This window comes from Lissotriton vulgaris, chromosome 10, assembly GCF_964263255.1.
Source record: "Lissotriton vulgaris chromosome 10, aLisVul1.2, whole genome shotgun sequence".
NCBI lineage: Eukaryota > Metazoa > Chordata > Amphibia > Caudata > Salamandridae > Lissotriton > Lissotriton vulgaris.
Genome location: NC_141698.1, coordinates 79,427,969 through 79,572,147, shown reverse-complemented (window position 1 = coordinate 79,572,147; position 144,179 = coordinate 79,427,969).

Here is a 144,179-nt window from a genome sequence, read left to right as displayed (position 1 = left end):
CAACATAATAGCGATTGGAGACATCCAGCTCCTAATATATGGTACCTCTTGTTGATGTTGTAGAGCGATTAGGAATCCAGGACTATTGTCCCAATATCAAATGTATCCTCTTTAGGTGCCTGTGTTTGGCCCATGGTTACAGGTTCCATTGTCCATACAATAAGTTCTGTTTAATTGGATAACATTAATCATCCATTATCTATCAGAAGTGTGAAGAGAACCCTTGGAGAGAGTGTGCTTTACAAAAAGTAATGTTATTATACTGTAGTGTGTATGTCTGTCCCCAAATGAGTGGTGTGATAATTAAGGCCATTATCCAGAAGGCCTGGGTTAGGGTTCATTCCCCCATATGGATCCAAAATATGTTACCCTATATGACCTCAGCTTGCTCCCACAGTCAATCACCCCCAAATGATAGCTCATTTAGCTAATCTGGTCTGGTGGGGTCAAATGCCACGATCTACTCCAAGACTTGTACCACACCTGTTGGAGGAACTTTGGTTTGTATTTGTTGGAAAAGGAATATCACTCATGACGTGAACTGTACACACTTCAAAAGTGAGAGTCCATTCCTGGCATGCCAGCCCCGGAAGCACGAATCCGAGTCCTACAATGATAGGGACAGACAGCCAGGCACTGGCCCGGGGCTCTCGTTCCGCTAGGTGGACCGGAATGTTCCAAGGGCTATAGACGCGTGCTTCATGGCGCTGTGGTCACAAACTTCAGCCATTATTGCTTCCATCAGTTTCCCAACAATGCTCTGGCTTTTAGACAAAACTCACATTCCAACCAACCTACAACTTCATGATACATTCAAAGTTTTCAAAAAAGTTTACCAACGAGTGCAAAGTCACCTGTGATCAATTCCCATCACCTGCAAGGTCTTCAACTGGTGAACTTTTCAGGAAATCCAGACTAAAATAAATCAATAGCATTAAAAAATAAGGGGAAAATTCTGGATTCCAACTGAGAGTTTCATCGCCGTGTATTACTGGGGGCCAAACAGGCCAACATGTAATTGGCTTACATGTAAGACATCGAACATGCTCCATACTCAAACCAAAGCAGTGCTATGGGAACCCCTGGAACTGATGTTAACACACATGGGTAACATAAAAGGCAATTGAAGTTTGGCCCTTTTGGCGCCTCGTACTGGATGCAAAGAGGTTCTGAGCTCACCTGCTAATGCCTTACAGACCTGACTTCGGTCAACCAGCCAACTCTACCAAGTTAAACCCCTGCTGCCAGTCTAACTGTGATGTAGTGTTTCCCTTGTTTTCTTCCCTCACAGGCATTTCACGCTCGAATTGTCAGAGGAAGAACAGGCTCCGTAATCAATTGTGACTTGCCCTTTGTATTTCAAAAAGTTAGTGTTGTCTGAAACAGGCCTTCGGCGTCAACACCTTGGAAAGCCCTTGAGAACCTGGAGCTGCCTAGCCTTTTTTTGCTGGAATACAAGCTTGTCCTCGCGGGCTGCGCGTGCCCTCGCGGTTTGCGCGTGCCCTCGCGGTCTACGTGGCTTCAAACAGGCACGATGAATGCGAGCAGCTGCGCCTGTTCTGGAAGATTCTGCAGATGTTTCGATGAGGGGGCGCGACGACCCGGAGGTAAAGACATATGTAAAAGCAGCAGGATTTTAAAAATACATTTCTCATGGAACGGACGGAGTTCGACAACAGCAGCAAAGTTGCAGACTCGGTTTCGCAGATATCTGCTGTACTCCCGTGGGAATAATAGGCATTTGTAAATCTGTTTTAAAAGTTTCAAATGTAACCATTCCCACCATTCCGCTGTCCGAATCGCTGCAGGGGGTGGGAGGGGTGGGCCGTTTCCGGGTTTGAGCACTGCATGCTTGCCAAATTATGGACAGAGCCGAAACACGTAAGGAAAGCAGCAAGCTCAGCAGGAGATTATGAAAAGGAAATATGGATAAAATAAAGTCAATGCCCCTTGAAATGGAATACAGCCCCCCCCCCACTGACTGGGGGCGGGGGAGGCGGGTGGTTGCTAGTAAGTTCACTACCCCACCACCCCCCACCCCTCCAAGCCAGCCCAGCACTGTTGTTTTTGTTACTGGGGGTTGATATTGCAAAACCGTCCCTCAGTAACAAAACCGACCCCCACTGTTCCAAAACCGGCCCCCACCCTTCCAGCCCACGCTAGGACTGTCCGGCCCTGATGGAATACCGAACAAAATAATGTGACCATACGCTTTACAACCCAAGCAGACAGCGTCAAACAAAGGGCTATTCCGGAACCCCTATGGTTGGCGATTGTTGATGGCGAAGTTTGGGTAGGGGAGAAACCTTTCTCTTTTACCTGACTAGGCCCTTTAGAAATAAAAGGTCAGAGATTGTGAACAGGAAAATAATACCTTATACCTGCCCTACACCTTAAACACATGAAGGATGACCACCTTTTTGTGGCTCATTTTCAGTGTGCTTCTTAAAGGCATGTTTGCCTCTGCGCACATGTCCGTAATATGGCACTGGCGCAAAGGCAAAGCGATTCCCTTGTTTGCATGGGGCCATGTCCCTAGGCAAATGAGGGCATGCCCTCTCATAGGGCTGGCGCAGCATGTGCACCATTGCTATCTGTATTACAGAAGGAGATACACAAGTGTTTGCAGCCCATTCTGTAATACCATTGTACCCCAGGGGAACTCAAAGCGGTTGCACGTGTCCGTTGAGCCACATGGACATCATTTGAGGCTAGTTAGGGGCCAGCTGCGACCTCTAACTTGCTCCCTGCTACTCTTGTCACTTCCTTTGCGACCCCTGGTCTCAGAGAAGGCAAAAGTTGCAGCTGCAACCCCTAACTAGTCTCCAATGACGTCCATGTTGAGCTCCTGGGGTACAAAATATATTACGAGCACTAATGAATAAATTAAAGAGGTCAAAATAATAATGCCACAATCAAACCTGGACCCATCTCGATATTATAGAGGCTGTGCTGTGCACCTACAATTTGTACTTATATTCTCTACTCTGTCCTGAGCTGATTGTGTTGCATCTGTGCACAGTAGCACTTACCAACACTGTGCTTCAGTGTGTGTTCACTGTAGGCACTTAGTACTGCAAACACTCTTTTTTGGAATGTGTCTATACCTTACCTGGAATTAACATGTGAGCATTGTCTAGCTTTGTTTCAGCATGCATTGCATTGGTGATGGTTTTTCTAGAAATTTTGAAAACCCCTACTAAAACTAGCCTTTAGTGAACTATTGTTTTCCATATGTTAACTTAACTATGGTCACTACCTTGCCTTTAAATAACCTCAGTTGTAAAGGTATAATATTCTAACTCTAGTGCTTGTCAATTTCTTTGAACTCGAACCGAGTTGTGCAAATAGTAAGTTGTGGTAAGGGTCCAAGTTTTAATATGATCACAAGGTTTGCAGAGGGGCCTGATGTATCTACTAGATCCTGGATGAGTAATTTACTGGGTTCTTAAAATACCTTGGGGCATATTACCAAGGGCCCTTATCGCCGCTTTAGCGGGTCTTTTTCCTGCTAAAGCGGCGATAATTTTCTCGCCCAATTACCAAGCTGTCGCTAACACCAGTTAGCGACAGCTGGTAGGCGATAGCGAGCATTTTGGGGCCCGCTTTGCATGTCTGCGATATTTATCACTAATGACATGCAAAGTGGGAGTGCCAAAATGTTAGCGACTGAAAACAGTCCCTGAGCAAAACAATTTGCACACAGATTGGAATTCTATGGCCCACTTGTGATTGTGACCTAAACATGGATGTCATTTAGAAGTTACCAGGGGTTGCAGATGTGATCCCTGGCTTACCTCTTGTGACTGGCAAAGGTAAAATCAGTGCCAAGAACACAGGGGCAGTTTCCCTTATGGGCACCAGGTTCCGCCCTTCTTATTTCTTTGCTATTTTTTTTATTATACTAATAGTAAATAATATTATATAATTCAATTTTAGTTAAAATGAATATGGAGGTCCAAAATTGGAACAGGACCTTCACTATCAGCTGTGGAAAGTAATATAAAGTGCTTTTAAATATCAATCAATCAATCAATCATGTCATTTGTATAGTGCACTACACACCCGGAAGGGTCTCAAGGCGCTGGGGGAGGGGAAAGTTACTGCTCGAAAAGCCAGGTCTTGAGCTGCTTCCTGAAGGCAAGATGGTCTTGGGTTTGCCGAAGGTGGGTGGGGAGGGAGTTCCATGTCTTGGCTGCCAGGTAGGAGAAGGATCTTCCTCCGGCGGTGGCTCTGCGAATGCGTGGTACGGTGGCGAGAGCGTGGCCGGTCGATCGTAGCTGGCGGGTGGGCGTGTAGAAAGTCATGCGGTCGTTGAGGTACTTGGGGCCAAGGTCGTGGAGAGCCTTGTGTGCGTGGGTGAGGAGTCTGAACGTGATTCTCTTGCTGACGGGGAGCCAGTGCAGGTCTCTCAGGTGTCCGGTGATGTGGCTGTGTCGGGGGATGTCGAGGATGAGTCGGGCGGAGGCGTTCTGGATGCGTTGAAGTCTTTTTTGGAGTTTCGCTGTGGTTGCGGCGTAGAGGGTGTTCCCGTAGTCCAGTCGGCTATGACGAGTGCCTGGGTGACGATCTTCCTGGTTTCCGTGGGGATCCATCTGAAGATCTTGCGGAGCATGCGCAGGGTGTTGTAGCACGAGGATGAGACGGTGTTGACTTGTCTGGTCATAGACAGGGAGGAGTCCAAGATGAAGCCCAGGTTGCGTGCGTGGTCCGTCGGTTTGGGAGTGGTGCCCAGGGCCGGGGGCCACCAGGAGTCGTCCCAGGCGGAGGGTGATGATCCCAGGATGAGGACTTCCGTTTTGTCCGAGTTCAGTTTGAGGCGGCTGTTCCTCATCCAGTCGGCGACGTTTTTCATCCCTTCGTGTAGGTTGGCTCTGGCGGTGGTGGGGTCGCTGGTGAGGGAGAGGATGAGCTGGGTGTCGTTGGCATAGGAGATGATGTTGAGTTTGTGCTGGCGTGCGATGGCTGCGAGGGGGCTCATGTAGACGTTGAAGAGGGTTGGGCTGAGTGAAGATCCTTGTGGTACGTCGCAGATGACTTCAGTGGCCTCGGATCTGAACGGAGGGAGGTGGACTCTCTGGGTTCTTCCGGTGAGGAACGAGATGATCCATTCCAGCGCTTTTTCTCGAAATATCTGTTGTGTCTTCATGTTTGGGATTAAGTGTGTTTCAGTGAGTGTGAGTGAGAATGAGTAAGTGAAAGAGGGACTGCATGTGAAGCAGTGAGGGAGAAAAAATAAGTAGAAGTTAGTGAGAGGGAGTGTTAGAGAGTGAGAGGGAGTGTGACTGAGTGAGTGTAACTATTAGTGAAAATGAACAATTTGGAGTGAGTGAGTGTGAGTAAGTATTAGTGAGTACACCTAAGGGTGAATTTTATTAGAACAATTAGGACAGAAAATGAGTTTTCAACAGTGAGTACAAGCATTGTAAGTAAGAAAGTATGAGTGTGTCAGATTAAGAGTGAGTAAGTGAAAATGAGTGAGTGAGAGTAAGAGTATGTGCTAGAATGATTGAGCATGAATGACTCAGTGCAAGTGAGAATATGGCTTAGGGAGGCATCCACATCAAAATGCTAGCATTGGCATAATGCAGGCAATTCTTACATTACAGGCACACGTGACAAAATACTGACACTGCCATACTAGAGGAAATATCCGGAATATGGGACACCCATATCAAAATGCTGGAACGGGCACACTGGAGGTAATTCTTGGCATGGGGCAACCATGGAAAAGTACTGGCATGGGGGAACTTGTGGAAACATCCTGGCACTTTCATATTTGAGGGAGTCTTGACATAGGTGAATCTGTGGCAACCTTCTGGTGTGGCACCTTGGAGGTAATTTGGGGTACAGGGGAGGACAACTAAGCAAAAGGGAGGGCGCAACTTGACAAAATGCTGGCACTGATATACTAGAGATAATATTTTACATAAAGGTTGTCCATGGTATATGGATGACATAAATTCTTGCACTGCCGTATTGTATGTAGTTTTTGCTCTAAAGTAGCATCAGTAGCATTTGGAGGAAACTATGACAAACGTCCCTTGCATCACGGATGTAATTTTTGATATATAGGGGCACCCATAGCACATCTTTTTAAAAATAGCCTGACTCCTGGGAAAAGTAATGTATCATTGGATTCCAACATCACTAAAATACTTAAAAATTTAATTAGTGCCTTTTCAGAACCTACAGATCTTTAGCAACGTTATTTGAATATTTCGCCTTAAAATGCACTGCATGACCCCATCTTTTCACAAATGTTTGTGCTTATTACAGTTTAGGGCAAGTATTACACTTCACCACTTTCATAGCCCACTATTGCGAGAACAAAATATAAGCAGTATATTGATGATCACTGTTTAATTTCTGCTGCTACCATTGATACGGAACATTATGCTTTAGGTTCGGTAAATAAAAACAAATTAGTAGTGCGATGCACACTTTTCTCATCAAGTGAAAAACAAACCAAAATAAACCACAAATGAAACACATCTTTAACAAGTTGTTTCTTTGTTTCATTTTTGTGACTACATAAAAAAAGCGTCACCTCAGCACTTCACATGAGTACATGTGTGATAGTGCCTTGCAAATGATTATACATCAAAATATATTGACAAATAGGAATGATGGAAGCCAATAATATGGTTCATATTCAATATAAGGTCTATGCTATTGAATAAATGTGAACTATTAAACTATTATTGTTTTAAAAAAAATCTTCTACTCCTTATGATGTATCCACATAAATGTGGATTATTAAACTATTATTGTTTTTTTTAATGGTTTCGTCCACTCCTCATGATGTATCAATACATTTCTCATTGTAGTATGCAGTAGGGGACTTATTAAATTCAGGCAGATTGTGGTATAAACAATTTAAGTTTCCAGTGCGGTTTTGTGTTATGTCCTTTTCAGACAAACACATACTTTTTAATGTGACTCAAAGGGAAATGAGTAGTTTACCTGGCATATCATGTCAGCACCCTAATAAAGGTGGTATTGATTAAACAGACATTTGTTTATATTGTGGTGTTATGTATTTCATGGACTTATTTTTGAACTTCATTAATGTCAATTGTTGTGATGACATCAGGGTTAAAGTCTTGAGACGTCGCTTCCTGGGAAGATTCGTGGTCAAAAGCCATATGATGCCCCTTGCTGTGATGTATTTAAGGTCAAATGGTGTATGATGTGACTTCTGCTATCCATGGCCTTTTCACCAATCACATCCATTGGCCTATTTTTTCTCACCAAATCATTATCATAATAAATGTTTCAAAATGGATGCTTATCCAACCAAATATTTTGAACCATCATCTTCATTCCTTAGTGAATTTGAATAGTGCACTCCTAAAAGCTTGATTTCCTTAGCAAACAACTCTTGTGTAAATAAAGAGAGGTAACACAATTGATTGTTTCAAAATCTGCCTCAGAAATAGCTTTTCTATGTGTTCTTACAACAGCATGCCCTCTTGTCATGATACAACACGTAAATCACAGCCCAAGGCAATTCTACAAAAGACAATCTCTGTGAATAATATGCTCTCTGCCCAGGGTTCCAAACAATAAACACCATCAGCATAACAAGTACAGAATTCACAAATGACAACCAAAGAAAAAGAATGAATCTGAAGCAAAGTATCCTCGCCAGATGATGCAGCAGATACCCTATAAAAAAAGTGTTCCCGTCACACACGTTATCTGAACCAGTTGTTCATCTGGGAAATGGCCACATGCCGAGATGGTACTTGGTCTGCCTTCCCTGTGCTTATCCCTTTGGTAGAATACTGTGAAATTTGATAACCAGGCAAGACAGAGCTCTACTAATCCTCAGCGTGTTCCTGCTTCTTCTCTTACTAATGATTGTCGACATTTGTTTTCATTCGAGGGGTTCTGTAAAGTTCACATGAGCTGGCCTTCCCTTGCACATCTTAAGCCTAAATGAAGCAGGTAACGTGTAATAGCCTGAGTCACACTTGTCACATACTTCGTTGTGCTTCTCTTGCTCCGTGCCTTTCTGCTGCCTGATTGGCTGATAGTATGCCCTGTGTATTTTCGGCCTTTTTTGGCCATTGTTTCTTTAGTCTGGCACACATATTGTATTATGTAATTACTTGAAAATGATTTGAGTCAACCTCATTCATTTGCTACCGATCCATCAGCCATTGGCCTGAGACATTGTCAGTCACTTCTAGGCTCAGCCCACAGGAGTATTGCATTCTTGCATTTTTTTTATTGACTGTTTTGGTGTGGCCTTCCACCTTCATTGTAATGCATAAGGGGCTACTTTATAATAAGAGAGCAGCCCAGTATCCCTGAGGCGCAAGCACTGACAGAAGCATCTGAAAATGGATGCTACAGAAAAGAAAACATCTATTTTTTCTGTCTCATACAATTTTCATATGCTTCTGTCTGCACTATCACCCCAGTATACAAACAAGAATTGGCAACGCCAATAGCACACAGTACAAACATCAAACCTTTTGGAAAACCCAGTGCATGTGTTTTTGCAGTATTTGGAGCTTAAGAGATGCCCATTAGCTGTAAGCACAGGGTCTCATTGACAAGTCCAGTGTGCCGCTGGGCCATCACTTGTTGTGATGTTTGTGGCGCACAAAGCTTAGCCATATCTACAAGGCCACGTAAAGCCACTCTGTGTGGCTTTTCATGGCCTTGTAGATATAGAGTCAGGCAATGCAGTGCAAGCGGCTGCGTTGTCTCACACTTCGATGGGGAGGCATGCCGTGGGCGTGACGGTGGGTGTTGCCACTTAACACCCATTGCATTTGACACATGCAGATTTACAACGTTCTGTAAACCTTAGAATGTGTCAAAAACCTACGCATACCTAGGGGTGGCGTAGGGGAGGCACAACGAGGAGAAAGAACATTATTTCTCCTTGTTTTTCCTCTTTCCATGTGTGCTGCATTCAGTAGCACACATAGAAAGAGGAAATTGCCTCCATTGATTGTTTTAGTGCATAAAGGTGTCCCTTTCTGCACAAAAACGATCATTCCTACAATGCCTACACCCTTGGACCATGGTGCAAGGGTGCCTGCATTGGCGCATGGCAGCCATTTGTGCGTCAGCACAGGCAAAGAGGACAGGAATACGCCATATCTGATAGATACGGTGCATTCCTGCCCTTTCCTTTTGCCGGAGAGCAGGGCAGCAGGATGGCGTGCAGCTTTGCCCTATGGCAAAATATTGTAAATGAGGCTCACAGTTTTTGAGATGATGAGGCAGCCTCCTCGTTTGGCATCTTACCAAATACCTGCCAAGGATTCCAAAGTGGGAAAGCCGAGCATACCCTTTCCTGGAAAATAAAGTATAATTGGCAAACATTTTCCTGAATATGAAGAGCCAAAGCGCATTGTGGTGTACCTCCAAGGAGGGGCCCCATTTCTGAATTGCTGTGCATACAGCTAGCCATTCTTATCTTTTGTCAACATTTAGTTCACAGAAAGTTTGCAATATTCCTGAAAATGGCTGCAGTGGGAGCTATAGGACAAATTGTTGGGGGTTTGTGCTCTATGGGCTACTGCAGAGTTTTGGAGGGTGGTGAATGATCTCCTCTTCTCCCGAGACCCATTGAGCATTCCGGTCATGACCATCACCCCACAGGCTTGATTAGATCACTTTGGGGCCATTTATGACCTTGAGTCCGATGAAGTCCCGTTGCCTGAAGATCGGGAGGCAACTGGTCTTAGTTTCCAATGAGTGGAAGTTAGGAAAGCTATCCTATCTCTTCCAAACGGCAAGGCCCCGGGCCTAGATATTCCGGGGAACCTGTTTAAATCTGAGGTTGATCTCTGGGCCCCTATATTGACCCAGCACTTTAAATCTGCCATCAGTGGGCTGCTCTCCCTTAGCTGGAAACAATTGATCATTGTCCTGATCTTCAAGAAGGGAAATAGGGCTGACTCCGCCTGTTACTCTCCCATTTCCCTGTGGCCAGTGAGATCAAGGTGTTAGGGAGGTTCTTGCTGGATCGCCTTACTACCTGGGCTAAAGACAAGAATGTATTGTCTGAAGCATAATATGGGTTCAGGGCAGGACGGGGCACTGTTTATCAGATCCTAAACCTGTTCATGTTTATTAGGAAGTACTCCAGGGTGAAGGAGGGGATGGTTCATTTGGCCTTCATGCACCTAAGCTCGGCCTTTGACAGCATTAAAAGATCTAAGCTCTCGGCCGTGCTTGGGTCCCTGGGGGTTGAGTTGGCCCTGATCTCCTTCTTGTGTAGTCGTCACGAGGACCTAACTGCTTCTGTAAGATATGGTGTGAATGGGGAATGCTCCCACTGCTTCAATTTGAAGAGATGGGTGTGCCAGGGGCGTATCCTGGCCCCTTTTCACTCTCTATGTTAATTGTCTGTAACTGGCTTTATTGAACCAAGTGGTAGATGTACCAAGCGCGGGCATTCTTCGTCTGTCTGTTCTTTTATATGCAGATGACGCCACTCTAATGTCACGAACGGCCAAGGGTCTGCAGTGCCTTCTATACCTTTTTGTAATCTTAATGCATGGGCCTGACCTTACCACCAACTACAGGAAGTCCCATGTAATGGTGGTGGGTCCTAGAAACACTAGTTCCAAAAGCTTTTTGATAAAGGGTCAGCACATCTCTAGGGTTGATCATTTTTCGTACCTAGAGATCCTACTCAATATCATGCTTAATTGGCAACCCTTGAACAAGAAAGAAACCGTTAGGTTTAAATTAGCAATTGGTGGGGCATTGACGAACTTTCTAGACCCCTAGGTCACACACTCATGGACACAATGTGCAAAGTATTAAGGGCTAACAGGTACATGCATCAATCTCGGCATTTGCGATTCCTTAATTGCGATTTTTAGGAATCGCAATTAAGGAATCGCAAATGCCTATGCATCAAGAAATCGCTAAATAAATTGCGATTCCTTAGAATTCCTTATTTGCGATTAGCATTTTGCGAATCGCAATTAAGGAATCCCTTCCCATTCATTCCTATGGGCCGAGAGGCCCATAGGAATGAATGGGAAGACAATCTCAATTTGCGATTCGCAATTAGCTAATCGCAAATTGAGATTGCGATTTCAAGGGTGACGGGGTGTCCAAAGGACACCCTGTTGCACCCCTGAAATCAAACAATGCACATATGTTGTGTACACACATGCCCTAAGGGCATGTGTGTGCACAACATGAAAGTTAAAAATATGAACAAAATTGCATATTTCTAACTTTTCGCAAAATTACCATGAGGTCCAACCTCATGGTAATTTTTTCTCTCTAATTGCGAAATCGCAATTTTTTAAAGTTTCATGCATTGCTTTTAAGGAATCGCAAAATTGCGATTCCTTAAAAGCAATCGCACTTTAATATAATCGCTAAAATAGCGATTTCTTCACTTTTAGGTTGATGCATCCCAAATAGTGATTTGGGAATCGCAAACGGACGAATTTTGCGATTCGCACCATTTGCGATTCCTAAATCGCTTGATGCATGTGCCTGTAAGTGTATTACCGTGGCTTGCTGCAGGTGCAATATTAGGGTCTTTGTGCCATCTTCCATATTACAGGTCACTGAAAACCCTTTTCTGAAAGGTCTTCTCAGAGTTCCCCAGAGTACACCTTCTGAGAAGGTTCATGAGGCAGCTGGGTTGGAGTATATTTTTGACCATATTGGGTTACACCCCTCGCCTCTTTGGCTGTCGATTTGGTTAAAGGAAACTTGAACCTTAACAGGCTTATCATTTGTGACTGTTGTTTTTAGATTGTAGGTCACGCATTCCATGGCTTTTCATACATCAAATGAACCGTAACCTCTTTAGGTTGTCATGAGGATTTTGTTGACCCAGAGCGCATTGTGAGGGGGACATTACTTGGATTCCACGGCACTTTACAAGCACTCTATGCATCATTTCATTATGGTTAAAACTGTCCCTGGGATGGAACCCAATTTGATTTTGGAGATGCCCATTTTCCATCACAGGTTGTTAACCTAGTTTCGATTTAGGGCCCTATTATGATGCCGGGTGAACTTGTGTCCGCCCGACAACGTATTAGTATGGGAACCGCCCGACCATTGGTCGGTGGTTCCGCATACCTAATTACAATGCAACTGCACATGGTGAGGTCCAAACTCCCATTTCCCTAGGGGAACTTGTTCTGCAGCCGTAAACAGGCCATAGCACAAGCTTCTATAGAGAAATAGACATCGACATCGTAATCCCTACAGTGGAAACACCGTACTCAGGGATTACTTTGTGGTCTCCGACTGGCCGCCGGGCTCATTGAGCCAGACGAAATCCAGCCGTAATGACTGGCCAGTTTCACTTTCGACTGCCGTAAAGGGAAGCTGACGATGAGACTCGGTAAGCCTCCGACCTGAGGTCGGAGGCTTTCTGAGTCTCATCGTAATTGGGCACTTAGTCTGTTTTATCAACTGTTGTTGCCTAAAGGGACCTGGTCTAAAGTCTCGGACGTTCAAGCATGTTGATGCAATGATGTTTCCATTCCCGATGCCTTTCACATTGTCACGACATGCCCAAGATTTAATATTCTCCATCATAAGTATATCTGTTCACTTCGTTTGCATTTGAATATCAGCCAAGTGAGACCAGCTTTTTGTTTCTGCAATTGTTAAGTCTCCTGCCATCTGTTTTTTCATGACTCGCTTTTTAGCAGGGATAAAAATTGAATTTTTATATTGCGCTTAAAGCTGGTACCAATGTGATTTTTAATGATCCCTTTTAGATTTTTTATTGTAAAACACTTGCTCTTTTAACTTGCCTATTGTAAATTGCAGTGGCTGTATTTTAGACCTTATACATTTCTGTTTGTACAGTTTGATTGTGTATACTTTTGTGATTTTCTTGAAAAGCCGAATAAAGCTTTTGTCTTCTTGTTCTTTTGCAGTGGTCTTTGGAATATTTGAATTTACCCTCCCTGTTATTTTTCTTTTGGGGGGGTTTTATCGCATTCAAGGTCATTTCTGTAATGTTCCCTATTGGATACCGAAAGTTTTGTTCATATATCAGGCAACCTTTAACCAAACAAAAAAAAATGTATTGATTTGTTTCACCTATTCTTTAACCAATAATGTGTACATGTACATGCAGTTAAATGTATCTGCAGATATCTTATGATACTCCAAACTATTGATGTCTTGGTACCTGGGCTGTAAACAAAGCAGAAGTTCCATATGGCCTTTTGCTTACACCAAAACCCCTGTTGAGAATCAATGTAGTCATTAAAAGGGCAATGTTTAAAGGGAGAATGAAGCTCACATCAAATTTAGAATGCAGCTATTTGTGGGCGTGTTTTTTTACTTGAATGGACTCCTTCCCCATTTACTATATTTGTTACCTTTGGTGTTTTAGACATGTTCCGGACTATGAAAGTATCACATTTTATTGAGGTGTATGGTAGTTATGTTTTTTAGGTCGAGCAGACGTACTCTCAATGCGTGAGCATTGAGAGTGTCTGCTACAGACCTAATGTGGCCCGTATTTAGGAGAGTGGACACGACTCAGACGCGCGCTTTTGCAGTCTCAGTTTTGACCGCGGGAGCGCGCGTCTGAGCCGCGCTTGCGCAGAGTAACTCACAGCCCCTGCTCACACACAGCCAGCCCCCACCCCTCTGCATGCACGCACGCACACACACACAGGCGCGCGCGCACACACACACGCTGCCGCCCCCCACCCACCCCCCTGCATACACACAGACAAGCAAGCACGGAGCCCCACTCACCGGGACACAGCCAGCCCCCACCCCTCTGCATGCACGCACACACAGGCGCGCGCACACACACATACACACGCTGCAGCCCCACTCACTGGGACTTCTACTCCGCAGGACTTTTCCGACGTCAACGGGCACAGGGACACCGGCACTCCGCTCCTTGGCTTCCCGGGCGGACGCCGGCTGCACGCAGGGCTCTCCTCTCTCTGCACCGGAGCCATGCGCCAGCCACTGCAGCCTGCCTCCTGGGAAGCTCCGGTCGCGTGTCCGGCCCCGCCCCCGTCCCAACAAAGGTTGCCTGGCTTCCTGTTGAAGCCGGGCTGTGGCGGTGAGTTTGCTTTTTTTACTAGAATTTGGATATAACTTAAGGTGACTCTCAGAACATCAATCACTTGAAATAAAAGTTAAGGTCGCAACGTGTGTTGTGTAGTGCAGCACACACCAGTATTAGGAGAACCCTGCGTTGTCTGCGGCTGCCGCGGGGTGTATCCCACCTCAGTTGTTGTGCAGGCTGTGGGCACGGTGCGTTGCAGGACGGCCTCGGCGGTGCGCCCCGGGACGGCGGAGTGGCACTGGCTCCTGTTCCTGCCTGTCTGTCTGTGCGCAGGGCAGAGGAGGGTTGTGGGTAAAGGGGGCTGAGTCAGGCTGATGTCAGACGGTCTCCGAGCATGGAGGAGGCTGGCAGCAGGCACCAGCAGCAGTGCGCCCCCGCCGCCCGCAGCGGCATGGATGAGTGAGGGAGCGGGCAGGACCCCGGCGGGACCACACCCTGCAGGAGCAGCACCCCCAACTTTTTCAAGGGAAGCAGAGAGCCCGGAGGGACACCGCGCTACAGGAAGCGAGAAGCGGGCTCTGCCATGCAGCCGGGGCCCTCCCCCGGAGCCTAGGCGGAGCGGCGCGGGGCCTACGGGGGTCGATGTGCCCCTAGGAGGCAGCAGAGCGGCTCTCCCCTCCGTGCCCCCCTGGGAGAGGGAGGGGCTGCCGCCGCCGCTAGGCCTGGGCAGGAAGGGCCCGCCCGCCCCCTCCCGGACCGGGAAGATGTCCGCCTCCACCGGGGAGTGTATGGTGAACCGGCAGAGGAAGCTGGAGGCCTTCATCCGGGACCCCAAGTCCCCCATCAATGTGGAGAGCCTGCTGGTGAATGCTGTGGATCCGGGGGGTCGTGAACCTCGGTGCCCCCCTTACACCCAGTTCTGTGCAAGCCTTGGTGTGTGCACACCCCAGCCCCCTCCCTGCTGACACTCCCCAGCAGCCCAGGGGTGGAGGGCTGTATCCGATGACCAAAGTTCTCCCACAAGTACCATGTCTAGGTGTGCGTGTGCGCGCGCACGACTCTGTCCGCCCAAACTTTCTAGGCTTCACGAGCAGTGCCCCCTACTTGTGCAGACGCTGCCATACATGTACAATCACCACCCTGCTTTCAGTTTACTCTCTGACAAGGCTTCCTCCTACTCCCACAGAAGTGCAAAGCTGGGGGTGCCCCTCCCCACGTGACATCCTCTCTGCTGCCACTATTCTCACGTATGTGAGCTCTGCAACCCTTTCCTGTCTGTAGACACGTCACCCTGGGCACCGCGTCAGCACATAGGACTTCAATATGTGTATAAGTTGTGTTTTATTTTATTCGCCCACTTTTCTGTGCTGACACTTCCTTGTTTCCCTGCGCTGCAGAGACCCGGGGGAGCCCCTCGTCCGGGTTACTTGCATTTTGACATTGCTAATTCAGTCTGTGTGGTGGGCTGTTTCCTGTCACTACTGGCATTTCCATCTGGCCCGAGTGACAGCCCTCCGCTTTCTGACCAGGGTCAGGGTGGGACACAAATTAGACTCGGACATCCAAATAAAAATGCCCCTCATTAGCGAAGAAAATAGCTACAAAGTCAGGTCAGCTGGGAACTCGTGAAGACATGAAACCCCCCATGACTTGCCTTCTAATATTAATGTAATTATTGTGGGAGGTGCTCCGTCTCTCTCGTTGCTGGCACCCTGCAGCAGCACAGAAACGGAGCCCCCTTCTGTACCTTGCTTTCTAATGTTCATTTCACTGGCATGTGATGTGTGTAGTTCTTCTCGGTAATGGCACCTTCTCTTGGATTCTACCGGGACCACGAGTGCCCCTCTCTAGCATGCATGGCCTTGTGTCATTCATGTCGTTTGGGAATTGTTGTAAACATTTTAGTGCTGTCATTTGATCCAAAAAAGTTGGAGGGCTTTGCTTGGCTCGGTGCTGCCTCTTTTAGGACCTGCACGATCCCAGCGCGCCCTTCAACGCCACTACTTGTCTCGTGATATTAATTCCTCGTCTCGGTTGTTTAGTTTCCTCCTCCACTTTCACCCGGATGTGCAGTCTGGCAGGCGGCTCCTCTTCAGGAATGGTAACATTTTTCTAATGAAAGCATGACCGGGAGAGGACACTTCTCGAGTTTGAAATGTACCTCCGAGTCTGATGGGTGGAGAAGCTGGGAGTGGTGCCCTTGGGCAGAAGAGGCCCCCACAGCGGACTCCCACTCTGCCACGATGACTGCCAACCCCGCAGGCCACGGCTGCCGCAGACATGGCTCCCCTCCCCCTTTAATTAACCGTGCACCTTAGTGACTTACTAACCGTGACTTACCAAATGTGTAACCTGTAACTATGGTCTGATACTCATGTAAAGCGCTCTGATACCTCCGGGTCTAGGCAACGCTATATAAAACCTTTCAAATAAAATAAAAATCATGCACCTTAGTGACTTACTCACCTATTCCTAAAAGTGCCTGAATGCAAGGCTTTATAATGGGGAGTGTCATGGCGCTTTGCGTGTCATTCATTATCTCTGTCCCCGCCTCAGACCAGTTTCTGGTGGCGTTGATATTCATGCAGTCTCACAGCTGGGGATTCTCACGTTTCAAGTCATGGAGAATTTGCGTAATTTATTGGCAGAAACATTCTTGTTTGTTTTGTGGCTTCATGTGTCTGGAATTCCTGCGTTGGTGTGGGACACTAGCGTCCCTCTGAGTCTTGTTAACTGTTCCGGTTTGCAGTTCATGACATTTGACCCCAGGCCGCTCTTACATGCTTCCTTTCCACTCCAGGTGCAAGAGGCATCCTTTTACCCTGCTGCTGCCAGAAACAAGGTGGGCGCACATAGATCCATCCCTGGTTCTTCAGATTCCCTGCTGTCTGGTTCTATTCAAGGGAGTGTATTTGAACTCAGTGACTGAGCACAGCTATGTACAAGCAGACTTGCACAACCAGTCAGCACCTTCTGTGTGTGGGTGTGGTTGGAAGCTCTTTTGCTCTCTTTTCTTCACCAGTAGAGATGTGGCTGTTGAGCCGAAGGATGATGTAACACTTACACAATGAAAAGAGTCTAGCTAAACCTCTATTCCGGCGCTTAATTTGTAAAATAATATATGCATAAAAGTGCCGGAGCTCAGTTTTCTCGGGAGTTGACCACAGATTCTACTGAATGCTGGGATTATTGAATACTGAGGCTGCCTTGTTTTGATTCCACCTCATCAACCTTTCTTACACCACTTTACTCTTCCTGTCTTATACCTCACTTTCCAGGTTCTTTTTCTTACCCCTGCTGTTTTAGTACCAGTTTTCTTATCCTTTCTTCCTTTTTAGCCTTTCTCTGTTGTGCTCTACATCAAAGTCAGATGACGAAAAATAATTCTTGATAATTTTAAGGTACAGTGGTTCAGGTTAGGCCTAAATAGGTCCTTGGGAAAAAGGTCAGGAAGCGAGTATTTAATAAACGCTTGGGAGCAAGAATTGTAGGTACATGTAAGAACTTTTATTTTACTCTTTCTTTTTTATAAATATACATAAATATTTATACTGTATTTCAGGTGCTCAGGTGAATAGTACGGTGCAGGACGTGACATAAGTGATCAAAGTGAACGGACTGTCACACAACAACAACAAGGTTAAAAACACAACAATTATATACAATAGAATGAGTGGAAATCCTTGGGTGGGTCGACGGCGTTTCGATCTATATAGCTTTAGATCATCATCAGGACTGATGAGCCTCCTGAAACTATAAGATTATGGATTTTAGTTACACGTTGTTTTCTTACATGTATACTTAAACTTGTTTTGATAGTGTGCTCCCGGGGATTGGTGAATTAACATGCACAAGTTTGTATAATTTCCACATGCGCATATTTTATAGACTTGTAAGGGTGTAAAGGAGGCGCATAAGTTCCTCACCTTGGTGTGCAATTTTTATTTTACCAAAATTGGGCTAAGGTCATGCATGCAGCCATGCACTCAGTTTAAGGCAATTGAATTGCTGATAATTTTTCTTTACCTTGCCAATGCATTGTCAGGCAAGGGTTGTATTGTGATACTGCAATTGAGTTGGTGATCGTTTCCTGTAGAGAGTCTGGTGGTGGTAAGACATATTGTAATTACTACAAGACTTGTCAATATGTTCATTCGTTAGAAAATAGTTTAGGACACTTGGGTTGCGCGAAAATAAAGTTGTATGTTTATTTTAAGCGAGATTGAATTAAAGAAACTATTTAATTTTTAGCGAGGTTAAAATCATGCTACTTAACACACTTGTTGTGGTACTTATTAAAGAGAGCCACACTAAATAGCAATTATTCACAAGGAAAACGAACTTACATTAGGTTTAATCAAATTAGGTTTCTCAATGGGAAGATCCAAGTAGCGCTCAGTCACTTTTACTATGGACGAGGGTCCTACTTGAACTTTTTAAAGGAAAGATAGTGATTAGAACATTCAATTTGCTATATTTTCTATTTGCTATCCATGTGAAGACAAAACAACTTACTTAAAGTTTAAAAGAATGGTTGATTCCGAGTAGCGCGTTCGTCGCTATTACAATATGTAAATATTGGCGCCTGGAACTAAAAAGGGGAAATAATTCAGTTCGCGGTTGAAACTGCAATTATACAACGTAATTCCGAGTCGTGCACGTAGCTACCCGGTCAGAGATACACTTACTTTAATAACGGCGTGCCGGTGTAGCAGGGAAGGGAGTCCGAGTGTCTCTCCGTAAAACGCTCACAGCTTACTAAACGCTGAAGCCGCCATAAGTAGCATGTTTACTAGTTGCGCGCGCAGACAGACACGGAGGTGTGTCGTTACGGCGCATGCGCGGCTTAGTGCAGATTTACTCGTTCAAGGAAGGACTAGTGTTGTTTATGGGCACACGCGCGAAAGGAATACAGCTAGTGAGAAACTTGCTCAATTGGAACACCTAAAGAAAAAACATATACGAACAGAACTACATGCACGCATGCTAACAGATTATCTAAGAGCCGAGGTAATCCCAATAGGCCTCCAGGTGAGGAATGTTCCAGCTATCTTTATCCAAGACCCTAAATTCAAACTAGGCTTCTCCCATATGGGTACAACGTGCTCACGCCACTGGATGGTGTTGGGCATCGACACAGCACTTGAACATAGCAAAAAAGAACTAGAGGAAATTGCAACACTAGAACAGGCAATCCGTGATTTGGATAGCCTGGCTGACGCGAAATCCGCGTTAGAAAAAATAGACCGCACCATAAAAGACTTTGAGAGCTTTGAACATCATAAGAAAACCACAAAAGTCTCCAAAGATATTAACCAATATAACAAAGAAAAAACCTACCCATACCTTCGGGAGGACTATTTCACTGCAGGCCCTCCAGAAAAACAAAGAGTTCCTACTGGATCGTGGGGTAGGTTCAGAAACCGAGCACCAGTAACCTTTTCAGAATCTTCAGTAGAATCTGAAGGGTCAGAGGGATCAGAAGGCCCCAGTACTTCCACTGGTAACAATCCCCATTTTTTAGGGAGAGGCCAGCCGAGGAACACAGACCCCCCTCGGGGGAGAGGGAGAGGGAAAACACGATCCAGACCCAGATACAACTTCCCCCCGGGAGAACGCCAAACCAGGAACAGATATTACCAATGGGGTTACCAATACTAGACCGTGAGCCACTGGCTGACAATAACCCAGATACAATACCAATATTTAATCTGTCCCAACATCAACTAAATTCAACAGATATAGCTCTTCTTAGCAGAGGTCTATCATTTGTGATTGCTGAGAAACCCAACTGGTTCAATATCCAAGCTGAAATCATGCAATTTTTTAGAAAAGTAAGACTGCAGACTTTCTTCAAAAACCATGATGGGCCCAATAGGTATGACACCACAGGATTACGCCCGCCCTCCACATTCAATCCTTCTAGTGGAACTATGCCGCCAGAAGTGCTCACCTTTGAACACCTGGTGCTACGTGATCTAGGCAAAATAAAAGATGAATATAGATTCACACCCTATAACATCAGCAAAGAGGAGAAAAACAGCCTGATGACATTAAAACAAAACAATGACATTGTCATGAAGCCATGCGACAAGGGTGGCGGGATAGCCATCCAAGACCGCATCTCTTATGAGAATGAAATCATGCGCCAGATCAATAACAAAGATCACTATGAACAACTAAGAGGCAATCCCATAAAGAATATAAGTGAAACAATCCTCAGTGTCACCCAAGAAGCACTTGATTTAGGATTTCTAAGTAAGAATGAATTCTTATTCCTAAACAATAAAAACCCTCGCACCCCAGTGCTTTATACACTGCCAAAAATTCATAAGGACACAGAACGACCACCTGGAAGACCAATACTCTCAGGCTGCGGGTCGGTTGTAGAACCCCTGGGCAAATATATTGATTTTTTTATCCGTGACTTGGTCCAAGACACTGCCACCTATGTGAAAGACACCACACACCTTATTAATTTGATTGAGTCACACCCATTCTATCCTAACAGTGAAATCTTGGTGACTCTAGACATAGAGTCACTTTATACTAACATTCCCCAGGACAAAGGAATCAATGTAATCAGGAAACATCTAAATAATCGCCCGACACCACACCGGGTCCCTACAGAATTTATAATGAGCCTCCTGGAAATAGCTCTAACCAAGAACTGCTTCTTATTCAAAAACACTTACTATAGGCAGTGTAAGGGAACTTCCATGGGGGCGATTTTTGCCCCCAATTTTGCGATTCTTTTCGTGGATGACCTGGAAACAAACGTCATCCTCAACGCAACAAACCCTTTCCGCAATCAAATAAAATCATGGCAGAGGTACATCGATGATGTCCTCATGATCTGGAGCGGTGACGAAGAAGCACTAAACAACTTCTGTACATGGTTGAACACCAACCAAACAGACCTTAAATTTACCTACTCACATAGCAGACACCAAATTGACTATTTAGATGTGACCATTAAATGTGAGGAAAATAAACTGTACACTACACTATTCCGCAAGCCTACGGAACGTAATACTCTCCTGCAGTACCACAGTGCACACCCCAGGGCTCTAAGGGATGGTTTACCCTATGGACAATTTCTGAGAATCAGGAGAAATTGTAAATATAAGAATGATTTTTTTACTGAAGCAGAAGTTCTCTGCAAAAAATTGACTGCGAGAGGCTACCCAAGAAAACTTGTAAGAAGGGCCATGAAAAGGGCCTGGTACACACACAGAGAATATTTGCTTGAGCCCCACCCCAAAAAAACTGTATCCAAAATTACCTGTGTTACCACTTTCAATACAGCTAGCAATAAACTCACCAAAATGATCAAAAAACATTGGAAGGTATTAGATCCCCTAGAACTAAACACCGGACTTCCCTTATTCTCATTCAAGAGAGGTCGTAACCTGAAAGACCATCTGGTGAGAGCAGCCAGCAACCCTATGAATCATGACACAATTGAAACGAGACTGAATATGCCACGTGTATTAGGGCATTTTAAATGTAATAAGTGCATGGCATGCGAATTCACTATGAACACTAAAGTATTCGAGTATGGAAGTTGCAAGCACACCCTTAATTTTTTCACAAATTGCAATTCAAAAAATGTGATCTATTGTATTGAGTGTCCTTGCAAATTGCTCTACATCGGACAGACGACGCAACAGATAAAGTCAAGAATATCTCAACACAGGAGCAGGATCCGATGCAAAGTGACAACGGCTCCTCTGGTTGAACACTATCTCGGACTGGGACACTCTGAAAATGACCTGAAGTGGCAGGTCATAGACAAACATGTGCCAAATGCTAGAGGTGGCAATCAACAGACAATTCTGAATCGATTGGAATGCATATGGATTTTTTATTTCAAAACCATTGAGAAAGGACTCAATTCACTTGACGAATGGAACATGTGCATTTGAACTACACCAAATATTGGTTGTCTGAAAATCCATTGAGACATATACTCAATTTTCTCATCAGGGCGGCAATTGTGCATTTGAACTATATGAAAAGCAGCACATCAACGTTCTTTTGAATATATTGTAATTATGTTCACAAAAAGGTTATATATATTGTTCTGTTAAACACTATTCAGAAGCTATGCCCCAACTGTAAATGTGCATCACCATTGTTATGTAGCGCCAAATTGATACTGCCTCCATTGTTATGTAGCGCCAAATTGATACTGCCTCCAATGCCCCCTCGCTAACCTCGCACCTCCAAAACAAACCGTCTTGCTCTAATTACAAATCCACCGGTTTTAAAATGTAATAGCACAAGGCTGTCTGCGCGCTAGCTTCCTTTCGCGCGTGTGCCCATAAACAACACTAGTCCTTCCTTGAACGAGTAAATCTGCACTAAGCCGCGCATGCGCCGTAACGACACACCTCTGTGTCTGTCTGCGCGCGCAACTAGTAAACACGCTACTTATGGCGGCTCCAGCGTTTAGTAAGCTGTGAGCGTTTTACGGAGAGACACTCGGACTCCCTTCCCTGCTACACCGGCACGCCGTTATTAAAGTAAGTGTATCTCTGACCGGGTAGCTACGTGCACGACTCGGAATTACGTTGTATAATTGCAGTTTCAACCGCGAACTGAATTATTTCCCCTTTTTAGTTCCAGGCGCCAATATTTACATATTGTAATAGCGACGAACGCGCTACTCAGAATCAACCATTCTTTTAACCTTTAAGTAAGTTGTTTTGTCTTCACATGGATAGCAAATAGAAAATATAGCAAATTGAATGTTCTAATCACTATCTTTCCTTTAAAAAGTTCAAGAAGAGCCCTCGTCCATAGTAAAAGTGGCTGAGCACTACTTGGATCTTCCCATTGAGAAACCTAATTTGATTAAACCTAATGTAAGTTCGTTTTCCTTGTGAATAATTGCTATTTAGTGTGGCTCTCTTTAATAAGTACCACAACAAGTGTGTTAAGTAGCATGATTTTAACCTCGCTAAAAATTAAATAGTTTCTTTAATTCAATCTCGCTTAAAATAAACATACAACTTTATTTTCGCGCAACCCAAGTGTCCTAAACTATTTTCTAACAAATGAACATATTGACAAGTCTTGTAGTAATTACAATATGTCTTACCACCACCAGACTCTCTACAGGAAACGATCACCAACTCAATTGCAGTATCACAATACAACCCTTGCCTGACAATGCATTGGCAAGGTAAAGAAAAATTATCAGCGATTCAATTGCCTTAAACTGAGTGCATGGCTGCATGCATGACCTTAGCCCAATTTTGGTAAAATAAAAATTGCACACCAAGGTGAGGAACTTATGCGCCTCCTTTACACCCTTACAAGTCTATAAAATATGCGCATGTGGAAATTATACAAACTTGTGCATGTTAATTCACCAATCCCCGGGAGCACACTATCAAAACAAGTTTAAGTATACATGTAAGAAAACAACGTGTAACTAAAATCCATAATCTTATAGTTTCAGGAGGCTCATCAGTCCTGATGATGATCTAAAGCTATATAGATCGAAACGCCGTCGACCCACCCAAGGATTTCCACTCATTCTATTGTATATAATTGTTGTGTTTTTTAACCTTGTTGTTGTTGTGTGACAGTCCGTTCACTTTGATCACTTATGTCACGTCCTGCACCGTACTATTCACCTGAGCACCTGAAATACAGTATAAATATTTATGTATATTTATAAAAAAGAAAGAGTAAAATAAAAGTTCTTACATGTACCTACAATTCTTGCTCCCAAGCGTTTATTAAATACTCGCTTCCTGACCTTTTTCCCAAGGACCTATTTAGGCCTAACCTGAACCACTGTACCTTAAAATTATCGCTCTACCCCAGGTTCTACTTTGTGGGGTTCCCTTGTTTATAAAAACACACGAAAAATAATTCTTGGACCTCAAAAATAAGTACTGGTGCCCACTACCTGCACTACATGCCCATCCCTGTCTGTTTTTAAATCTGAAACACTCAGCTGTGTTGTGTTGGAGGCAGTAGGCTTTTGCAGTAACATCAAGATCTCATATGTGTGTTTGAGGCTAGTTTTCTTCTGTTGACACAGAGTATTGTTAAGTTGCATACCTAAACCTCCATGCCTACTTGGCTTTAAAACATGCCCACAAACTCCTAGTCCACGCTAAGTAGACTCCTAAGCAGCTGAGGAACCTAACTCACAGTGGCTAAAAAGTAATTTGCTTTAAGACTTGTGATATACTTGCAAGGAGGGAAAAAAGTAGGAATTGGAATCACTCAATCCGATTCAAGTTCTTTTTACCTCTAACTACAGCATTTGACTACCAGACAGAGAGCTCAGGCGATTGGAAAATCACTCTGAAATTGCATCCCCTAGGCAATATGTTTTATTGTTTAACAGTGGAGTGGGGATTCCATTTTTGTCTTAACTATTATGACGGGTGTGTCTACTGAGTTGGGTGCAAGGGGTAACAGGCACTCGTATAGAAATTGCAACAGGAAATATCAATCAGTCCTAAACAGGTAGTGTCCTAGCGGTGCGTTCAGAAAGGGGAGATGCACCCTGCTTCCCCCTCACCCACCCTCACTCACCCTCACTCACCCTCACTCTCACCCTCCCTCTCACCCTCAAACACCCTCTCACATCCTCACCCCGCATCACTCATTCGCCACCACAACATCAATCTGTGCAACCATTCAACAACTAGTTCAAATATGTTCTTTCAATGTTTCAAGCTTTATTACAAATGTAACAAAAACATGTTAATATTTCACTTCTGTTCTAGGAGTTTTGTAACAATAAAAGACACAGAACATAATCTTCACAAGTTATTTACAAAAGTTTAAGCTATTGCCATTATAAATTATAATACCTTTTATTTAAGTATTAATTATGTAAAAAAAAAATGAAAAGCCATTGTTATTTGTAATATCAATACATGTAAGTCACGTAAATACAACACATATTGCATTACAAGTGCTATATGTGTCACATTTGCAAAAATTATAACTATTGGCATTGTAAATGACAAAGCTATTAATTTCGCTATTTTCAAAAACAAAACCTAACTAAAAAATTTGTCATTTACAATTCCAATAGCTCAAACTTTCCTAATGCGAGACCTATTGCATTGCAAATGCTTGTTTTTAATTGTGACAATTGTATAGGTTAAGCATGGCTCTCATAGAAAACTATTAGCATGAACAACTACATTCTAAATCCAATAATTCACTGCAAAAATATAGCACCAGTGGGAAACAGTACTTGTTAACCACCATTGTTATGTTGTAAGGAATTCCAGGCTTATCTCCCTGCATTCTTTGAGAGCCTTCTCAGAGCATCTCTGAAGAGCAGGGAGCACAGCTTCTGGAAGGGAGGAAAGGAAAGAAAAGGAAAAGAGAATGGTGGGCATGTGCGGCAGGAGGACATTGTTTTACTTTTGCAATAGAGAGGAGAGGGTATGTTATGAATTGTTGCCCCATTACTCCTCTGTCCCTGCATATCAGTTGAAAGCAATGTCATATGATGGGGGCGGGGCAAGCATACTATAACATTTTAGATGTGTAGAAAGTAATAACGGGGTGTTTTATGCCTCTGTGTTCAGAGTGACCTCATAAGCAACTTGAGCTTCACTCAGATCTCCTCTATAAAAAAACATTCCTCTCTATAATTCTATATATATATATATATATGTCACCAAGCAACTCACTAGAAGACTACAAACCATCCAGAACTAGGCAGCCAGACTCATGCTCAGCCTCCTAAACAGAACTCACATTGCACCATACCCCAGGGAACTACACTGGTTGCTAATACACAAACATCCAAATTTCATACTCCTCACATTCACATTCAAGGCACGACAGTACTTGGCCCACCTCCCTAAACAGTGTTCCCTCCTTCCTCCAAACACCCAAACAACTCTGCTCCGCAAGACTCCCCCAGCACACCTTCCAACGCATACACAGAACTAGATCAGGAGGCCGGGCATTCTCTTACATCGCTGCTAAAGCATGGAACAACTTCCCATTACACATCAGAGCCTCTTCCTCACTTCCTAAATTCTGCAAGAAGCTGTAGACCCGGCTTTTCAATTAACCAACCTACCATAGGTAGGGCTAGACACATACACCTGCTCCGCACCAGGATACCCTTGCGGATGATAGTGAGCTTTACAAATAACATGACATATATAATAAATCTTGTACATTAGTCAGTAACAGAGCACTAAACAATAATTTGAAAGAACCTTCTCTCTGACCAGAAGTTTCCTCTTCTTCCTTGCTGTAGATGTTTTAATGACTTTCAAATGAACTTTATCATTTTAACTGAGGAACTAGGAGCATCCTTTGGAATGGCAAAGATACTCACAGCTTCTTAGAGGTGTGCTGGTCGAATCCTTGTTCTAATAATAGTAAATATTGTTCTCTTATCATTACATTTTATGCACCACCACCATTTCATCTTCAATATCCAACTTGAAAAGGTTTGTATTTGCCATGAGGTTTCCAAATTGCAGCTTGCCACCTACTATTAAGGTGTGTCTTGTCTTCGGTTTTGATTGTAGAAATGTCATCCTCAGACACACCAGGCTTTCAAAAGCAGCATGTAAGAACCTGGCATAAAATCCTGTACAAAACTGAACAGTTATTACGTTTTTTAAGTACACTTTTCTAATTTGGTGTGAGAAACAAGTTACAAATGACTTGAAAATTAATATGATATATCTTGGTATCTTTTTTTCTCCAAACTATTACATTCTTTCTGTGTTATACTTTGCAAACGTATCCTCTGAATGGAGCAGTAAATTAGCCAGTGTAGGTACATAGAATGGATTCAAGATAGTGGCACAGATGTTTTCAGAGAAGATCATTTTTGGCATGACATAGTGTTTGATATTGTTTATTGTTAGCTGAAACGTGGAGTGCCTGTTGCGACGCTGGACCCTGATCCCGTGTCATTGTGCAATAGAGCCAATCTGGATCATATGGATTGGGTTGGTAAATCACCAGAATAAAATTGGGACCGGGTTTTGATAAGAAGATGGAACTAATAGAATTGTGACTATGATTTATGACCATATCAGATTTGTATTTTTCCTGTATTGAATGTGTGAATAAAACACACTAGTTGGTGATAAACCCCCCTGAAGTAGTTCGATGTTCGAATGAAACACATTGGCTGAGGCTGTAACTGTTCTAATTTATGTAAAGTTAAAGATTTTAGAAGGAAAATAAAGAAGACTCAAGAATCTTCGAACTATCTTCTTCTGACTAATTTTGTTTTGGGTGCAGCTCTATGTTTGTAACTTTTGGATGTTTTTATTGTTCAAATAGGCATTGTAGCACATCCAGACTTCACTTCTATTGGTCTGAAACTTCGTGTATGGGACAAAGTATAGCACTTTCCATCTTCCTTAACTGATTCCAGGCTTAAAAGAATGACTGAAATGTCAACACATTCTGCCTAAAATCGCCCTTATGCTGGAAACTCTACTAAGACAATTTAGTACACTCAGATTTGTATAATGTGTAAAACAGGACACGCAGAAGTACCTATATCTGTCAGCACCAGTGTCATTTAAAAAATGTTGGTGGCCCAGACAAGAAATCTTTTGAGGCCCCTGTTTGGAACAACTTTACATTTTATTACCCATTTTCTATATATTAATTCAAGTCCATGATTTAGACAATGTTGAATTTTATGTTAAAGATTGAGATAGGGAAATGAACAGATAAATGATAGATAAAACGTTGACTTTCTCAGGGGTCCCTTGGAAAGAAAAGGCCCTAGGAAACTGCCCACTTTGCCCATGTCTTAAAAGTTTCAGTTCAAAACACATATTGCATTAATGCAATTGTTGTACCCAACCAAAACAACAGTTAAAGATTTGTTGTATGCCAATGAAATGTTGTAATTTTAATTCCCATCAAGATTCTGACAGCTGTGTGGAACATCTGCATGCCATGTATAGCAACATTTGCAGGTTCGCAGATGTATCTACATGTCAATGACCAGTAATGACAATAGTCTGAAGCTTGGCCTGACCCCTCCACTTCAACCCAAGTGCATTTGTTATCAATAAAATTCTTCTATGATGCTGAATAATTGTGGTAAACATCGTTTACCACGAAGTTTTCACAACGCAGTACCTTTAGCACGCATCCCTTACAACGCAAGTCGTTACCACGACTTGCGCTGGAGGGCGCTAAAGGATTACAAATAGTACATTTACTATCCCAACACCTTCCCTAGGGTCCACGGGGACTGGTGTTAGAATAGTAAATTATACTATTCGAAATCCGCACCCCCAACGCAAGTCGTGGTAACGACTTGCGTTGTAAGGGATGCGTGGTAAAGAAATGCGTTGTGACGGTACGCGTTGTACCGTCATACATCCAATAATTGTGAATACAATGTGCAGCCAGGTACCTACCATTTTATTTATTTATGTAGTTGCTTGTTTATTGCTTTTTGTGAATACACTCATGCTGTTACATCCGTCTCCTTATCACAGTGAATCTGGAAGTAGTTCAAGCAGCAACAATTTGGCCAGCTTTTCTTAGTAAAAACAAACTAATAAATAGTTTTGTCCCTGGTAAAAAGAGCACTGTCTCACATACTTTAATTCACTCTTAGAATGGGTTTTGTGTTATCCCCTTGTTTATGAATTGATTGCGTTCTTCTGTTTGGTTCCTTCCCTGCACCTTATTTGTTGTCCTTCCTTTCTACTATTCCTGCTGACACCATCTTTTCATTGTGCCTTCAGTTGAACAGCGGCTTGATTTATTTTTCTTTGCAAAGAAACTGTATTTGTGGTACTGCTACAGATGTTGGCTGATTTGGGACATTTTGTGCTACATCAGAAGACCCACTCTCCGGGGCAGGGCTTCCAAGGGAATCATAAAAAAACTGGCAATTGCCTTTCTTTTAAATTTTTGTTATCCTCTTTCCTATAGATCTTACAGAAGGACAATGGGCCACCACCATCACCCCTGGGTGCGAGGGGGGGGGGGGGGCTGTGTAGATGTTGACTTTTTCCTTTCTCCAATCCCATCTTGAACATATATACGGTGGGTACATTTCTCCTTTGTTGTAGCTATTAGGATTTCTAAAATGGCAGATTGAAAAGATAGCATTAAGTATTGTGTCTACAAGACCACATATGAAGGTGCAATGCTTACAATGACCCATTTTCTGGGTTATTCAACTCCTTATTGTCTACTCACTGCTGACCTTTCTCAGTTAATATGCTCAAAACTGTCTGTCTATCCAAATAAAATATAGTTCTTATTGAGGGAAATGTTATATTACTGGTTATCAATTAGGAAACACAACATATGTATTTGTTAAGCACACGTTCACCTGTAGGGGTTTTGGTGCTTAATAACAGACGTTTATTGTTACCCAACTCAATGGTACTCATTTTATCGACCACAGATGGGTGAAAGGCTGAATGGACCCACCGGAATTGGAACCTGTGACCATGAGATCAAACACAGGTGGTTGTATGATAGAGGCACGCAAGGCTCAACCACACGTGGCTCTTCCACGCAGCTCAAACCACAAATGTGACTTAACCATGCATTCCCTTACCACACATTCCTTTACCATGCATTTTCGTGGTAAAGCCATGAATAACAAGGGTGTATGCGCTGCTAAATTCACCACTTCTCTGACCCCCGCCCTAAGCCCTAAATTACAAACCACGTAGCTGCCCCCCACCCTAACCCCTAAATTACAAACCACCTATCTGCCCCCGTCTTAAGCACTAAATTACAAACTCCCTACCAGCCCCCCACCGAGCCCTAAAAACGCCCCATTCCCTAAATACTCCCCCCAAATCCATCCCTTAAATCTACCCCAACCCCCTCCTCCTGTCCTGAGCCCAACAAACGTGTCCCCTCCTTAAAAGTACCCTTACCCCCTCCTCCTCCCTGAACCCTAAAAGCTTGCCACTGACCCTGCGATAGCGACCCCACGACCCGTAAAACGTGCCCCCTCCTTGAAAGTGCCCTGATCCCCTCCCCTCCAAGCGCCCTAAGAAATTTGCCACCTCCCCTCAAAGGGCAACCCTGACCCGAGCCCTAAAAACTTGCCATCAACCCCCCTCAACCCCCAGACCTGGCCCCAGCCCTGTACGTGACTGTGTCCGCTTCCCGGCGCTCCTGTTCCTAGTCCCCGCCCATCCCTAAAACTAGAGCGCATTTGCCTTAACCATGCATATGAGTGGTTTACGCAAATACATGTTCGGCAAAGCGTCGTTACGCTTGCTGGCTTCCGGAACGCGTAGCTCTGACCGCAAAATTCCAGCTTTTTCCCAACACAGGCCCCTGCAGTGGATGCATTAGTCCACTGAGCCACCAGACCCGGTATGTAAATATTGCCAGTAATGCCATCCTCTTCCTCTGAGAACAGAAAAGCGGCCAGAGTTTAGGCATTAGCTTCAACATATGTATTTTCCTTCTATAGATATGCCGTATGAAGTCTTTGATAAATTGCTTCCAAGACTTAACCACATCACTGATTGATTCTTTGAGCACTGAAGAGCCCCGCTCCAAACCCACTATCAACATTATCTTGTTTTGCATCCCTTCTCCTTTTAGGTATTTCTCTTGGCTTTCCAGTTAACCCAGTTCTACCAGAACTTAACATTATTCAAGCTCATGGGAAGGCATGAACTGTGGACCAAAATCCTTCCACACCAAAACTGTGCGTGATCAGGGTCTTACAGTTCCTGAGCTTGAATAAATGAGCACCACTGGCAGAGGTCACATCTAGGTTAAAGGACACCAGATTGTAATTCCTTAGTCTCCGCAGCAATCAACAAGTCACTAGAGCTCCTACCTCCCCATGGTTGTTTACAAGCAAACCGTGTTAGGCTGCAGAAGGGCTTGAGGTAATGCATCAGCAAGATGTCTGGTGTGGGACCAATGACCCTATGCTTGCACTTGAGGCCGCTACAACATCTGTACTCCTAGGTGTGGTTGTGAGCATGGACTGGGTAAAGAGTAAGCATGAGCACAAAATCCGTTCCGCCCGCGGATTTTGCAGATTTTTGATAAATTCGCGATCCGCGAACGCCCGCGAATTTACCGAAAATCCGCAAATCCGCGAGCGGCGGATCTGGGGGGCAAAAGTTCAAGCCTTCAAGCTGTCCATCATCCTGTAACTACTTTAGGATGGCGCCGGCAAGCTGCCAGCGCCATCCTAAAATAGTTACTAAGTTAGCTTCAACAGGAAGCACTAATAGATAAAATAAAGCAGGTGCTCGAGCACCTGCTTTATTTTATCTATTAGTGCTTCCTGATGAAGCTAATTTAGTAACTATTTTAGGATGGCGCTGGCAGCTTGCCGGCGCCATCCTAAAATAGTTACAGGATGATGGACAGCTCACTCAAGGGACCCCTGCGCACATCGGTGCGATTGCATAGTAACACACACATGGTCGCTGGAACTAGTTGAAGCTCAAATTCAGTGACTCATTCATCGGCCCAAAAACAATTGTGAGCGTCGTCGAGGCTGGGCAGGTGTGCCTTCTTCCCAAATCTACCGTCGAAAATCAGCTGTGATGCTGGATAGAGGCCTTTGTATCCTTGACTTTCACAAGAGCAATCCTCGTGCTGTTCCTGTGACCAGGAGCTTCTTTCTCTTCATCTGCTGCTCTGATCGGTCCCTGACCATTTATACACACAAGAGGCACTTGAACTCGCACAGAAGACCCCCCCCCATTTAAAAAATCCGCAAAATCCACGAATCCGCAAATTCACGAATTTTGCGGATCCGCAAATACGCAAATTCGCAAATTCGCGAATCGCAAATTCGCAATATTCACCCATGCTTAGTAAAGAGGAACAGGAAGGGCGTTTCTCCAAGGGCTAACCATGTCCCCAAGGGCCATTACTTGAGAATGCATTGCTCTTATTGGGCAGCTGTACTGAAATTAGTTATTAGTTCTCTTGTAGATGTACTTGCTGGTTCGTTAAGTAGCTGGACCCAACCTTTAGCTACCCCCTGGCCCAACACCACAGAGGTTTGTAGAGCTGGAGAGAAGCTGTAATATTTGAGGGCAGCTTGCAGGCAGTCTGTAAAGAGGTGGTGGTGGTCTGTTTCTAAATGACAGATGTGGTGTTAGCAAAGAAGGTAGTGGGGGATTTATTCAGAAAATGGGAGCTGAGGTTTTTTTGGAACATTGGGAAAGATGCCGGTCAGGAGGTCGGTTATCCGGTTGTATGCAGGTGGGAGTTGTCATTTGTTTGTGGTGGATATTTAGCCAGTGCATTTGTGGTGGTGATGCTGTAGGAAGATACGTTTTCTGGTGCATGTTTACAAGTATGCTGACATTTACTGTTCCCTGTCTCTCTGTATGGTGTTGCCTTGTGCCTGAGTGTGTCATAATGATTGTATTTAAGTATATGAGTCATACGAATACCTGTGCCTCAGTGGCAAGAGGTTTTTGTTTCAAGTATCGCTGTTCCCTATATGTAGAGGTAGGTGTTTGCTACGTGCCTTTGAAGGATATATTTGTCTTTTATATCTGCCATTGGTTCAGTGGATCTTGGGCAACACAATGGTTCTGGAGTAGTGGTGAGTGTGTCTTTCCATAGTGAGTGCCATTCGGCTTATGAAATCTGGGCCATATTGTGGGTAAACAGTATGTGTGACTGTGCACTTCTCAGATGAATAACATACTATCACTGTACCCTCAGTCTTAGCCTGTTTATTATGTGTTTCTGTGTGTATGTTTGCCAATGGTAATGGTGAGTGTGGTAGTGTGTGTCTATTGTATTAGTTTGTGTGCCCTGATTTGGAAAGTGTTTTGGGGTCTTTGGATAATGAGCCAAAGTGTGTGTGAAATAAGGGTGAGTATGGATGCATTCTTTGTGTATGTATTGTCAGTGGTATTGAGTCAGTGAACAATGTGCGTGTGTGTGTTTGTGTGTGTTTGTGCCTTGGTATATATGTGTGTAGAGTGGTTGTGAGTGTACCCTTCCCATAATTGTGACTGAGTGTGATGTGATGTTTGTTTGTGGGTCTGCGAATAGGCCGGGACCATAGGTTTTTATTAAAATTATATATATAAAATCATTATTTACAGTGGCTTTCATCCATCCCTCTTCATCCATTGGTCTGTTGTGTCATTCACATTTTTCTGTCGCTCCCTACTGCATACAGCTTGGGGCAGTAGGTCACAAAGCCGAAAAATACTGAAAATTGTGGGGCATATTACCAAGCAATAGCGATAATTATCGCTATTGCTTGGTTAGAGACAAAAATGTATTGCCGACCTGCGGTGATTTTTATCGCAGATAAACCTTGGTATTACCAAGGTTTATCGCAAACGCGATAAAAATCGGCCGCAATGCATGAATATCGCTGAAAAGTCTGCGATATTCAGGCATTACCGAGCTAATGCTCTTAGCCATGTTATCCACCTCCCATTGGATAACATGGCTAAGAACTGCTCAGTGCAGGTGTTAGCTTTTGGAGATATTCGCGCTTAGCGCGAATATCTCCAAAAGTTGGTAATAGGAGATAGCGATGTTTGCGACTGTTTCCAGTCGCTAACATCTTGGCACGCCCACTTTGCATGTCATTAGTGATAAATATCACTGACATGCAAAGTGGGTTCCAAGATGGTCGCTATCTCCTACTAGCTGTCGCTAACTGGTGTTAGCGACAGCTAGGTAATAGGGAGATAATTTTATCTCCGCTTTCTTGGCTTTTAAAGCCAAAAAAGCGGAGATAAACCCCCTTGATAATATGCCCCTCTGTTTCTTTTGAATGACTCTCCATGCCGTCCTTCATGAATTTCAGGTCAACAGAAGAGCAGAAGGAAAGCATGTGAGTTAAAAACATCCTGGGTTTTCCTTAACTACAGCCATATGTTAACATATATTTGTATATAATGCTATGTCCCTGCCTGTGGGTGTAGTATGTTGTTATATTTGGCCGCCTAATTTGCTAAAACACGACAGGCATCGAAGTATGAGTGCATGTTTATCATTTAAATAAATGTGGAAATATACCATTGTATGACGCCTTATATTGTCAAACACAGAATGAATGTGGATACATAGCAATAAGATGGGCAAAAAAAATTGTATGGATAAATACAGATGGAAACGCTAAAAAATAAATACCATTAAACCAGGAGGCCTACTTATACAGTGCTTGCCATACATCTATAATCAGGAAAAACAAATTGCACACCCTTAGTATTTGTGCAAGTTATAACTAGGGGGCAGATGGAGAAATTACAGGGAACGATTGCCCAGTCCTCTTGTTGTAATAATAACAAAAATGCTTTTTGCATTTTTTTCCAGGTAATTATAGTGCAGAGTCCAAAATGCTGAACTAAGTCAATGCACAGCAGGTTTAGCAATCCGGTGGAAAAATAAAAGCTTCCATCTGGAGAGTATCATAGGCATAACTGTGTTGACTCTAGATGATGTGCGTTTTACTGCAAATATCTATCTGCCCTGCAAGACAAATGAACGCCTAAGAATACCAAAATGTGGATCCCAGCCAGATGCCTTGCATTTATGATCTGGAAAAATACACAAGCTTTCCCTAGCATTTTCCTCTCAGGACATAGACAAAATAACTACTTTTGGTCTGTTATAATCGGTATGTTTTATATTTATTAATTCTTTACTTTGGTTGCTTCTCCAATGTCCCCACTATCTTTTTAAATCTGCGATTGCTGCAGTGGCGGCCACTATGTACCGGGGGTGGCGGGGCAGGGGGATGGGGAGAGTTGTAAATGGGGGAAAAAAGCACTTACCTTCAGGCCGGCCACCCGGACGACCACAGCCTCTCAGTCCACTCGCCGCCGCCTGCGGCTCCTGTAAGCAGGAACAGGAAAGGAAGCACCCAGGCTCCTGACTCCCCTAGCCAATCACAGCGCTGCAATGCAGCACTGTGATTGGTCTGTGTGCCATGCAGCACTGTGATTGGTCTGTGTGCCATGTATCAGCGCTCAGCAAGGAATGGGAGCATGGGGCATGTTCTGCACACAGCTGTAATGCAGCCTGGGTGCGGAACATGCAAAGAGTGCATGGCGGTTTGGCCGGCTCGAGAAGACCGTTGAATGCGCCACTGCGCACTTTGGAGTGGGCAAACCACTCCTCCCATACCCTGCTCTGGCAATCTAGCCCCACCCCTGCCCTGCACCAGGAAAGGAAAACTAACATGATAATAACGCTAATTATTATCATTTTATTTTTACTTAACTACTGCTCACCGAGTAGTGGGGCGACGCTCCTCCGCCTTAGCGGAGGAGCCGCCACTGGATTGCTGTTGTGGGGGGACCCCAGAAAAAAACAAATAACTATCAGAAATATACTGTACTATATATGCACTTTCTATGTCTTTTATTACAATGTATTTAGCCATTCATTTAGAGCCATTTAAATCATTGCACTCAGTGGCAGTGCAACATTACATTACATACACTATAGTTTGATAACTTTTAAGGAAGATTTCTGAATAGGCTCAGGTTTTTGTCTAAGGTGTGTGTGATGTGGTACCCAGGCCTATATTTCACAAAGTGTTAGTCAAAGCTTTAGTACCATGGGGATATTGTTTTTGAAGCCAGTTACACCCCAAGTCATCTCTTACCTCCCAGAAACATAATACAGGAGAGGAGTTTATTGATTTGCAATGCTTTGAGAGCAGCGGGTTGCTTTTGCACCAAAGGCAGCCAGTGGGTACAGACTGTCTCTCCTCCCTTTAAGCACTGAAGCTGTGTGAAGAATAAAATATGGGTCCCTTTATTGCAAATCCATAACTTTTACATTTAAAAAGCAGGATGAAGAATGTGGAAAGATGAAAAAGAAAAAATGATTGAGGCGAGTCAAGAAAATTACAAATATTTTATAGAAGGCTGTTGGGGTGCGCAGATAATTAAAGGCAAGTAAAATATACAGCAGAGTTTCATGGCATTGTAAAGATTTTTATTTGATCTCATTGTGCAGATACATATTGTCTGTAAATGCTGGCATGGAACCCCAGGAATTCAACTGGGACTAGAAGTTATTGTACGGTACTACCCACAGGGGGTAGGATGTGGTGCCAGATTGCAGTGGAGAACTTTAATGATGACCCCTTTAAGGTGGGGATATCTGAAAATTGGAAAAGATCATATGGTCTTGCAGCTCTCTAAACTCAATTATCTTCAGATTAAAAATGTTCAAAACTAGAATTCCTAATGTGTCAATCTTTTGTTCAGGCTCCACCGTGTTCTGGTGAAGGGAAAGACCCACATTAAAGTTTCTGGACTGATATATTGAGCATTTCATACCAGTGAGCCTCATTACAGCATTAGCTTGAACTTTATTCCTACCACATGCTATGAAACAAGTGCATTATATCCTAAGTCATTGATAATAAGATGGTGGGATATCCACCATGTTTGTGATGGAGTGACCCGTCTGCCAAACTCTACATCAGACCCTTTGTCTTTAGCTGCTTCAAGCAACTCAGACCATTATTACTGGACCCAGTTGTATTCTTTAACTTTAAGAATATTCTAATACATCCTTCTTCCCTGCTCATCTCTTTTTTTAACACTTTAGTGAAATTTGCAAATTTATGTTACATCAACTATAAGCATAATTTTATATCACCTTACACTTCTCTGTCTCACAAGATACTTCTAACAACATGCCCACAAAGCTTTTTTCAGATTAATCCTTTTCACAGACCAATATGTCATGTCATTGTTGCAAACTAGAGCTGTTATCCTAGAAGCCATGGTTAATGCATTAACTTTGAAACTATTCCCACTTTAAGACATGCGTCAGAGCACTGATTGCACTAGTGATGCACCTGTGTTGGTAGTCAACTCTTTCATGCATGGGAACGGTAAATGACACTTCTGGATAATCGTATTTGCCGCATCAGAGGCTGTGAGCTTTCCTATGTGGCTAACGCAGTGAGGGGCGTCACTATGCATTAACACTGTTCCGTCCTAGTTCTTTGGTTACAACCAGCGTACCTTTTAGAGAGTTTGGCAGGAGGGACTACTAAGAGGTATGCTCTTACTGATATATTGAAACCACATCAGTGTACCCCCTCGCAGGTGTGGGTACAGCTATTCCAAGCAACCTTTCACCGACTGGTTCTCCAGTTCCCCTAGAAGTATGTCTCAGGCTTTGACCAGCAACTCTTCTAAAATGTCTGCTTTCTCCCCAAATGTAGTGCCTCGCTCTGAAGGCCTGACTACTTTGCGACCCCCCTTCCATCGTGTAAAGGCTGGTGTACTGGGCGGTAACTACACAAAATATCAAATTCAAAATATCGAATGGACAAAATATCGAAGTCAAAATATAGAATGGACAAAATATCGAATGGACAGAATATAGTGGGGAAAAATATCGAATTGAAGGTAAGTAACTTCATATCGATTTTTAAAATATAGAAAGTCAAAATATCGAATTTTTAATTATATCGAATTTTTAAAATTGTTTTGTATGTTAGTATATGTGTGAAAAGTGTATATTATTTTTGTAATTTCTTTTAAGTAATGAATTTTATGTTATTTAATTTTTGCGTAATTTAATTCTGTAGAGGGTTGTGGGTTTATAGGGGAATATGGTGGGAAGTAATTTAATTATATTAAATATACATTTTTAGAAATTACTAATTATTTTTAATTTAATTTTGCGTTTTAGTTCTGTAGCGGGTTGTGGGTTTATAGGGGAATAGGGTGGGAAGTAATTTAATTGTAATTAATTAAATATTTTAATGTATTTATTGGTATTCATCTTGAATGAATTGGTAATTAATTTTTAATTGGTAATTAATTTTTATTAATTCATTAATTGATAGTTATGTTAATTTTATTAATTTATTTTCTGTAGCGTGTTGTTGGTTTATAGGGGAATAGGGTGGGAAGTAATTTAATTGTAATTAATTACATATTAAAAATACTTTTTGTGTATTGATAATTAATTTACTGTTAATTAATTATTAATTGGTATTAATTTTTATTATTAATTAGTTTTTGGTATTGAAAATTAATTAGTTGTTAATTAATTATGAATAGGTAATTAATTTTAATGACTAATATTTATTTGTATTTTTAATTGATTAATTATTACATAATATTAAATTGGTAATTCATTTTAATTAATTTTTTATTGGTATTTTTATTAATATATTAAATCATTACTTTCCCTACTGTTGCAGTGGGAATAGTAATTTTTACCCCTACACTATCCAACTCTTTCCCTACTGTTGCACTCTCTGGAGCGGGAATAGTAATTTTTACCCCTACGCTATCCAACGCTTTCCCTACTGTTGCCCTCTCTGAAGTGGGAATAGCATTTTTTACCCCTACGCTATCCAACACTTTCCGTACTGTTGCACTCTCTGGAGTGGGAATAGTAATTTTTACCCCTACGCTATCCAATGCTTTCCCTACTGTTGCAATCTCTGGATTGGGAATAGCAATTTTTACCCCATACGCTATCCAACCCTTTCCCTACTGATGCACTCTCTGGAGTATGAATAGTAATTTTTACCCCTACGCTATCCAACGCTTTCCCTACTGTTGCACTCTCTGGAGTGGGAATAGTAATTTTTAACCCTACTCTATCCAACGCTTTCCCTACTGTTGCACTCACTGGAGAGGGAATAGTAAATTTTACCCTCCTGCTATCTTACGGTAAAAATATTGTGTATGTTTTATTAAAATTACGTTAATATATATATATATGTATTAAAAAATAAAAAATTATGTTTTTTTTATAACTTAAATTAATATTTTAATAATTGTAAGGTTATTTAAGTATTTTTAAGTATGTTTTAGTTAAATATATTTATTATTTCATTAATTTCAATTAATTTTAAATTACTTTTAAGACATTTATAAAAATTCGATATTTTGACTATATTTTTTACAACAATATTTTTGTTTCGATATTTTTGTACTTAACTGTTTGTAGATAGGAATTCGATATTTTTTCATTCTATATTTTGGCTTCGATATTTTCGTAAGTCTATATTTTTGTATTCGATATTTTGTCATTGATCCGTACTGGGCGACTTCTAGTTCATGGCTATTCCACTCTTAGCCAGTAGAATTGTGAGGTCAATGAAGCAACAGGTGGCCCTTTAGGTTTGAGGGCAAGGCATCACACCAACAAGGCTTGTTCCAGCAGAATTAAGATCTGTTTTCTCAGTCATATCTCTAAGGATATCTTTGAAGATTCCCAAGTATTCCGCAATGACTGGGCATATCCATATCGTAGCATAACATATTGTGTATTTGTAAAGCACACATTCATCCATCCATCCCTTGGGACATCTTGGCACTGAATAACAGGTGTTTTTTGCTTGAAAGTCAATGCCGCTTATTTTATCAATCTCAGAAGGATGAAAGATTGAGTGGACCTGTAGCCTGGAGGTTAAACACAGGTCTCTGGAGTGGATGCATTAGTCAACTGAGCCACCAGACCCTGCCTCATGTGCTGGAAATCATCTTTTATGGCTCCACATTAGAGGCAAGCTGCTGTTAGCAGGGACTATATTACGCTTACCAGTTTCAGAGTGAGGTATGTTCTGTGTAGTATGTTAAATGGAAGTAATTTAAATATAGCGCTCCTTATATGTTCAGCTGTGACGAGTATCAGCACTGATTCTGGGTCTTTGAGGCTACTATTTTCTACTCTTTTGTTTTACTGCACCAGGCATTTATTTTCTTAACCTGAAATCTGAGTCCTTCCAGAGGTGGGTGCCCTCAGTTTTCATCTCAGAGCAACAGGGTATAGTGACAAAATGGAGAATCTCTTCTCCCAACACTTTACGAAAAACTATATAGAATTCAGGGTTTAAGCAGGCATCAAAGAGCTTTTCCAAGATCAGAAGTTCCTTTTACATATTTGAGTTAAAGTCTCCCTGCGGGAGAGGTTATTCCGCTTCAGTCTTTTCAATGAAGATACTTTCATTTGGCACATTTAAATATGGCATGCAGCGCTTATACCATCTATCAGGCTCTGTGAGTTCGGGACTCAGGTTTGTGGTCAATAAATCTTGACTTCATGTGTCCCAGTAGCTCATCTGTAAATTGGTGGAACTTGAAAAAGGGATCTCTCCATTGCACACCATGCTTAAGTATTGAAAAAAAAACTTAGACATGGTTTGATGAAAGGGGCTGTGAGTGTCTTGTAACCCCAAAATGTACCAACCCCACTAGTTTTAGGTTCAGAGCAGTGTTCTTTTATGCCTGGTCAATGCACAAATCGAAACATCAATAATTAAGATGTTTGAAACCTAGTTTCGGCTGTTGCTGATCACTATATGTGTTTGAATTGTATGGATGTGTCATTTTGGACTTTAGAACTTGAGTGTCACATGAGAACATATGAACCAGGTGACTAGTAATCACTATTAAAGTTTTTAGATTACTCCCCACAGGTGGTATATGTTTTTAGCGTGGCCCTCTTACTGTGAGATCAAGAAACAAAAGCAGTCGAGAAATAATTAATTGCACCAACAATAAATGTGAGTACCATATAAAAGGAGCATACTAAATGTAAGGCAATCATAGTGTCTTGTATATTATAGAGCGTGTGGCCACTATGGTCCTTAATGAACTCCGTAGTCTAGTGACGTACGTGATTGGTAAGTAAGAGAGGCTGTGGCTTAATGGCTAGGATGGCCGACTTTGAAGCTGGGGAACCAGGTTGGAGTCTGGCGGGAGGCCCAAATTTCCTGTGACTCTGGACAAATCACTTAATCTCCCTGTGCCTAAAAATGGATGTGTCAGTTTGTAATGCAACTGGTGCTCATGTAAAGTGCTCTGATAATTTGGGTCAAGTTTGCGCTATATAAAACTGCAAAAAAAATAATCATAATGCAGAACATGCCAGTTAACAGTTACACTCTGAAAAATGAAGACGTGTATTACCGAGCTCCGGGTGTGGCATAAGTATTTTACTGGGGAGGATGCTTTAACTAGTGACCAGTTAGGAGATACGTAAACCCTGCAACCCAAAAAGTTTATCTTTCCAAGGTCCAGCAAACTGCTCGTGCATGCCATGTGCTCCTCAGTCAAAGTGAAGAATTGACGGTCGGAGTCAAAGCACAACTTTAGCCAGCCAGTTTGAGACCTTCGAAGAAAGTGAAGGTGCACAGAAAGCTTCAATTATTGTTGGTCAGAAAATTGCTAATACGACCGACATAAGAAGTTAAATGCCACAATACAGAGCTGTCCTTCATACAGTGTGGAAATGTCAAAGGCAGAATTCCAAACCAAATTAGTAAATGTTAATAAATAAAATGACACCAAAACAACAGAAAATCAATAAGGGAAAACAGAGATATGATTTCTTTAATTTTTAAATAAAAAAAGCACTAAAAAGTGTTAAGCGACAGCCTCAGTCTACTGGTCACAGTGGACTGCAGTTTGAGGCCGAACATGATGGAGCTCTTATACAGAAACAGAAACCAAGTTGAACATGGTTGAAGGTTACACTTTGGGACTTAGTCTCAAAGAAGGAAGTCAAAATCCTCAGCCGGACAAGACAAACGACTGTAGCCAAAGAGGGTTCCATGAGGTCAGATAGCCATTAGATGCAGATGATTTTTGGCAGGAAAGCCCAGAGTGTTAGAAATTCGAATTTCACACCTAGGGAAGTCCTCTCACTGGCCTCATGGTTTTGGCACCTTCGCCTGGTCAAAATTTCTATGTTCTCACTTAGTCACGTTTTTGGAGTTCGGAATCCTTTAGCAGGGCAAGGCATCAAGTGTAGCCAATGCAGTCTCCAACCAGCTGAATATTGTCTCTGCAATGTCCTTTGCTGCTGCAGAGATGCTCCGAGCAGGAGAAACCATGATCGTCAGTCCAGCAACAACACACCTTGAGTGGATCAGCTTTTCAGGTTTGTCTCAGTCCTCTGGAGGTCTTGAAGTTGAAAATGTTTGTACATCTAAGGATTTCAGGGGTGGAAGAAGACGTGTAGCAAGACACAACCAAGGGTTCCAGGCCCTTAGGAACAGCACACAGGGGGCAGGACTTACTCCAGAAGAGATTTTCCAGGAAGCCCTCACTCACCACCCTGGGTGGGGACATGCTTCATCATCGGGCAAATATGTGTGGGACATCTACCAAATAATGTTTTGGTTGTTTACAGGGCTTTCATCAGGACGGTCCTGACGAAAGCCCTGTAAACAACACATAGATGGGCAGAAACATGTTGACCCCACTTTAAGTGGAAACAACCAAAACATTATTTGGAAGATTTCCCACACATATTTTATCCATGTCAAACTGACCATTGAATAAACTTTTTGTATGGTACAGTTCTGACATTTTTAAATCACATTTCTTTTTGACACCCCTGCCACGAAGAACCAGCTCCGCAGTAATCTGGCGTTGTAGCACACCAGGGAGGCATTCGGCTTCTCCTGGTGGGCCCGATGATGAAGCATGTCACCACCCAGGGTGGTGAGTGAGGGCTTCCTGAAAAATCCCTATTGATTTCCAATGTGACTTATCTAGGTTGATTTTTCCTTCTTGCATCCAGTGCTTATACACACCTTTTTCTTGTATGACACTCTTTTGTTGTTTAGTAAGATTGATCAGGGGGACTAAGAGTGCTCTTTACCCTCTCTCTCAATATGTTGTTACTTACTCCAGAAGAGGCCAACAGCATGCTCCAGGACAGATCCAGTTGCAACACCGCACGCAGGTAAGCCGAAGACACGCCGAAGAGTAGCCAAAGAGTAGCCCGTCTGCGCCCGTCCACGACAGGACTGGACCAGGGACCATGGACCCTACTCTAACGGGCAAGGGCTTCAGTGAGGAACATGGTATCAGGTATACAGCCCAAGCACTAAAAGACCTGCAGCCAGTGCCTTTGGCAGGCTGTGCTCGGGGTTCTTGGCCATGCCCTGAAGGCCCTTTTGCGTGTATCTACTGTCGCTTTCAGGCCTCCCATACTAGCACTTCTATTGGCAGTAAAACAGGGGAAACTTTAGTACCTAATGGCATAAAAAGCTTTCTCCTGAACATCCGCTCCCTGCCCAAACATCACCTTGAATTCTGGGATCTTGTCAATACGGTAAAACCAGATATCTGTTTTTTAACGGAAACCTGGCTGAAACCGCATACAGTTCCTGCCATCACGTTGGGGGTTCCTGTGGGGTATAAGACCTTAAAACTTGATCGTCCGATTAAAACTGGGGGCGGCATTGCCATAGTGTATAAAGAGGGTTTGAAGATTTCCATACTTGAACAAAGAAGTTGTTCTTTGATGGAAATTATGACCTTTAAGATCAGTTCGGCGTCGAAAGCTCACTGGAAGGGAGCATTGGTTTATCGCCCTCCTGGGCCCAGTATGGGCTTTACACTCTCTCTAACGGAACTATTGGCTCCACATTTTAAGGCTAAAGAAGATTTTATTCTCTTGGGAGATTTCAACATCCATGTAAATACCCCCACTCACCCTGACACATTGGCTCTGCTTTCCGATCTTTCTTTACTAGGGCTTGAAATACAGAATAATGGCCCTACGCACATAGGGGGACACACCTTGGATTTAGTCTTCTCCAACTGCCCCAAAATTCGGTGCCGACCCACGACCCAAGTGAGCTGGTCAGACCACTTTATGGTTGAATTCTATCTTCTAGGCCTGGATAAGCCGAACTAAAAGCCCTCTCTCCCTGCCGTCTGGCGCAGACAATGGCACAAGGTGACAGCGGAGGAACTACAAAGGATATGGAAGAAACCCATTATCTCAGGGGCAGACAATGTGGAGTCTGCTTCATCTGAGTCTAACAAAGCTCTTTCAGAGGCGGTCGAACTATTGGCTCCTCTGAAACTACAGAAACAGTACCCCACATCCAAACAAGAGGAGTGGTACACTGAACAACTTAGATTGGAGAAACGGGGGTGCAGGAAACTTGAGAAAATATGGAGGAAAACCCATACTGAGGAAAGCAAGAAAGTATACTCCGATGCTTTGTCTACCTATCATAAAAGTATCAGGTTGGCTAGGAGGAACTGTCTCACCTCACAGTTGGCAGAAGCGGGCAACTCCTCCAAAGAACCCTATAAGATTCTACAGACCTTTGTGAAACCGGTAGCCTGTGAGAGCCCTGATAATTTTTCCCAATCTCTCTGTGATGATATCTCTCTTTTTTTCGAGAATAAAATAGAGTTGATTTATGAGAAAATCATGAAGGCCACTAGACTCAGGTGTAACATCATTACAGCTCCCCCATTGTCATTAACACATAATAGCGGCTCGCTAATTGTGTTTCCGGAGGTCAGTCATTCTGATGTCACCTCCCTCATTAGTCAAATCAAAACAGGGTCCCCTGTGGATTTTCTACCTGCTAAAATGGTTGCCTCTCTAGGTAATCTGCTCTGGCCCGAGATTCAGTCAGTAATAAATCTCTCTCTCAAGGAGGGACAAGTACCCCGAGAATGGAAAAAAGCTGTGGTGAATCCCATCCGGAAGAGCGCAGCTTTGCCATGGACAGACCTTTCCAACCTCCGCCCCATCTCTCTTTTGCCTTATCTAAGCAAGATGACTGAGAAACATGTGAATACCCATTTGTCTAATTTCATCGAGGCAGCGGGAGTCTTGACAATAGCCTATCAGGGTTTAGACCTAACTACAGCACCGAATCAGCCCTCTTCTCCGTGACCGATAACATCAGGATGGCACAGGATAGAGGGGGCTCTATGATTCTGGTGCTGTTAGACTTGTCCGCTGCCTTTGACACAGTATCATATGATATTCTTCTCGGTCGTCTGCGGAAGGTGGGGATAGGAGGTTTGGCTCTGTCCTGGCTTGAGAGTTTTCTCTCTGGCGGCTCACAAGGTGTCAGATTGGGCTCCCATTATTCCATCTCTAGGGAGCTCACTAAGGGGGTCCCACAAAGCTCATGTCTAAGCCCTACACTCTTTAATGTGTATGTGGCCCCCCTGGCTGACATTGTGAGAGCGTATGGCTTCACCCCAGTGTCGTATGCTGACGACACTCAGCTTTTGTTTCCATTCCAGACCCTCACACCTGCAATTAAACAATCCTTTGCCGAAGGTATGAGAGCGGTGTCTGATTGGATGGCCTCTAATTGCCTTCAAAGTAATGTGGGCAAAACTAAGGTCATGCTCTTGGGGAGGCCCCCCTTCTGTGGTCACCAGAATGGTGGCCACTGGACTTAGGACCAGTCCCATGTCCTAAGCAGGCGGTGAAGAATCTAGGGGTGTGGTTAGATCAGGTACTGTTGTTGAAAGACCACGCAAACCAGGTAACCGGGTCCTGCTTTTGGGTCATCGGACTCTTGAGGCGTGTGTTCCCGTTTTTGCCTGACAGTTACAGAATGACCCTTGTCCAGACCCTCGTGGTCAGCAGGCTGGACTATTGTAACGGCCTCTTTATATCTGCCAATGAGGAACAGCTTAGCAGACTACAAGTGGCTCAAAATACTGCAGCAAGACTGGTCCTCAATGCCCCAGCTAGGTCACCCTCACGCCCCCTCCTTGAGAAACTTCACTGGTTGCCCATTCGGCAACGGGTCAAATTTAAAATCTGTTGTATAATACACAAAAGCCTCTTTGGCTCGGGTCCTAAATACCTGGCTGAAAAATTCAACCTCTACAAGCCCGGACGTCTTCTGCGTTCTAGTAACCAACTGTTGCTTCTGATCCCTCATGTTAGAAGGGCAAGACAGGGAGGTCGAGCACTGTCATATAAGGGTCCCACCCTTTGGAACACGCTCCCCCTCACACTGAGGCAAAACACCAACCTTCAGGCCTTTAGGAAATCTCTTAAAACACACTTGTTCCTGACATCCTAATTTTGTGCACCGCCTGGCTATGTTTTGGGAACCCTAGATGAACCCAAGCGCGGAGATACCCCTTCGGGGGTCGAGTCCTGCGCTATACAAGCATACAAATAAATAAATAAAAACTGCCCAACTGACAATCTCCAAATGGATCTACCCTAAATTGAAGATCGAAGAAATTTCCCAATAATCAAATTCTATATCAGGACCTGGCTTTCTCCTAGTAATTCGGTCTCCGCCGAAGTTGAGATTCTGTCTTCAGTTTCTGAATTCTCTCTTCTTTTTAGATGTGGCTTGGGATTTATCAGTGCTTAATTTGAGCCAGTGGTTTCCGTTGCTCGGCACCGGCACCTAATTGCCATCACCGGGGTTAATGACAGTCTGCAACATGGTGGCGCTGTCTGGCCTGGAATAGTATGAATTGTCCCACTTGTAAGAATGTGATGGTTAGTAGCTGTGTTTGTACTGTCGATGGCAGCTTTCAGGGGAAATGTGTGGTGCAAGCTGCAGGGGCCTCCCGACGAGAGCCCTGGCACCTATTCTTTTACAAATTAAGCCCTGGGATTAATCAGAAACCAACACTATTCCAAAAGAGTCGGTAATGCAAATAAAGATATTGTTATAATGAAAACATTTCTATTGATATCCTAATGTTGCACTGGCTCTCCTTTCTGGTGGGAGAGGATGCACCTCAGTGCAGTTTCATTACATGTGAAATGTGATACATCACTTATCTAATCGCCAGTTTCTCAGAACTCTTGATTTGTATGGATTATAATGGATAATCGACCCAGCATGAGCTTGCTGTGGCAATGAGAGTAGGATGCCATTAAGACAGGAAGAAACTCTGCGTTTAAACAATTGGCACAATTGAAACCAGTCCATTTAAACATTAACTAGACTAGACAACAATCAGTAACTCTCTCAGACTACCTGCGAGGCATAGTCTGGGGTTCCCAGAGTCCTCGGGTTTATCATCAAAAGGGGGTCCCAACGTTTTGTAAAGAAGCAAAAAGAATGGTGGTCTATAATTGACCGACCTGGGGTTCTCTATTCTAGCCATAAGGATGGCTTTTGCTTCTTTCTTAAAGAGTGCAGTAGAGGAGATAAGCCTGGTTTTACCAGCAGATATTAGTAGATCACTTTACATCAGCAAACATAGTCATGGAAATCTCACACATAACACAGTGCAGTCTGACATGCTCCTTTCTATTATAAAGATTAATATAATGGTACAAGAATTGCTAATTTATGTTTGTGTTCCAAAACCTGATGCTGATGTTATTGTTCAAATGCTAAAATGTTGGTTATTGTGAAGATGTTTAACAGTGTACAAACTGCATCATGCTCACAGAAAAGGACTCCAAGATTGAATCCATCTGCCCCCTTTTCACCTGCCCACAAGTGTTGCTTGCATCATGACAATACACCTGTGAGGTGTGTTGTGCTGTTTTTGTGGTCAAGAGAGAAGTACAAAGTGTTTCAACGGTTGTAAATCCTCTGATTCAGTAAATCTGAGAGTTTGTGACTGCTAAAGAACTTTTTTAAATGTACTAAACCCAATTAACAATTTAGAAGAGGTACATTTTAAGGAATTGCCATTTGGAAGAGGCGTCTTAACGGTCATTAAGAAATGTGTTAATGTTCTGATACCCAAATCTGAGCTGAAACCACCAATTCCCCTTTGAAAATGTGGATTTTTTTTTTAAATAGGCAGTGGCCCATGGAACCACTGCTGACTCCTAAAAAAGGTATGTTTGACTCTTTTTTTTTTTTTTTAAATTCCCTTTTTCATTTTCAAAAAAATGGGCTGCATTTAAAAGATAAAAAAAATAAGATTTCTTCATTTGAAAGCACTCACAGTCATGGTGGTTTTCTGACCCCAGCAGGTCACCATGCTTGTGATTATAGCCAATTGTAAAGGGTCTCAATTTGATACCTGCCTCATGCATATTACTAAGGTAGGTGGAATTGTGACCCACTCTGATTTGGAGCTCAGTTCATCAATCAATCAATCAGGAGTTTGTTAAAGCGCGACTACTCACCCGTGAGGGTCTCAAGGCGCTAGGGGTTGGGGGGGGGGCAGGGGGGGGTGCTCATAAGAGGGGGGAGTTCATAAAATTCCGTCCATTCACAAAAGCCAGGTGGCAATTTACGACCACTATTGCAAGTGGAAAACTCTTATATCAGGTCCTGTGTCCAGTTCCATGCACTCTATGTTTCTTTCTGATTAGCTGGGATATTGTAGTGAATACTTTGGTGGTTATTTACAAGCCACTTGCGCCGTCGGTGCATCACTTTTATTATGAGGAAAAGTGACGCAACGGTGACACAAGGTGCTTGTAAATAAACCCCTATGCATGTGCCGTGTTAGGACTTTCATGTGCTGTATATTGAACAGTGCTAATGTTTATAAAGTAAACATTGTGGCATAAAAAAAGAATTGCAAAAATATTGACTAGCACAATTTAGTCAAGGTAAGTGATACAGGTAAATATGTATCTCGATGGCAAATACATTTATGTCTATGATAATCTGAATACAACTGGCTGAGCACCGTGTCCTCATTGCTCCTAGTAGAGAATATTTTTCCTGTACCTTAGAGTTAATAATAATCTTAATACAGTCATGCAATAATCAGATGCAGCAGGTTATCTATCTATATGTCACTTTCCCTCCTACACCCTGATTGTGCTGAATGTATCCTTTGTCTGATGAGTCACGAGCAGGCTAGCTGCTAGACTTTCCAGACCACAGATCTAATTTGTTAGCATTACTTACCAATGCTAGCACAGAATTTGCAAAAATATTACCCATTTGCCACTAAGGGGTCTATTTACTAACATTTCACGCCGTGTTTGCATCTCAAAAGTGATGCAAATCGATGCAAAATCTTTTTTACCTATTTACTTTCCAGCGCTAAACTTGTTTAGCACTGGAAAATCACTTGAAAACAACGCAAAGCAGCGCATAGCGCTTAGTGCTAAGGGAGCCTACCATGGGTGTTCTCAGGCACCCACCTAAGCTTTCTGACACTAAGTCCTATTTACTTAAAGAGGTAGACAGGGTTTAACATCAGAAAATGACACCCATTTTAAGTAGGCCCTATGAAGGAGAAATACTTTTGTTTCTCCTTCCTTTTCCGACTTTGTAAGTCTGCTGCAGTGTACAGCACACATACAAAGTGGAAAACGGTTTAAAGTTAGTCTAAGCACAGTATTTTGCATTTTCAGTACAAAGTCTATGCTAGACTCACCCAGACATCCCTGTACGATGGTGGTAAGGTGTGTATGTGGCGCACAGCAGCTCATTTCATCACCAGCGCTAGGGAGAAGGGAGGAGAGTGCCATATTCCTGTAAATATGGCACTATCCTGCTCTTTCCTTCATACACAAATCAGCACAGATTATTTGACTGCTGCACTGCGTGAGATTTTAGTAAGTCAACCCCTTGAGTACAAAAAAATCATTGTCTGAGAGAGACCAACACCCAGTGTTGTCTTAAGGAATTTTAGGGCCTAAGGCAAAACATATTTTGGGGCACAATGTTCATATTTTTACTGCCCATTTTCTGCTAATTGAATCCTGCTTGATGCTAAACGAACTTTCATTAACAGGATTCATACAAAAATAGTTGAAATATGTCATTCCAGGCCCGCAAAATTTTTAAAGCAAGTGAAACTCAGAGGTAGAGGCAGGGCCCGGCTGGGAACCAAAACCGGCCCTGGCAAAGTGCTTGGCCGGACCCCCTGGAGGGTTGGGGGTGCAGCCGAGCTATTTGCCACGGGCAGTTTTGGCCAATTTTGTTACAGCGGCCGATATTGCAGCTATGCTGCAAAAAACGGCTCTGTAACAAAATCGGCCCCCAGGGGCCCAAAACCGGCCCCTAATCATGGCGGCCCATCGGGGAAATGCTCGGTGCCCGCAACGGCCAGTCCGGCTCTGGGTAGAGGTAAGCAGAGAGGAGAGATGCTGAGATAAGGAAATAGACAAAGGTGAGCTAGTGGTGAGCTATTGAAAGTTAAAGTTTACTTTCCCGGGGGGGTGGCTTGGAAGGTGGGGGCTCAGGCAATTGTCCATGCCTTAAAATGTCTCTAACAACACCAGGTGTTTATTTCTATAACTGTTGATGCAAAGTTTGCATGTGTGGCTTGGATATGTGCTTTCCATCTCCAATACTGGTGTTGGATTTCTGTCTGGTCACCTGCCTTGCTCTAGTGCAGTCACTATTCTGAGTGCCTCCCCTTTGTTTTCACTTTTGCAGTGAAACTAAGGGTCTGATTATAAGTTCTGTGGTCCGACTGCCGTAGTGCTGCGGCAGCGGTCCGATGAAGACCACTGCAGCAGCTGTCTCCCGCCTGGCATATTACGATATTTTGGATGGGCCGGCGGCAGTCTTTCTGACGGCAGTGAATGTTTTTTTAATATTTGCCAATGCCTGTGTGTATATTTTGAGTGCACAACTGTCAAATGTACACATATGCATGAGATGTGAAGAAATACCTTCTACCAATTGCTGGAGTCTGGACCATATATTCCCAGTCTAGTCCATGGGTATGTGGTACAAAATGGACTTACCTATTTTATGGCGCCAAAAGGGTTGTTTTCTGTGGGGTCAGCTTGATGCTATGAAGGGGGGCCCTGGAGGAAGGGATCCACGTCAGAGACTGAAGGGAAGAAAAGAAAATGGGTGAGTATGCACCCCAAATCATTCATTTCCGACGCCTCAAAGCAAGAGGTCCCACCACCACAGTCGGTTCGTCGGAAGGCCAACGTGTAATTCGTACAGCGGTAAAACTTCTCTGTTCCGCCCTAGGGCAGCTGCTTTCCCCCGACCGACACAGCGGCAGTCTTCCAATGGCCGTCGTGGTGCTCCAGCAGTCTATCAAACAGCAATCCGACAACATCGTTATACAGCGGGCAGACTGCTTACTCAGCAGCGGTGAATCCGCTGTGACTTGGCCTTGGAAGTGGGACTGACTAACTCGTAATCAGGCCCTAAAAAAGTCATGCATGTGAACGGGCTAGAGTACCAGTGGTTTTTCAATAACAGTCTGGCAAGGTGCATACAACATGTCACATTCAGAGAACTGGTGCCTTTCAGATTCATCTGGGTAACCCTCGATGCATGTTGCAAGGCCAGAATATCCTTCCACATTAGTGCAAAACAACATAACATACAGAAGCGTTCTCAGACACACTGGAACCCACGCTTGCTCTCCATTCATTCCTTGTGCTAGAGGGACACTGAGAGGCACATTCATCAAAGGATTAAGCTGACAGTGAGCCACCCTGCTGCGCTGCATGATGATGAAAGGGCAGGAATAACAAATGCACCACACATAGTAAGAGAAAAAGATGAGGTGAAATAAAGTTATTTCTCCTCGTTACGCCTCACCTGGGGAGGCATAACATTTTGATGCATTCTCAGATCTACCAGTAATAGTAAATCTGTGAATGCACCAAAATCTATTGATCGATTCATGGGAACACCCACGCTCCACCCATGCAATGCTTCCCTGGGAGAGAATAATTCAATGCAGTGATTTGTGTTACTCTAGCTATATCAAGGGGAAACATCCTTTACATCGCAACTTTTACAACGCAAACCATTACAACGAATTGCGCTGGGGGGCGCTCTAGGATAGGGAATAGATTTAATTTACTATCCAACACCTTCCCTACTATCCACGGGGACTGGAGTTGAAATAGTAAATTAAACTATTCACTATCCAGCATCCCTCAACACTATGCGTTGTAAAGGCATGCGTTGTAAAAGTTGCGATGTAAAAAAATGCGTGGTAAAAGCATGCGTTGTGATGTCATACATCCATATCAAGCCATGCAGGGCTGGACTGGGAACAGAAAACGGCCCTGGCAAACTGCTCGTTCGGCCCCCCTCGGAGGGGAGGAGAGTTGCAGCCGAGCTGTGTGATAGGGCCGATTTCGGCTGATTTTGTTACAGGGGGACGATATTGCTGCCCCCGGTACCAAAAACGGCCCCCAGGGGCCTAAAACCAGTCCCCACCCTGGCGGCCAGTCCGGACCTGGGGCCACGCAAGATGATGATGATATCCTGATGTGAGGATTCTGCGGTTAGATATAAACTCTACAAGATAACGTTTTACCAAAGGTAAGTAATTGGTGCTTTAGGAATCAGAGTTGGGTAGAGGTAAAGGTGAATTTAGGTTTCAGGGGTGGGTAGAGGTAAGGGTGACGTTAAAAGTTCCGGCCAACCCGTAATCAAGTTATCTTGCAAGCAAAATAAAATAAAAAAACTACAATCCAAGCTGCATGGAAGAACACTAATCAAGAAATCAATCAGTACTTTCTCAATGCTCCATGGAAGAAACACACGGACACAAAGAGAAAACACTCACACTCACCAATCAAAAGCAAGAAAATAAGAGTGATAATGAAGTCAACCAATGGTAAGTAATGAGTGGGCCCAAAGCTGTTTAAAAAAAAATGTATAAGTATCAAAAGATCCTTGCGAGCTACAGCATCGGAGCTGTCTCGGGCAAGACCTAAACCTTCTATCAAAGGTAATGCGAGTTACTTGATACTCTTCTATGTTTATATTTTATGTTTGTAAATGCACTTTAGTACTGTCTTTTACCCATGTATCCTCTCCCCCCTTGTAAAGCGCTCTGATACCCTCACGGGTCTTGTTCGCGCTATATAAAACTTTATAAATAAGATGGCCTTGTGTGGCTTGATAAATCTTACTAGGTAGTTGCGCCACCCTTGTGCTCCATTGCGTGGCGCTGGGGAGACACAACTACTTGATAAATATGCCCCAAAGTCTCAAAACCTTAGTGTATGTAAATGCCCCCACCACAACAAAATGGACAATTTGTAACCTCTGCGCTTGGCATTCAGAATCCCCTTCTCCCAGCACTGGAATGGGCATCTGACCAGCAAAGCACACGGTGAACGCTTCCTCTGACACAATGAAAGACCTGCCTACAGGGATGTACGTTGTTACAACGCATGCCTTTACAACGCAGGTTTTTCAACGCAAGTTGTTACAACGACTTGCGTTGGGGGGCGCTGGATAGTGAATAGTTTAATTTACTTTTCCAACTCCAGTCCCCGTGGATAGTAGGGAAGGTGTTGGATAGTAAATTAAACTATTACTTATCCTAGAGCGCCCCCCAGCGCAAGTCGTTGTAATGACTTGCGTTGAAAAACCTGCGTTGTAAAGGTACTGCGTGGTAAAAGTTGTGTCGTAAAGGATGTTTCCCGCCTACAGTGCGGACACAGCTCTTTCTAACCCCTGACCACTAACCACTGACTGTTGAACTGCCATCATTCTTCGCGTCATCTGATGGAATTTTCAGGTGTTTGGCTCAATCAGATCAAATGGAGTGCCCCAGTACTACACCTCCCAAAACGGAATACTCTTATTAAGGTGAAGTTAGGGCTGGGCAGCGCCACTGAAATTATATTGGTTACCCTGGCAACATTACATCTGCCATGTTGGAGCCCCTCCTGTACTTAATTTGTAAATAAATAAGTGCCAGGGCTCTTGTCGGGAGGCCACTGCAGCTTGCACCACACATTGCACCTGCCAGTGCAGCCAATGAAGGTAACAACAAAACTACTAACCATCAGACTCCTACAAGTGAGACAATTCGGATTATTCCAGCCCCCCAAAGCTGTGAGAATGATTTGGACGGCAGGGAATAGTATTTTTTAATGGATAGTGAATTAAAAATTAACTGCTGTTGTGGTTAGCTCTAAAGTAGCCAGACAGCGACATCCTGTGACAGACTTTCATAAGCGCCTGTGTTGAAAATTAAGTGCTGGTACTGAGCACTGGAAACCACCGGCTCAAATTAAGCACTACTCTCCCCTCACCAGTACCAAAGAGCCAATATTTGAGTTCTTCAATTACACTCTGGTGCCCGCTTGTGGCATCTAGTATCACCTAAAAGTAGTGCAGCCCAGGTCTCTGGTGCAGTTAGGCATATGTCAGGTTCACCCATGGAGAGTATGTTGGGCCATTACAACAGTAGCGTGTACAGTGCAAGACATATAGCAGGCATGTTTTCTGTCTACATCTGGCGTTGGCACAGTCGTTCATATGTGTCTCAGAAAATGCTTCTCTGTCCAGGCCAAAGGCAGTCGCAGGCTATTCACCTGCTTCTGCCATACCTGTAAAAAGGTAGGTTGAGGTACTTGGGCTGGGGAAGAGTCAGTCATATGCCAGGATGATGCTTCGGAAATGCAAGAAGGGTTAAATCTCCATCAACTAGTAGTGAGTGTTTAGTAAAGATTTTACAGCACTCAGTGCATGAATGCAACCCGAATGGTCCGGAAGGAAGGCGCTGTAGAACGGGTGGGTGAACCCGGGTTCCGTCAGATGACGCACAAACATCACAGACCTGGTATTTCCCGTTATAATGTTCAGTGAACATTATTCCGAGCTCTCCGCCTCTAGAGATGTAAAACAGCGCATCTGCCAAAGTCCTCTTCCTTCTCATATTTGTTCATCCCCCTCCGTATTTCCCATCTTAAAAGCTCTCGTTTCGACATCTGACTCCACTCACGAGGCCTTAATTAAACCACGAAGCCTTGTTTCTCATGGAAGTGTTTCCTGCGGCCGGGGAGCCCTGCACGCGGAGAGGAGCCCCCTTGTTCGTGTCCCTCTGACCTCCAAACAGAGGATTTGTCTGGAATTCCCACGCATCTGCTTCGGTTTGTTGGGGGCGTGGCTTCACGCTTTGACCCTTCACATCTAGTACATATGTCTGACTGTCCCCGGGGCTTTAGGCCTATTTGGAGTGCAGGCCCCTGCTGTCAGTTCTCTCTCCCCCCGTACTCAGTCCTCCGTGCCCCCATCCAGTAACCTTCCCTCTCTACACGTGCGCGGCCCCTCTCTGACATGCTCCTGCTGATGGGCGCCTTCTCCCCATCATGTGTCCGGAAGGACCAGAAGGGAGGGGCTGGGCTACAGAGCCGTTCTCTGACATAGCGGTGCGAAACCATACCCAAAGTACCGGGAGCTATATCTAAGTTGATTCAGGGCGCTAGCCGTGGGCAGCTGCCCAGGGCCTCGCATTCGGAGCCCAGTGCGACGGCGCAGCCAGGCCACGCTGCAACACCAGTCCTCGTGGCCCCCTGCATATTCAACTGAAAGAAAGGTCATCTGCTGAGATGGAAGAGCCCTGAACGTGTCAGTAGTAGGACTATTAGAGCAGCCTCGCTCACTCCCTTTCTGCTCGGGCCCCAAAAATGCTAGAACCGTCCATGAGCAGATTACCTGAAAAAGGACAAAACCGAATCTGATAGTAGTCCGAATTTGATGCAGGTTTATTACCACGCAAGCGATCGATCTGTCATATCATGCCCATGGGCTGGGTTTGTGCAATATAAAACTGCAAATAAAAAAAAAAAGTTCTGTATCTGTTGTCTGGCAGTTTTAGCCCAATCTTTGCCCCAAGAGGTTATATTTTTGCGCGACATCATGGGCTGTCACCATCCTGTCTTCAGCCACCACATTTTACTTTCACTACTCCTTATTGGTTGAGCCTAAAAACAGTATCCTATGCAGTGTGTGCATCATAAAGTCCTTAAGGATCTCATTTTTCTGTAGATAATATAAATAGGACCTATTGATGAAAGGCAAGTCATCAATAATCATATTTGCAGATATTCTCTCAATTTTTCAAAGAACAAATGCACAGGGTATGGGGCAATTTGAGACTGCACTTATCGCTATAGTAAGGTCATGTATTACATTCGCTCCTTTGGTGCATAGGACCTGATGCTCAATACCCTTAAACCTCCAAGGGTTAAAAAACCCTACAAATATCACAACAACAATTCAGTCCAGCACTCTATATTGCAGTTTTTCACGTTATATCACATGGTTATACAAAAACATTGATTCAGCAGGTATTATTCCAATTTATTCGTGAATTCTTCTTCACAACAGGATAAAGCCATAGCCAACACGTTTCATCCTCTCGGGCTTCTTCAGGGCAAGGGAAAGTATGTTGGCCTTCTATTGTGGATACTGTCTAACGTATAGTCCGTTCTTCTCTAAACGATGCTGAAAAAACCTTGAGAATGTAGAATCTCTTCCTAGGTAAGTTACTATCTTTCTAATAACCAGTCTTCTCTTTGGTTGATATTGTTAGCCAAGGTCTGGCATAAGGTGATAGGTGTTATCTCATTCCAACTTTTCAAGGTGGTAGCGTGTAACTCGTGTTGTATTCGGAGACTGTCTCCTCCTGCATAGATTGCAGACAATTACCTTATGGAGCAGATGTAGTCTAATGGCCAGAGATGCTGAGTTTTGAAGTGGGGAATCTCAGCGTCAGCTCCACATCCTGTGATTCTGGGCAAATCACTTAATCTCCCTGTCCCTAACATAAAAATAACAAAAAAGGCCTTATGTAATGTGATGCTCACCTAAAGCGCAGCAATGGCCCTGGGCTGAGTTTGTGCAAAATAAACTGCAGATTAAAAAAAAAGTTCTGTATCTGTTGTCTGGCAGTTTTTGCCCATCGTTGCCTCAAGAGGTTATAATTTTGCGCGACATCATGGGCTGTCACCATCCTGTCTTCAACAGGCACCACATTTTACTTTCACTACTCCTTATTGGTTGAGCCTAGATACAGCATCCTATGCAGTGTGTGCGTCATAACATCCTTAAGCATCTCATTTTTTATAGATAAAATGAATAGGGCCTATTGATGAAAGGCAAGTCAATAATAATCGTATTTGCAGTCATTCTGTCAATTTTTGTGTACAAAAAATATAGTAGGATTAATCACCAGCAGGGGGACCTATAGATGTTAATCAATGCTCTGCTGTCAGCGCCCTCCCACCAGGTTTCACTGCAACGTGTTTGCTCGGTTACCTAGGTTACAAAAGCAAGATTGGACAGGAGAGAGATGGGATTGGCTTTTGTAACCCTGTGAGCGCAAACCAATCTCCTCTTTGACTATATGGCAAGGTAGCAGCACCGGTTGGGTCTGGCTAACGAAAAAGCTTTATTTGTTGAAGTCATGCTAAATTATGAATTTTGCCTCAGCTAAGATGTGCCAAGTTTTCCAACCTCACTTAACTTCGCTGAAGCACTTTAACTCCTGTCAGTCCACTGTAAGGCGGGGTAACCCAGGGGTGGGGCGTTCTCGGTCAGAAAATATTTATGTCCGCGAATGTGGGGAAGGGAGCAAGGAATGGTCGGTAGAGGTGATGGAATGGGGAGGATGTGTGGGAAAGATGTACCGTATGGGGCAGTAGCTGGGGACAGTAGCTGGGGAGAGCTTCGGTGGTGGGACGGAACTCGTGCTTTCTGTAATGGGGTAATGTGAGGTGGTGTGACTCAGACTTTGCCCAAAATGTGGGCTATAACGGGACGGTGAGCTACCTCAGATCTACACAATTCACTTGCTGGTCTGCTTGGTCCTTTACCCAGCTGGAGGTATAACTGCTGGGTTTGCAGGCGGGTCATTTACAAGTCAGGTGAAACAAACATCGCAAAGATTGGTGATTGTTAGAAATGGGGGTCTTTAGTTGGCAGAGGTAGGTACTTTTGTCCAAATAGGGACCCTTGTTTATAGTCAGGGTAAAGGGGATACACTTCTAAAATAACACCTGCTCAACCCCTTGGTAGCTTGGCATGAGCAGAGAGGCTTATCTCAGAGGCAGTATGTAAAGCATGTGTGAACACATACAGTAATACAGTGAAAACACTACAAATGGACACCACACCAGTTTAGAAAAATAGGTCATCTTTATCTAAACCAAAACAAGACCAAACAACAAAAATCGACTATTCAGTTTATCAAGATATCCTTAAAAATATATGATTCACTCAACTAAAGTGTGTAGCAACAAATAACTCCACCTGGAGATATAACAACGTTGTGATAGATAAAAATCCCGAAGTGCAAGTGCGGTGCCGACCATGAGGTGCGCTGCGTTGGGCACGGAGTCAAGCAGAGCCACAAAGAACAGTAGCTTGGAAACAATGAAAGCAAAGACACTGCACGGCGTCAGGGAGGTGATGCTTTGTTGGCACCGGGCGACATCCGTTCCTTATGACCCCAGGGGAGGTGAAGCCTCTGTTCCTTACTGCTGTGCAGGGGAGGTGAGATGTCGGTTCCTTACTGTGTTGGGGAGGTGACGTCTCGATGGTGGCGACGTGTTGGTTCCTTAAGATGGTGTGGTGTCGATGGACTCAGGAGTCACCCACGTCGAGTATTGGCTCCGCGTTGATGAAGCACCAGCATCATGAAGTGGTGATGGTGCGTCGTGGACGTCAAAGCAGTGTCCTCAGCTCCGGTCCAGGTAGCGGCCTTAGTGACGGCTTCAGAGTCGATGCGGCACGGCGGCAGCAGGCATCGGGCCTAAGATGCAAGTCGGGGCGGTGCATCGTGCTCTTCACAAGCTGTGCCCACCGCTTTGGTGCAGGTTACGGCGTCGCTCGCCGGTGTCAGTGTTGCAATTTCCTTCTGTGGCAGCTGTAACAGCAGTTCCAGATGAAGAGAGACAGAAGGGGTGAAGTCTTTGTGTCCCCGAGACTTCAGAACAGGAGGTAAGCTCAGTTTCAAGGCCTTGGAGATCTTCTTCAAGCAGGGGACACAGCAAACAGCAAAGTCCTGTCTCCTTTCCTTGGCAGCAAGTAGCCACTGCAGGCCAACCCCAGACAGCAAACAGCACAGGGGCAGTGTTCCTCTTCAGTTTCTCCAGCTCTTCTCCTTGACAAAGGTTCCTCTTGATTCCCAGAAATGATCAAAAGTTATGGGGTCTGGGCCCCACTATTTATATCACACATTCCTTTGTTCTCTGGTGGCAGAGTAGCCCTGTTCTCAGTCAACACCACTTCTGTCCTCTCCGGTGCAGGTTCCTGGCAGGAGGTTGAGACAGCAGTGTTCTTGGCAGACCAGCCCATTCAGGTGAAAGGAAATCCCCTCCCCGTACTCTAAATGTGCCCAGGTCTATTCAGCCCAGCCCTGACCCATCAGGCTCTCTGGAGCCACTGCTCCTCCCCGGCCCCAGTCATCCAAAAGCCAGACATGCAATACACAAACCTAGCAGAGGTACACTGGATTGCTAAGCAAGAAAATACCGCTTTCTAAAAGTGATATTTTCAAACACAGAATGTAAAAATCACCCTCACTAAAGATGCATTTTAACATTCTGAGTTCTGGCATACTAAACTTTATTTTCCTACCTTATTCCCAGGGGTAGTTATGTTTATAAGGTGTTATAAACAAACTCCCCATTCTACGCTATGGGAACAGATAGCCTTGCAATAGTGAAACACGAAATTGGCAGTAATTCACTATCAGGACATGCCACACACACCAGGGCATGTCCTACCTTTCACATACACTTTACCCTGCCCACAGGGGTACCTTAGGGATGACTGCCATGTAAGAAAAGGGAAGGTAAGGGCCTGGCAAGTGAGTGTGCTTGATAAGTCGACGTGGCAGTACTAGACTGCACACCGATACTGCAGTGGCAGGCCAGAGTTACATTTACAGGCTGCTTATGTAGGTGGCACAATCAGTGCTGCAGCTCACTAGCAGCATTTGATTTACACTGGGAACACACAGTGCACTGTACTAGGGACTGACTATTAAATCACATCAGCCAATCATGGAAACACCAATCCATAACACCAATTTACAGGGAGAACATACATACTTTAGCACCGATCAGCAGTGGTAGAGTGCCTACTAACAAAAACAGGTCAGGAACAGGAGGCCAAAAAAACAAAAAGTCTGGGGAAAAACCCTCTGAAAAAGGCAGGTCTAACACTGGTTCATGTTCATAATATGATACGGATCTGTTGTGTCTCCAACCTGCAGGTCTGTTGATTGTGGAAGGTGCCAATAGCTTACTCCAAGATGTTGAGGAAATAGACGAGACTTGGGCAGAGGGGCTCAGATTCTCTAGAGAGATGTATCTTTAAGACAAACTTTAGGTCATACAAGTAAAAATACTCCATTTTACATAAGAAAGAAGGCACTCATACAAAATGAGAATAACACATGATAAATGCGCACATTAATGTACAATCATTGGAGACAAAGAGGAACTTGTATTCATATGCTAGGAGACCGCCTCAAGGTTTTGGCAGAAGATAAAGGAAGCTTATGGAATGCAACAGACTTCAGAAAGTCAGTACATTTGAGATTTATTATAGGAACTGTTGCTTTCAGCTTCCACATTCTAGTTTGTTCTGTAGTTTATTGGTGCTCATTCCTGTATTAAAATAATAAGATCCTACCCAGCCAGATGGTGAGCTATGCACCGCGAGAAGTCCTAGGAGTTGATAGGGTATGCAGCACACCTGGAATCCATGCTAGGATTTCAAAGTTGGTACCTGCAGAGCTCATCAGCCATGGAGTCCTGGGCCCTGGCACATTAAAGTCTATTAGGGTAGATCAATAATTCAAGAGGTATCAATTATCTCTCCCAAGTAATATTAGTGAACATACACACAGATACTCCCCTCTCTTCCTACGCTTGTAGTAGGAGCTCATGTAGAAATCCTTCAGGGGGTATAGTAATTTGCAGGCTGATTGTGCTTCATTGATGATTAGATATTTGGCTGAAATGACATTGTGTTTACAAGTTAAGATACCCTGCCTAGAAGAGAGTTAACGTCCTCTAGGTTCAGGGGTGCATGTTCCTGACCTCTCCGATCATTAGAGACTACCTCCGATGGTGGCATTTTATTTGAGACTATTGCATAGTGTAATGTTTTGATTGATTCATAATTTGGTATACCTCTAGTACTATGGCGGCACAAGACAGCATGGGACATGTAATTAATCTACACGCCCTGAGGTCCTTGTTTTAACTTAGCCTAACTTAGAAATTTTGGTTATGGGATAGGAACGTTTAGGTCAATTCTATGGATGGTCCATTGAGACCGTCTGTAGTCTGATTTTAGGTTGAAAATCTGTCAGACAGGACAAAATACCCTGGATAAAACTGGCGTCTTGCCGGGGCAATCACTTGCTACATCAAAAGAAAGGCCAGTGATGTTGATGCGCCCTATTTTATATTCCTCAATATAGGTCAGACAGGTAAGGTGTGGACAGACAACATTCTGTTGGATCACAGGCTCATGGGGTAGTGCTCTGTTGAGATGGCAGTGCCGGCCTATATGGCTCGTGGGTGGTGGGGCGGGGTACATGGGGCGGGTTGCGCAATGCGAAAAACAATATAAAAAAATAAACACTTACCTTGCTGCCGGGTCCCACATCTCTGCTCCTGCTCTGCTCGTTGGATTCGGGGAACAGGAAGCATAGCCATACTCCCCTGACCAATCACAACGCTTAGCACCCAGGCTCTCCCGAGCAATCACAATGCTGCAAAGTAGCGTTGGTATTAGTCGGAGCATCCGGGTTCGATGCTTAGCCAGGGAATGGGAGTCTGTGCAAGTTTTCCTTTGCAGGCTGTAATGCAGCCTGCATGGAGAACATGGAAAGTGCGCATGACTGTTTTGAAGGCTGGCCAAACAGTCATGTGCATTTAGTAGTGGGCAAACCACTCCTCCCCTGCCCTGCGAGCAGAGCAGCAACGCCCACCCGGAAAGATAAAATGATAATAACTCAAAGTTATTATCATTTATGTTTCCTTTACTTTGCACTGCTTAAAAGCAGTGGGGTCCCGCTCCTCTGCCATAGCGGAGAAGCCGCCACTTTGAGATGGATGATAGCCTGGTACAGAATGGGCTTTCTTGTGAGATCACTGATTCAGTGATGTGTAGATGCATAAATACATTTCTCACATCTTCAGATTGTGCCTGGGGCTACAGGGGCTCAATGTTACTCACTGAGACCACAGTTCTCTCAAACAGCTGAGGTTGGGCAGAGTGATGAATAATGCACAACAGAACTAGACTTTTGTCCATTACAGTCTGCTAGAAAATATTGCCACTGTTACATTCCACCAGAGGATATCTGGGTGAGCATGAATAACCTGCATCCTTCTCTCTGAATAAGGGATGCAGATTTGGAGTCCCAGGGATCCTTTGTTACAGGTTGCTTTTTCACAGAGGTGTACGAGTGTTTGGCTTTTTCCTGTCAAGGGGAGCCCATACTGCCTAGTGGCTGCTGAGTATGTTTTTATTTTGAGAGTGTATGTTTCTTTGTGGGCTTGGCCATTTGTTTGCTGAAGGTGGTTCATTCTTGTGCAACATCCAAGATGGCATTTTAGCAGTGATGGTAAAGTTAAGTTCCTCTTTTGGACCCATAAATCTGAGGGTTATTTTAATTCACAGGTGTAGGAATTTGCAAGAGATTGGATTTCCTGGGTGGATGAGATATACTCTGATTGGTTCTATCACCGAAGGTCTAATCAGAAGAGGATCGAAGTGGCTTCGTCGTACAGTGTATGAATTCCTCAAAGAAGAGGTTTTTGGTGACTAGTTGACAGTGAATTATATTTTGTCTCCAGGTTTTGTGTTTTATATTAGTGATTTCCAGCAGGAGGAATTGAAAGTTATGAGAGGTTTGAGCGGTAATCCATTTATGCATGAGGGAGTCTGTGGATAAGGGCAACTCCACCACCAAATTTAAAGATTCTGTCAAGAAGTAGGGTATTGCACCCTTGTGGCAGCATAAGATGAAATAAAGGTTTCGTGCAGTTCTAAACCAAGTTTCTGTGAGTGCCAAAAAGTCAAGGTCATGGTCGAGGATACGAGCCATGGATGAGGGCAGCTCCACCAACCCTTACATTACTCTGCTCTGCTAAGAAGTAGGATGTTGTATCCTGGGGGTAGAATAAGATAAAACAGAAGTTTTGATTCAGTCCTAAACCAAGTTTAAGTGAGTGCCAAAGAGTCAAGGTGATGGTCTCTCTATGACATACAAAGGAGGGCGGAGCGGTGATGGATTAGTATCAATACATAATTTTGATGTAAATTGTGTGGATTACAAATGACATTACTGTCCTATATGTATAACATGGCTTCTACATATATCTATGAGTGTTTGTTTCATGAAACACCACTCAACTAAATGTTTGCATGGAAATATAACTATGCCCAATTCCCACACGCACACTTCAGATTAGAGCCATTTCGTGTTAGATGCTCATTTAGCAAAATCGGAATTTTCAAACCCTGTTGTTAGTAAGCCAAGTCCAGCACCCCCACCCTGAAACCAGCTCCAGAAGAAGTCAGAGAGCCAGGGCCGGACAGGCCGCAGCAGACACCGGGCATTTCCAGGGCAAAAGTCTTAAATAAAGAAGTGGGGGGACGCTGACGTCACAACAGGAAGTGACATCACGAAAGGTGGCTTGCACCATCAGACTCATTGCCTCCCCTCGCTCACCCCTTAGATGCGATTGCATCAGAGAAGCCAGCGCATGAGCAGCGTTCTGAATGAGCTCCGATCTAGCCCCAGAGAGGCCAAAGAGTGAATGTGTGCCTCCATTTCCTCCAGTTATCAAGCTCCCGGTAAAATAAGTGGGGGGACGCCGTCCACCCGCGTGGTACCCCAACTCGAGCACTGGGCATTTCTCTGGTGGGCCGGAGGGGTGTGGGCTGGTCAGGCAGCTGCAATATCGCCCCCCTGTAAGAAAAGCAGGAGAGGTGCTTTGTGCCCCACCCCTCCTCCGCTCCTAGGGCCGGACGAGCAGCAACCTACCAGAACAAATGAAGAGGTCAGGTTTTCAAGAAAGGAAAAAGCCCAACAGAGAGATTAAAATATCTCCAAACAGTAATGCACTACCTCTCACATGCCCCCCCTCCCCCCTCCCCCCCAAGAATTTGGGGCAAAGCGTTAACCTTTGATGTCAGTGTCAGGTAATTCTTGGAGGGGGGATTGCAGCATGCGTGACAGACATCAACATTTTATTTTTGGCAGTTTTACAAAACTTCGAATCCGGTTTCTGCATGCAGGAATCTTGAGGCGGGCGACTATCCTTGAAATGGGTAGTCTCCCACCTGAATCAGGAGTGTTCGCATGTAGGGGCAGGAGGAATGAATTAGGATGTTCAGAAATGTACCACACGTCAGACTGACGTCAAGCCCTCGCAGAGGAGCGCAGTTTGGTCCTTCAGCCCGGAGAGTCCTGCACTCCGTGCTGCAGACGTGCCACTTGTTAGAAAGAATGACAACTTAATGGTGCTGTACTTAGCAGCATTAAACCAAAGCGGCATTGATTCCCCATGTCCTAAAGGCAGCATTAGCACTTGTACAACTTAATTACTTCAGCAGCCTCTCATGCTCAGAGGCAGATGGTGAATTGATGTCTTTAGACACTGAAACAGAAAGGGGGAGTTTTTTCATTCTGATCTCCTAGACTGGGAGAATGTAACCAGCCTTCTGAGCAGCAGGTTCCCCTGTAGAGAAGGCTGGGTACATCACATGGTACCAAAACTGGCAATCTCTATACTCTGTATGCTGGGTGCACTGATGAACCTTGCGGGCCACTGTACCACTAGGAGAGTATTAGAGAGGCAGTGAAACCCGAGCCCCATAACACTGAGCAGCCCCATCTGTGTTGCATCCTGCCTGTCTGGAATATCAGGGCAGTAGAGCCAGAGGAGAGTAGCCCTTAGTTCATCCTGGACCTCCTAACATGCTTCAAATGTTGCTGACTGCCACTTCATTTACAGATGAGGTGTGAAGTTTTACATAAAAAGTATCTTCTGGATTGTTTCACTTTAGCACCTTAAATTATTTCAGTGCACTGAGTGGACTTCATTAGCATTAGTGAACCACACCCTTTCTGCCAGGATAGTTTTATTAATGACTCAAGAGGCAAGAGTCACAATATTTGGTCAAGCCTGGAAGCCAGGATTGAAACTAGGGGCTAAATGTAGGTAATCCGAAAATACCGATTCTAAAATACTGAATTTTACCGATTCGGTTTTTCAGAATCGGTATTTGGGATGTAGATAATAATTCGGTAAAAAATGCCGAATCAGTAAGATTCGGTATTTACCGAATCGGCAATTATCGATTCGTTATTTGCTATTCATTCCTATGGGCATGTAAGTGTGCCACATGGCACAGGTGTAAATGCACATATTTGAATTTACATAGGAATTCGTTATTTGCCACCAATGAATAGTTGGTGGTAAATAACGAATCCTTAAAGCCCTTACCTACATCTCAAAATACAGATTCGCTAATTTAACCAATTCGGTAATTTTACCAATTCAGTAAATTTACCGATTCAGTAAAATTACCGAATCTGTATTTTGAGATGCCTTACATCTCAGTATCCAAATACCGGTCGGTAACGGCCGAAAATCGGTATTTGCGGCTGTTACCGACCGGTATTTGGATACCTACATCTAGGTTTCCAGGTTAGACATTGTACAGTTCCAATCCAGGATGGTTATCACATTCTTTCCCCTTCAGCCCTAATGACAATTTTATTAGTGAATTAATACCTGAAATTGTGTAAGGTGCCACCTTTACATTGGAAAAAAATGTCCCGGCAATGGAAGCGAGGGCCGGATGATGCACGTGGCAAGTCAGTTGTCTAGTGCCACAAGTACAAGGCCTTTATTGTTGGTATTAATGAAGCAATATTACAGTCTATTATAACATATATGAGAGAGGTTTTAGTACCGTGCACATCCTGAACTGATTTATTACAAGGTGCTCTCAAATGTGAAGATCATGGAAAAAAAGGCAGAGGAAAGGAAAGCAATTGCCCAGAGTCACACACTTTGGACAAGCTGGGAAGCAGTGACTGAAACCAAAGTTTTTAGGGTCAGGGCTATGCAACTTATGTTTCTTACTGGGTCCAACAAAAGCTTCTGACTGGCCTGGCCATGTTATCCCAGTGCAGTCCAAATATCCTTTGCGTTTTCATAAGTTAGAACAGCAGCATTGGAAACACCGCTCTCCATAGAACAGATGCACCTTGGGCAGAAACAGTACAAACATCCCAACTTCAGAGGACAGGTACAGGGAAGAGATCGCCCCAGGGAGGACTCATCGTCTAAAGACTTTTCCGCTACACTTCAGTGCCTCAACTTCACATCTCACGTCTCGGCTCCCACTCACATTCAGGGTCATATCCTCGACCAAATTTGGTCATCACGCTGTAACGTTTCATCCACCTCCATCCTTCCCTGCGTCTGATTGGACCACTCCTTGATTTCATTCTCCATCCAATTGGGTCCAGCCGAGAAAGTCCCTCTACCCAAAAACATTCTGGCTCGTAGCTGGAACCAGACTGACCTTAACCTTCTCTCGTCTTCCTTGGCCTCTTCTGCCCCTGACCTGACCGACCTCTCTCTGGAAAGTCAGGCAGATGCCATCAGCACCTGGCTCTCCTCTTCCTGAGACCAGGTTGCCCCGCTCAAGAAGGTCAAATCTGTCCGTCCCTATGACGCACACAAATGGTTCACCAGCGACCTTAAAATTCTTAAACTCGATCTTAGGCGCTCGGAACGCCATTGGAGACGGAACTATTGTCCCGCTCTCCGGGCCAAATATAAATCTCTTCTCAACGTCTATAAAAGAGCCATTCTAGCGGCTAAAACAAAATACTTCACTGAGAGAGTGGTCCTCTCTGCCAATAAATCCCGTGAAATCTTCTCATTAGTCCATAACCTCGCTACCTCTGATCGCACCTGCACGTCTCTTGTTCCTTCTCAGACTTTCTGTTCTTTACTGAATGACTATTTTATCGACAAGATCATTAACATCAAAGCCAACATCCCCATTGTTCCTCACCCTGATTTCTCTGGTTCCCTTCCTCTGCCCCCCTCTCCTCTGGTTCATTTTCAACCTATCTCTTTGAGCTTTTCCTTGACTTGCTTGTTAAGGTTAAGTCTGGTTCTCCTGCGGACTGTGCTCCCGCACGGATTCTTAAAACAATCTTTACCAATTGCCCCGCTCCTCCTCTCACTTTCCTCAATGCTTCTCTGGGTTTGGGTTCTGTCCCTTCTTCTTTCAAATCCGCTATAGTTCTCCCAATTCTTAAAAAACCTGGTCTAGACCCCTCTCTTTCATCCAACTTCAGGCCTATCTCTTTGCTCCCTTTTCTGGGGAAGATCCTTGAAAGCCATGTTACATCTTGCTTGTCCACCTACATCGAGGAGAATCATCTTCTGGCCTCCCACCAGGCGGGTTTTCGCCCAGGCCACTCCACTGAGGGAGTGGTCCTTGCGGTCCTGGACGAACTCAAGGGGAACGCTGACAGCAATCTCCCCCAAGCTCTGGTCCTCCTCGATTTGTCCGCTGCGTTTGACACGGTCGATCATGCCATCCTTCTTGATCATGTCAGCGCAGCGGGCATCCAGGGCGCTGCCTTTTCCTGGATTGCGTCCTTCCTTCAAGGCAGGTCGCAAGCGGTTCACCTCTCCGGCTTCTCCGCACCCCCTCGTCCGGTCACCTGTGGGGTCCCTCAAGGCTCCTCCCTTTCCCTTCTTCTCTTTAATCTTTACATCCGTCCTCTTATCTCTTCCCTTCTAGAGCTGGGGGTCTCTGTGTATAACTACGCAGATGACCTCCAGCTCGTCTTTGATCTTTCCTCTCCTTCTGACTCCCTTCCCAAATTCTGTTCCACTTTAGTCTTTATTTCCCAGTGGATGAGCTTCAATCATTTGAAGCTCAACCCGGACAAGACAGAGTTAGTCCTCACGAGTGGTCCCTCTAATCCCTGGTCCCCGGCACACTGGCCCCTTTCCTTTGGTCCCCCTCCCTCACCGGTTTCTTCTGTTCGGACCCTGGGCATTAAGGTCAGCCATGACCTGTCCATGCATGCTTAAATAAGCTCCGTCGTGTCTTCCTGTTTTTTGTCTCTTCGTTTAATCCGTAAGATTTCCCGTTTTTTTTTCTGTAGACGCCTTCAAAACCATCGTCTTGGCTCTCATCATCTCTCGCCTTGACTATGGGAATGGCCTGTACGTAGGCATCCCCGCCTATGAAACCCGCCGCCTTCAGGCCATTCAAAACCAGGCGGCCCGCCTTATCCTCTGCCTACCCAAATCTTCTCACATCACCCCTGCACTCAAATCTTTGCACTGGCTCCCTGTTCATCTCAGACCCTACTTCAAACTAGCCTGCTTGGCCTTTCAGGCGCACGCTCGCTCCGCCCCCCTCTTCATCAATGCCCTCATCACTTCTCACACCCCCAGCCGCACTCTCCGCTCCTCTTCACTCTCTCTTCTCCACGTCCCCTGCTTTCGCAAATCTCGCACAGGAGGCACCCGTTTCTCGGTTCTTGCCCCCCGGTTCTGGAACACTCTCCCTCTCTCCATTCGTTCCATCCCCATCTACACCCATTTCCGCAAGGCCCTCAAAACTTTCCTGTTTTCTCAGGCGTTCCCCAGTTAGTCCCCTTGGGTCCCCTCTGTGAGTCTGGATGACTCCTCAGCGCCAGGAAGCCGCTTGGCTGCAGTGCGCTTTATTAAGTTTCTTTTTCATTTCATTTCATTTCACACTATCCTGCTCATCACATGTGGATTTAGAATATTCCACAAATAAATATTCAAAACATCCCTGAGCTCCTACCTCTCAGAGAGGGGGTTGTAGCCCTCAAAGGAACTAGGTTTTTCCTTTGGGAGGAGAATCCCATATGATGAAGCATGTCACCACTGGTGAGTGAGGGATTTCGTCCTGTAAAGAGAATTTCCCACAGTTAGGTCTGTGTGTTATAGACTATGGCTTACTTATCTCGTATTCATCAATATTCTGCACAAAATAGACCCAAGGATTTTGCACATGCTTTTTACAGGGAAGACATCACCAGCACAATTTTTTCCCATCAAAGAACAGGTACATACCGGGCAGCAGCAGCGCAAGCTTTACTTCCTCAGAACAGGGGCAGTATGGCTGTAACAAAGCAAGATTCCCTCTCTCATGGAACATGTAGGATATAGACAGATTTCTGAAGTGGATGCTTAAGCTACTGAGATACATGTATATGTGGATGAATTAGTGAATATGTGAGTCCTGACAGCATTCTTGTTTAGGTGCTACTTCAAGTCAGCATCCTAAAAGAGCTGCTGCTATCAGTTGGAGACCTGCTGTTTGTGTTGATTTTTTGGTGTTTCTTGTATTGAGTTGTAGGTGTTAAATCATAGGTCGGTGTTATTTGGAGCAGTCCAGACACAGCCTAAGTAACCATACCCTAGACAGGCACACAGGTAGCAACCTCTTTGAAAAGGTTTTGAATGTGCACTCTCACTATCGCTATGCAATCCCAGGCTCGGTGCTGCATCTGTTCAAAATGCAGAGGGCTACCAGTGGCTGGGGATACAGTTTGCTTCCAGAGAGAGACAGGATACAATTAGCCAGCACCTAAAAAAGGTACAGTGAAGGGCACACCCTCATTACCCTTAAGTCCCTCTTTACTACTGAGAAATATCAGTACTCTCTCATTGTAATTAATGTAATGTGTCTTGTAAAGCGCACTGCTGCCCTGAGGCGTTGTGGCGCTGTAGACCGCTGGGGAACCCGTCCTGGCTTTCCCTGTGGGATGGTCCCTACTGGGTATCTCCAAGGTGAAACCAGGCATCCCCAGCGAATGTGGGGGGCCGGTGTAGAGATGAGGCAAGCTAATGCCCAGAGTTGCAGAGTGTGATCCCTGGTTAGAGTAGGCACGAGGCGAGAATTATCGAGTCCGCTGACCCTGGTCCACGACCCTGCCGCGTCAGGAATTGAACCCTGGTCCCGGGCCATTCTCTGCTTCCGGGTCTGCCGCCTCTAACCAGTGAGCCACACCACTCCACTGCATCTAAGCTCAGAAGTACTGGTACTGACCAAAAGAAACAAGAACTGTGAACGTTAATGGGGCCAGGTTTAATGGACTAACGTGTGCAGCATTAGCACATTGGAGTGAAACATACAAGAGGGAGCCAGCAAACAGGACAGAGAAAGTTGTAGTTGTACAGTAGTCACTCATGCAGTTCAATTCAAGCGCTCAGGAGGTTACACCCAACCAGTCAATACCACTAAGTGAGAGATGAATACTCCACTAGGCTGAACGAAGTGTGATTGACAAAGTCTCAAAACTTTGGCTAGAAGAAGCTGTCTGAAGACAGCTAATTGTGTAAAGTGTGTGGATCCAAAAAAACTTTATGGAGATAGACTGTTTGATACGTGAGGAGCGTTGTAAAGAAAGTGCGGGTACCCAGAGGCCCTGTAAAAAACTCAAAGGGGTCCATTACGGTGCACCGCTATGGCTAAAGGGACTGCCCACCATAGGTGCGGCAGTCCCGCCTTTCTCATTAGGATGCCCCCACCACACTGGTGGGCGCATCCCGCATTTCTTACATTGAGGCGGGCGTTGCTGTCAGCAGCACCCACCACAATGTAAGAAATGCATGTTGTGCATTTGTATGCACAACATGACAGGCACCGCACAGTGCCTGCCACCTGGTGCATGCAAATGCAGGGGGTACCATAGGTACCCCCCATATGCACCCCCCACCCCCAACACCCTGGGGGCCCGCAAAGGGCCCCCAAAAGCAAAGACCACATGTCTTTCCATGGCGGCAACACCACCATGGAAAGGCTGATCTCTGCCATCATCCTAATATGGATAGCAGTGTCTTGCAGACACCTCCACCATATTAAACATGTTTTCCGCCCGGTCGATGAGTCGACCGGCGGAACAGCGGCAGATGGTCTTTCCGTCTCCCGCGGACCCCCCAGCCACCCTAATATGGCGGTTGGATCTTTTAGCTATGGATGGTGGGTGGATCCCCCCCTGAATTGTATCACGTGCACTGAATACCCGACTGCATGGGTATCTTCACTTTTTATTTTGGGCCTGACATCACACTAATCTAACGTGTGTGCAGAGGCCCTAACATATCCTTGTCCATGTAAGGTTCAGGACCAGTCATGTGATCCAGATGGATGCATCAGGCATACCCTCATAGTTGACAGATGATTACCAGCCTTGTCCTGGGTCTAGTACATAAAGCAGTATCGGTAACATAAGGTGTTTTGAGATTGATTGTGTGACTAGACCTTTTTCTGTAAGCCACTGAGGGTGTTGGCTGCTGGTACTCCCCTATAAAGTTCCACTCGTATTTTGTTAGAACTGGGATTTCTGGTTGGCTAAGGTTTGCACCAAAGCCAGGCAGAAACCACCACTCTAGTCAGGATAAGGGAGTTACACTCCTAAAATAACCCCTGCTCACCCCCTTGGTAGCTTAGCACGAGCAGTCAGGCTTATCCTAGAGGCAGTGTGTAAAGCATTTGCACATAACCAACAGTAATACAATGTAAGCTCTACAAACGGACACCACACGAGTTTAGAAAAATATCCAATATGTTTATAAACTCAAACAAGACCAAATACCATAAAAATCCACAGTACAGTACTTTTAAAAATAGTTGTGTTGCAAAATGCCTCTAAATTGCAAAGTTACGTTGAAAACACAGTTTGTACTAGTCGGTAACTCAGTCCAAGTCTACAGCGATGCTGAAAACAACAGAGTCTCACAGTTCTAGCTGACCGCATCAGTGTGGGCCAGCAACAGCGGGACAGATTAGTTTACAGTACCTTTCTTAGGGCGGCTCAAACGGAGGTGCGAGTCGGTCTTGGCATCCGTCGCGGTTGCGATACAAAGTGGTAGCGGTACACAGTGCGGTGTCGCTCGATGCGGTGTAAGCAGCAGCTTGGTGCCGATCGTCCAGACGGCTTTGGTGAGTCCAAGGCTTGTGGTGCAGGGCGAGTCGGTGCTGGGTGTGGTGCTGGCAGGTTGCGGGTCAGGTGACAGAGCAAGTCGTGTTGTCCGTCGCGATTATGGTGCAAAGTGGAAGCGGTACACGGTGCAGTGTCCCTCGATGCAGTGCGAGCAGCGGCTCAGTGACGGCCGTCCAGACGGGGTCGGTGAGACCAAGGTGGGCGGTGCAGGGCGAGAAGGTGCCCAATGTGGTGCTGGCAAGTTGCAATGCAGCGACAGAGCCGGTTGGTGGGAATCGGTGCTGGCCTAGCCAGACAGCTGTACGTGACGAGGAGGTCACGGGTATCGAGCCAGCGCCACCATGTTGGTGAGCCCAGGCTAGTGAAGTGAAGCGAGGCGATCCAGGATGCGGTGCCCCATGATGCAGTGCGAGCAACGACTCGGTGGCGATCGTCCAGGACGGTGTTAGTGAGATCAAGGCGGGCGGTGCAGGGCGAGACATTGCTTCGCTTCGGTACCTTCAGGACACAAGGCCAGCGGCGGAGTCGGTTGACGGAGTCTGTCGCTGTTCCCTTTCCTCTGTGGCACCTGAAACAATGGTTCCAGTGGCGGTTACCCAGAGGTTGGTAAAGTCTTTGCAGTCCCTGAGACTTCTTAACAGGAGGCCAGCTCGGTTTCAGGCCCTTGGAGATACTCAGCACAAGTAGAGAACGTTCAGTCCAGTCCTTTCATTGCCCAAGGCAGAAGCAGCAGCTGCAGGCCAACCCAACAAAGCAACAACACAGTAAAGGGGCAGTACTCCTCCTGGCAGCCCTTCTAGCTCTTCTTCTTGGCAGGTTAGTTGATTCCAGCGAGATCTAAAATCTTGGGGTTTGGGTCCCAATATTTATACCAGCAAATCCTTTGTCCTCTGGAGGCAGAGAGGCCTGGACCCAGTCCAAGCCAGTTTGGGGTGCTTTCTGCCAGGGGGCATCTTATTCCATTGTCAGTGTGGGCCAGGGTCCTCAGACGCACCACAGGAGGTGTAGCCAGCATTGTGGAAGGTGAGCTCAGCCCTATTCAGACCTAGGCCCTACTCCTCCCGCCCATCTAGTTGTAGATGTGCCTATTCAACCTGGTTTAATCACCCTTTCTCCCCCCAGCCCTATCACTCACAACCCAGACAGCAAATACACACGCTACCAGAGGCAGACTGGATGGTTAAGTCACAAAATACCCACTTACTAAAAGTGGTATTTTCCAACACAGAATGTTAAAACCATCTTCACTAAAAGATGTATTTTGTCATTCTGAGTTCAGGCATACTAAACTCAATTTTTTACTGTGTTCCCTGAGTCAGTTAGGATCATAGGATGTAATGATCAAAACTGCCCAATCTGGCCTATGGAGAACAGGTAGCCTTGCAATAGTGAAAAACGCAGTAGGCTGTAATTTACTACCAGGACATGCCACACACACCAGGGCATGCCCTGTCTTTTACCTACAATGCACCCTGCCCATGGGCGTACCTTGGGCCTACCTGAGGGGTGAATCATATGTACAAAAGGGAAGGTTTTAGGTACTTACAAGTGTGTGCACTTGCCAGTCATCATCGCAGCCCCAGGCTGTGCACAGGCTCTGCAGTGGCAGGCCAGAGTTACACTTTACGGGCTGTTTACGTGGGTGGCACAATCCAGTGCTGCAGCCCACCAACAGCATTTGATCTATAGTCCCTGGCACTCGCAGTGTACTTTACTAGGGTCTGACACATAGATCAAATAAGCCAAACATGAAAATACCAATCCATAACACATTTTATACAGGAGCACTTGCACTTTACCACTGGACAGCAGTGAGAAAAGTGTGCAGAGTCATTACACCAGCAAAAACAGAGTTAACACCAGGATGTCAGAAAGCAAAAAGTCAGGGGAAACACGCCAAAAGATGCCAAATCTAACATATATGAATGCCCAGAACCTCATGCTAACAAGTTGTATATATGTCGAGTATGTGTGTTTAGTTTGTGTGTAGCATGTGTGCAGTAGTAGAACTCTGTATGTGCATTAGTCTTTGAGTACTGAAAACAGTAGGATCCATTGTGGCTATTCTTGCTTGGCAGTGGCAAAAGATGGGGGGGAGGCCAGCTTCCATAGACAGTGGAAGTGTATTGTCTGTATTCCTGTGGCTGAAGGGTGGAAAGCCAAGCACTCAAGTGAGGAGGATAGAGAAAGGGCTACCATTAGATATTCTATGATGATTTTGTTAGCCCACTGAATAGTTCTTCCTCAGCACATTCAAGTGTGATGTGTAAAGGCCCGGACTGGCCATAGCGGGCACCGGGCAATCCCTCGGTGTGCCGCACGGGTGGGGGACGGTTTTGGTCCCCTGGGGGCCTATTTTGGTACAGAGCCAATTCAGCTGCAAAATCGTCCCTGTACCAAAATTGGCCGAAACCGGCCCCGGCAAAGAGCTCGGCGGCACCTTCAACCCCCCCGAGTGGGGAGGGGGGCCGGCCGAGCACTTTGCCAGGGCCGGTTGTGGTTCCCAGTCTGGCCCTGGATGTGTATGACTGTGGTGTCAGTTATTCACTCAACTTTCTGGACCCCAGTTTCACTCCCGAGGAGAGACCACATCAAGGAAACAACCAGTCAAAGGGAAATCTACAGACGCTATTATCTTGGCCCATGCATCATATGATCTCTTCGTACTGGCATAGCTGCTTGTCAGCTTTTCCCTAATGCGTCCATGTTCACCATGTCTTGGTAACATCGCAGAGGCTGAGACAACTAATCCTCTTGTAAATCACATAAACTTCCAGCAGAGACTTACAAAATGTTGAGCAAATATCGACTTTGAACTTGCTACTACAGTGCTTAATTTGTAAAAAGTGCCAGGGCTGTGGTCCTCAGGCCATTTCTGCTTGCAGTGCCCAGTACCGTTGTCACTTATAATAACAACTGAACTAATAAGTCACACTTCTACAAGTGTGACAATTCTGACAAGTTCAAGACTCCAAAGTTGGAATGGCTTTGGCAGCAGGCATAGGTATTAGTCATTCTTAATGTATATTGAATTATTAGACAACAGTTGTGCTCATCTCTAAATTAAATAAACAGCCCCACTATGTGTCAAACTGTCACAGGTACCGGTCCAGGCAATAAAAAACCAGTGTCAAGCACCGTAAACCACCAGCTCAAATTAAGCACTGTATAGAGACAAAGTTCTTGGAGAGGGCTGGTTGCTTTCTGGCAATCCCCGATTCTCCACTCTGTGACAGGACAGATGTGTAAGGTCAATCAATCATGCAGCAGGGCTGATAGGATAGTCATGGAACATATCTTCCATCAACTGTTTTGTGGATAATGTGCTATATGCAAAGGAATGCTCTGCCCCTTGGAACAGATGACCACAGTAGTCACACAACGCCGCCTCATCTTGTCGCTCTGCTGAGTGGGGTCAACTGTGTATTCTTCCTTACTCTAATAGCACACCTTGAGACAGTGCTTGCATTTCATGCATTTTGAAGTGGTCATTTATTAAGCAATGGTTAAGTAGCATGGATCTGTATATGAGAGAGTGGCAAGAGTAGATGTGGAAATTATGCATACAGTACTGCTTTGAGTGCTGCAATATCCTTCAAATCAGGTGCAAACGGTGCTTGTCTGATTTACAATTACATGTTCTGCACTAGTAGCTCTCCAACTATGGGCCTCATTTATGAGGTTCTACCAGCACTTTTGCGCTGCCAGACCATCAACTTTTTGACATTCGGGTGGTGCAATGTGCCACTGGCATATTTATAAGGCCACGTAAAGCCACATTTCGTGGCTTTTCATGGCCTTATAAATATGTGCCCCTTTTACGCAGAAAACTGTGTGAAAGCGGCATTCCATTGGTGTTCCTGGGGCTGTTCCAAGCAACATCCATGGCTTTTTGACACAGACCCAGATTTACGAGAAATCGTAAGTCTGAGGCAGCAGCAAAAATGTACACCTCAAGAGGAAATGTATTTATTTCTCCTTATTTTTCCTCTTTCTATGTGCCGCATTCTGTAGCACGCATAGAAAGAGGAAAAAGCCTCTTGTGATTTGCACCATGGTGCAAAGGTGCCTGCGTTGGCGCACAGCAGCCCATTGAGCGCAGGCGTAGGGGGAAAGGATAGGAATACGCTGGCACTAGTAGATCTGGCACTTTCGTGCCCTTTTCTTTTGCGGTAAGGCAGCGCAGCAGCAAAGCCTGCTACGCTGCCGAATGGCAAAAACACCATAAATGAGGCCTTATGTTTTTTTGCCCACACCAACTTCTAGGTGATGCTTGGATGAATTTGTTCAGCCAATAAAGTACGGTAACAGGAAAATCATGATTTACAAATGGTATCAAAGATCAAGGCTGAACCTTATTCCCTATTATGGGGAAGGTGTATTATTTTTTAGAGCCATTCAGTATAGCAACTGAACGTGCTGCATTGTGCTGGGTAGGAGGAGAAAGCTGAGCAGAACCACATTTACTAAAATGTCCTCCTGCTGCTTTCATCCCCTGCATTGGCGCACAAGCAGGCTGAATACTGCAGCCCACAACCTCTACGTCATGCAGCAAAACTGTGTACTTAATGTCTTGCATGATGGTACTACTGAAGATCGACCACAGGAATTTTGTGGCTTAAGATTATCGAGGGACAAAATATTGAAAGATAAGTTCATACGGGGAAGATTTACTATTCGTAATACCTCATATACGTACCTTGAATATATATATGTGCTGTGTCGGTATACATATGCAGAATTAGGTTTAGAAAGTCTAGACTTACGTATCTATTGTTTTTTTCTACATATTTTGTCCTCAATTTTGTGTTCATATAGTAAATATTCTGGGCTCGATCTTCATGGCCCACACCTTCTAGCATGGGTTTTGCCATGGAAGAATGTCCTTCCAGTACAAAACCCTATGCCTAGAAAATTTCAGTAACATTCAACTCACTGCCCTGCCAAGTACCACGCATCAGACATTAAACTAACTCATTTTAGTGTGATGTTCCGCATCGCCACACTAAAATGCAGAGTCACGCGTTATAGTGCCTCCTGAGCGCTGGGCTATACTAAGTTAATTAGCACTCATATTTTAGCAAGCAGTGGGATCGCAACCGAGCGCTGGTTGGCACTGCTCTGGCATCGACAGTGGGACTGACAGTGCACTACTTTGCACACTTACTGTGCAGTGCTGACTGGCTGCTGAGAATGAAAAAATTACATATGCAGGCACACACCGGCCAGGCCACCTAGGGGCTCAGCTGCGATGCATTAATAGCTTTTCTGTTGCGTCACGTGGCTGCAAAAACAGTGTGTCAATTTGCTGAGAGTAGAGTCAGGAACTTAAGTCGCTAGTGAAGAGGGTCGCTTTGCGAGCAACAGTTATGGATTATGGGCCAGATGCATCAAAGGGTTTTGCCCATTCTGTGTCTATGGGAAAATGTGTTCATGCATATGGCCCTATGTTTCAGTTTGGGAGGCAGCCAATGCTCGCCCGGCTACCTACCTCATCATGTTGCTGGTGGCGCGACCAGACAAGGACCGGTGGCGAGAGGTCGCACAGACTGTCATCGCAGAGAGGCTGCCAGGTGGCTCACTCAGGTATTAATTGTTCTTGAAACTTTACAGCCTAACAGGTGCTGAGCCTGTAGCTCTGTTCCCTACTCTCTAAGTCCTCAGGCTGATGCCCTAGCAGGCTGGGCACCCCTTTGCTGACTCAGCTGATTATTGATTTATTGATTTAAAAACTGCCTTTTAGACTGGAAAATATAATTTAATTTACAGCCCTGACAGGGCCTTGTAGCTCACTGTAGTGATCTCCTCGTGCTCTGGTGCTGCGGCGGGCAGCTGGGCAGCGCTCGGACCACTCTGCTATTGACTCAGTAATTAATTGATTATTTAGCTGAGATCGCACTCATGTGGTGCCTCTCAGCCTGGTTGGTCGGGGGCCACGTGGGACAGAGCCCGGACAGCCGTGACCGCTGCAGGGAAGAGCGGTGGGGCAGTGGGACCAGGTGAGGGGGGATTTCGAGAGCCGACCACGAGGGAAAATTAATTATTTATTTAATTTTCCCTCATGGCCGTCTCTCAAAATCCCCCCTCCCCTGACCTCACCACTCTTACCTGCAGCGGCCACCGCTGGTATCAGGTATGATTGCCAGGGACTAGTTCCGGTCCGATGCAGGCTCTCTATTGGCAGGATCTGATTCAAAAATTGTCCTGCCTGTGCCCAGGAATTGTTGCTGTGCCACCCAGCAACAGAACACCTGTCTGACCTAGGTAGTGTGGTAGGATGTACAATATCCTGCCTGTGCCAGAACAAAATGTCCAGAGTCGGAGACGAGACGGGTGCTGAGTGACTTTAAAAGGCACGTGGGGCGCAGCTCTCTCATAACAGCGGAGCCAACAGTTTCACTAAGCAGCTGAGAGCTTCTCTCACGAGTCCATCGCAACCTAGACAGCTAATGTCTCAACTTTACAGCAGCTGAGTCAGTGTCTGCATCCGGCTGAGCTCGTGAGTGTGACACAGTGACTCTGACAGATGATCAGGTTAATAAAGCACTAGGGGACATATTATCAAGGGGGTTTATCTCTGTTTTTTTGGCTTTAAAAGCCAAGAAAGCGGAGATAAAATTATCTCCCTATTACCTAGCTGTCGCTAACACCAGTTAGCGACAGCTAGTAGGAGATAGCGACCATCTTGGGCCCCGCTTTGCATGTCAGAGATATTTATCACTAATGACATGCAAGGTGGGCGTGCCAAGATGTTAGTGACTGAAAACAGTCGCTAACATCGCTATCTCCTATTAACAACTTTTGGAGATATTCGCGCTAAGCGTGAATATCTCCAAAAGCTAACACCTGCCCTGAGTAGTTCTTAGCCATGTTATCCAATGGGAGGTGGATAACATGGCTAAGAGCATTAGCTCGGTAATGCATGAATATCGCTGACTTTTCAGCGATATTCATGCATTGCGGCCGATTTTTATCGCATTTGCGATAAACCTTGGTAATACCAAGGTTTATCTGCGATAAAAATCGCCGCAGGTCGGCAATACATTTTTGTCTCTAACCAAGCAATAACGATAACTATCGCTATTGATTGGTAATATGCCCCTAGGTTCTTACCCTTCCATTTCTAGTGCTTTGCAGAGTTTCTCGTTGCTCAAATGGGTGTAATTTCTTATTTTGATGTTTCTCTGATCTTCATTGCTTGATTGTGCTCACCAGAAAGTGTCACTCTAAGCAGAGCAGCACAAGCTCCACTGAACCCATCACCAATGAAGCTCTCTGCCTGGCAGACTACCTCCCCAGGCACTTGAGAACCAGCAGCCTGAGTGAGTCACGCACTCAGTCTCTCTGACTCTGACTGAAGTTCACTCTGACCGCTGCAGGCATATGTTTTAACCACAGTAGGCCGTAATTCCAATTAGTTTACATCAAAGTGAGGCAGAGGCATATTTTTCTTAAAATATATTTCAGATATTTGAAACTCACAAAAACGTCATGGGTTTAGGTTAACTTGCTCCATCCACAAAAAGCTAATCACATGAAATAATTTGAGATGAATTGTGTGTGTCAATTTTAAACTCCTTTCAGCTGTAAAACCCAAGCTGTCTCTAATGCCCGCACTAAAGCCAGTCTTCAAACAAATATTTGGGGCAATTTGTGGAGGTCAAAAGGCAATAAATGGGCTTTAGCTTTGATAGCTCAAGCAACCAATGCAGCCTAGGTCTCACATCAGAACAGATACAAGGAAAGAATAGAGGAAATGTACTCTCTTACATTTGGTTACACTAGATTTACTCCTTGCCTTACCTACTGCATCAAATACTGATGGTCTTTTATTTGCCTGCTAAAAGTGGTAGAAGGGAGCAAAACAATTCAAGGTTATACTTGCAAATTAGTCATGGGTTAAAGGACCACAGACTTTGGAGTTCATTTGATTGTTTTTGTTATAAAGCCAAAAATAGTTAAATATAAACACACCTCAATATCAGAGTATATAGGTACATGGAAATCAATACAGAGCCGAGTCTACGAATATAATTCAAAGGCATAATGTGATGAACTCCAGAACTGAAATGCAACCTAGAATCGAAGCGGAGTCCAATTCTCTTTTCATTGAGAAGAAAAAAACAAAAGATATCTTTCCCTACACTGCTCTAAGTGAGAGTCCTGCCTATCTCCCTTGTACCATACCCCAAAGGTGTCAGCACGTGTTGACTTCCTAAGAAGTACTCACGTCAAATGGGTCTGATAGCTTAAGGCTATGGAGCTCGCTCTAAGATGCTCCTACTCCTCCGAAAATGCAGAAGTCCCTCGAATATGTCCCTGCGCATCATACAAAAAGACAATGTTCAGCCCCCAATACGTCACATGAAAAAAACTTTTAATTGCAACTGTCTGTACTTTTCCACAGGAGCTGTGTTGTTCAGCTCCTTCTCAGTGGCCTTGGTTCCCAGATCAGCCAGACACGAAAGGCGTCCTCCCTTTTCGCCTTCTAGTCTTCTTCAAAGACATTCCAGGGATCTCCTTAAATCTAAGAATAACAAGGTCGAATTCCTGTACCTGCAGAACATATTGTCTTCGCATACAAAAAGGATTCATTTAATTAATTCTTGAGCAACCAAGGAGTACCGAAACTAACAACAACATGCAATTTGGGCCTACAATGCAGGTAACTTTCACAATACACAGTTACATTATTTGGGTATAATGTCGTCCTGCACATTATGCATATAGCAATTATAGACTTTTCTAGTACATACAAAGTCCTACTTAAATGTGCACACTACATTGCAAATGCTCATGTGACTTGAATAAATGCATTCACGCCCTCTCTATCACCTGAAGGAAGGCCTCCCATTATTGAAAATTCTATTGTCCTTGACTATTGAAGTGCCTTCCCAGTGTGTTCTGGCAATTTGAGTGTTTACCATTTATTGCAGTATTATCCTTGTACCTGTGTATTGTACCCTTTTGTAACTTGCACACGTCACTTTTCTCTTGTATCACACTGTATACTATCTCTCACTTTTGTTTGCTTTTGATACTTGCACAAGTGCCACCATTGCCTACCTATCGTTTGTTCTTGTGCTGGAGTGTCTGCCATTTATTGCAGTATTATACCTCTACTTGTACTTTGTACGCTTTTGTAACCTGCACACATATCACTTTTTCCTCCTGTAATGATTGCTACCTCATGTATTTTGGTTGCTCACTATTGTCACTTTGATACATGTAACGTAACGTTTGCTTTTGTAATTTGTTCACTTGTTATTTTTCTCGTCATGTATCATTGCTGTTCCTATTGTGAAGCACTCTGACACCTTCGGGTAAAGTCTGCGCTATATAAAATCGCATAAATAAATAAATAAATAAATAAAATAAATAAATAAGAATATATGTGAGTGCATTTAAACCATGAGTATAATGCACCCATACAATGTAGAGTGCTGTATGCGCTCTATCACATTATAAAATCTCAATTGGTTAATGCAATCACTGCAGATGTATTGTGTGTAATCAGAGAGAGCTAGAATTCAGTTCTGGCACAGGGGAAATAGCGACTTCTGTATTACAGTGCTACGATGCCCCAGCATGTAACTGAAACCACTGTTAAAATGCAGGTTATTGCTTTAAAAGCGTGTCACGCAGTAAACAAGAGAAGTTGCACTTTACGGTCATCCATTTCAGGGGTTGCAGCAGTAAAGATATTTTTAGAGCTTCTCATTGCTCAAAAGATGTATCATTTCAGCTGCTTATCTCTTTTCATGCACTTTTTGCTTGGTTTTTCTCGCAAGAAAGTATCACACAAAGGGTCACACATTTGACAGTTGAATGTCACTCATACATGTACGGAAACCATGGAAATATAGGCAATCTGAAAACGTGGCAGCTCTCGCCTATAGGTAAAGTTACAGCGCCTGAGCTGAGCTCTGCTTTGCAGTCACTGTCTGCAGTCTGCACAAAGTTGAGGTCAGAGTCAGTTTGTCTGGCTCAGGCTCGTGATGGGGCCTCTCTCACAACCTAGTTCCCTTCCACTTTTTGGTGCTTTGTAGCAGTTTTAAGATCTTATAGTTTCTTGTTGTTCAAATGGGTGCAATTTCTGATATTTATATGTTTGCCTCGTCTACATTGTTTAATTTAGCTCGTGAGAAAGTGTCACTCATAGTCGTTGAAAGTCACTCATAATTAAACTGAACTTATACGTGTTCTAATTTCTTGGTATGCATCTGAATTCACTTGCGCTTGGTAATTAAACTGAACTTATGAAAATGTCAGGCAGAAGCATTGAATTCCCTGGATAAGTGCTTACAGTGCAGCACACAGGCAATGTGTGGAATGTTTGGAGAAAAAAAAATTCCCTGACTTTACGCGTGCTACGAGTAGGTATAACGTTTTTTTACAGGAACGCCCGGGCTGCCAGACTTTGTGTCAAAAACGATGAGTGCTTGTGCTGACCTGCTCAAATATTACCCATGTAACACCTACTTGACACAAACTGGAGCAAAACAGAAGAACAATTTACCCAGAGTAAGGGGCACTGGAAAGTAAATATCCTTCCAAGACAGTCGCCGATTTGAGTAGTGATGGCTCCTCCGCTATGGCGGAGGAGCATCGCCCCATTGTTTTTAAGCAGTGCATTCATAGTAGAAACATAAAATGATAACTTAAATTATTATCATTTTGTGCTTGGTGCTGCTTTGCGGGGTGGACGGCGCTGCTCTGCTCTTGGAGCAGGGCGGGGAGGAGTGGTCTGCCAACTCCTAAGTGTGCAATGACTGTTTGGCCGGCCCTCTCGGGCAGCCCAAACCAGTCAATCACACTTTCTCCGTTCTTCATGCAGGCCGCATTACAGCCTGCATGGAGAACATGCCCAGACCCCTATTTCCTGGTTGAACGTCAAACCAGGATGCTCAAAACCAATCACAACGCCGCAGTGCAACGTTGTGATTTGGTCAGTGGATGCTGTTCTTCCTGTTCCTCGAGGAGAGCAGGAACAGAGACCCTGGACCCAGCGGCAAGGTAAGTTTATTTTTTTTATATCTGCCCCTGTGTGACCCCCCCACAACCCCCTGCCCTGCACCCACCCGACCACCCACGATCCATGCCGGCCGCCACTGGATTTGCATCACTTTGCATGACCTTGCACTAGCCCAGCATCTTGTTAAATCTGTCCCTGAAAGTGGGTAAACTAAGAATCTGGCACAAAAAGCTACCTGGTAATAGTAGTTTCTCCTTATTCTTGTACAACATTATACCTTATCACAATGACCTATAATATGGAAACGATTAATTTCTAGCAGTTTGCCTACGATTTCTTGAGGTAGGAGATATTCTTCATGCTGTGGTTGATCTGGACAGGCAGAGCTAAGGATGCTCTGATGTGCTTCTATTATAGAGAACAGATGCTAAAATATGCTCCCCTGGGATAAAGTACATCCAAGCATATCACTACCACATCATACGAGAAGCTTCCCATTGTTTCTTTAACACAAAGATAAATATTTCGAAGTGAATTCTAATCTTTCTGTGATTTATCCAACATGTACATCACATCCTGTAACAATGTGCCTGGGTAATGTGTAATTAAAATCTAGTTCTGCCTCGGAATAGTTTTATATCTGCAATTTCTATGAGCTTTCTTCATCTGATAATGGGTGTCATTACAAAGTGTTTATTAATTCCGCAATACTTTTCTGGAGTGAGATTTTGAATGACTAATTTAATACCAAGACATTCATCTAACAGGGAGAATATACACATGAGCTGGAAATGTTATTACAGCAAAATGGATTGGGCAAAATTAAAGGGAAAAGAAATTATAGCGAGCGACCGTCTTCTCTGGAACAAGTATTTCATTACAACATAAGAAAAGAAAAAAAGTGTGATATCAGTAGAATTAAGGGGCAGATTACGATAGCGGGCGGACTTGCGTCCGCCCGCCATCGTAGCATGGATTGGAACCGCCCGCCAGTCATGCGCGGTCCCGCACTCCACATTAGGATGCGACCGCCACCATGACGGTCGCATCCAGCACTTTAACATTGTGGTGGGTGCTGCTGGCTACAATGCTAAACTTCTAGCAATGTCCATTTGTCTAGGTTGTTGAGTTTATTAGCGGATTAGTTGGGTAGTGTTTTTTAGAATATGTATTAATTACTATGTTAATTAGTTTCTATTTTATTTGCTATTTATTTGGTAGATATTTAGTTTTATAATTATGTATTATATTTTAAATTCGGGTTTTGGGATTAAATGGTGGATGAGGTGCGTAGTTCTGTAATTTATACACACACTGTAGGAAGCTGGCTCTGTATATACTACACCAAAGTGAGGTATAGTGTGCACAGAGTCCAGTGCAACCCCAAAGATAGGCAGAGGTAAAGTTAGATAGAACCTTACTCTCTACTTGTGGTAGTGTTGTTGAGAAGTAAGGCAGTATCAGGGGACAGTGTTAAGCATTTGTTGTACACACTCAGTCAGCAAAAGAATTCACACACTTAAAGACTGAACTTCAGACCAATTGTCTTTGTATAAAAATATTCTTTTAGTTATTTTATTTTCTAGAACCAAGCAAGCCTGGCACAGGTAAGCAATAAGCACTTTACAGCAGTAATGCAATTTAAAAACAGCTTGAATACTACTTGTATATGCACTTTGTTTTGATTTACGGTATGGATGCAGAGAAATGCAATACTTAGTAAATGCAGTACATGGACTTCAAGAGGCTTTTTAGTAAAATAGCAGGTAAGTAACTTTTGAGATTACTAGGCTTACACAGAGTAGTATACCTAGATACTACACTGGGACATTTCTTGAAAACGGGTAAGTAAAATCGTTTTTGTTAGGTTATGCAATTTAAACTAATTTCTTTAGTTTCTCAAACTCCACACTTCGAAATTTTTCATAGAAAAGCAGTCAATGTTATCCTATGGAGGAAAATAGTGTTATCGGTTTTGAGGTAAGTATTTGGTAGTGGGAGTTGAGGTTTTGGGGGTAGACTCAAGAGTCCCCCAGGGTCAAGGATGCACTCTTGTTACACCCTCAGCGGCACTAGGGTGGCCGGGTGCAGAGTGCTGAGGCCCAGTGTTATCCAATGTGGGATAGGGGGCCTCCAGTTGGTGGCTGCTGCCTAGCGGGCCACTCGGCTGTGGGAGCAAAGCTCCTGGACTTTGGCTCACTACAAATGGGGAAACAAAGTAGCACCAAAGGTGCACCCTCAGCGGCACTAGGGCGGCTGGGTGCAGGGTACTGTTTCGATGTTGGACGCCCTGTTGGTTTCAGTGTAGAACCTCCGGTTTGCCAAAGCACTGCAGGCAGGGAGATGAAGGTCTTCTGGATGCGACTACCACTTTGAGAGGTAAGTCGGGACGTTAGGGGTTGGTTAGGCACCGTTGGTTTGGGCACACAAGGCTGTGGGCTGTTGGGTGCAGGGGTGCCTTTTGGGGTCCGATCTTCTTACCAGCTCCTGGTCGCAGTTAGTGGGGCCTTCAGAATTTAGACTGCAGGCGTCGCAGCAGGGTTGAGGCAGGTCAGGGGTCACCGGATCTCAGGTCAGGATGGCCAGGGTGACCTCCTCGTAGAGTTTGCCCACTCGAGCTCGGGCTGTGGACGGTGGGTGCAGAGTGGTGCCGATTCGCGGTTTCTGGCCAAGGCCAGAGGTTGCAGATGAACAAATCCGGTGTTCACTGGAGACAAAGTCTTTGGAGTTGAAGGCAGGCAGGATCTCCGGGGTTTTCGAGGTTGCTGGCTGCAGGACACACTGGGATTTAGCAGGAGCAGGTTCGAGGAGGAGACAGGCCGGTAGGGCTGGGGCCAAGTCAGTGGGCGTCTTCATCTTGTTAGCTGCTGCACGGCTGTTCATTCCTTCTGCTTCTTCTTGTTCTTCTTGTAGGTTCTTGCCGGAGGAAGCAAGGTTCAGGGGTGCCCCTAAATACTAGATTTAGGGGCGTGACAGGTAGATAAAAGGTAAGGACCAATGGGTCCCTTCCCTGCTGTGGGTACCCCCATATAATGCCACCGTCCAGTGAGAGGAGGGCATAAGCCTGTCCCTGGTTGGCTGAGTCTCCCCATCTTCAAGATGGCATGGACTGAGAGTTGTGCTTCACCTTGGCTCCCCCACCTGAGGGGTGGAATTGGCAGAGGTGGGCACACCTCTCCGCCTCACTTGTTTTTCCTGCCGGTTCTCCCGCCCAACCTGGGGGTCAGAACCAGGGGGACCAGTTTCTGAGAGCAGCAAGTGGCCTGGGGAAACTCACAAAGGCGGCAAGCCTTTGAAGGTTCCCTTCGTGAATCCTACCCATCCTGGGGAAGGAGGCTTGGCAACTCTTCCCAGGATGTGCATTGTTTCAGGCCCCAGAGACCAGCAGGCTCCTGACCCAGGGGTCCAGAAACATGTCTGGTGGTGGCAGCTGAAAGCAGTCACTCAGCCCGGACACTAGTGGTAGGTTAGGTTTCAGGGGGCATCTCTAAGATGCCTTCTGTGTGAATTTTTCATTAAATTCCACACTGGCATCAGTGTGGGTTTAATGTGCTGAGAAGTTTAATACCAAACTTCTCAGTTTTCAGTATAGCCATTATGGTGCTGTGGAGTTCGTAATGACAAACTCCCAGCACCATATACTCTTAATGGCAGCACTGCACTTACAATCTCTAAGAATGGACTTAGACACTGTAGTAGTATTGGGCTCATGCACCCATACCCTCACCACTGGTATAGTGCACCCAGCTAGAGGGGTGACTGACCTATGCCGGGGTAGTGGGTTGTAGGCATGGCATACAGGGTTGTGTGCCATATCGACTCTTTAATTTGTTCTGCACCAAGACACGCACCCTGCAAAGGCAGTGTGTGAGTGTCAGGGTACAGGACCTCTAAGGGTGGCACAATAAGTGCTGCAGCCCTTAGAGGCCTTCTCTGGTCACAGTGCCCTGGGAACCTGTGGTACCATTTACCAGGGGCTGACCTGTGGCCAGAGATGCCAATTGGGTTTTGGCTTCAATGCAGTTTTAGGGAAAGAACAATGGCCCTGGGTACCTGATTAACAGGAGCCCAGGGCACACTCAGTCAAAGTACATCAGCAATTCAGCAAAAAGTAGGGGCAACCATGCAGAACGAGGGCACTTTCTCACACACACACACACACCCACCCACACCCACACACACACATATACATTCATTAAATGATTAATGTATTATATATGCAACTTTCAAAATTGGAAAATAGTTAGTTGTATGATTAAAAATATTAAAACATAAAATATGTGTTTAAATATTGTACTATATTGCAAAGAAAGTTTAGCATATTTAATGTGTTGTGTGGTATATTGGATAGATGAGTGGTTTTTAAAAATGAATTATTAGTAAATAAAAATTTACATATGGAAATTTTAAATGTAAATATTTTTGGGCTTGTGTATTTTATGTTTGAGTTTAGTAGACCTTTTTCATTTAAAAATATTCAGTCTGGGCTTGGAACTTTTTATTATGGCAAGCAGGAATGGGCTATTTATTTGCCGACCTGATTCTGCCCTTACAGGACCTGGTGCTGCCGATGACTATAGACCAGGGATTTACCTCTGATTGAAACATCTACAGATGACCACATTGGGGAGGATTTACCCGCAGGGCAACTTCACCCAGACTCAATCCATCACTGAGATTATTGACTGTACACTGTTAGACACATTTGTGCTCCATTGGCCTCATGCAACATTCAGGACAGTGCACACAGCCTTTCCAAATACGCCCACACCACGCTCCCATGCTGCCCACACTCGGGATGATGCTAGGGTATCAGTCGTCAAGAAAACGTACTACTCCTCCATATACAATCATGCAGCACAAGGCCCCTATCTGTATACCAAAGGTGAGAATAGTGTGGCAAACGGATCCAAACCTTGTGCTCACCCATGAATAGTGGCTGCACTGCTGCACCCAAACAAATTCCTTAATATACCCAGATGCACATTGGGACTGATCTATACAAAATTCCTGCATCAAATGTACCCTACACTGGCTCTCCTATGTAAAAGATTGATGGATGACATGTGCTGTTGGAGATGTGGAGAGATAGCACTGACTTCTTGCACTTAGCATTACACTGCCAGCAGGTTGCGTTTTTTATTAAGACATCATTATTTGATGAATTGGATCGGATTACTGACTGCTGGACGCAGAGAACTCCAAAAGCCACATTGCTGGGGTACATAAAAGATGACCCAAAAGGGGTTAGATGCATATTGCCTACAATGCATGTACTAGCTAAGCGACAAGTGGCAATGCACTGGGTGAGACAACCTCCACCTATAATGAAAGACTGGATAAAAGATGCTGTCTACTGCCAAAAACAGCTGGATAAGCCAGATTATGACCTAATTTTATCTGGGAGCCACTGGTTCTCTAACTGTCACTTATTGAGAGGAAAGACTCCTCGGGCTCTGCAGCTGATGTCGAAGAGATCAATGACACTAGCATAGGGCATGACAGTGACCCCCCTGGGGACAGCCATGCACATAACTCAATACTTGTTGATGCATAGTGAATTTAGGGGCATATTACCAACAACTAGCTTAGCGACAATTTTCCTATCGCCAAGTATCGCCGGATTTTATCGCTGAGATAACGTGCTATTAGCAACGTTTATCTCAAAAGGGATAACATTTCCGGCGATAGTGGCGAAATCCGTGAATATCGCTGAGAATACAGCAATATTCACGCATTATTGCTAACAGGGTCTTAGCCATTATATTCACCTCCCATTGGATGTAATGGCTAAGAACTGGTCTGAGCAGGCGTTCGTTTTTGGAGATATTCGCCCTTAGCGCGAATATTTCCATCGCTACGCCTGCCTTGCTAATAGGCGATAGCGATGTTAGCGACTGTTTTCAGTCGCTAACAGTTTGGGTACGCCCACTTTGCATGTTATTAGTGATAAATATTGCTAACATGCAAAGCGGGCGCCAAACCGCTCGCTATTGCCTCACAGCTGTCGCTAACATCAGTTAGCGACAGCTTGCTAATAGGGCGATGGAATTATCGCCGCTTAGCGGCCGAAAACGGCCGCTAAAGCGCAGCGGTAATCCAATATCGCCAGCCTTGGTAATATGCCCCTTAGTGTTTTCCTGGCTATGTACAATGCTTGCTCTCCTTGAGGGGCCACTGGGCTGGTGCAAGTCGATGCTGGGCGGTGCCTATCTTGAACACTGGAACTGAGATCAGTGTCGGCATCCCTGTATAAATGTACTTAACTGTACTATGCTGTGCCTACCCTTTCATCCTGCAAAGCTATATTGTATCTTGTTCGTATATTTCTTCATTTCAGCTTCATAAAACCATACAAAGTACAAGATAAAACCTTCAGTCAAAAATACAATAAAAGCATACAGTTTCATTATCAAAAAGTAACCTATACGTCCCGAAATATATAAATTCATTAAAACAATTTTTCAAATAATTGCAATCCAGAAATATAGAACTTTTAATTTTTCCAATTCCATCAGAATATTTTTTTTTTTTAAACCAGACGATTTTTATTTTTTTAAATGAGCAGCAAGGGAGCCAAGTCCCGAGGCCTGGGAGCGAGACATTAAGCTTCACAAAGTAAAAATGTGCACCACAGTAATCTTTAGTCTTTATTTAATACATTTATTCTGGTATACCATATTGCCGACACGTAACTCACAATTGAAAACAATTTTCCCAATGTTTCTTAGCCTGGCATTAGGACAGTAAACATGACCCTACTAATGGGTGCATTTTTCTCCTCATTTGTTAAATTGGAGATAGAATAGTAATTCTGACACCGCTCACCAACAATCAATGCTCTTTCCAAAATTGTAGATTATAGTTAGAATAGGGAGTAGCGTATTTGAATTATTTTGATTTGTTTCATTATTTAATACTTTTAGACTGGAGTAAAGTTACTATTTTTTAATTTCATTCTAGATTGAATAATGTTTTTTGAAAAACATTTTGCGAGAGCACCACATTACAAAACATAGTAGTAAACACCAGGTAATGATCCAGATTTCAGGCTTTGGGTATATAGAAGAAAGTTATTTTTACTTATTTAACAGTTTATTGGTTGCATGACCTGCATCCAGGAAATTGGTTAATTAGTTGAGTGTATGGCTCAATGTAATATATGTAACAGACTTAAGACCATTTATTCATCAATCCTCTTGTTCTATATGTTGTGAAACAACTTGAGAGGTTTCTGGTATGAGGTTCTGGATGTGAGAGGTAAGAGAAAGAAAGGGAGTCAGGCCAAGTTCTCCAGAACAGTTAAGATCAGGTTCCACTGGGCTATCTTAGAGTAAAATAAATTAGGGTAACTAGGAATCAGTTCCTATGATATTGAACCTGCAACAGAAATGGGTTACACATAAGCATTGTCGAATCTCTGCATATATGTGGGTGAAGAGCAGAAATGAACTCAAGGGAGATGTGTGGGGTGGGAATAAGTACCATACAACACAGTTATCATAGTCTTAATGAAGTACAGATGTTTAGACAAGGTTGGATTGATTTAAACAATTGTAACAATCTCTCATGGACATGCAATATATTTAGAGTATAAACAGTAATCAAGCCACTGGAAAGAAGACACTGCAATAAAACATATGATAGACCAATGTAATACAATAAACATAATCTCATGTGGTTACCTGCCAGCAGTGAAACAGATGTTAGGCACTAGAGAGTAGTAAAATAAGGGGCCCCAGGATAAACACACTATAACATGTTCTCTCACATCTAATGTTTTCCAAACTTTAAAATACATGAAGACTATAACAGCGTGAAATCAACACAGTGCAGTATGGTTCTTATAGCCTAGTGGTGCAATGTTCACAACCAGCCAACACAAACATTAAATAGATGATGGTGGCTGTATTATAAAGCAGTATTGCAATATTATTGGCAAAACCCACATCACTTTTTAAAAAATATTTTAATTTTTAATTTTATGAAATACATTGATGCATAGCACAATAATACAAACACAGTTCAATTTGTCCATCCCTTTGGTCCATACCTGGGAGACGGTTACTGCTACCCCCTGAGAAATGCATATTTCTATTCTAGATCTGTTGATAGTCCACCTTCTATTGCACACCCACAGACAGTATCTAGCCCCCTGTATCCTGCTGATTGACCTAGTTCCCATAGTTATAATCCCCTGTATTTTACCCAGTTTCCCCAGACTTTGTCCCAATTGCCCGGACATCCGCGTCTCTGGTGGATTACTCTCTCTGCCACGGAGCACCAGTCTAGGTCTTGTTGCCGTTCCTTCACTGCTGGTGGCTGTGCCTTCCCCCATGATTTGGCAATGTTTCTTTTGGCTATTATATCTGCAAGTCATAACCATAATATATTATATTTTGACCAATTTATTTCTCCCGTAACACACAATAAATGTCAATGGGCATCTAGTAGGACTGCCCTTCCCGTCACCTTTGACATCCAAGTTGTGATTGACCTCCAGAATCTCAGGAGTCTGGGGCAGCTCCATATTATATGGAAGACAGAGCTTTACTCCCACACACCCTCACACACTTATTTGAATTGCAATTTCCCATTCAATAAAGTCTCGATCTGGTCGTGTAGGACCTATGCATAGTTCTAATTTGTATCAATCGAAATCCTGCTATTATAGCTACCTCTTTGGGGCTCTGTATGACCTCCAACCAATCATACCCTTCTGGGATCCTGGCATCTGTTTCCCACTTCTCTCTAAGGGCTAGTAATGGGTTTGGTGTGTTATTCATAATCTTATGGTAGATAAGGGAGGTTCCCTTCTCTGTAATTGGATAGACCAATATTCTGTCTTCAAGTGGAGCTGTTTCTGGTATTTGTTCACCACTTCTAACGTGTCTCTAGAGCATGTTTCAATTGTATGTATCTGAATTTATCAGGTTCTGGCGTTTGATATTCTAACTGCAGTTTGGAAAAGTCTTCCATCTTTTGACCTTCCCGAACATCCTCAAGTATTCCATACCCAGGAGTGCCCATGCAAGAAATCCCTTTAGTTCCAGCAGTTCTCCCAGGAGATCGATGTCCCACAGAGAGTTTGCTCCATTATTTTCCCTTCCCAGCCCAGGAATTTGGTCATCTCTTTCCATAGTCTCACTGTTGTTTGTGTGTGCGTCAGTAGTTTATCCAATACTTTCTGACTATTCAGAGCTTCCAGATACCCCCTTCATCCCATCGACCAGGGATCCACTCGGTAGGCCGGTTCGTCTTTTCCCACAAAAACCCAATCATTGATTGTCACCAAATGAGCCGCCCAATAATATTTACGTATATCTGGGACTGCTATCCCACCCTCGTATGGACCCCTCTGCAGTTTATTTAGTGCCATCCAGGGGTTGTGTCAGTCCCATAGTAAATGTCTTATCTTAGAATCTATCTTTTGGAAGTATCCCATTGGTATCTTATATTGGGCCTTTTGTAATATATATACATTAGGTGTGGTAGTGCCATAATTTTAAAGATGGCGGCCCATCCCATTAATGATAGAGGCAACTGTCGCGAGTGCGCCACATCGTTCCTCAGCCTAAACAGTTGTGGGGTCAAATTGTCATCTCTAAATCCATTTTCTGTTTGTGTGATCATGATTCCCAGATACTTACATTTAATTTTATATTGGTCTGTACGAGGAACAATCTTCCAGAGGTTTACCCTGTTTCGGAATGACCACTGTTGTGGCCATTCTCTGATCCTCCTGCAGGCTACCCTGTTGTAGTGATTCCACAAACGTATGCAGCATATGTGGAGCCACCAGAGTCGCCACTCCCTTATATAACTCAGCAGGTATGTCATTTGGCCCTGTCGCCTTGCCTGATTGTAGTGAGCTTATGGCATGCAAATTTTCCCCTTCCAGGATGTCTTTCTCCAATTCTCCCTGGTCTACTTGTGAAACGGCAGGGAGATTCATGTTGGTTAGGAGTTCTATACAGTCCCCCGTAGTGTGGGTCATTGAGGATCTGTTTAGCTGTTAATAGTAAGATGTAAATGCCTCCGCTCTAGTCTTTCCCATCTTACAGGAGTCTTTGTAGTATGCTGCTGCTCAGCGAGAATGACTGCTTGATGGAATGTTAGTGTTTGGAATGTGTTCGTGCGTGAATCCGTTGGATGAGGGCTGAGCAGCTGTGAAGCTTCTCCTGGTGGGGCTCCTACTAAGACTCTGACTTTACCTGTCTATGTATCTTATTAACCACTTAAATAAATCTATGTGGTAAACTACCTGGCTTTGAGCGTACTTTCTTCAATACTAAATTCTTCCTTTAGGTTTTTAACCTCCAGTACTCAGTTTCGCTCTCTTTCTCTCTCCTCAAGCCATGCCAATAGTTTTTTGGCTTTGTCCCCTATTTCATATATGCTCCTCTGGGTTGCCCTTGCATAGACCCTGGCCTTTCCTTCGGCTATATCCCGTAGCTCTTGTTGTTTTAATCCAATTAAGAGGTCTACCACTGTATCTGGGTCTGTTGATTTTGCAAGTTTAATCTCTAGCTGTCCTAGTTCTTTTTCAAGCATTTCATATTGGAGTTTCCTTTCTTTCTTCCCCCCCCCCCCCCAGCTCCTGCACCTGTCCCCGCATTTCAGCTTTATACGACTCCCAGATCACAACTGGTGAACCCACAACCCCAGATTTTCCTGAAAGTAGCGATTTGTATTTTTGTGTATCTTCTCTTTTATCTGTTTATCTTTAAGGAGCAAGGCATCTATACAGGCTGGTAGGTTATTTGTTTTGATGGGGCCTACTAGTCTCACCTCCTCCGGTGATTGGTCGGATAGGCCTTGCGCCTTATGTCGTGCTCAGCGGAAGCTGTCCACCGCAGGACAGAGCATTAGGATATAGTCTAATCGGAAATACCCATGATGTGGTGCCGAGAAGTACGTGTATTGTCTTGCTAAGGAGGTGTGTGCACAGCATATCTCTAGGAGCCCCATTGCCTCTACATATGTCTTTAATGCCTCTACCCCCTCCGTTGTTCTTAGCGCTTCATACTTGACCAAAACAGGGTCTATTACTGCATTTAGGTCTCCGCCCATCACCAGTACCCCATTTGAAAATGTTAACAGTAGTGAACTCAATTCACATAGCGTGTCTGAGTGAATTTTGGGTGGCACATACACCAAGCAAAGATTGATGACCCAACCTTCCCATATACCGGAGAGTGCCACATATATATCCAACGTATCTTGCCACGTTCTGGCAAGTATTCTCACTCCACTGGATCTGTACGTAAACCCAGCGTGTGCCAATAGTTTTTAGCTGAATCTATCAAGTGCCTTGCACATGTTTCTGATAAGGTGTGTTTCCTGTATGAGGACTATGTCTGGTGTATCCCTTCGCATATACTGCTTCACCATTGTTTGCTTAATTTTGTTACCTAGGACGTTTATGTTCCAAGTCATTATCATTAGGTCTTTTCCAGTGGGGGTGTGTATCACTAATGTCACCTGATGCTACTTGTCAGGGGGCTGTAGCGTGGTTGTTACATTTATACAGGTTTCTGATGTATGTATATCTTAGCACGTCTGGATGTTAATATAAGTGTTGTATTTGCTTTATCGATTGCCCTCCCTGCTTTCCCCATTTACGTTGCGACTATGCATTTGATGTACTGTACTACTAACTAATCAACGTGAAACCCCAACCAACACCACTCCCCCTCCCTGCTACCATGCACCGTGGGCTCTTAACTACCCACTCCCCAATTTGCAGAGCGCCTGTCGCCCCATAACGGAACCTACAAACTTCGGACGGGCTGCTACACTTCTTTTGTTTCTTAAGGACTCATTGTTGTTCACCAGTACATATGATCTGCCTTTTAAGTTACGGTATTGCTTGGTGCGTAATGTCAGTTTTTTATCACTGCATTTCCACGCTATTCCTCCTATCGGAATCAGGTTCTCTATCTCTGTCTTTGTCCATTGCATGACCCAATTTGGACCTCTTGATAAACATGACTCTGCCAACTATTTCAGTCCTTTAAACGGTCCTGTTTTTCTCCTTGTTGCAAGGGGCTACATGGGAAGCCACCACCAGTTTCTATCTCATAATCTGCAGCCGTGCTTGTGGTTCCATTCCTGCCTCGCATTCTTCCTGTTATTCTCCATCCGTCGAGCCATTCCCATACTTCTTATGGGGTGGAGAATCTCCACACCTTGCCCTTTGCTATTACCCCGACGGTGGACGGAAAGAGCATTGAATATTGAATGTCCTTTGCCCAAAGGTTTTTTTTTTACGTCAAGGAATGATCTTCTTGCTTGTTGCACTTTTGTGGTAAAGTCTGGGTAAAATGATATGGTTGCATTGTCTAGTTTGAGCGGTGGGGCATTTCTGGCCGCCTGGAGAATCAAATTCCAGTCTCTATAGTTAAAGATGCGGGCAATATTAGGGTGCAGTGGGGCTCCTGGTCTCTGTCTTGTACCTGACATTCTATGCGCCCTTTCAACTGAGAAAAACTTGAATAGGCCCATAGGTTGGAGACTTTTTCCTACCATTTCCTCCACAAATAGATCTACCGAAGGTCCTTCTGCACTTTCTGGTATGCCAATAATGCAAATGTTATTGCAGCACAAGCGACCTACCTGATCCTCTAGTTTTGCCTCTTTTGCTTTTGTCATAGTAGTGAGTTCCTGTACCCGTTTCTGGAGTGCATTTCTGTCTACAACTAGCGTGTTAGTTACATTATCAATCTCTTTCACTTTAGAGCCCATGTTTAGCAGGTCTGCCCACACCAGTGAGACTTTCGTGGTCATGTGTTTATTTTCCCTGCTAGATTCACTCGTACCCCCTGAAGCGCTGTCATGATATCCTGTAGGGTTGGTCCTGTCACCTCTGCTGTGATATTGGATGGCTCCATCTATATGATGTTCACTTGGTCTTTAGGAAGTGCGCACTTGTCCAGTTTTGTTTGCTGGGTGCCACGGGGCCTTTCCCACCCATCATGACACTGGGGTGTTTGTATCTTACAGTTACTTAGATGCAGTCCATATGCGGATGTGTGAGGGGGCAGGAAAGATCAAGGAGTGGGAAGTGTACCAGCAGTCCTCGCTGCCGCCTGCACTGGAAAGATCCTGGTTCCTGTTGGAATTCCTGGCCAACCACATCAGTTTGATTGACTGTGAAGGGTAATATTTACTACCATAGAGGTTACATATCACAAATAAACCACAAGGGCATTTCAAAAGACAAAGGGCTCAATTTAAAAACTGCATTTTATAGTGCATAAATAGTACTAGTAGTATTTCTCATGTACTACAAAGTACAACCCACAAATTTACAGTAGCAGACCTCCGCTACCACTATCTTTTCTTTTCAGAGATCTCCTTCACCATGTCAGAACTCTCCTCATATTCCGGCATGTTTATTGGTAAATGTAGGAAGGAACAGGGAGTGTGCTGGGAAATGGGGAACATTTTCTGCTAAAAGGGAGGGGTTGAGGGAAATTTAAGGAGGATTTTGGGAGTGACATGCTAATAGAAAACACACACCAACAAAAGAGTAAGAGCCTAATTACAACTTTGGCAGTGTGGGAGAGGTACCCCACGCCATCGCCTCGCTCCTACACCATCCGGCCCTACTGACACTGCCTGACACTGCCTGCCAGATTACGAGTTTCCTCGTGTCTGGCGGTGGTGCTTTGGCGGTCCCATGGCAGTGCTCATTAAAAAGGCACTGCCATGGGTCCACCAAAGGTTGTTCCTGCACAGCATGAACTGCGCAGTCCATGCTGTGTGAGAAAGGGGGTGAATGCACACAGGGGGGCACAACAAGTGTGCCCCTTCAGGCACCCCCTGCCCCTAAGGAATCAGGGGTTCCTGTAGGGACCCCATTGTTTCCTCACTACCACAGTTTTCATTACGGCCACAATAATTGTGGCGGTTGTGACAGGCCTGTGGGGGTCCAACTGCCGTAATTGTAATACGGAGGGTGGATCGCAATTCTGCCATTGCAGGGACTGCCACCACTGGTTTGGCGGTCCGATGGACCGCCAATCTCGCAATCAGCCCCTAAGGCTATTCCAATTTGCACGTGTAACATTACTATCACCTAAATGTGACAAAACAGGCTCAAGGTACCACTGTTACCACAACAAAGTCACATAGGACCTAATGATAAAAAATGAGTTCAGCAATTACAATAATATATACATATATATATATATTGTGATCAAGGCCGTGACTGGCGTGTTATGCTGACTGAACCGAATTAAATCTATTTGAGCAACGAACTATTGGTGTTCGTGCCCATTTCATTTGGAGTGTATATATATATATATATATATATATATATATATATATATATATATATATATATATATATAAATTACCTACTGGCGGTCGCCAGTAGGTATATATAGTTAGGATTTTTTCTCTATGGGATTTTTGAAAATTCTATGTCTAATAACTTTGGCGTTTGTGGACGGAATTGGCTGAAATTTTCAGGAAAATGGAACATTTTGTTTCTGAGCAGCCCCTCATAATTAGGGGGGGTTTCATCAAGGGGGGGCCGAGAAAAAAGGGGGGTCCCAAAACGCGTTTTTCCCATGTTAATTTCCATAGGGCGGTTGGCCTCACTTTTAGCTCGAACGGCTGAATGGATTTGCACGAAACTTGGCAAAATTGTAGGGACTGTTAGCCCGATGTGCCTTTGCTAGGTCTCAATATATGTGCTCCAGTGGATTTTGAGTAATTTAGGTTCAAAAAAAGATATATATCTGGGTGGAGCCTAACCACACATCTGATCTGATTGGCTGTCAGCACTTCATCCAAGAAGTGTTGGCAGCCATCTTGGGACCAATATACATGATAGCACCTCATTAAAAAGCATTGTAGTTAATAGAGGGTTTTAGGACTTTAGTTACATTATAAATCATTTGTTGATGGTACCATACTCGTTTTAGGAATTGTGGTGGGTTCTAAGGTGATTTTACCATGTGAAAAAACCTTCTGCTGTGATATCATGAATATTGTTTGAAAGAAAACTAATATCTCATGATTTTCCCACAGTGGTTTGGAAGGGGATCTATAAGCTAAACTGAAAGCATATTTTCTGTAAATTCACATTATCTTTCTCAGTCATGTGAAAATGAAGTCTGACATTCTCAGTAAAACATGTACATCCAACAAGGACAGAGACTGTCAGTTGATTCCTTTGTGTTCTACTGCAGCCTCCTAGAGTGTTCTAAAGAACAACTAGAGCGCTAACAGTCCTACTTATTACAAAGGTATGGCACACCTGAAGCCAGCTTGATTGGAATAAAGTGGTAACTCTTAAAACATTTAATTTAAAAAGAAACAACATGAGGGGGTATATTTTGCCATAGAAAGTATGATTAGTGCTGCAAAATGAAAAATTAGGGCACATTTTGAGTGACTTCTCAAATCCTTTTCTATTTCATTAAAACATTCTGACATGCAGTCTCCCAAAATGGCCACCAGAGACAAAAGAGCCCAAATGTAGCCCAAATATCACCCAGATGTAGCCCAAGTATAGCCCAATGACAGAATGTCCCAGAGTGTTCTAAAGAACAACTAGAGCGCTAACAGTCCTACTTATTACAAAGGTATAGCACACCTGGAGCCATCGTGATGGGAATAAAGTGGTAACTCTTAACACATTTAATTTAAAAAGGAACAAAATGAGGGGGTATATTATGCAATAGAAGGTATTATTAGTGCTGCAGAAAGAAAAATTAGGGCACATTTTGAGTGACTTTTCAAATCCTCTTCTATTTCATTAAAAAATTCTGACATGCAGTCTCCCAAAATGGCCACCAGAGACAAAAGAGCCCAAATGTAGCCCAAATATCACCCAGATGTAGCCCAAGTATAGCCCAATGACAGAATGTCCCAGAGTGTTCTAAAGAACAACTAGAGCGCTAACAGTCCTACTTATTACAAAGGTATGGCACACCTGAAGCCATCTTGATTGGAATAAAGTGGTAACTCTTAAAACATTTAATTTAAAAAGGAACAAAATGAGGGGGTATATTTTGCCATATGAATTATGATTAGTGCTGCAGAAAGAAAAATTAGGGCACATTTTGAGTCACTTCTCAAACCCTCTTCGATTTCATTAAAAAATTCTGACATACAGTCTCCCAAGATGGCCACCAGAGACAAAAGAGCCTAAATGTAGCCCAAATATCACCCAGATATACCCCAAGTATAGCCCAATGACAGAATGTCCCAGAGTGTTCTAAAGAACAACTAGAGCGCTAACAGTCTTACTTATGACAAAAGTATGGCACACCAGAAGCCATCTTGATTGGAATGAAGTGATAAGTCTGAAAATACTCAATTTAAAAAGGAACAACATGAGGGGGTTAATTTTGCCATAGAAAGTGTGATTAGTGCTTCAGAGAGAAAAATTAGGGATCATTTGAGTGACTTCTCAAATCCTCTTCTATTTCATTAAAAAAATTCTGACATGCAGACTGAAACATGCACTTTGAATACCAGCAGCAGACGTCCCTGGTGAGCAGTAGCTTTACTACAGTGATCTAATGTGCAACTAGAGTGCTAACATTCAGAATTTATGGCAAATGTGTGACACATCTGAATGCCTTCTTGATGGAACCAAAGTAAACAAGCATTGAAAATGCAATAGATCTCGCCCTCGTTTAAGTTAAAGCCATTCTGTTTGTAATGAGATGGCTTTTTAGCTTTGCTTTTATTAGTGTTTTTTCAACTTTCATGTAAATAACATGCATCTGTATGCATATAAGTATATGTATGCATGCATTTATGTTTGTATTTATATAGATATACAGATGATATATATTTATATATGTATGTATATATATATATATTCACTGAAAAAACCATAGGCTATAGACCATATATAGTTAGGAATTAGCATTTACAAAACCTTGAAAATTCACTGAAAAAACCATAGGTTATAGACCATATATAGTTAGGAATTAGCATTTACAAAACCTTGAAAATTCACTGAAAAAACCATAGGTTATAGACCATATATAGTTAGGAATTCGCATTTACAAAACTTTATTTTACTCACACAAAACCATTGAAATTCCATATATAGTTAGTTGCACTAACTATATATCGCGCACCCGCAATCCACTGCTGATGATGTCACATATTACATCATTCATGACATGGTCAGTGACATCACTGATGACATCTCAAATGACATCACTGATGACATCACTGATGACAACATCCAGTGACTGTATGTTTCTGTAAAGTTAAAATATGTCATATTGAAGAATGAGTGGATGTATAAGTGTCTGGATGAAGGATTTAGTAGGTGCATGACTGACTGTATGAGTGAGTGATTAAATGTGTCTCACTGAGTGCATGGGTTAGTGACTAAACTGTCTTAATTTGTGCATCATTATGTCTGTTGTTCTGTAAACTGTTGCATGTGTTGATAAGTAGCTATATGAGTAACTATATGGGTTATTGATTGATTGCCCAAGTATTTGTATGGGAGACTGAGTGTGTGTGTGGGTGGCTGGGAGGTGTATGACTCTGTGCATAGATGTGTGAGCAGTTGATTCACTAGATGTATGGTTTCAAAAGTGCATGTGGAAACAGCTGTATGGGCGGTTGACTGTGTGCATGAGTGTATTGGTGAGTGAATGGATATCTCAGTGCTACATGTCAAAGTAAGTACATATGTAAAACACAGTACATGTGAGAGTTGACATATATAAATAACTGTGCATTAGAGCCAGTGAATGTGTGAGTGGCTGTATGGATCATTGTGAACTTGTATCAGGGATTGTATAAGAGAGTAAATATGTGTTAGTATATGTTTGAATAAGTAAAGTTTGTATAACTGTATAGTTGAGGAAATGGGGGTGGGATTGATTCTTTGCATGACTGACTAGGTGTGTGAGTAACTCCATGGATGAGTGACAGTCTGTGAGTGTCTGTTTACACTGATTGTATCTAAGGTTATATTAGAGTCTGAAGAGGTTCATCGTATTATCACATGAATGATATCATCAGTGATGTGATCAGTAATGTCAAATGAGATGTCATCAGTGATGTCAACAGTGATGTCATTTGAGATGTCATCAGTGATGTCATTTGAGATGTCATCAGTGATGTCACTGACCATGTCATGAATGATGTAATATGTGACATCATCAGCAGTGGATTGCGGGTGCGCGATATATAGTTAGTGCAACTAACTATATATGGAATTTCAATGGTTTTGTGTGAGTAAAATAAGGTTTTGTAAATGTGAATTCCTAACTATATATGGTCTATAACCTATGGTTTTTTCAGTGAATATATATATATATATATTTAACACTACACTTTAGTTAGTCTAGTGATGATTTTCTTTCCCTTAAATATGGTGTCAGCATGGCTGGTGATGGAGGGTGTGGATAAAGGTGCATTATCCAACAGGTACAACCCATATTAGCATCTCCATGTACCCCATACTTTAAGAAATGTACATGTGCATTCCTCGTCGTATGCTCAGTGGCCATACAGAGGTTCATCCCTCATGTATCGCTACCACTCCCCACCACCGTGCCACATCTCTCTTAGCCACGGCCAGGCCCATATCTGCAAAACTTAACTGGATCCTGTTTATGTTGACCTCGCTCGGTACGCCCAGTAGGACAAAACCAGGGTCCATGGGTATGAGTACCCCCAGTGTCCTCCCCAGTTCTCCCACTATGCCCCTCCAGTATGGTAGCAATGCAGGACAGCCCCGCATCGTGTGATAGAAATCCCTGTTGACATTCCTGCATTTAAGACAGTGTGGCGTTTCTGCCCTTCCCATTTGATATAGTTTATCTCTGTCATAGTATATCCTGTGTAAGATTTTGTATTGGACAAGGCGCAATTTAACTTTAATGGGCACTTCCCCGGGGTGCATAAGAGCAGCCTCCCAATCCACGCCTTCCAGCCGTCCCAGGTTACAAAACCATAATCCAGCTTGGAGTATAAATTGTGGGTACCCGAGTGGTAGGAGTATTGTCTAGTGTGGGGGTGACAGTATCTCCAAAGGCCTAAGTGTTCAGACGAATCATGCGAGTGAAGTGGCACCCCCTTGTTCCCTACTTTCCCCGGAGCGGTCATCAATGATGTTATGAACCTATTGTTGGTAACATCATTGGAATCGCCTCCTATCACATGAAGAGAGGAAGGCGTCTCAAGCAGGATTGCCCAGTGTGGTTGCCTGAAGTCTCTGTCGCACATACAAGCAAATTAGTGTTACTTCCTGTCTTCCCCAGTGTCCCTTGATGCCCACATATCTTCCCATGCAATCTAGCCACTGAGAGGGAGATTTCCTAATCAGTATGGCCACCCCTCGGGATCTTGTGGAATAGCCCGAGTGAGCCAACACTATGTAGGCTCCTCGGCCCAGTAATCTGCAGTGGGTACCCTATAAGTGGGTCTCCTGGAGCATTACTGCATCTGGGTGGAGTCTCTTAATGTATTCCTGTAGAGGAAGAGAAACTCTGTACTCCCAAAGGCTAATTCTAGTGACTTCTTTATTCGCCAATACTAATAGCACATCACATACACCACAGCACGTTTCAACGAACTGTCTTCTTCATGGTGGTTTGCATCTGTTTGTGGTGATTGGTAATTATCTTGTTAGCAATCAATGAGAACTAGCTCTGGTTTAAATTGTTTGTATGTCTGCGGTTGGAGGAAAACCATTAGGTTTTATGAAGGCCCTCACCCACCAACCTAGTTGGTGGCATGCTTCATTATCGGGCCCCACCGAAGGTACCGAGTGTACCTCAGGTGTGCTTCGACGCCAGATTACTGCGGATCAGGTTTTTTTGGTTCGTGAGGGTGCTGTGAGTGTGCTCTGAGTGAGGTTTAAAATACTGTCCTGAGTGTCCCAAAGACTGTTTTAATGGTGGGCAGTCAATAAAAGGCTATCGGACGTGCACGGTAGGCTTACGGCCCTCGACGTCCTGTGCGGTCAACTAGTTTCAGCCAGGTGTTTTCTTCTACTGGCTTTCGTCAGGACCTTATATGTGTAGGGTGTTACAGGGGTTAGTATGGGTTTGTCAGTGCCCTGTGTGTAAAGCACACGCTACAGGCTTATATGTGCCTGAGGTGTTTCCTCTCGAGTTGTACTCCTGATTTTAGCGAACAACTCAGCATGGAGCTCAGCAGGGTGCCAGGACCATGTGCACTTGCGCGATGTCGCTGGGCCCTCAATGAACCTGTTGTCCGGGCAGAGGCTCCGTGAGATTGGTAATTATCGCCTTTACTTTTATGCAGTTAACAGGTATGCTGGGATATGTAGTCCATACATTATCACATCGAAGAGTCATTGCTTTTCATTTTCCCTGCAGTTTTCCAATTAAACGGCTCGCACATTTTCAAACAATAATTTTGGCACTGAAGGGTTATTTTCATATCTGCTGAACCTCAGCACATTGCGGGAATCCGAAACTTGTAATTCATTTGCATAATCCCACTGAGCCATTATTGGAAAGTAGTGCTTTTAATCTTTGCCTGCATTGTTCCCGGTGCTGTGATTCTCAGTAAAATATATTTGCATTTGACATTGAAGTTAACCATTGTCTTGGTGAGGCTGTTCTGTCCATCACAGGCTTGCGCTCTGCATTTTTTAAAGTACAGACCTCCAGTCATCACGTCTTCAGCTGTTGAGTACAGATGCAGGGAACTGGTATCTCCTCCCTCCCTCTGTGATTTATTTCAAAGTCTCCATCTGTGCCGGGTGCTAATGCTTGCAAATAATCCCTAAGCAAACAGTCTACATGCGTTGCACTCAGCTGCTGGTGCCAGCGTTAGCTTTAAGACCATAAACCTTAGTAATATAAAGCCAGGAAAGAAGAGAAACGCTGCACTCCCAAAGGCTAATTCAAGTGACTTCTTTTCTTCGCCAATACTAATTGCAGTACACGTCACAGACACCACAACGCGTTTCGACGAAACTTCTTCTTCATGGTGGTCTGCATCTGTTTGTGGTGATTGGTAATTATCGCCTTTATTTTTATGCAGTTAACAGGCATGCTGGGATATGTAGTACACACATTATCACACTGAAGAGCCATTGCGTTTAATTTTCCCTGTAGTTTTCAATTAAACGGCTCGCACATTTCCAAGCAATACTTGTCACATAGGTTGGTAATTTGCATGTATACTGCCCCTCAGCAAAACTTGTAGCTCTTTTGCATAATCCCACTGAGTCATTATTGGAAATTAGTGCTTTTAATCTTTTACTGCATTGTTCCAAGTGTTGTGACGATTTACAGAAAAATATTTTTGCATTTGGCATTGAAGTTAACCTTGTGACTGTGGGGGGTCCGTGTAATTCAGAGGCCGCATCGGCGATGTGGAGACATTCCTACAGAACAAACACTCACCATTGTCCCAATGAGGTTTGCTTGTGTGTGTGTGTGTATATATATATATATATATATATATATATATATATATATATATTTAAAGTGAAAATCCTTTAATCACTGCAATTCTCCCAGCATAATTATTATTATTATTATTATTATGTTTCTTATATAGCGCCTGAATCGACCCCCGAAGGGGTATCTCCGCGCTTGCCTTGGGAACCCGTCCTGGCTTTTCCCTGTGAGATAGCCCCTACAGGGCAACCCCAAGGTGAAAGCCAGGCATCCCGCCGCGGGGGGCCATTGTGGAGATTAAGCAAGCTTAATGCCCAGAGTTGCAGAGTGTGAACCCATGATTAGGTCAGGCACCGAAGCGAGAATTATCGAGTCCATGGACATTTGAGCTCAAGACCCTGCCGCGTCGGGAATTGAACCCTGGTCCCGGGTCTGACCTCTGCTTCAGGGTCTGCCTGCTCTAACCAGTGAGCCACACTTCTCCACCATAATGTGTTTGCAGCTCTAACGAGTCAAAGGGCCAGATGTATCAATATTGGATTTCATGATTCCATTATAGCGAAATTTACTAATTCGCTATAATGGAATTGCAAAATGTAATGTATGTAGGTTTCACAATAATAATTGCGATTCCTAATATTCCTTATTTGTGATCCGCAAATTGTGAGTCGAAAATAAGGAATGGCTTCTCATTAATTCCTATGGGCCTAGAGGTACTCTCAAATTGCGCATGCGATTTCAAGGGTGCCAGGGTGCCAAAGGGACACCTGTTGTACCCCTGAAATATGCATGTGTGCACATGTGGCACACATACATGCCCTAAGGGCATGTATGTATGCCACATGGCACCTTGAAAAATGCAAAAAAAGTGCATTTTTAATGGAATTCGCATATTACCACCAACTTGAAGGTGGTAATTCGTGATTCCTTAAAGGCAGGTCACAAACTTTTTTGACTTCCTGCATTTCATTTAAGGAATCGCAAATTGCGATTCCTTAAATGCATTAGCAAAATAGGGAATCACAATTTTTGCGATTCCTTATTTTACGGATGCCTTTTGAGATGATACATCCCAAAAGGCTTTTTCCCGTTCGCAAACGGGCCGATTCTGTGAATCGGCCCATTTGCGAACGGGAAAAATACTTGCTACATCTGGCCCTTAATCATATGCAGCAAGTGAGAGTGACCATTCGCTTGATCTTAATTAAACGCAGCTTCAAAAACACTGAGGAAGAACCAAGGTATCCAAGCATTACACCAGGTATTCAAAGTGTCAATGGGTCGGTTTTTAAGGATATTATGCACAGATGTATTGCACAGATGTATTGCACGAAAACAGTGTAAACTTTCAAAGCTCCATGCAATAGTCAATTCAATTAAAGTACAGTACCATACAGTACCTCACATTTGCTGATTTCAGTACTGCATTCACAGGATAACCCTTATCATAAGGACCACAACTACCATAATGCTTTGGGACAGTTTGTGTACACTGTCCCAATCCTTCAATATCTTTCACTTGATTCCTTCAATACCTTTGATTACACGTACCATCATGCCCTTTTCGTGCCTTCAAAGGATTTAATTCCATATATGGCATATTCATTTAGCATCCATGTAATGTCAAAGGAAATGCCACTATCATTTTAAAACCCCAAAATGGAAATCTATTAGTTGCAAAACTTGCCTGCCTCGAGTTTTTCACAACACGGAGGCCTGCCCCGACTTGGAAAGTTTGTTTTTTAACAGATAGGATTTTGTGGGCGCATTGGACTCTTGTACTCTGTGCTGTTGAATTCTGAAAACTGCTCAATTGTCTTCAATGTGCTCTCAAAATTCCAATGTTCTAAAATAGACTAATAGCCTGCCGTAGCAGGCTATACTGGATATTAAAGGCCTGCTCAGCCTTTAACAAGGGAGTCAGCCTTTAATGGCCAGTATAGCCCGCTACTGAGGGCTATAAGGCTATTAGAAGATTCAGCTCCTAGAGTGCAGAATGTTCTAAATAGTAAGACCTCATGGAGTCCGAGTAGCTTGAAATCCCCTCGGGCTCTGTGAGGCCTTTGTTTACAGCAACAGTGGTGAACAAAGGCAAATATTGGAATGTTGATGCTCCAGGCTTCTAATATATAAAAATATAGTTTTATATCTCTTAAGTCATTCTGATGATATTAATGTAAACAGTTGAGTAATTGCTGGGTAGTATGCATGTTAAGGGCTGCTCACCATGCTTTTCAATATATTAGCAGTAGTTTCAATTTTATTTAGGCTTTTGAAGACCCAACAGGCCTTGTATAAGGATTAAATGCAGTGTTTTGCATTGTTTACCCCTGACATAGTGGGTGGGAAGCACATCTGAGTCGTCAGATGCAGAGAGGCAATATAAAATCAGCAGTAAAGGAAGCTGGCTGTTTGTCACATAAACTATTTACCTTAATTACACAGATAGGTTTTTGGTTTTTATCCTCAGAACATAATTGTTTTCATTCCCAGTGCACAATTAATACTCAACTTAAAAAGAGCTTCATTTTAGACATTACTGTGAATAACTGAGCTATAATTAAAACTAAGAAGATGTCTGGCAGCCATAGCTTGTGAACACTGAAAATCCATGGTTCAAGAGTAATGTAGAGTTGTGTTGTAGGTGGAAACATATGTTGAAGTATTTTTTCAGGCTCTACCTGGAGTTCTTCACTCAACTGTGAGAGTTGCTGTTCACTTTGATTTGGGAGAAACAGTCTTAAGTGAAATGGGCCACATTGACACGCCTTTGATGGAGGACTACCTGTCCCAGATTTTTACACGTAATACCTTGTTGCACAAGTGCACTACTTGAAATAATGGCTTCCTTGTAAGATAACGCCAATACATACAAAGATTGAACGCACATTAACACCTTGGCTGCTAGGGGGTTTTCCCCTCCTGTGCTGCAAAGTGGGATTTACCATTGTTCATGACAAGGTCAACTCGTCATAAGCACAGCGCAGGTAACACCCATGATGAGCTGACCTTGTCATGAGCATGGAAGGGGTTAATATATGCTAAATCCCTGCTAGCCGCGATCTGTGTATAACCTATAAGCTGGACGATGTGGATGTTGTGGTGATTACATGCTGCGTATGGCGGGAATTAGGTCATTGCTGCAAAAACTTGCTGTTTTACTCCCCATTGCTCCCAGTGTTAAGTAATGTGCTGCCTCCACTGACAGTAGACAAAAATGCTGAAAGAAACTGTGAATTCTTATGGAAATAACAACATTGGGTGAACTTTTTCCAAATGGGCCCTTTATACATTACAGTGGCGTAGCTTGGGGGTTGGAGTGGTCCGCCCTCGTGGGAACTGTTTTTGGCAGCTGCAGAGGTGAGCAAGTCATGTCTGTCAACTACCACTATCCCCCCACCTCCCAAGAACAAGTCAGCCGCCAGACCCCCCGCCCATGGAACAAGTTGTCTCCCGCTGCCACCCCCTCATGCTCTTACCTACACCGGGCGGCAAATTTAGGGTCTGTTGTTTTATTGCAGTCTTACGGCTGCTGTGAGGATAGCATTTCCAGATTTTCTCCGACCACATGAGGAGTTTCTAGTGTTCACCAGGTATTTTCAGGTCCCTGGCATGGAGAGATGGATCTCCTTTTTATATGCCAGTGTGATGTCTAAGTCCTGCAACCCCTCGTTAAAGGTTAGAATGCAAAGGAAAAGCAGAATTAGGCTTTCAGCTGTCTGATAAAAGCTTTATATACTATAGCACTCAGGTTAAAGACACTCCATTTTAATAAAAGTTATAAACTAATCAAAATTACGTTTTTACATCATTATTACAACACCCCATGACGTATGGCAAACTTTTATCCAGCTGAAGAAGTTAAATCTAAAAGATGGGCAGCCATGAATGCACCTTATATACATATGGCTTGGTCTTGCCCTAGATTCTTCGTTTATTGGACCAGAGTGTTTGAATTGATTTTTGACACAGTGGAGTCCCCATACTCCCATTTCAAATGATAATGCTACTGGTGACTACAGACCACCTTCAGCCGCCAATTTGACGCTTCATGTATGACAAGACAAGAGGCCATGGTTGGGATGCAACGTAAAGTGTCCATGACAGAACAATTGCTCCAGGATTGTAGAGATATAGTCTGCAGATGTACATCCCTCAGCTCAACCGAAATATTTTGGGTTCCAGTTCAGAGCTAATTAAATATTGGATGAGGTCTGTAAACCCTTAATGTGATATCTCACTTTAAACATCACTAGTCCAACCTTGCATCATCTGGGTTGAACTATATTTACTATGTATGCTGTACTGTATGGTCTGTATAGTTACTAACTGAGGTATGTGCTTTTTACATATAATGTCTTATTGATGTCACAATTTATAATCTGCATTTGTCTAAAGTTTTCAATAAAAACCACAAAAAAGAACTCTTTTTCCAACATTTACATGAACATTTCTTAGACTGTGAGCTGTCAATAAGGGTTATCCTGTGAAGAAACAGAAAGGATTCTTAGCCTGGACAATGTTGATCATGATATATATATTTGTATATATGGGCGTGTGTATATATGAAACACTATATGCGTGCAAGAGACTCTGTACGGAGTTTCTGAGGCTATATGTATATATATATATATATATCCATGTTCCAAGTCCTTGCCGATCCACCAGCGCACTCGGTAGTGGGTGCTGGAAACGCGACGGCAAGACCGCGTATAATCCCAACGCTCCGAAGAAAAACACCAGCACTCACTGGGGGGTAAATCCTAGTATGGATTTATTTGGCACAGAAAAAATGAAAATAAACGTGTTTCAGCAGTACGCCTTCGTCAGTGTGAGGCGGCCGCCGCAAACAAACTACGTTATATACATGTCATCATCTCGTGGGTGGTGGAATTCATGGGCGCCATTGTAAGGTCAGGCAAAGTGTCACTACTTCAAAGATTCAATAAAGCATTGCGGGAACAAACAAATAATTAGAATTCGCTCCTTTCACAGTGCCCAAAAGAAAAAATGCAAAGACAGTTAATTCATCACTGCCTAAATCTCAATCGAGCAAAGTACCGATCACAAAATACATGATTAGCAAACAAGGACAATTAATTCATTGTTACTGCCATTGTCTCTATCGTGCAAAATACGGGTCACCTCATTGATTTATGAGCAAATATACACATATATATATATATATATATACACGTTTCTCATTAAAGAGACCACATTCTAGCATTGGTAAAATACAGCCCTGGATGGGCATAGGATGCCAACTATACCATTTATGTCATTATACAGTGCACATGCCAAGCCAGAAAGACCAGTGCTTGTATAATAGTGACCAGGATGTACGGACACAGAAGACGCTGCTATACAGCAAGCCAAGTCATGCTTGCCTCTAACCACACTACCCAATACCTAAATGTGTTATTTACATAATTACAAGTGTACCCTAAGTTCCTCCCCATGTTCAATCCTGTTGGGACTTTAGTGGCCAGATCGATAATGTACCAGGACTCTAACCTTCTGAGACGTTTTTCTCTGTCCCCGCCTCTTGAGTCCCGAGCCACATGGTTCAGGCAGAAATATTTCAGCAATATCCGGTTGCTGTTGTGATGCAACTGGAAATGTCTCGCAGCTGGATAATTGCTATCATTATTTTGAATGGCTCTCTGATGTTCTAGTATCCGAATCTTTGCGGCATGTATGGTACTGCCCACGTACCTAAGGCCACATGGGCAGACCAAACAGTACACTACAAAGGCTGTGTTGCAGTTCATAAATTTAGAAATAGGGACAGGATCCTTTCATCCTGGGATCATGTAAGATGTCATTTTACAGCTATCAGCACAAGCCTTGCATTTACTGCATGGATAAAAGCCTGTTATTCCTAGAATGCCTCTTTGGGTTGTTGGCTGTTGACTTTTGACCAGATTATCTTTAAGAGATCTGGTTTTTCTAAAGGTGAGAGATGGATGTGAGGGGATATCACGACCAATGACCACATCTGATTTTAGTATACTCCAATTGGACTGGATAATTTTCCTAACATTATTGGCTGCATTCGAGTAATTAGTGATCAACCTGAAATGATGTGAGCTTTCAGTTGCCTTCTGTTTGGGTGCGTCCTTTAACAGATCTGTTCTACTTTTGTTCTCAGTTTTCTTCCACGCCTCCCTCAGAATTTTCTCCTGATATCCTCTCTCACGAAACCTTGCTATGCTTTCCGTAGCTGCCTGTTTGTAATCCTCAGGTCTAGTGCTGTTGTGTTTTATATGCAATAGCTCCCCGTAGGGAATGCTGTTTTTCAGATTCTCTGGATGGCTGCTACGTGCATGAAGCACTGAGTTCCCCGCCGTGGGTTTTCTGAACAGTGCTGTTTGAATTTTGTCATCTGCCACAAAATCCTTAACATCTAAATAGGTGACCTCCGTAGCACTGATGTTGCTGGTAAAAATCTAATTCAGATTATTGTTATTTAGATGATCTATATAGTCCATAGCTGATTCTCTGCTGCCGTGCAAAATAAGAAAAAGATCATCTATATATCGTCTCCAGCTAATAGTTCACTCCACCCAGTGGTCACAAGAGTCTGCCCATGTGGCCTGCTTCTCCCACCAGCTGATGAATAGGTTTGGATAGCAGGGGGCGAAGCAGGCCCCCATGGCAGTCCCCCGTTTCTGTCTGTAGATTTGCTCCTGAAAGGTAAAAATATTGTTAAACAGGCAAAACTTTAAAAATTCAATTAGCATTTCACTGTGCTCTGAGAATTTTTGGGGACGATTTCTTAAAAATTGTTGGATGTCAGAAATCCCATCTTCATGGGAGATGCTAGTATATAAACTAGCTATGTCAAGGGTGATCATCAAGAAATCTGGTTCCCATGAGGTCCCTTCTATATACCTCAGGAAATCCTTAGTGTCTCTCGTATAAGAGGGTAACTCAAGTACAAAAGGGAACAAATAATAGTTAATGAATTTAGACATATTTTCTAGGAGGCACCAATTGAAGAAATAATCAGTCGTCTGGGTGGTTTTTCCGCATCTTTATGCACCTTTGGCAGATGGTAGAAGGTGGGTAGTCTAGGATGAGAGACTTGTAGAAATCTATATTCTTCGATTGAGAGCATTCCTCGCTTCTCCCACCCTGTCATTGCAAACTGCTTTGCTATTTGGAAGAGAGAGCAGGCAAACCTGCTCTCTCTTCCAAATAGCAGAGCAGATTGCTTTTCCACAGGGGGAGCAGCATGTTAGCTGCTCCCCATGTGGAAAAGCAATGCCGGCTCCCGCAGGACGCGGGGAGCCGGCTGGGACTGTGGGGGGATTGGGGACCCCCCCACGGCCCCCAATGGAGAGGGCCCTTAGTGGCCCGGGAGGGGGGCCACGCGGCCCCCATTCCCAAAATGTAAATTAAAAAAATAATAATAATTAAAAAAAAGGCCTGCCCCAGGGCCATAAGTGGCCACAGGAGGAAGGCAAGGCAGCCCCCTCCAAAAAAAAAAATATTAAAAAAAGGCCCTTGCCCCGGGGGATGGGGTGCCTGGGGCAGATTATGGCCTCAGGAGAAGGGCCACGTGGCCCCTTCCCAATTTTTTCATTTAAAAAAGAAATTGGGGGCAGGCCCTGGGGGATGGGGTCCCCAGGGCCAAAAAATTAGAAAAAGAAGGGGGGCTACACAGCCCCCCTTCTTAAAATGTATATATATATTTGTTTAATGGGATCGCAGCCGGAGACCACGCCCCCTCATTGCACCGCTCTGCAAACGCACCCCCTGCCATGTTTACAGAGGGGGAACACATTTCCCCTGAATACTGGGGGTCCCTGGGGGCCAAATAGCCCACCAGGAACCTCCAGTATGAGCCAGGGGGCTGGGTTACAGAGAGGTGTTCTGAGGCCACGCACCTTTTTACACCTCTCTGCTACGCAGCTCCATGGCGCTTACTGGAGGTACCTGGTGAGCTAGTTGGCCCCAGGGGGACCTCAGGATTCAAGGGGACTTAATCCCCCAACTTAAAACTTGCCACTGGTGTGTTTGCACAGTGGTGAAGGTAGGGGGCGGGGCCTGAGGTGATATGTGTGCAAACACGCCCTGTGGCATGTTTTAAGTTGGGGAATTAATTCCTCTTCAATCCTGAGGTGCCCTGGGGGCCAACAAGCCCACCAGGTACCTCCAGTAAGCACCACGGGACTGCATTTCACAGAGGTGTATAAAGGGGCGTGGCCTCTGAACACCTCTCTGCAACGCAGCCCCCTGGCGCATACTGCAGGTACCTGCTGGGCTAGTTCGCCCCCAGGGGACCTAAGGATTGAAGAGGAATTAATTCCCCACTTTAAAACGCGCCACAGGGCGTGTTTGCACACATGTCACCTCAGGCCCCGCCCCCTTCATTTACCATTGTGGAAACGTGTCCTGTGGTGCGTTTTAAGTTGAGAAATTATTTCCTCTTCAATCTTGAGGGTCCCTGAGGGCCAATTAGCCCACCAGATACCTCCAGTATGCGCCAGGGAGCTGTGTTGCAGAGAGGTGTTCAGAGGCCACGCCCCTTTTTAAACCTCTCTGCAATGCAGCTCTGTGGCCCTTCCTGGGGGTATCTGGTGTGCTAGTTGGACTCTAGGGACCCTCAGGATTCAAGGGGACTTAATCTCCCTAATTAAAACGGACACAGGGTGCGTTTACACATGGGCGAAGGGAGCGGACGGGGCCTGAGGTGACATCTGAAAACACGCCCTGTGGAGTGTTTTAAGTTGGGGAAATAATTCCCCTTCAATCCTGAGGGCCCCTGTGGGCTAACTAGCCCACCAGGTGCTTCCAGTAGGCGCCACTGCTCTGCATTGCAGAGAGGTGGCCCAAGCCGTGCCCCTTTTTTCACCTCTCTGCAACGCAGCTCTGTGTCGTTTACTGGAGGTACATAGTGGGCTACTTGGACCCCAGGGACCCTGAGGATTCAAGGGGACTTAATCTCCCAAATTAAAATGGACACAGGGCGCGTTTAGACAATGGTGAAAGGAGGGGATGGTGTAGGAAAGCGTCTCTATATATAGTGGACCAAAGTAAAATCAGCCAAACTACGAATTCCGATTTACTCACCTGTTACCAGGAGAGACCTCAGTGCTGCATCTTTAAGCCCAGTACTGATTCTGAAAAATAATTCTAACTGTACTTACCAGTAACTTGAATTTCCTTCCATAGGATACCATTGCCTGCTTTTTGCTGAACATTTTTTCAGTGTCGATTTTTGAAACTTACAAATATTCCTCTAAAATGAGCAGAACTACGAATTCCAATTTACTCACCTGTTATCAGGAGAGACATCAGTGCTGCATCTTTGAGCCCAGTACTGATCCTGAAAAGTAATTCTAAACATACTTACCAGTAACTTGAATTTCCTTCCATAGGCTAACATTGACTGGTTTCATTTGGAAATTCTTTTAAGTGTGGAGTTTTGGAACTTTAAAATATTCACCTAAAATCATCCGAACAACGAATTCCGATTACCTCACCTGTTATCAGGAGAGAAATCAATGCTGCATCTTTTATCCCAGCACTGACCCTGAAAAGTAATTCTAACCGTACTTACCAGTAACTTGTATTTCCTTCCATAGGAATCCATTGTCTGGTTTTCACCAGAAAAGTTTTGAAGTGTCTATTTTAACAAACTACAAATATTCCTTAAAAATCGCCTGTATGACTTATTCACACTCTTTCAACTGTTTACAAGAGATGCACCAGTGCTGGCTGGATCTAGGGTCCACCACTGAGTAAGAAAAGTAACGATATCAGTACTTACCTGCTAAGAGAATTTCCTTCCATAGGCTAACATTGACTGGTTTCACTTGGATATTCTTCTAAGTGTGGAGTTTTGGAACTTTAAAATATTCAACTAAAATCAGCCGAACAACAAATTCCGATTTACTCACCTGTTTTCAGGAGAGACCTCAGTGCTGCATCTTTGAGCCCAGTACTAATCCTGGCTCCCAGATTGACAGAGAAGTAGGGGATTCATAACACTGGGATAGCACACATTAAAAGCTCTATCCAGACTGTTGGTTTTACATCAGTGAGAAATTACAAGTGAGGAAGAATAGGCAGTTTGCAGGGTTTGATCAGGATTTTAAACATTACATGTGCAGAAGAGAAAGGGAGGTGCTGTGTTATAGAAACATTCAATGGCTAATAGCACAGGGCAATGGAGCACACTCTGGAGACATGGTTGCATTTGCCATAATTAGTGATTAGAGATGCCAGGGTGCATTCTACAGACTTTGAACACCATTGCTCAGCAAGTAGAAACACCTTCACTAAAGCTATTGAAAAGGCAGTTGTTGGAAACTCTTCTGTGAAAGAAATTGACTTAGGGGTGAGATAGAGGTTTTGATCAAGGAGGGAGCCAGGGCACCATAGAGCTAATGCTAGAAGATATCAAAGGTATCTATAATGATGCCATAGGGTATTACTCCATAGGTGAGACTGGCCAGTGTGTATGTTAGTTTTAGAAGTGGAAGCATTTCTTTTTAGCTACTTCTTCATTTTCAGGTCTACATTGTCTTTCCAGCAAGAGCTCCACAGGCAGCTCAAAGGAATTTAATTTTGCCTTTTGTCCAGTAATTTTCTGTTTTACACAAGTAAAAGTAGAACAATAAGCCATATGAACTTCTAACCTTAGCTAGTGGGTGAATGTACTGAGTGATGAGAATGGAGGAAAGAGGAACCCCTACCGTGGAATACTATCTGTTTCTGGCACTACAGTTGAGGAAAAAGTAAGAATGTGCCTTTCTTGGTATGGTACGAACAACAGGATAAGTTCTAGTTTAGAGCAGTGTTTTGAGGACCACTTAGGTCTGGAAATGTATATATCAGTCTAAACGTCTAAGGAAAGATCGAGAAAGGATTAAAGCAATGGAACAATAAGTATCAGCTATGCATTGAAAATTGTTCAGAGGGTAATGACAAAGAATTTAATGTTTATGCCATGGTTGAAGCCAACCCTAAATGCATCAAAAATATATCTGAACACAAGAGGCCCAATTATGTATAGGGTGCACTTTCCCTGTTTGCTCTACATCACACTATTGAACAGGTGTACTGTGCACAAACAGAGAAAGTACACCCTATTAGGTTGAATGTGGTACCCTCAATGCAGTCGTGAACTCGTGCTGTCCTGGGTGCAGCGCATTCTAGTTAAATACAAAGTGGCTCTTTCAAAGCCGCTTCGTGATTCATTGCGCATGCAGCACATGCCTGCACTCTAAAGAGGGGAGCAAGATCCCCTTTAAGGTGCGTGCAGTGAGTGACTGCACCTGCCTGCAACAGTATAGCTGGGTAGTGCAAAGGGCCCCCTTGACCCTCTCAAGAGGGCTGCCTTCAGGGTGTCCACTGACAGTGCGCCACCTTTTTGGGGCGCACTGTCAGTGCACCTCCTGACAGCTTCTTTAACCCTGTGCCCGTGTCCAAAATATTGTGGAGCTGCAAAGGTAAAGAGATTCTCTCATTTGCATAGGGCCAAGCTTCCATGCAAATGAAGGAACGCCCTATTGAGAGAGTGCTGGCAGGACATGTGTGCCAGCACCATCCGCACTAGAGAAGGGGCAGCACAAGCGTCTGTGATCCCTTCTCTAATACCAAAGTGCCCCGGGAACGCACAAGGCGGGTGCAAACGCCCATTACGATCCCAGGACACTTCTATAATATGGTCCCTGATAGCTTACCAATTGCCCAGCTACAACTATACAACTATACTTGCCTTGATCATGGAAGGCCTGCTTGTTCAACCTATGGGAAGAGCAGTATGTTTTAGGGGAGAAAAAAAATAGGGATGGAGAAAAGCATCAGTCATTGGTCTATCCAACCTGCAAGGCATGGAGTATCTAAAAATACCAGTTAGTTAGTAAAGATAAGGTAAAGATGACGGTTTTATGACTAAACAACTACATACAAACTCACGAGTGCCTGAAGCACGAAGGCTAAACAACGACCAAAGCCAAACCACTAACTATTTAGCACAACTTACTGAACCACGAACTCCACAATCAACCACTAAATTCAAATCAACCTCACCCCACCCTTTGAAAACTACCCCTTAATACTACCTCTTAAAACTACACCAAATTCCTCCACCCCTTAAAAACTACCCCGAACCTCCACCCCCTAAAAACTAACTCAAACCCCTCCCACCCCTAAATAGTAACCCATAGCCCCACCCCTAAAAACTAACTTGAACCTCTCCCACCCCCTAGAAACTTACACAAACCCTCCCACCCCCTTAAAACTTACACAAACCCTCTCAGCTCCTAAAAACTGTCCAGAAACCCCCTCCACCCACAAACCCCTCTTACCTGTTCCTGTCTGATGCTCCTCTGAACTCCACCCATCACGAACACTAGACCGTCCTAGCCTGAACTATGCACATGCGTGGTTCAGGCTACGTCATTTTTCGTGCAAGTCGTTGTTCGGCTTGCGTGGGTTGTTTTCCAAAGATGACGTGTAGCTGAGGGTATGAGTCTAGTGACTTGTAAATAAAACATGGGGTCGCTTCTTGAGTTTTTCTTGGAATGCACGACTAAATTGCAGTACAGTTTCTCCTCCTAAAACCTATCTAAGTGGTATCTCCAGGTAACGGATTTGGAAGCGATGCATACAGTGGGATCTCCGGGGTTGAGAATATGATGCTATCCCTACTAGGCTCAGTTAGCGAAAGTGGATATGTTAGTTAAAAAACATAAAACAATGCACCCTAGACATCTTTATGCTGCTTGCAATATGTATATAACTAATGTAATGAGAAACGCACAGCCAAGTGAATATAAATCAAAATAATATTAATCGGAAACAAACAATTAATTATCCAGTAACAAATAAGAAACACTCGAACACCAAATAATTTGCACAACAGAGTAGAAGTCAAAATTATAATCAACTACAGTTATAGTAAAGAGAAATGCTACCTTTTACGATCAGATCGTAAGAAATAACACAAGACAGACTTTACATGAATAAACTCTAATAATAATCTAGTAATTTAATTATTCATGGAAAATGTAGCATACTCTTCTATGTTTATTCCAAGCTGCGTGATTATATTTAGCAAAATCACACTGGTACATATACAATAGTATGGGCGAAATTTGCGAATTCGCGGTCCGCGAATTCGTGTGAAATGGCAAATAAAATCCATGAGTTCGCGAATTTTTCTGCGAAATCGCAGATTTTTGTGCCATTTGCACAAATATGTGCATACCGGTGCCAGGGGGGACACGTGTTTATTGGTGCTGTGTAGCAAGTTATGACTTTACATTTTGACTGCACCAGACGGTGGTACCACCTACACGGATCAGGTGCATCCAGGCATCAGACTTCATGGTGCAAGAGCATAATGGTGCTGTGCGGTACGGGTATATATGTACTGTGGGCAGGGGGGCACTTAGCACAAGTGTGCTCACACCCAGAGGGCTCCCAGGCAATTGAGCACAAACGATTTTCACACTGAGAGGGCTCCGGGGCAGTTCAGCAGCACGGGGGCTCACAGCCACTGGGCCCCGGGGCAGTTCAGTAGCGCGTGGGCTCACAACCCCTGGGCAGCTCATCAGCAAGGGGGCTCACTCCCACAGGGCTCCCGGGCAGTTTAGCACCACCCTCTGGTTCATCACTGCCACCATCTGGTTCATCACTGCGACCCTCTGGTTCACCACTGCCACCCTCTGGTTCATCACTGACACCCTCTGGTTCACCACTGCCACCCTCTGGTTCACCACTGTCACCCTCTGCTTCATCACTGTCACCCTCTGGTTCATCACTGCCACCCCCTCGTTCATCACTGCCACCCTCTGGTTCATCACAGCACTCTCTGGTTCAGGACTGACACCCTCCGGTTCACCACTGCCACCCTCTGGTTCATCACTGCCACCCTCTGGTTCACCACTGCCACCCTCTGGTTCATCACTGACACCCTCTGGTTCACCATTGCCACCCTCTGGTTCACCACTGTCACCCTCTGCTTCATCACTGTCACCCTCTGGTTCATCACTGCCACCCTCTGGTTCATCACTGCCACCATCTGGTTCATCACTGCCACCCTCTGGTTCACCACTGTCACCCTCTGGTTCATCACTGCCACCCTCTGGTTCACCACTGCCACCCTCTGGTTCATCACTGACACCCTCTGGTTCACCACTGACACCCTCTGGTTCATCACTGTCACCCTCTGGTTCATCACTGCCACCCTCTGGTTCATCACTGCCACCCTCTGGTTCACCACTGCCACCCTCTGGTTCATCACTGTCACCCTCTGGTTCATCACTGCCACCCTCTGGTTCATCACAGCACCCTCTGGTTCACCACTGCCACCCTCTGGTTCATCACAGCACCCTCTGGTTCACCACTGCCACCCTCTGGTTCATCACTGCCACCCTCTGGTTCATCACTGTCACCCTCTGGTTCATCACTGCCACCCTCTGGTTCACCACTGCCACCCTCTGGTTCATCACTGTCACCCTCTGGCTCATCACAGCACCCTCTGGTTCAGCACTGACACCCTCTGGTTCACCACTGCCACCCTCTGGTTCCTCACTGCCACTCTCTGGTTCATCACTGCCACCCTCTGGTTCGCCACTGCCACCCTCTGGACCATCACTGCCACCCTCTGGTTCATCACTTCCAACCTCTGGTTCGCCACTGCCACCCTCTGGATCATCACTGTCACTATCTGGTTCATCACTGCCACCCTCTGGTTCACCACTGCCACCCTCTGGTTCATCACTGCCACCCTCTGGTTCACCACTGTCACCCTCTGGTTCATCACTGCCACCCTCTGGTTCATCACTGCCATGCTCTGGTTCATCACAGCACCCTCTGGTTCACCACTGCCACCCTCTGGTTCACCACTGCCACCCTCTGGTTCATCACAGCACCCTCTGGTTCACAACTGCATCTTCTGGTTCATCACAGCATCCTCTGGTTCACCACTGTAGACTATGGGGAGAAAGCACACCTGCCCAGCCTCAACCGGGGGCTGGTTAATGTGTTACTGAATTTGAGCTTCAAGTCCAGCACCTGGTTCCTTATCTGTAAGTGCTTCCTGTTGTGGTTTAATTTTTGTGACAGGCTGGAGTATTGTGCCATACTTGTTACTATTCTCTAACCCTGCTTCGAGGGTCAGAGCAGGGTCAGAGAATAGTTGTAAGTAGGCAACAACTCTAGAGGCGGCGCTCAGGAAGCACTTACAGGGTTACAGCAGGTGCCCAAGTTGAAGTTAATTTCTTTGTAACCATTTTGTAAATGGTTACAAAGAAATTAGCTTCAACTTGGGCACCTGCTGTAACCCTGTAAGTGCTCCATGTACTTCAGTTTTCGAAAATCCGTCCCGCACGCGATTTCGTGGATTTTTCTGCAATTTCGCAAGATTCGCGGACCGCGAAATTGCAGAAAATCTGAAAATTCCGCAAACGGAACGGATTTTATGCCCATGCTTAATATACATTGCCCATTCTACAGTCTTACAAATGCCTTGAAAAGAGAATTATGAAATAGATTAATTAATAGCTTAGTTCACTTAGCACAATATCACAGATGATGAGTGGAGAAACTCTTCAATATACATTGTATATACATTTAATATAGAGTGATGGGCACAGGCCCAGTCGAGGTATGGTTGCAGCCTAACGGTGATCGGTGGTGATCTGTGGATAAAATATTCTATAGCAATGCTGGGAGTGCTAATAGTCCAATCGTGAGCGTCATTCAGGGTCGGGCTGGCCTACAGAACAACCTGACACTGCCTGAAGGGATGGTCTGGCAGGTCAATATGTGGCCCGGTTTTTGGCTGTTTCTGGGCCAATTTTATTGTCTAATGGGACGTTCATTTCTCTAGTATTACTACAAACGTTCCTACAGCAAGTACAGCAGTCTCCCATATTTTGCAAAACACATATATAGCTTATCTTTACAAGTTCAAAGCAGCCCTGATTTACAAATGTGGGACAATTTTTTGTTCTCTCCGAATCACAATTAGGAAATCAGCATTCCTAATGTATGAAACTCTTTTAAGTATCATTTGCAATTGCTAGTAGGCCGCAAATAGACCTACCTCATGTATATTAATGAGGTAGGTCGCAAATTGTGACCCAATAGGACTGCAGCCGTCACAGGAACCATGGCCTGCAGAGGTCAGCAAACCACCATGTCTGTGGTTGCTTTTTGATGAATCAATCTTTTTTTTTTTTTAAATGCAGCCTGATTTCTATAAAGTAAATTGGGATACATTTACAAAGAAAAAATTAAACTTTGCAGTTTCATTTTTTGAGGCTTGGAGTGGTCCGTGGGACCACTGCCTGCACTCAAAAATATTTTTACTTACATTCTCAATGGGGAAGGAGTCCTTTGGACCGCTTCCCCTAAGCTAATGGGTTACCACCAGATTTAAACTGGTGGTAAAGCATTACTGTTTTGCGACCAGAATTCAGTCTTAAAACAGTAATGCATACTGTACTGATTCTGTATTTGGAAGGGATGCCCTAAACATGCCCCATCCAAATATTGAATCGCAAATACAAAATGCGACTCGGTAACAGGTTACTGAATCGCATTTTGTACTTTGTACATTTAAAAAAGCATTTTTCCTCCTGGGTGTTCCTTGGCCTGGTACTTGAGTCCCCAGTTGTATTCATAACTCCCATGAAGTATGGACATGTTCCATCACTGAACTCTACCTCTACCTTGGTGTCCCCTATAGGATATGTCTCTTTTTTGTTGTTTATTTGGTTATCATTACCCGATGCCTTAACTTCTCATTGGGGGGAGGGTGGGAAGATATGCCATGGGGGACTAAATGTTTGTTTGCTCACTTTTTAATTGTTTGTCTTTTTACGCTTATTTTGCCTACCATGGCAAATTTTATACACCACGTATCTTGACTTGTAATGATGCACTTCTAAATGTTTAGCATTTTTGGCTTTTGTCGTTCTCAACAGTTAATATCTTAATTGAGCGGACGAAATGTGATGTAAGTGCATTGATGCATGTTATGCAACTGAAAGTGTGGCTATGTTATGTCCTCTTTTGTTTATATTTCAATAAAAATCTGTTTTAAAAAATTAAAATAAAAAAGGATCTTTTCTGGTTGCAAATAACGCAATTCTGTGAATCAGGCCTTTTGCGACCAAAAAAATACTTTGCACATCTGGCCTTGGATATGTTTAAAGCTGGTACTTTTATTTTGGTGCCCAGACCTATTTTTCGGCCCAGTCTGACACTGTCTTTATCCTTCTTCGTCCTATGCAAGCATTTTTATTTAGAGTTTTGATGTGTGTTCTTTGAAAAGGTATAGCTTTTCTCAAACTTCTATTAAACCTATATGCTCCAAATACCACTTAATGTGCTAAAATGAAGAAAAATAAGTCCTAACTCATAACTAGTCCTGTACGGATAGTTATGTAATGAAGCTCATGGATTAAAAAATGGGTGAATCAAATCAATAATTGAAGACAAGTCTCCCTGACAATTAATTTAATGAGAATAGATTACTACTTATAGAGGAAAACACTATGAAGTAGATGACAGATTTGTATGGAATAAAAACTATAATTTCTCATTGGTGTATGTAATGAAACATTAAATTAGCCATATAAACAGTCCAAGTTCAAGTTCAAAAGACCTTTATTCGAATTTCATAAAATTCATAAAAGTACCGCAGTTAAAATCAACAATTCATTTACATTATTCATTACTACATTATTACAGAAATTCCATAATTAAAAAAAAAAAATGTCATAGTTTAAAATTTAATACAGTTCAGCTCTATTATGACTAATTTCAGGGATTTTCCATCATTTTGCGCACTCGTGTTACCAGTCTCAGAAAAGTACTAGTGCGGAAAATTAATTCATCAGAATCCAGGGAAACCAGCATTCTATACGTCTCGTTAAGTGAGAGTGGTCTATATTTCTTAAAATAAGGAGTTAAAAACCATTTAATATATCTAAGATAAAATTTACAAAAGAATAGGAAGTGCAAATCATCCTGTAAACTAACACCATCGCATGGGCAGGGGTTAAAGTCAATGCTGTGTCGGTAACCCAATGGAAAAGACAACAGAAATTTCACTGAACCCGCTCTTAATCGAAACAAAAGTGATCTCTCCCAGCTAGTCATGGGTAGAGAGAGATAGGGCGGGAGTGGGTGTCTACACAGTTCATTCCCCAAGTATTTTGCGACAGTTGATTTTGATGATTCTCTTCCCATCCGTACAAGATTATAAAGTGTATACAGTGCATTTTTAACCTCAGCATTATCCTTGGATTCAATCAAAGTAGGGTCTGTAAATAGGTTACCTCTATCCACGGCGGTTAGTGTTTTGAAAACTCCTGAGAGCCATGGAATCGCCATACCATGATCACAGTTTAAACAGTCTTTTATAATATTTTGTGTTAGGATGGCAGCATTGTTCCTCCAGACTCTGATCCAGAAAACTGCTGGTCTGGCTCTAATAAAGTCGCTCACATATGGGAGGTTTAATTCATTATGACAAATAAAATCAGAGGATGAGATTGGAGCGCCCAATATTTTCCTGCAAAAGCGGCTTTCTTCCCGCTGAATGCATGGGCTAATTCCCAACCCCCAGACCTCGGCTCTATATGAGGCAACAGGTGAGCACTGTAGTCTAAAAAAATTTTAAATAGCTTTAGTGGCACCTATTTTCTTCGGGCGGGGCAGGCTCAAAACAGAATTGGTGGCTTTCGAGAACTTGCTCGTGGCGTGGGCCAAATGCCCACTCCACGAGCCGTTCGCAGCAAAAACTAATCCTAAATAAGGAAATGTGGGAACAGATTTGAGTTTATCCACTGTTCCCACCCCCCTCCGGAATCCCATCTGACACGGGTCCAGTAAGTCTGTGTCTTCAGTCCATTCAAGTACTCTATTATAAATGACTCTTCCCAAAATTTTTAATGTGTTGTCCAGAAGGGAGATCGGGCGGTAGTTGACTGGTTCCGACCTGTCTCCCTTTTTAAAGATTGGGACGATAATGCTGGTTGCCCAAGTAACCGGCATAACCGCTGTAGGTAAGCTGTTAAAGACATTAAGAAGAATTGGTGCCCATAAGTCCGAATTATACTTAATTATGTCAATGGGCAGGCCATCAGGGCCAGGCGCCTTGTTTCCAAAGCTCTCTTTTATAGCTATTTCAACTTCGTGGGCCTCAATCTGTAAACCGCGCAATTGTCCTGGGGTTGGAGTCAGCAGCTCCTCAGGTGGTGCTGCATACATTTTTGAGAAATGGGTCTCCCATGCACTGCTGGTTATGTTGCAGCTAATTGGAGTAAGCTGCTTACCCATTTCCCTTGTTTTCCTGACTGCGGACCAAAAAGGTCCGCTGCCCCCCAGATTAGCGCTGGTCACCAGCGATTTCCACTGTTCAGAAAGTAATGTTGCCTTTCTTTCTGCTATTTTAATTTTATACTGTTTCCTGGCAATCTGGACGGTCATTTTGCACCTAGGTTTAGTATTAAGTGCCCTTCTTAGTTCCTTATTAGCTAATGAACAGGCTGAGTCAAACCACCTTGGTTCTTTGCCTTCCTTGGGTAGCGGGACTGACAAAAGGGTTTTTATAGTTGAGCACAGTTTTTCAAAATCTGCGATTATCCTATGATGATTGCCGTTCGTAGATGAGCAAGACTTGATCAGATGTGGGTGTATAGTTTGTACACTATCCAAGATTGCCCCGCTATCAACCCCCCTGCATTTTAATTGCAGTCCGTCAGTCGAGGGTGTGATATCCCTTGCACCATTCAGATTCATATAAACGGGACTGGGTGCTAGATTCAAAGTTACTATTAATGGATTGGTATCCCCGAATGATGTCACCATTACTGTAGACTTTACTATGCAATCTATTAGATGAGGCGACATAAAAATATAGTCAATAGTAGAACTGCTGTCCCTACTTGTGAACGTGGGGGCATTCGGGGCGCTAGGGCTATGACCTATTCTCATAGCGTCACCAAGGGCAAATTCAGTTAGTATATTAGCTAATTCAGTGCCCCTTCGTTCCGCTTGGTCTAGGTAAGTCGTATCCTTGATCCCATGATTCTTTATTAACTTTGCATTAAAGTCACCCCAATTAAAATCCCTGACTCTACATCAGTTAATAGGCAGGATTCCAAGTTATGTAGAGCCTTTGACAATGCCTGAAAATTCTTATTCGGTACATAATAAAAATCATTATTATAAAAATTAATTTATTAAATTCTGGTCTTTGACTTTAGCTTATATTCAAGGATTTGAATGTTCGGGTTTCCGCTGGACAAATCTCTAATTGAACCGCCAGCCAAGATCCTAATCCCAATTAACAGACCGCCCACTGCTCGGCCAAAACTGGGTTTAGGTGATGTTATGCTAAAACAGTGGTAACCCTCTATGTGCAAATTCCCAACAGCCCATGTCTCCTGAAACATAACAATATCTATGCCATCAATTATCTTAGCCCATAGGGGGTTTGAAACTCTAGATTCCAGCCCGCCACATTCCAGCTAAGAATTGATAACCCGCGGACACTGCGATGTCTGGTGGGCTTACTCCCAGCACTCCTCGCTGTGTCCTCAGTAATGTTGACAGCTACTGGGGGGTCGCTATTGGCATACACATCATCAGCTGTTCTATTCTGGTTTATTCTTACTTCAGCTGCTGGTGATGAGTATCCCTTGTTTCCATTACTTGTGGCTGGGTTTCTGATGTTACTATCAACCATTTAATAAAAACTATAATTTCTCATTGGTGTATGTAATGAAACATTAAATTAACCATATAACTCAGTCACCTAAAACACACAAACCTGTTAAAATGAGAGATGGATTGTATTGCATTGTAATAACATACGCATTGTGCTTACTAATCTCTGACGAGGCGCTGAAGCGCTTTACAGCGAGAGGCATGCTACTCCTGGACCCAAGATTAATGGTAAATCTAGCGGTTATTAGTTATTGTTGGATATTGGGAATAGTCTTGCACTATCGGGAAACCATTCCATGTCTTTACTTTCATGTCTTTATGGTAGATTAACGTAAAAAGAATTAAGTGTCATCATTTGCTGATGGCAATATGAGTTCACGCAAAAGGCTATTGAGACGAATAGATTTGCTGACAAGTATTAGGGTGCACATCGACTAAAATTTCACGCACCACAGCAAAGGAAGTTGCTGTGCTGCGTTGCATGAAAGTAAAAGAGCAGAACTGTTCCATATTTACAACAATATAGCACAGTTCTGCTCTCTACTTGTGCTGCCGCACTTTCTGCTGCCATGACACATGGGTGCCTCCGTTGTGGTCAGAATAGGTTTCTATTCTCAGAAGTGTATTCCTCTTTCAGGTAGATTCATCAAAGACCCGTTTTGCAAGTCTTTAATAGCGATTCATAAGGAATCGCTATTAAGGACTTGCAAAACGGGATTCATGTAGGAATCGCTAAATAAAATGCGATTCCTACACACTCCTTATTTGCGATTAGAAAATTGCTAATCGCAAATAAGGAATAACTCCCCATTCATTCCTATGGGCCTAAAGGCCCATAGGAATGAATGGGGAGTATTCCTTATTTGCAATTAGCAATTTGCTAATCGCAAAAAGATAGCGATTTCAAGGGTGCCAGGGGTGTCCAAAGGACACCCTGTAGCACCCCTGAAATGCCAATTTACACAGGTGTTGCACACACACATGTCCAAAGGACATGTGTGTGTGTAACATGCAACAGAGAAATATGCACTAAAGTGCATATTTCTATTTTTTCGCTATTTTCCACGAAGTCAGACTTCGTGGTAAATAGCGGCATCATTTTGCGAATTCGCAATTTAAAATTGGTTAATGAATTGCATTTAAGGAATCTCTAATAGAGATTCCTTAAATGCAATTCCTCGCAAATATGCGATTTCTCAAATAGCGGTTTTTCCATTTGGGATGATGAATCCCAAATGCAAAAATTGCGCTCCCAAAGGGCCAGATTCTCAGAATCTGGCCCTTTGCGAGCGCAATTTACTTTCATGAATCTAGCTGTTTGTCTTTGTGCTACAGAATGATGCAGACATGCATAAAGGAAATAATACGGAGAAATAAAAGATATTTCTTCTCATTATGCCAGCCTCGGGTAGGAGCGCCATTTTAGTGCAAACCCATGTATGCTGACTTTAGTAAAAATGGGTTTGCCTCAAAACACATAGGTGAATGCACAGAAACGCCCGTGCTCAGCGCATATAAGGCCTCCCTGACACAAGGTAACATGAGGCAGCACGATGCACTGCCTTGCGGTACTTTTTATTTTACAAAATAATGCAAAGCCATGCCAATCAGGCTTTCTTTGGCTTTGTAAATACCAAAATAGGTTTTGCATGTAGGCTGCACTAAATAAGTAACGCAAACCGGATTCAAAATTTAGTAAATCTGGGACCAAGTATTGTTAGGTGGCAGGAAAAATGTGTTAAAGAAGGTGAGCCTGTGATTTATGAAGTTATTTGGGAGCCATTCCCAGAAATATAATAACAGAAATGAAAGCAGGTAATCAGGTCCCAGTGAGAAGGCTAAACCCAGAAAGACATGGCATGCCCATCCATACTTACTAAGCATTTGAATGCCTTGAGTATTGAGGATTGGCCTTAAAATAGCTCACATCATTTCTGATGGAGAGATCCCAGTTGGACCATAAATGAATTTAAATCTGACCCCTTCTCCTTACCTTGTGGGGTCTCTCGGGGGGTCCTCCCTGATCTTGACACTTTTCAACTTATACATCTCTCCATTGGCCAGACTATCTGATCCTTTGAGCGGCGGGCAGTGTCAAGTACCGAGGACACACAGATCATTGTGTCCATCTTCAAGTACTCGGAGGGCACAGTGTCCAACTTCAGTAACTGCTTGACGGTGGTGGTCTCATGGATGAGCAAGAACTGCCTTAAGCTAAATGGCGGGAAAACTGAGGTGCTGAAGTTCGGAAGCCTATCACCAGTATGGAACCAGAATTGGTGGCCAGATTGGTTAGGAACGTTACCCACCCCTACTAACTCAGCAGATAACCTAGGAGTCATAATGGACAGTGACCTATCTTTTGATCTTCAGGTCAATCACATGGTGGTGACCTGTTTCTGGATCATTCAAACCCTGCGGAACATTTTTCCTAACATCTCCCTCCCTGGTCGGAAACAGGTGGCCCTCGCATTAAGCTCATCCAGAACTGACTAGTTTAATGCACTTTACTTAGATACTACTAAGACCACTCTTGACAAACTACAATTGGTGCAAAATGCGGCAGCAAAGCTGACATTAGATATTCTGAAATATATGTCTGTCTCAAAAGAATTGTATGAACTTTACTGGCTCCCAATACAGAAGCGAGTCACATTTAAGTTCATGTGGATCGTTCACAATGCACTGTAAGTGCCAGTCCAGGGGGAATTAAAAGCATGTTCCAACTGTCCGCCCCTTGCAGACTTCTCAGATCAGCAACTCACAACCTAGTTGTCATCTCCAAAGTTAAGAGGAAGAGCTGGGGAGGCAGGGCCTTTTGCAGCTGCAGCTGCCAAAATCTGTAATTCCCTCTCTTATAAATTGGCTTTTCTCTTTGTAATCTGGCCACGGTAATGGGCAGGGTTACCTTTAGGGTCGGAATTATGTGCCTTGACGCCTTTAGGCATTGTTGTTCTCTGCAAACCTATATCACCACAGATCTCAAAAGTCTCTCTTAATATGCCCAACTCCCAGATACAGAATGTACAGTGAAATAAGAATCATAACAATTCTAAAAGGAATGCTAACATGGAATACTACAATATCATGCAGAGGATGGAAGGTAAAAAGAGGGTCATGCTAAGAACAGAAAGGAAAGATTCAAACTAGAGTGGCAATTGAGAGCTGTAGGTCAAGATTCAAGTAGGATTTAGAAATACAGTGAGAGGAGGCTTTCTGGAATAGAGTGCAATCTGAGAATATAAAGCTATAGAAAGAAAATAGCATTATATTGTGCTCTATGTAAAGGGAAGATTGCTTAAACATGCAAGACTGAGTCCGCAGGTCATTTAAACAGTAAGAGCCCAAGCCTATTGTGTGTGAATGCTATGGCAACCCTTTCACACTCCTATTGTGTGTGAGTCCTATGGCAACCCTTTTACACTCCTATTGTGTGTCAATCCTATGGCAGCTCTTTTACACTCCCAATGTGTGGCAATCCTATGGCAGCCCTTTTACACACACACCATGGTGCATCCTATGCTTGTTGCTGGGTATGTATACTGCATCAGGGGAGGTAGAGCAGACTCATTCCTAATGGAAAAGTCTCATTTAATGCTCTTCCCTCACTCTGCTAACATAACTGCACTAAAAGGTCACTTTGCTACCTGAAAAGGAGCTATTTGTCACTAGTTGAAAGCATCTTACCAAGACACAGTTACGTTTATACTCCATCTTACCTAATCCTGTCCTAGCTTGTTTCTGCAGAAGAGAAATTGCAGATACGAAAGGTACCTATTGATAACATGTGTATGCGTTTGTGTACGTGGCCTGTGTATTACAGGCATTGTGTCTATGAGTAATCCAGAGTAAAGGAGTACTGTGGGTTTCATTTTGAAGTCCTGGCCTGGTACTTTGCACAAGATGGAGGTGAGGTTGATTTATTTATTTTTGAAACTTATAAAGCGCGTAAATGCCCAGGGGCGTCTAGAAAGAAACAAAATTCTTGATTAAACAGCCATGTCTTTATTTTCTTCTTAAGGCCAACAAGATTTGACATGATCTGATCTCCGACGGGAGAGAGTTCCACAATTTTTCAACCGAGACAACAAAGCGTCGATTGCCCCACAAGGCAGTTTTGGTCCGCGGCACTGACAGGAAGTATGCATTGGAAGATCGGAGTGGCCTGTTGGGGATATGGATGGCTAGAGAGTTTAGTAAGAACTGAGGACCTACATTTCGAGAGGCTTTGTAGGCAATACACAGTGCCTTAAATTTTATTCGGTTCCTCATAAAGAGCCAATTGTAACTTTTGATTACATGTGCAATGGGTTTGAATTTGGGAGTTCCTGACAGCATTCTGGCTGCTGCATTCTGCGCAGATTGCAATTTTTGAATAACCCTCTTTTGTGCATTAGAAAAGAGTCTGTTACAGTAGTCCAAGGAGCACATCACAGTCAGTAGAAATATATTGCTGATATTCCTGAGCTGGAAGGTGGAGACTTAAACTCTATAGTCGGGCAGAGCAGACAAGACTCCTGTGAAAATTGAAATAGATGCTTTGCTAGGAGGAGCTGCTGAATAGACTTCCTGCGGCACTGCCATTGGGGAGATGCAGGGGATGAAGGATGGACTGCAGTTCATATTCCTGGCTGTTGCTAGCCAGTTGCAGGTTGCTCACTCTTCTTTGTGCCTCTGATGTGGGTACTCCAGGCTGGCGTCTTCATTGCTGTGAGGACCATGACTCTACAAGAAGGTTGTGTCTGGTGAACAGCCCAAGAGTACACAGGAAAGAAGAGCCACCCCAAATAGATTCTGTGTTCCTAAAATAGGATCATGTTGTAATGTATATGCAAATACTATTTGAAATATGAATTTGTGTTTTCTAGAATATAAATGGTTGTGTATAAGTGCGCGTGCTAAATGAAGCCATGGCATCAAGTTAGCTGTAGTCCAGCAAAAGTAGAGCGTAAACAATATAAATAGAGATTGAGCACCAAAATGTTTTTCTTCCTTCTCTTTCATCCTACTCAGTTTCTGGGGGCCTTTCCTTCAAGCTGAAACATCACGATGAACATGTATGTCTGACACAGTTTGCAGCAGAGGAAGCAGCTGCCAGGACTGCAGTCACACGGGAAGCCCAGAAATCCCTCTCACCCATTGCAGGGTTAGCGCTGGCCCTCTTGTTACTCTGGTTACCAGTGCTTTCTCTCAGCCCATCATCTTTTCCCTACAGCCATGCTATAGTCATCCAAAAATACATTGTAAACTATGTACTAGGAAGACAGTATTATCTGCACAAAAGCAAAATGGAAGTAGGGATGCCATTGAGAAGTGTGGCTCACTGGTTAGAGGAGGCAGACCCTGATGCAGAGGTCAGTCCCGGGACCAGGGTTCAATTCCCGACGCGGCAGGGTCTTGAGCTCAAAATGTCCACGGACTCGATAATTCTCGCCTTGGTGCCTACTCGAATCATGGGCTCACACTTTGCAACTCTGGGCAATAGCTTGCTTAATCTCCACTACGGCCTCACCGCGATGGGATGCCTGGTCTTCACCTTGGGGACGCCCAGTAGGGGTTATCTCGCAGGGAAAGCCAGGACGGGTTCCCAAAGCAAGTGCTCAGAGACCTGTCGGTGATTTGGCGCTATATAAATCAACATAACATAACATAACATAACATTGAGCTAGTAAACATCTACATTTCCTGATCGACGAGCCAAATTACCATATTGTTTGAAATGTTAAATAGGGTGGGTGCCAGGGCATTCACACTGACTAATTCAATCATCTCTCTTCGCTCAGTTCTGGAACTGTACCAGACCATTTGTAAAGCTATCCATGATTGACAATTTAACGATCAAACCAAAACCTCCGAATTTCGAAGCATCAAATATGTTTGGTAACCAAATGGCATTGAATGAAGCCTTCAAATTACATAATGCTCTTGCCACTAACTCCTTGAAAAGCTAGTGGTCCTTCAGTACCATGAATACTGTCCAATGTGCTGATCTGGAGTTTGGTGTTTGGACTGCCGATGTTGGCATCAGAACATTCACCGTAGAAGACAACCCATCATAATTAGAGATCCCAGCCAGCCTAGTGGGTAAAGCTGTCGCCTCCTGGGTGTAGGTGAAGATGAACGCTAACTAGAGACCACATTTGTGCCCCGATCAACTTTATTCTTTTCAAAGAAAGTGAGAATTTGAGAATAATAGAAATACAATAGCCTCAATACGCAGAGAGTTTTCTCTATCAGGGCAGCACCATTGGTTATTTTCCCTATCAGGGTTGGCCACCCCAAATTTGGCAACCCAGCTGAGAAAATCAGCGGTAGTGGCCGAGCTGAAATAGAGCAGGATGATTGCCATTGTGACCTGGTGGTCCTGTGATGAACAATAGATTGCTCCAATCCTCATTGATTCTGCTTTGTTCGCCCTTCGTTGGCAGGGTATGCCCAGACATGGGTCCATTGCTCACTTTGCCACTTGCTTCAACCTAGCCTGATTGATGAGGGGTGCTACCCCAAAACCGGTCCTAGGATACTTGTTTCCAGTCCAGAAAAGACCTGACTTGGCTGTTCGGGCTGGACTGTTCCCATGTGGAACAGGGTCGTGACTGATTTGCATATGGCTGGGACTGGGGTGACGCAGTGAGCTAAAGAACGATGATGGATTCAACCCAAATCTGTGACTGGGGGTGAGCGTCTGAAAAGTTTCAGCGCTCCGTCCATCATCCAATTGTGCTTGCTTTGCTAAAGCCCAGGAGGCAGGGTGCAGTATATCAAAGGTGTGGACATTAAAGTGAAGTACAAGCTTAGATGACCCTATAGTCATCTAACCTTTACCATTAAAGGACACTATAAGTGATAGACAGTCCATGTGGAAGCCTGAAGCACCCTCAGACTTCCATAGACTAGTGGCATTTGCCTCCTGCAAACTACCGGTAAAACAATACTCCGGATGCGAAGAATCACTGGCCATCTGGCCCCCCATGGTCTAGTACTTTGTGGGAAATGTAGTTCTACCTTCCACAAAGTTACAGTCAGCTACTGTGCTCACCGGGACCATTGGACGTCAAACTTTTTACAAGTTTTACACTGCCAAGGCTTGTTGGTTGCCAGTACAGCAACGACCCCTTCACTCGGCTCTGCACCTAGAGGGAACGACATCCTAGCTTCTGCCAACATCATCAATCACCTTGTTGTTGTGTTCTTGCATCTTGTTCGCCCGCAGCACAGTGGTATGAGCAGGACTCCCACGGCTCTCAGTCCTACCAGGCACAGCCTGGAAAACTCTGCACCCAGGCTCCAAAGGCCAAGTAAAATTGAACTGACTATCATGGCCTGGTCCTGGGACCTGTATCACATTTACCTTGCAAGAGTACCATGCAAGTGACCGATTGTCACTAGTGGAATTTTTACATTGACCACAATGTTAAATATTCACTGTATTATTTTGCACTGATTTTATATTACTGCTCAAATCTATAATTCCAGTTATATGTATGCTATCTAAGTATGGGCGGAAAATCCGTTCCGCTCGCGGATTTTGCGGATTTTCGGTAAATTCGCAATCCGCGAGATTCGCGAATTTCCCGCAAAATCCGCAAATCCGCGAGCAGCGGATTTTATGGCTTGCTCGCACTGTTCGGGTGAGTTCGCGGCTTCCCAGTTCAACTTCGCGCCCCGCAAATAAGCGCTAAATTGCAGAAATACGATCTTAGCAAAACTGAAACTACTTACCAGGTTCAAAAGTTCAAGCTCATCATTAGTAGCCATTTCCTGTAGTGCTTCCTGAGGGGCCCCTCCAGAGTTCAGTTGCCTACTTGCAACTATTATGTGACCCTACTCTGACCCTCAGAATAGTTACACATATGCCACAAAGGTCCTGAATTACAGCTAAGGGAGACAAGCAGGAGCCAGGCTGAAAGTTCAAATCCAGTGACACATTAATCAGCCCCTAATTCATTATTGTCAGTTGGGGCAGGGCAGGTGTTGTAACTAATTTTGCAACAATGAAAGCACTTAGCAAGTGCAAAAGATCACTAATCAGGAAGCACTAAGGAAGCAGGTGCCAGCTAAAAAAATATTCTGTGACACATTAATCAGCCCCAAATTAATTCAGGTCACTTGAGGCAGGGAAGGTGTGCTTTGCTTTGCCACAATAATGCACACTGGACAACCAGAGGGTGCTGTGATGAAACAGAGGGTGGCATGGGTGAGCCAGAGGGTGGCATGGGTGAACCAGAGAGTGGCAGTGGTGACAGAGGGTGGCAGTGATGAAGAAGAGTGTCCCAAACAGGCTGGACACGTAGAAACAACAAGTTCGCAAAACTTGCGACCCGACAGGTAAGTTCGCGTCTGCGAAATTGTACAAAAACCCTCGCGACCTGGCAGAAACCCGCGCGAACACAAAAAAAATGAAAATCCGCAAATTCGCGAGAATTCGCGGATTTAGTGGATTGCGAGTTCGCAAATCCGCAAAATTCACGAACGCGAGATTCACAAAATTCGCCCATGCTTAATGCTATCCTGTTTATTTTGGTGTTTAAATTAAGATAAAAATACACTCTATTTTTATTATAAATTGGTGTCATATTTCTCTCGAGTCGTGACAATTGCTTATCGTCCATGTTGGTGCTCTAAAAAGCTTAACACATGTACCTCTAGTAAAGCCTGACTCATCTTGGGCACTCTACCAGGACTTAGGATTTATTTTGGTGAGTCCAAGGCCCATCTTTGGGGTTTTTGACAGTTTTACATGGTGAAGCCTAACCAGCCTCGCCACATAATACTCCACCTTCCTTCACTGATGATGTATTCTATTTCATTTTGGATTAAACTAGCCTACAAATCAATTCATTCTAACATCAATGCTGGAACTGGCTGACAGAAAAAGGCGACCTCGCACACCTCATATATCACTGCAGTAAAATCAGCAAATTCTGGGGGAAGGTAAACAATTTCATTAACAAAACCATAGGGTGCACCCTTGACCGAACTTTCGCCACAACCACCACTGCCCATATCACAACAGACATACCTATCCAACAAGAGAGACTCCTTCTTGACTTCCTCTTGACCACAGCAGTGAAAACAGTTCTAGCCAAATGGAAAGACACTTCCAAAGTAACATTCAAAGGGTGGCTGAACTGGGTGACATTCCTCAGAGGAGCAGACAACACTGCACTCAGACACACACCATGGAAGAACCCAAATAGGAAAATGTGGGAGAAACTGGACATATATCTAAACCCATACAAACCGCCATGAAGAACAAAGACCCAGATCTAAACCAGTCAAACCAGATTCCAGGATGACCGGTCGACCTGACACCAAATATCCGCCCGCCAATTCTATGTTTCATGTTACGTTCAATGTTCCTACACGATAGCGCAACCAACTGCACCAACCCCTATGCTAAAATGTCAGACGTGCGCAGAAACTAGGGGCAGATATGAGCACAACCAGCACTGTAACCCGCAAGACCCTATGCAACTGCCTGACAAACATGTAAATTGTTGAATGTCATTTTTGTATTCTGTAACATGTAAATATCAATCAAAAGATTAAAAAATTTTTTTTTAAAAAATGAGCCCATCGCCAGCAGAGGAAGTTAAGAAAGGGACAATATTTCTCGGTGAAGTTTACGAGCTACAGAAGTGCTGATGGGTAATTACCACATTTATAATGTTTTTCAGGTGAGCCTAATGCTTTAATCTGTGGGGCTAATTAGGACCATTAAATCCAACAGACCTCGAAATGTGAGTGTGCTTTTACATTAGTTACAGAAATGTGGAAATGTTCTAGCAGCATCTTTAGTTTTTTATTGACCAGAACTAAAGTATGCTTCAATCCTAATATGACGAGGAAAAAATATAGACGCCAGACACAATAAATACAGACGGAAATGTCAAAAGAAATAAACACAAGAGATGGCGAGATCCCCAAGCAAACCCTGTGTCTGATGATATTATCCAAATAGAGATGGAATATGCAAACCACCGTCCATGCATTATTAAAAAAAAAATACAAACAAGATGACATTTAAAAAAATATATGCGGTCATGGTTTCATTGGGGATCTCTGTTCTGTGAACCAGGAGTGCTGATGGAAATGAAGGTATCATCCACAAATCCCCAAAGCAGCAAACAGTATATTCAGCTCAGTACTGGAACCCAGGAGAAGGCATGACATAAACCAAGTTTCTTTAATATAGATAATGAAACACGATGGAGCAAACTCAAGAAGAAGATGTTCTATCACGCTGACAATGTTAGCGTTCCTGAAATAGACAAATATTTGATAGAAAGATTAGCATCTCGTTCACCCTGTGTGGGCTGGCAGGAGCCACTCTCTGTGCCATGGTTACAGGGCTTCAGCTCTGTTGAATGATTAATGTCCGGGAAAGGTGAGAAGGGTCTATTTATTACTTTTTCACATAAATTGAAAAGACAGCTGGTGATAATGCAGGCAGACCTTTAAATGAAATACATTTTTCATCATTCAATAGATTTAGCAGAATTGTCTTTTCTTGACATTTTTCAGCTATTTCTAGACTTGAACTCAGGGCAGAAGTATCAATCAAAATCTCAATATATTGGCTATTTTTTCTGTTTGTATTTTCGTTATGAAATACGAAAAGCATTATTTAGAGGTAGGTGGGAGCTTAATAAGGGTGAATTGTTGCCCAAGACATATGCACTCCTCTGTCACATTCTAATAAGGCCCTACACATCCCGGCCTATCTGTTTTGTGCTTGGTTCACCTTGGTGCACCGCGATTGGCAGTTAGCCACAACATCATTGTTGGAAATGGGGGTCTCTAGTCGGCAGAGGTAGGTACCTTTGTCCAAATAGGGACCCTCGCTTCTAGTCAGGGTAAGTGGGATACACTCCTAAAATAACCCCCGCTTACCCCTTGGTAGCTTGGCATAAGCGGATAGGCTTATCTCAGAGGCAGTGTGTAAAGCATTTGTGAACACATACAGTAATACAGTGAAAACACTGCAAATGGACAACACATTAGTTTAGAAAAATAAGTAATCTTTTTCTAAACCAAACAAGACCAAAACATCAAGAATCCACAATACAGTAATAAAAATATGACTCTCAAATGGTAGGAATAGTTCAGTTCAAAGCAAATTGCAGATGCAACACTTTTCACACAAAGTACATTGGATGTGTCGTGCACACAAACAAAAATGGTCGCAGGGAAGGTGATGCGTCGGTTCCTTACACTCAGAATAGGTGATGTGTTGGTTCCTTGCTCCGGGAGGGGGGTGATGCGTCGGTTTCTTACTGCTGCGCAGGGGAGGTGATGCGTTGGTTCCTTATCGGAGAGAAGGTGTTGCGTCGGTTTCTTACTGCTTTGGGTGGTCATGCGTCGGTTTCTTACTGCGTCCCCCGACGATGCAACAGACGTGACACCTCGCTGCGATGCCATGATCTGGACGATGCGTGGGTTCTTGCAGCCACAAAGCAGGGCTTGCTTTGGAATTGGTGCGGTGCGGCTTCTCGAAGTTGCGTTACTTTTCCAGCTCCTAGCAGCAAACAGCCTCCAGAGGTCCAAAACAACAGCAGGCACCTCTTAGCAGGTCAGAACTCCCATCAAGGAAGTTCAGGGGAGCTGATGGTGAAGTCTTTGTGTCCCTGAGACTTCAGAACAGGAGGCAAGCTCAGTTTCAAGCCCTTTCCTTGGCAGAAAGTAGCCACTGCAGGCCAACCACCAGACAGCAAACAGCACAGGAGCAGTATTCCTCCTCAGTTTCTCCAGCTCTTCTCCTTGACAAATGTTCCACTTGATTCCCAGAAGTGATCTTTGAAGTCTTTCCTATCCCTGAGGCTTCCAGCAGGAGGAAAGCACTACTTCAAGCACTTGGAGAAAACTCTAACAGAAGGATGATGAAAGCACAGTCCAGTCGTTGACCTACCCAAGCAACCACTGCAGGCCAACCCCAACAGCACTCAGCACAGGGGCACAACTCCTCCTCCAGTTTTCTCGGCCCTTCTTCCAGGCATCTTCCTTAGTTCAGCAGTGATCTAAAAGTCTGGGCCCCTCTTTTTATACAGTAAATCTCTTTGTTCTCCCCTGGCCCAGTGCTCTAAGCCCAGTACAAACCCGTTCTGGGGAGCACTTTGCAAGTGCACAACAACCTCCATTGTCAATGTGAGTCCTGGCTCCAGACACACCACAGGGGGATGGAGCATTATTGTGGAAGGCAGGTACAGCCCTATTCAGGTGCAGGTGCTACTCCTCCCACCACTCCAAATACAGACCAGGCCTGTATGGCCTAGTGCTCACTTATCCAGACTCTCTGGAGCCACTGCACATCCCCAGGGCTTGTCACTCCAAAGCCAGACAGTCAATACACATCCTAGCAGAGGCACACTGGATGGCTAAGCAAGACAATACCTACTTTCTAAAAGTGGTATTTTCAAACACAGAGTGTAAAAATCACCCCCACTAAAAGGTGCATTTTAATATTCTGAGTTCAGGCACATTACATTTCATTTTCTTACTTTGTTCCCAGGGGTAATTAGGCGTATAAGTTGTTATAAGCAAACTCCCCATTCTATCCTATGGGAACAGATAGCCTTGCAATAGTGAAAAATGAAATTGCCAGTATTTTACTATCAGGACATGCCACACACACCAGGGCATGTCCTACCTTTCACATACCCAGCACCCTGCCCACAGGGGTACCTTGGGCCTACCTTAAGGGTGACTAACATGTAAGAAAAGGGAAGATTAGGGCCTGGCAAGTGGGTGCACTTGCCAAGTCGACATGGAAGTATTAGACTGCACACAGGCACTACAATGGCAGGCCTGAGTTACATTTACAGGCTGCTTACGTGGGTGGCAAAATGAGTGTGGCAGGCCCACTAGCTGCATTTGATTACCAGGCCCTGGGCACACACAGTGCACTGTACTAGGTACTGACTAGTAAATCAAATAAGCCAATTAAGGAAACACCATTCCAAAACAACCAATTACAGGGAGAACATATGCACGTTAGCACTGATCAGCAGTGGTAAAATGCCCAAAGTCATAAAACCAACAAAAACAGGTCAGAAACAGAAGGCCAAAAAGCAAAAAATCTAGGAATGAACCCGCTGTAAAAGCCCGGTCTAACGATCATCTTAATATCACCACGTCAGCAGATGAGGCTAAGCATCAAGCTGGACCCACTTCACTTTTGGGAGTAGGCCTGCCTCAGCACCACTATTGTATAACATATTGCTAACAGTGCTATATGGATCACATGTAGGTGCAGAAGAATGTGAGGCTTTATTTTATCGTTGCATTGCCAAAGAAGTGCCTTTTTTCTCAGCACTATGGTAGAATCTCTCATTAGGACTAATGGCGGTGTATTGATACCTACCATGAACTGAATTTTCGGCCATCTTGGTATTTGCTAGTTAGCTACCACCATGGATGCATCTGTTGTTCTCATCCTAGACCTTCTTCTGGTTCAAGTACTGTGGCCGGAAGCGGTCTCCTAGGTGGCACCACATACGAAACACCAGCACATTGTCAATGTAAGCTGAGCTTGCTGTTGCTGTCTTCAAGCCTTCACCACATTGTCTGTGGCCCATTGTCTCCCTCCTGTGGCTTCTGACTAGTGCCCCTCTCTTCTCCTCCCTGTCTCTGGTAAGTTCACCTCCAACAGGGCCCCTTTCTGTCACATTTCTGCCTCTGTTTCAGGTATCTGTCCCAATGCTTCCAATCTGAGCTCCTTTTCCAAACCACTCACTGCCCCATTCTTCCCCCTGCCTGCAACACGTTCATGACTCCAGCACATCAAACATTTATTTCTCGTTTGGTGCTCCCCGTCGCCTGAGTCTCAGTCTGTCCCCGGCTACCCTCCCTCTCAAACCTGTCCTGTCCTCCAAATTCACTCTCAGATGCTCATGGCTCAGTGCTTTAGAGCTCAAGGCACACACCCTACCACCCTTCTACGGTGTTCATACTTACCGGTGGTCTCCGGCAGCCTCCTGCAGGCGCAGGGCTGCAGACACTCTACCAGGCCCACCGGCATTTACAGTCCGCTCTTAATGAGGGCCTCACGGTGCTGTGGTTACTGCATAATTTCCCCTTTCTCCAAATTTAGAGTGATGCAGCTGTACCAGATTCTTGCAGCAGTATTTCTGTGTGAGTGTTATGTATCACATCAGGGATTGTTTCTACCCAGCATACGGATGGGAAACCAAACACAAATACATGCGGAAACACATCTGGTTACATTACAGCGTTATTTCCTCTGTATTCCCAAGAGGGTCTATATCTGGATGTACTACTATTCTTCATTACTATTAGAGCATCCAAGTTTTATTTCAGTTTAATGGAGTGTGTGAGAGCTTCTAAGGTTCCCGCACAATGAGACATGACACAATTCTTTATGTGGCACTAACCTGTCAAGTAGTTTCACCCAAGTACCACCGAAAATAAGGCAAGGTTTTCAATATATGACTGGTTCACTCCTTAAATATATATGTGGATTCCGGGGAAAAATCAATCCCAAAGTCCAATATTTTTTTTGAGTATCGTTTTTTAAAATATATTTATTGTTATAAATACAAGAGAGCTATCAAAAAGCCGACACGTGTTTCGCCCATGTGGCCGGCAGGCCTAGGGCTTTCTCAAGGTAAGTTATCTTTAAGGCATATAAATAGTCGTGAAATGCGAGGTGAAAATGAAGACGGCAATGTCCGTAACCATCCTAAGGTATGGATGGAGGTGAGATGGTCAATGCAGTAAAAAGGAGTTCAGTTGCCATCCACACGGGTAAAACGTATGTCGGCTTTTTAGAGTGCCAGGTCCTTCCCCAACATAAGATGTCTTGTTTATAGGTGCCTGCAGGGAGGCCCTCAATTTAACAGACTGGTTTCGGAGTCCAACCAAGCCTGGCTTTACACCTAATATTGCCCGACTGTTCCATGCGTTCACGTGCGATAACCATATTCAAGTTCTTTCTTGGATTCCTCCAGCAAACACGTTACATCTATGTACAATAGCCCTCAGTGGAGATGCAGGGTTTTCATTCTGTGAATGACCTTATGATTAATGGCCCAGGGAATATCAAACCAACAAAGATAGTTTCTCTGAATGTCTGGCTTCTATAAAATCTGCTTCATCTCTTTTTATATTGTTTATTCAACTGGTAATCCTGGAAACACCACCTTATGAGTCAAGATAGATTTGCCTCAAATTATCACAAATGAAGTAGGGTGATCGCCATCAAAACTTGCTGCCAAACCGTGATTTCATCCAGTGCCAAAAGAATCATATTGTTCAGATACGTTATCATCCAGACACCCATAGGTGAAGCCCTTCCGCTGTCTGCAGATCTCACATGTCCTGTGATATTTGTTGCCAGTTGTGCAAGATGTGCACTACTATTCACGCTAAACTCAGTTTTTGGTTGGATCTCTTCTACTCTGAAAGGTCTGCCCTGACCGCCTCTACCACTGCAGGAGAAGAAAGAGGTACGTCATTGTGTATATTGCATTGCAATTGATGTGCATAGAGGTTTCCTTGGGACCTGTTTGGCGCAGATGAACTGCAAGCAAAGCGGCATCTTCCTCAAACAGCCAACCCAAAACATTTTCAGCCAGCCACCTTTTAAAGAAGGATTGAGCCTTCTCCAGCACATTTTATGAGTGCACAAATTCGCTCAGCTTCTTAACCAAGTGGCCTTGTGCAAATGCACCAAATTCTATCACTGTCATAGTCCCTTACTTAGGGTCACACCCTTTCGCTATTCACCTTACACTGCACAGTTAGTGTTACCCAGAAAGCACAAAAGCTCTCTGAGCAGAACCTTTTAGCATCTCCGCGAAGTGATCAAGATACATCTTGTCGCCTGCCTGGTTTTTAAACTCCATGCGTCTGGCTTCTTCCCGTTGGTAGTACTCATATCACCGCTGAAGTTAGTACACACTACGTATTAGATTCGCTGTCAAACATACTATTCCAAACACGAATTTTTCAACTGGAATCTTCAGGGGGTTTCTTTTACCTGCAATGAACTTTGTGGTCCTGATGATGGTCTTCATGACGGCAGCAGTATAAGACCGAAACGTCGACAGTCACATCATCTCCATCTACGCTGCATGTGCACAAGCACACAACCATTATCAATTAATTTCTTTTGGTTGTTGCTATAAATTGATTGGAGTTGATGTTTAAGTTGTGAACTGATGAGTTGAAGTTATATATACCTCTGTTCACTACTTTGTTGCTTTTTATTTGTGTCTCCCTACATTTTGAATTACAATTTACTTTATTGAAACCATATAAAACTTTCTGAACAACATACTTTTAACTTTCTCCGTGTATTTTTCTCCTTCCAATGCTTGATTTCTATTTTTTGTCATTTGTGATACCCTGTTGGTACATTGGAGTGTGATATTTACAATACGACTCCCAACTGAGCTATTACCTTGCAAAAGTGTCAAATCCTATGATCTTTTGCGCAGTATATGTTCAGGTACTTTGTCTCCCACTTTCCCTGAACCCTTAACATCATTCTATGAAGGGACCTGAGTCTTTGACCCCGATGTAGCACCCATTTTCAGCCTTGATTGTAGAGAAATGTCCCATATGGTCTCTGTGTCAGTGTCTGGACTTGTGGGTGTGATATTTTAGTTGCTGTCTGCATCATTCATGTTTTCCTGGGAAGATTTGTCTGCATTCTCTGTTACTCTGACCTACCACATTTCCGATAAGGGTATTTTCAGGTGAATCCATGCTGAGTCCCAAAACTGTTTTCTAGCCATTCAAAAGGGTTGACCTTGAACAAAAGACCTGTTTTTGGTTCCATCTTCTACTTGGTGTATCAGGCTTCTTTTGGCCCTCTTGAGCTGTCACCGTGACTTCTCCAGGAGTGACTTCCTATTGTCCCTTGCCTCCATAAGAACTCACTTCACAGAAACGTGCACGCCGGACATGTCAGAACCTCTCCCTTCTGCTTGGTTCTGCCTAGACACCCTCCCAGAAAGCACATAGGGTGAGCCACTCACTTGAAGAGTCGTTTAAGCTTATCCTCTTGAGCCCCAGGGCCTCAAACCTTGCTCTCTACACCGTATCATCAGCTCATGCCCTTATGACTCCCTTAAAGCTGCAAGGCAGTGGCAAATCTTATCCATCCAATTCCAAATCCTGTGTGCCGTAATGTTTTTCTTCCATTATGGGAGCTTCCGCTGCATTGTCTGCATAGTGCTCTTATGGCAGGTAGGAATAACATTGAGGTGGCCTAGTCCCAAGGCTTGAAGTCCTAATCTGTAGAAAATGTACAATATGTAGACTGTCCAAGGTGGGATTTTGACCGAGGCATTCAGCTTGCTTTACTGTGGAAATGATAGGCCTCCCAGCTCCAAGAGGGTGCGGATCAAGCGTATGAGTGTTGGAGCTTGAGTTGGGTAGAGGGATGACCAGCAAGGCATATTAGGGCTGTGCTGGGCTATATTGTTGCAGCTCCAGAACACACTGGAGGCCATTGGACAGACAGGCCATGCTACGGGTATAGGTGTTATGCGGAGCATGCAATGCTTGCTATGCTGGAGCCCCAAGAAGCGTAAACATCAGTGGGTGGCCTCGTGGCACCACACAAAGGATGTGCATTCCTGCACTTATGCAAGGCCTGCAAATGACATCACATTACCAATGTATTAGAACGCCCTTGCCCAGACCCTTGGAGGGGTGCAATATTTTGACATCACCTTAAGGGGGCACACAGTGGTCTTCCTACAGCCTCTCTGCTTCAATAATGCAGGGATGCTAAAGGGCAAAGGTGTTCCCTCCTTTGCATGAGACCACTCTCAAGTTCAAATGTGGTCATGATCCTTTGACATCGCGTGGGCCCAAAACATACACCCACACAATGTGCATTACAGGACCAGCCTCGCAGGCATCTGCGGCTGCCAGTAGCAGCCGGTGCAGGTAAGAGCGGTGGGGCAGAGCGGGAGTGGGGTTGTGCGGGGGTGGGGGGAGTTGACATCTGACGGAATAAGGAAAATAAATAAATAGAACCACCTACCTTGTGCTCGCCGCATTGCTGACTCGAGCAAAAGGTAAGTGTTTCTCTTTAATTTTAATTTTATTTTATTTTCCCTATTGTCTGTCAACTCCCCCGACCCCCGACCCACACTCCTACCTGCAACTGGCAGCCGCTTCCAAAATACAACATTTTCAGGTGGTGCAGACAAAAGCAGGCGATAGAGCTCCTGGGCACTTCCAGAACCCAGCCCCATATGTAAATGTGTTACTAATTGCAGGCCCTTTCAAATGCATTATAGTAGCACATGAATGGATGCTAAATAAATCACAACAGGCCAGTCGATGATGTCACGAGCCTCTCAGTTCCAAATGCATCCCTGTGCCTCAATCTGAGTTGTCCCCGTGAGAATGCAGCACAATCCAGTGCCGCGTTCTTAGCCACAACACCAGGCGCTTCCCCCCAAGGATCAGGCAGTGCCGAGCACCACATCAGGATGAAGATGAAACAGACTGACAGGTGTCTGAGCCGAGGCCCCTCCCCAAGTACAAGCAGACGGTGAGATAAACGTGTGTGTCCATCAAACAGATGACTCACCCCTCAGAGAACAATTAGCAGCCTGGGAGCACCGGCCCAGAGGATCAGATGGGAGAGTGAAAGGGCAATTTGATGACTGATTGCATTCGTACCTGTGCAGTGCACAGGGAAGGAAATCATTATGGCTCATTAAAGACTCCGTCTGAACGCATCCGGCAGAGAAAAGCATGCGGGGATGTTTGCTTTCGCCTCGTGCCAAGCAGAGCGCAGGGTGGAGTCACCCTCAGAATCCAGGAGCGCTGCAAGCAGACCCCACCTGGTGGAAGTGCAGCATGGAAGTCATTAAGGGGTCACTGCTGCGACCCTTGGCATGCCCTTGTGACCCCTGGCTCTGCCTTTGCGACCCCTAGCTTAAGCAGTGGCAAAATCAGTGGCAGGGCAAGATCTTGTCCAATAAATTCCCTGTTGACAGGGGGAATAGGCAGGGTTGTGTGCTCACACCGACCCTGTTCTGCCTCTTTGTCAACGGGGTAATAGCACATCTGAACGGGGTTGAGAATTCTGATGCACCCAAACTTGGAGGCAGCAGGGTGCCCGCAATTATGTTCGCGGACAACACCCTGCTGCTCTCCAAGTCCCCAATGGGGATTCAGCGAGTTCTCAATGGTTTCGAGACATTTTGTAAAGACCATGGCCTTGAGATCAATGCTTTGAAGACCAAATATATGGTCTTCAACCCTCTATCTCGAGCTCGCTCCAATCCTTCCATTGGATCTAACATGCTAGAGAGGGTTCGAACCTTTGACTACCTAGGGATCACCCTAAATGAAAAAATGTCATGGGCGCATCAACGGGAAAAAGCGCAATTAAAGCTGGCCCAAATAGCAGGCGGAATTACTAAATTAATTGCCAAGAACAAATCCACTTTCAAGCCGTTGGGTCCCGCTCTAGAGATTTACAGAGCACAAGCTAGGGGAGCTGTTATGTATGGAAGTGAACTTTGGGGCCACACGTGCAACCGCGATCTGGTAGTAACTGAGAACAACTTTATCAGACAGCTCCTATCACTTCCCTCTAGCACCCCCCTGCTGCCCATTAGACTCGACCTGGCCCTGAGACCTCTTGATGAAGATATGGGCCTATGGCCCCTGTTATTTTGGCGTAGGATCTGGTCAGTACCCGAGTTAGCGAATTATAGGTTAGAACTGCAAGAAATTCT